The 144179-nt window shown below is 39.0% G+C and overlaps 3 protein-coding genes across 8 annotated transcripts in view; 1 reads left to right on the top strand and 2 right to left on the bottom strand.

Annotated features, from left to right (window-relative positions):
* LOC128642140 (prostasin-like) overlaps positions 1 to 17661 on the bottom strand; it is a 64875-nt gene extending 47214 nt beyond the window's left edge. Inside the window, exons 1-3 of one of the 2 annotated variants that reach the window (XM_053694817.1) lie at positions 17551 to 17661; positions 17309 to 17338; positions 4759 to 4924 (exon numbers count right to left, since the gene is read on the bottom strand). In XM_053694817.1, the coding sequence (XP_053550792.1) occupies positions 4759 to 4924; positions 17309 to 17338; positions 17551 to 17623 (269 nt within the window). In that variant the 5' untranslated portion in view covers positions 17624 to 17661. Of the gene's footprint in view, positions 1 to 4757; positions 4925 to 17308; positions 17339 to 17550 lie in introns of both variants that reach the window. The other variant, XM_053694818.1, reaches the window with a different exon arrangement.
* A 34785-nt stretch (positions 17662 to 52446) lies between these two features.
* Positions 52447 to 118131, bottom strand: LOC128642143 (serine protease 33). Of its 2 annotated transcripts, XM_053694820.1 has the most exons (6): positions 117955 to 118129; positions 113088 to 113117; positions 69857 to 70019; positions 66507 to 66775; positions 56237 to 56406; positions 52447 to 53499 (listed from the first exon to the last, which is right to left on the bottom strand). In XM_053694820.1, the coding sequence occupies exons 1-6, from the start codon at positions 118004 to 118006 to the stop codon at positions 53203 to 53205; spliced, it is 981 nt and encodes a 326-aa protein (XP_053550795.1). In that variant the 5' UTR covers positions 118007 to 118129; the 3' UTR covers positions 52447 to 53202. The 2 variants fall into 2 exon arrangements, with proteins under 2 accessions (XP_053550795.1, XP_053550796.1); XM_053694821.1 differs by lacking the exon at positions 113088 to 113117 and having other exon boundaries at positions 117955 to 118131.
* Positions 118132 to 139805: 21674 nt separating this feature from the next.
* The window catches only part of LOC128642401 (RING finger protein 112), a 135324-nt gene continuing 130950 nt past the window's right edge, over positions 139806 to 144179 (top strand). For 2 of the 4 annotated variants that reach the window (XM_053695159.1, XM_053695164.1), the window contains exon 1: positions 139806 to 140085. The gene's annotated coding sequence lies outside the window, so the exon portion shown is untranslated. The remainder of the gene's footprint in view (positions 140086 to 144179) is intronic. The other 2 variants (XM_053695160.1, XM_053695163.1) reach the window with 1 other exon arrangement.

The raw sequence follows: 144179 nt of genomic DNA on the forward strand, positions 1-144179 counted from the left end.
TTTGTTTTTTGTAATTTAGCTAATTGTATTTCATTTATTTAATTGTATTTCTTTTAGGTAATTTATTAAATTGTAGTGTAGTGTTAGGTGTTAGTGTTTTATTTTAAAGGTAAATTTGTATTTATTTTAGCTAGGTAGTTAGTAAAAAGTTAATACCTAGTTAAAATAAATACAAAGTTGCCTGTAAAATAAAAATAAAACCTAAGCTAGATACAATATAACTATTAGTTATATTGTAGCTAGCTTAGGGTTTATTTTATAGGTAAGTATTTAGTTTTAAATAGGAATAATTTAGGTAATGATAGTAATTTTATTTAGATTTATTTAAATTATATTTAAGTTAGGGGGTGTTAGGGTTAGGGTTAGACTTAGGTTGGGGGCGGCAGATTAGGGGTTAATAAATGTAGGTAGGTTGCGGCGACATTGGGGGAGGGAGATTAGGGGTTAATAAATATAATGTAGGTGGCAGCAATATCCGGAGCGGCAGATTAGGGGTTAATAAGTATAATGTAGGTGTCAGCGATGTTGGGGTCGGCAGATTAGGGGTTAATAAGTGTAAGATTAGGGGTGTTTAGACTCGGGGTTCATGTTAGGGTGTTAGGTGTAAACATAAATTTAGTTTCCCCATAGGAATCAATGGGGCTGCGTTACTGAGCTAAACGCTGCTTTTTTGCAGGTGTTATACTTTTTCTCAGCCGGCTCTCCCCATTGATGTCTATGGGGAAATCGTGCACGAGCACGTACAACCAGCTCACCGCTCACTTAAGCAGCGCTGGTATTGGAGTGCGGTATGGAGCACAATTTTGCTCTACGCTCACTTTTTGCCTTTTAACGCTGGGTTTATAAAAACCTGTAATACCAGCGCTGTAGGAAAGTGAGCAGAGAGAATAAAGTGCAAGTTAGCAACTCACCCCTCTTACCGCAAAACTCGTAATCTAGCCGCTAGTTTATTATGTTTTATTAAAATACAAATAATAAGAATAGCCAAATTAAAAATATGTGAAATGTATCTCTTTAGTTTAAATTTTATGTTAGAGGCTCATGTTTTTTTATGTGTCGCTGAGCCTTATAGCCTCGATCACAATCTATATGAGATTTGTTCCTGAAAAGGCTTTTTGCTTTCCAATCGAATTGGTAGCTGAATTTCACAACTGATCACAAGGCTATATCATTTTGTTTGTCAAAACTCCTGCTACCATGAACAAGTTTTAACTAAAAAACCTCCTGAAAATTGTGAGTTATAACCCGTTCACACCTCTTATAGGGACATATATAGGGTTGCATTTCAGTTTTGAATAGAATCATTTTTGTAATATTCATGTAATAGCAAAAATGCTTCTAACAAAAACTATAGCAGTTTCAAAGGTGTATTTAAGTATGCACCGTGCACCAGCATTTTAATCACAGCACTTACTGAGCCCCACTGGTGCTCTGAGCACCTGCAGTATTTAAAATGTGCACTGAGTATATCTAGCTGTACTTCACATGCACGTGCAGAGAAAAACTTTAAAGGGACAGTCTAGTCCAAAATAAACTTTTATGATTGAGATAGAGAATGTAATTTTAAACAATTTTCCAATTTACTTTTATCACCAATTTTGCTTTGTTCTCTTGGTATTTTTAGTTGAAAGCTAAACCTAGGAGGTTCATATGCTAATTTCTAAGCCCTTGAAGACCGCCTCTTCTCTCAGGGCATTTTGACAGTTTTTCACCACTAGATGGTGTTAGTTCATGTGTCATATAGATAACACTGTGCTCACACACGTGGAGTTCCAGTGAGCTAGCTTTAATTGGCTAAAATGGACGTCTGAAACTGAAATAAGGGGGCAGTCTGCAGAGGCTTAGATACAAGGTAATCACAGAGGTAAAAAGTGTATTAATATAACTGTGTTGGTTATGCAAAACTGGGGAATGGGTAATAAAGGAATTATCTATCTTTTTAAACAATAACAATTCTGGTGTAGACTGTCCCTTTAATACTAAAACAGTGATAACTTTTACTAGAAGCATTTTTGTCCGTTGCAAATATGTTTCTATTCAAAAATATAAACCATCTTTGTGCATATATATTTTGATCGTAATGTCCCTTTAAGGTTAAAGGAAAGCTCTATAAATGTAACTCCTTGATCACTGAGCAAAGAAAATACTCATTTACAGCTGTGACATTAACCTATTGTCATCAGATTACATCTTCATCATGATTTTATTTTCATTTTTAATATTTGATTGAAAGTCTCACTACTGGTGTTATTAAAATCGTGTTTTTTTTAAAGGGAAACGCTTAATTATGACTTTCAAAGTTGGGATGGGCAGACTGTGCACTGTTTTTCTTGCGCAATTTCAACTTTGACAAGTATTTTTAACATTATTTAAAACTTTTTTGGCGTGAACTGAAAACAAAATGGCGTCTATGAGTTTCTATGCAATGAGTTATAATATCTTCTTTTACTCAATCTTAGCATTATTTAACCCCTTAAGGACCGGGTATTTCAGACTAAAACTTCCCCAAAGGACCAGAGCATTTTTGCCATCATTACATTTAAACAGAAATAGAGCCTTTTTTGTCTGTTTTTTTATTTACCTATCAAAACCATATATTTTATTTTAGTAGACAACACAAAATATTGATCAAGGCTCATTTTGGTATATTTCATGCCACCATTTAACCGCCAATAGCAATCAAATAAAAAAAAAAACATTAACTTTTTCACAAACTTTGGGTTTCTCACTGAAATTATTCACATACTGCTTGTGCAATTATGGCACAGATGGTTGTAAAAGCTTTTCTTGGATCCCCTTTGTTTAGAAATAGCAGACTTATATGGCTTTGTCATTGCTTTTCAGTAATTAGAAGGCCACTAATTGCAGCTGTGCGCCACACTTTTATTATTTCCAGCATCGAAGGGGTTAATCAGGTAACTTGTAAGGATATTTTTAGCTTTAGTGTAGAGATTACCCTCCCACCTGACACTTCCCACCTCCTGATCCCTACCTGATCCCTCTCAAACATCTCTCTTCTGTCCCTCACACCTCCAATGGTCACCCCCACTTTAAGTCTGCCAGTATGCAGTTTTACACTTTTTTTTTATAATTGTTTTTATTATTATCCTTAGTGTAGGATTACCCCCTTACCTTCCCACCTCCCTGATCCCTCCCAAAGAGCTCGTCTAACTAATTCCGTTCATCTTAGGTACTGGTAGCTGTCTGCCAGAACCCAGTTTTCTATCATTCTTAATTTATTTTAATTAAAAAAAACAAAAACATTTTTTTTTGTAGTGCAGCAGCCCAATTCCCTCCCCCTCCCTCATTTACCCCCTCCAAGAACCTTTCCCTGTCCTCTAATTCCCCCTCCACTATATGATCCCTTATTCCCTCCTTCTCCCTCCCTCCTTCCCCCTCCCTGCCGCTTTCAGAGTTTTTTTTCTGTAGTCTAGTGGTCCCACCCGTTTCTGCCCCTCCCGCCCCCTACAGTGATGAGCAGCCCTCCCGCCTCCCTTCTAACCCTCCCACACCACCAATGATCGGCACCACAATGGTACCTCTGCACGTCTATTTCTGCACTGCCCCACTCGTGCGTCATGCAGAAATAGCGAAATCTCGCTACTTTTAGCGAGATCGCGGCAGAGAGAGGCCCAGGACAGCAGCGTCATACAGGGTACGACGCTGGTACTTTAGGGCTTAACGACCAGCGCTGTACAAGGTATGGTGCTGGTCCTTAAGGGGTTAAAGTGTAAATCGTGAACCTGCTGCCTTCCGAAGACACCCTTAAATGATATTGTGTCTTTGTGACTAGGTTTTTATAAAGGACGCATCTCCATGCATGTAAGTCCAAACACTCCATGCAAGTCCAAACACGGTCATTGTGGAAGTTGTAAACTGGATCGAGCATGTATATGTACCTATATATTTGTAATTGTGTGCCCTCTTCCCTGAATATGGCCTTTTTAATATGGATGAATGGAGTTTGAATGAATCAACACCATATAAGTTAATAAACCTCTAGAATGTCATCTGTGGCCATTTCAGAGTGTTTTACATATGTGCAAGATAACAGAGTTCCAAAAATCTATGAAATAGTGTTGAATATGTCCAAAATATCCTTTTGAGGACTTTCAAATGCCTAGAGGTGTCAAATTTGAAAAGCCAAAAAATTGTCATTGAAACGCTGTTGAAAAGTAACTTGAAAAGGTATTTTGATCGCAGAGAACCTTTCGACTCCATAGGAGTCCATAGGGCTTTTATAAAGGATCTGTAAACCTATTGGCAATTGTGGGAATCAGCTGAAAACGAGCTATTGTGATCACGCTGAAAAAGCCGTTGCTGATACATTTTGATCGAATCCTTAAAGGGACATTAAACACTGAATAAATGCTAACTAGAATGATGCATTCAGACAAAGTATTGATCGTAGAATAATATGTAGATGTATTTTTTACATTTTCATTAGCTGTTTAAATATTGATAAAATATGTGTAAAGTTTTAGGGGCCGATTTATCAAGGGCCGAGTGGCCCCTGATGCCACTATTTCCGCGCAAGCCTTCAGGCTCGCTGGAATCAGCAGTTATGAAGCAGCGGTCTTAAGATCGAGTTGATTGACACCCCCTGCTAGTGGCCGCAAATCTGCAGGGGGCAGCATTGCACAGTACAGTTATACGTTTTGTTGTAAACCTATAAAACATTCATCTTTACATTACAAGTGTGATATTGTCGACTAAAAGACAATAGAAGATATAATAACGTAACACAACGGTACTCACAAAGTAAAACAATGCGCTGCAGACAACACCCAACGTTCTGAAATTAGGGACCCACCACAGATGTGTGAACCGTAGCGGTGCAGGCTGACCTGCCAAGGCCATGTCCCTGGCACTGCATCCTCACCGCCAACAATGCGACTCTGGCCATACATGGGCCTGCCACACTCTGTACAGGGAAAGAACATAACATTGCACTGTTAGTACAAATCACAGTGAATGTGGTTTCTTTACTTCTCATTACCATACAATACATTTCAGGTCCCCTGGCAAAGTAAGAATTAATAATCACACAGACAAACTAGATTTAAAAATATATATTTCAGTTATGTTTGATATAAATGAAAAAAAAAAATATTGTTTATGATAGACTTAACCACCAGCCGTGTGGGCCCGATCAAAACAAATATTGTCGGATATAAATTGATTATAAAGAGAATGGGCAACAAAACACAGATATATTTCCTGTACATTACAGCGCGGTAGGCTTTGTAGGAATTTCTAAAAAGAAAATGTAAAAAAGCAAAAAACATATATTTCCTAAATCTACAAATATTTGTCTCACACACAAACCATAAGATACAAATCGGAAGGTAGATCAGAGGTAAGTGATTGGAGAGCACGGTAGAGTCGCAACTAAATATCAGTAACTGTGCACAGTGGCTGTAATAGATACATTCCAGACCATTATAAGTTGAAGAACAAGGACAAAGATATGAGTGTGTGACTATGTCAAGTTTTCCTCACATCTCTAAACAAACATCTCTGGCTACTTCTTTTAACCCAGGGAGGTAACAAAAAGTCTGTCATGGTCTGATAACACACATATCTCAGCTTTGGTAACTTCATTTTAACTTCATTGAACAGGTATGAAAACCCTTTATCTACAAACCAGAGGCTGAGCAATGGATGTAGGTGCAATCTATATCTGGCAAAGAAAAAGAAAATCATTGCTTTAGATGGTACATGAGTTTGGGCACTGCCGTGCTGCTCCTGCTTCCCTATGTTACTTTGGGCCTCATACTGCTTTAGTGGATTTTTAATGTGAATATATTGCGGTTATTGCCAAGGTGAATTTTTACATCTTTTACAAACATATTTCAACAGAACTTGTCATATGCACTTTAGACCAGGGCTCCAAATTGCAGATCCACTCTTTCTTAATTGGTAATTAATAGAGATCTACAATCAGGCACTAAATGTTGGATTTTAATCATACAGGATGTTCTAATCAAGCCTTATTCTTTCATAGAGAGGTGGGAAACTAAAGAAGGCTCAGATGTTTTTAATCATTTTGACTAGAGCTATTGCAATGCACAGTTGTGAGACTTCTGCACCTCTGAGAGACAGTCATTGGGGCATATTTATCAATGTGTGAGCGGACATGATACGAAGTAGCGTATCATGTCTGCTGCACATTGATAAATGCCGACAGCATACACTACTGGCATTTATTATTGCAGAAAGTGTTGGAAATGGCGGCGCTGCATCACCTCCAGGGAACCAAGCTGCCCACATCCTCTGAGTCAACCTTGTTGCTTTCACCAAAATTAAAAATAAACATGGAGCTTGATAAATATAAAATATGAAAAAAAGTTCATATCCGTGAGATAGATGAAATAAAAAGGTACTTTATTGAAGGCAATCCATAGTAAAACAAATGTAAGAAAAAGACATACAGGGTTTACGCGTTTCGGCAGGAGCCATATTCATAAACCTGTAGGTACTACTGCTACTCAATTTTAAAAAGCATGTTCTAAAAATTCATTGGCTGGTGTAAACACACCTCCAATTACTTTAACTCTTTACCACACAAGTTACAAATAGAGAGTTAAACATATACATGCAAATAAATGGTTATACATACACACACACTGTGAGTCTGGATTAATTAACATGCAATTCCTCACCTCAAGCAACAAAGTCATATATGAATATTAGGGAAATATAAAAAATATATTTTAGTATTTTGATAATTTAGTATTTTGATAAACCCTGACATGGTCGATTTGTATTTACTTGTAAGGGCTCAAATCTCCTTAAAGGTATATCCCAAAGCTGTCAAATATTGATAGATGTTAGATAGAGTGTATTAAGTGCAATTAGTATCCGTTACAATCATGTCAAAAATCCTAGTTCCAATATATATGGATTTGAACAACAAATGAATGTATATAAACACAGTATAACCCTCAGTACTTTAAGAAAGGTATTGTGTATAAAAGGAAAAAAGACATGTTTTGTGATAGCAATAATTACATAAATAATAACGTCAAAACACGGTTTACAACCAAGATAATAACACCATTGATAACTTCTATAAGGTTAGCAATGGAGACCCTTCAAGTTATATATACATTATCCAGTCATAGTATTATTCAGTACTATATGTCTATACTTGTTAGCTATGTATGAAGTGCATGTGTATCTGTCTCAATTTATTTCCAGTGATTTATTATGTCATATTCCGAATTAAATTCCAAAGGAATTTGGGTTTGTAATTTCATAATCCAATATACCTCTTGGCTGGCTAGAAGTTGATCTTTGTCACCACCCCTCATGGGTAGTGTCACCGCCTCTATTGCTCGCCATTTGAAGGATTTCACATCCTTTTGGTGGACTTCAAGGAAGTGTCTTGATAATGCTGAGCATGGTTTTTCATATTTAATATAACCTAGATGCTCGCGTATGCGAGTTCTAACATCCCGACTAGTCATGCCAACATACTGCTTTGAATGATCTGTACACTCTATAAGGTATATGGCATAGTTTGTTGAACATTTCACACAGCCTTTTGTGAGGAATGATTCACGTGACTGACAAGAGTAAAATTCCCGGCCCTCAGTCACAAAGTCACATGCCTTACATCTATGGTTACCACATTTATATGTGCCATTCACAAGTAACCATGATCCGTCATTTTTCTTTGTGTTTGGTAGCTGACTGGGGGCGAGGATATTACCCAAGGTGTGATTTCTGGAATACACGCATCTGAATCCTTTCTCAACTGTTTCTTTTAAACACGTGTCTCCCAATAGAATTGGGAAATATTTCTTTACAATGTCACATACCGATGTGTAATAAGAAGAATATTTTGTAATAAAGGATAGATTCCTATCCTCTGTATTATTCCGGACAGGATTTTGTAGGGGAGGTCGACCTTCTTCCAGAGTTTTTTTGGCTAGATGGTTAAGCAATCTGGGTGGATAACCTCGTAGTTTTACTCTGTTTTTGATATTCAAACTCTCTATTTTAAAATCCTGATCCCTGCTACAGATCCTGCGTGCCCTAAGGAATTGACTTTTGGCAATTCCTTTAAATACATGTGAAGGATGGGCACTTTTGTTATGGAGGATAGTGTTACCAGAGATCGGCTTTCTGTAGAGTGTAGAATGAATTTTATTGTCTGTGTCGGCACCACTTAAGGTGATATCCAGAAAATTCACATAGTTTCTATGCCATTCAAAAGTGAAATTGAGTCCATTATCACTGGCCATTTAAAACAACTATAAATTTTAAAAAGAAAGAATGCCGACTAGTGATTCACTACAATAAATAGGTAAAGTGAGCCTCAAGGGTAGGTGAGGAGACATGGGGTAGCTATATCGGTAAACTGGGCTGTTTAAAAGGCATGAGAGCTTAAATAGAAAAATGTGTTGCAATCACAAGTATGTACGTTTAAAAAACAAAACTTTTAATAATGTAATAACCAAAAAAATGTCAATTGGATACATATGACAGTCTCATATGTCGATATATATGATTAAGCACCCACAGGAGGCGTGAAACGCGTATGGCTACCATAACATCAGAAACATTTTTGTGATTGTGATCACTGGAAAACCACACTGGCAATACCGTCTGAAGTTCAGAAATCGTTATCTACTGAAGACAAGCATAAGATTGTGATCAACCGCATGGTGTTGATTACTATGTGGTAGGAACATCTGAATTTTGCTAACAATTTGTTTGAAAAGCCCTTTACAGAAGATTTGTGTATTTTTCTGTTTATCAGGTATTCTTTATCATAGTTTGAAAATGATCTTTTTTTATTTTTTTTATTACTGCTCTTGTGTTTATTGAAACATCTGAATGTTCACTGCTTCCCACGATTCTATGGAGTGACAATATCAGCAAGGAGGAGCTATATTGGTGTAAAGTGTCTGGCAATAAACGAACACCAAATGGAAAATACTCATAGAGAGTGTCTGCTTAGGAAGTTTTATTTCTCAAAAAGCTTAATACGAATTGTAACAGCTTTAATAAAACAAATACAATTATCTTAACACATTTCATCAGAATGAGCCATCTTTTGTTTGATTGAGCTTCGAAAAGTACCCTTGGGAGATCAGAAGATATTGTTAAACAGTGAAGGAGAGGCAGGGCCAGGCTGCGATTCCCCTAAAGGGGAAAAGCTCCGTTATTTATTGTCTATATTAACAATAAATACATTTTTATTTTGTTGTGGTAATTTCTCTTACATTATAAAAACATATAAATCCTCGCAGCTGACAAACTTCATCCTGGGAACTGTTTTACACCGAGACTGCAGGATTTCTTACTGTATAGAATAGTGTTTGTGCTCTACTGCTGTGTAAACTGCTGGTTACATTACTGATGCTAAGTATCTATTAATTAATCTGCTATTTCATTGGTCAATAGTCTACTTACCTTTTAATAGAATAACTGAATTATCTAATTATTTTATATCTTAATAAAACTAATAATCTAATTGGTTACACAACTTTTGTCACATGACACCATTTCTGGGTAACTTAGTTGTCACACTTGGCGCATATTGTGGAGACACAAAATCCCAGATATAGCCCAAAACAGGTTTTTGGATGTTTTTGGTTTGTGAATTTCTATGTTAGCAATTTAGTGTGTTTTGACTGGTCATGGATCAATAATTACCTTTGACTAGATTAGCACTATATACGTTTTCCTCATTGTGTTGAGCGTGTTAACACCAGATATAACCAGAAGCTCAGCTCCCTTACGCTAATGTGCTCATGAATCACACACACAGTTAAAGGGACTCTGTGCTGATAAACCTGTTTTTACCATTAATGTGTTTCCAAGGATTTGTTATATCAGCTACAGAGTATTAAAGGGACAGTAAAGTCAAAATTAAACTCTTCTGATTCAGATAGAGCTTGTAATTTTAAACAACTTTAAAATTTACTTTTATTTTGAAATGTTCTTTGATCTTTGAATATCCTTTGTTAAAAAGTAAACTTAGGCCGTCTCATAGGACTTCAGGAGAATGCACACGTTTTTAGCACTCTATGACAGCAGTGTTTGCAACAATGTTTGTAGGAATGTTATACATAGTTGCAAGAACATACAGAAATAAAAGCAATCTGCCAGGAATGAACAACATATCAGTGGCTTGTTCTATGGCCCGTTTACCAACTGGGAGTAGCTTCTTTTAGTCGACATGTGCGTTTAATTTCTAATAGAAATTCGGACGAATTCGCCAAATTCGGAGATTTGAATCTATTTGAATTTCCGAATTACTCTAGCAACGAAACTAAAATAATCCGAATGAATTTGTAACGAATAAATCTGTATTAGTTTAGATTTATTCGTTACTTTCGAATGGCCATGGACTAATCACAATTCAGTATAAAAATTAAATTTATAATCACAATTCATTAAAAAATTACATTTAGTGAGATTTAGTGAGATAGAACAGTGAAATAATTCCGTTTGTGTAACTTGGAACCATCTGAATCAACATAACACATATCGAACTTCCGAATTTATGAATTGAATACGAAATGAATACATCCGAATACATCCGAATCTGAATGAAGCCAAAATAAATGCATTCAAATTTATCTGAATTCGAATCAATCCGAAACGAAATTCGAAAAAATCCAAATAGGTCCGAAACAAATTTTTTCACTGCGCACATGTCTATCTTTTAGCCCAACTGTGGGGCCGATTTATCATGCTGCGAATGCAGCAGTTTCCGCCAGAAACAAAAGTGAAGAAGCAGCGGTCATAAGACCGCTGCTCCTTAACTCATCCATTACCTCTGAGGTGGCGGACAGCAATCATCCCGATCGGATACGATGGGGAGGATTGACACCCCCTGCTAGCGGCCGATTGGATGCAAATGTGCAGGGGGCGGAATTGCACCAGCATTTCACACGAAATGCTTGTGCAACGATAAATGCCGACAGCGTATTTAAATTCAATAGATAAAATAATTGACTTGAAAGAATGATGCAACAATACAACTGTGCTGTTCTGTTTGGCTCTATTTGTAAAGTAAATGATAAAAAATGTAAAAGTTACAGTATATTAAATCCTCAGTTCCCACAAGCAGCTGTCTGTCCCTGCACTATAGATGTTTAATGTCAGAAGGAAAAACATTGCTCAATAAATGGCAATAGAATCAAGAGGATCCTCTTTGAGGTTTAAAGGGGCAAGAAAAGGAAAACATTCGGTTAGATTACGAGTTGTGCGTTAGGGTTAAAAAGCAGCGTTGAGAGGTCCCAACGCTCCTTTTTAACGCCCGCTGGTATTACGCGTCTGGCAGGTACAGGTGTACCGCTCACTTTTTTTCTGCGACTCGAGCATACCGCAAATCCCATTATGTCAATTGCGTATCCTATCTTTTTAATGGGATTTGCCTAACGCTGGTATTACGAGTCTTGGAAGAAGTGAACGGTACACCCTCTCCTGTCAAGACTCCTAGCGCATTTAAAAGTCAGTAGTTAAGAGTTTTATGGGCTAACGCCGGAACATAAAACTCTTAACTAAAGTGCTACAAAGTACACTAACACCCATAAACTACCTATTAACCCCTAAACCGAGCCCCCCCCCCACATCGCAAACACTATAATAACATTTTTAACACCTAATCTGCCAAACCGGAGATCGCCGCCACTATAATAAATGTATTAACCCCTAAACCACCATACTCCCACCTAGCAAACACTAGTTAAATTTTATTAACCCCTAATCTGCCGTCCCTAACATCACCGATACCTACCTACATTTATTAACCCCTAATCTGCCGCCCACAACGTCGCCGCCACTATATTAAAGTTATTATCCCCTAAACCTAAGTCTAACCCTAAGTCTAACCCCCCCTAACTTAAATATAATTTAAAATAAATCTAAATAAAATTACTATTATTAACTAAATATTTCCTATTTAAAACTAAATATTTACCTATAAAATAAACCCTAAGCTAGCTACAATATAACTAATAGTTACATTGTAGCTAGCTTAGGTTTTATTTTTATTTCACAGACAAGTTTTTAATTATTTTAACTAGGTAGAATAGTTATTAAATAGCTATTAACTATTTAATAACTACCTAGTTAAAATAAAGACAAATTTACCTGTAAAATAAACCCTAACCTAAGTTACAATTACACCTAACACTACACTATCATTAAATTAATTACCTAAACTAACTACAATTAAATTAAATAAACTAAAGTACGAAAAAAAACACTAAATTACAAAAAATAATTAAAAAAAATTAAACTAATTACACCTAATCTAATCCCCCTAATAAAATAAAAAAGCCCCTCAAAATAATAAAAAGCCCTACCCTATACTAAATTACAAATAGCCCTTGAAAGGGCCTTTTGCGGGGCATTGCCCCAAAGTAATCAGCTCTTTTACCTGTAAGAAAAAATACAATACCCCCCAACATTAAAACCCACCACCCACACACCCAACCCTACTCTAAAACCCACCCAATCCCCCTTAATAAAACCTAACACTAACCCCCTGAAGATCACCCTACCTTGAGACGTCTTCACCCAGCCGGGCAGAAGTGGTCCTCCAGAGGGGCAGAAGTCTTCATCCGATCCGGGCAGAAGAGGTCCTCCAGACAGGCAGAAGTCTCCATCCAGGTGGCATCTTCTATCTTCATCCATCCGGAGCGGAGCGGGTCCATCTTCAAGCCAGCCGACGCGGAGCATCCTCTTCCAACGACATCCAAATGAAGAATGAAGGTTCCTTTAAGTGACGTCATCCAAGATGGTGTACCTTGAATTCCGATTGGCTGATAGAATTCTATCAGTCAATCGGAATTAAGGTAGGAAAAATCCTATTGGCTGATGCAATCAGCCAATAGGATTGAAGTTCAATCCTATTGGCTGATCCAATCAGTCAATAGGATTGAGCTTGCATTCTATTGGCTGTTCCAATCAGCCAATAGAATGCAAGCTCAATCCTATTGGCTGATTGCATCAGCCAATAGGATTTTTCCTACCTTAATTCCGATTGGCTGATAGAATCCTATCAGCTAATTGTAATTCAAGGGACACCATCTTGGATGACGTCACTTAAAGGAACCTTCATTCTTCATTTGGATGTTGTTGGAAGAGGATGCTCCGCATCGACTGGCTTGAAGATGGACCCGCTCCACTCCGGATGGATGAAGATAGAAGATGCCGCCTGGATGAAGACTTATGCCCGTCTGGAGGTCCTCTTATGCCCGGATCGGATGAAGACTTCTGCCCCTCTGGACGACCACTTCTGCCTGGTTGAGTGAAGACGTCTCAAGGTAGGGTGATCTTCAGGGGGTTAGTGTTAGGTTTTATTAAGGGGGGATTGGGTGGGTTTTAGAGTATGGTTGGGAGTGTGGGTGGTGGGTTTTAATGTTGGGGGTTATTGTATTTTTTTTTACAGGTAAAAGAGCTGATTACTTTGGGGCAATGCCCCGCAAAAAAGCCCTTTTAAGGGCTATTTGTAATTTAGTATAGGGTAGGGCTTTTTATTATTTTGGGGGGCTTTTTATTTTATTAGGGGGATTAGATTAGGTTTAATTAGTTTAATTTTTTTGTAATTTGTTTTTTTTTAGTACTTTAGTTTATTTTATTTAATTGTAGTTAGTTTAGGTAATTAATTTAATTATAGTGTAGTGTTAGGTGTAATTGTAACTTAGGTTAGGGTTTATTTTACAGGTAAATGTGTCTTTATTTTAACTAGGTAGTTATTAAATAGTTAATAACTATTTAATAACTATTGTACCTAGTTAAAATAAATACAAAGTTGCCTGTAAAATAAATATAAACCCTGAGATAGCTACACTGTAACTGTAACTATTAGTTATATTGTAGCTAGCTTAGGGTTTATTTTATAGGTAAGTATTTAGTTTTAAATTGGATTCATTTATTTAATTGTATTAATTTTATTTAGATTTATTTAAAATTATATTTAAGTTAGAGGGGTGTTAGGGTTAGGGTTAGACTTAGGTTTAGGGGTTAAAATATTTATTATAGTGGCGGCGAACATTGGGGGCATCTGATTAGGGGTTAATACATATAAAGTAGGTGTCGGCGATGTTGGGGGCAGCAGATTAGGGGTTCATAACTGTAATGTAGGTTGCGGCGGTGTCCGGAGCGGCAGATTAGGGGTTAATAATATAATGTAGGTGTTGGCGATGTCGGGGGCGGCAGATTAGGGGTTAATATGTGTAAGATTAGGGGTGTTTAGACTCGGGGTTCATGTTAGGGTGTTAGGTGTAGACATAAAATGTATTTCCCCATAGGAATCAATGGGGCTGCGTTAGGAGCTGAACGCTGCTTTTTTTCAGGTGTTAGGTTTTTTTTCAGCCAGCTCTCCCCCATTGATTCCTATGGGGAAATCGTGCACGAGCACATAACACCAGCTTACCGCTCCCGTAAGCAGCGCTGGTATTGAGGTGAGATGTGGAGCTAAATTCTGCTCTACGCTCACCTTTTTGCGGCTAACACCGGGTTTAAAAAAACCTGTAATACCAGCGTTGTCTTAAGTGAGCGGTGAGAAAAAAATGCTCGTTAGCACCGCATAGCCTCTAACGCAAAACTCGTAATCTAGGTGATTGTGTTTAAAGGGACACTAAACCCAATAGTTTTCTTTCATGATTCAGATTGAGCAGCAATTTTAAGCAACTTTCTGATGTACTCCTATTATCAATGTTGCTTTGTTCTCTTGGTATCGTTATTTGAAAAGCAATAATGAAAGCTTAGGAGCCAGCCCATTTTTGGTTCAGCACCTGGGTTATGTTTGCTTATTGGGGGCTAAATGTAGCCACCAATCAGCAAGCACTATCCAGGGTGCTGGACCAAAAATGGGATGGCTCCTTAGCTTAGATTCCTGCTTTTTCAAATAACGATAGCAAGAGAACTAAGAAAAATTGATAATAGGAGTACATCAGAAAGTTGCTTAAAATTGCTGCCCAATCTGAATCATGAAAGAAAACATTTGGGTTTAGTGTCCCTTTAAGATGTTGCAGAGATTAAAATATTTTTTCTAGACACCAATGAGTGAGATACATATAGGATCTGACGTAACTATAAAGGGACAGTGCTGTTACACTCTTGTGGGGACATTTGTTCTTGTAAGTTTTAACGTTGTGCTCCTGAAGCCACAGATTCCTATATTTATTCTGCTGCATAACTATTTCTCTTAGATTATTAATGAATATGATTTATTTATTGGATATATTTATAGCTAAACCTTGACAACTACTATCTAAAAAGGTTTTTAATCAGTTGAGCTGTGCATTAGACATATTTACAGCACTGCTCCATAACTGTATAGAACTGTCCAGTTAATAAATACATTCATCCTTTTAACTTATCCACCGGCTGTTGTTTATACAGTAAGGGGTTGAATTGTGTAGATACCAGCAACAGCGATGAGATTGCGCTATAATCCGAATGCCTCAGGAAGCACCCATAGGACTCACAACATATTGGTACGTCCATGGCATTAAAGGGACACTGAACCCAATTGTTTTCTTTTGTGATTCAGATAGAGCATGCAATTTTAAGCAAATTTCTAATTTACTCCTATTATCATTATTTCTTTGTTCTCTTGCTCTCTTTATTTGAAAAAGAAGGCATCTAAGCTAAGGAGCCAGCCAACTTTTGGTTCAGCACCATGGACAGCACTTGTTTATTGGTGGGTGAATGTATCCACCAATCAGCAAGAACAACCCAGGTTGTTGACCAAAAATGGGCTGGCATCTAACCTTACATTCTTGCTTTTCAAATAAAGATATCAAGAGAACGAGTAAATTAGAAAGTTGCTTAAAATTACATGCTTTATCTGAATCACGAAAGAAAAAAATTGGGTTCAGTGTCCCTTTAAGGGGTTAAAAGTTTCAGATTTATAGTTTTTTCCTTTTTTTCTTTTTTTTTGTCCTCATTTTACCTAGGATGGACCTAGCAATTTAATTAAATTTTGTTTTCATGGATACTAATTTGTATTTATTATTTATATATACTGTAAATAATAATATGGGGCATATTTAACAATGTGTGAGCGGACATTATATTAAGTAGCGTATCATGTCCGCGGCACATCGATAAATGCTGACAGCATACGCTGTTGGCATTTATTATTGCACAAGCAGTTCTTGTGAACTGCTGGTGCAATGTTGCCCCCTGCAGATTTGCGGCCGCTAACAGGGGGTGTCAATCAACCCAATCGTATTTGATCGTGTTGATTTCTGTCCGCTGCTTCAGAGCAGGCGGTTAAGTTATAGAGCAGCGGTGCTTCATAACTTCTGTTTCCGGCGAGCCTGAAGAGTCGCCGGAAACAAGGGGCCCTAAGTTCTATACGGAACTTGATAAATGTGCCCCTATGTGTCAGGTTAGGGCCTAATTATCAATAACTCGCTGGCGTGGAGATAAATCTCACTTACACGACCCTGCAACACGGAATAAACTGTTATCAAGCAAACATTTGACTTTGTAAGATTATATGAGGTTCCACACAACACTGGTGAAACTTCTTAGATAATCTTCTGATTTAGATCATCAAACCGAATATACAATCTTAATTTTATACACACCGTAAGGTAACTTTCCCTTCCGTGAAGATTCTATGTATCATATGTATTGTACACTGTAGAAACTGTATATATGTATTGTACACTGTAGAAACTGTATATATGTAAAGCTTTAGATGTCTGGAACTTCAATTTAAAACAAATAAAAAAATTGTCCTCCAATGAATAGAATAATTGAAAAGAATATCATATTTACAAATTAACAGCAGCCACAAATACACATAATTCCCATAATACTGTCACATAAAAACACAAATACACATAATTCCCATAATACTATCACATAAAAACACAAATACACATAATTCCCATAATACTGTCACATAAAAACACAAATACACATAATTCCCATAATACTGTCACATAAAAACACAAATACACATAATTCCCATAATACTGTCACATAAAAACACAAATACACATAATTCCCATAATACTGTCACATAAAAACACAAATACACATAATTCCCATAATACTGTCACATAAAAACACAAATACACATAATTCCCATAATACTATCACATAAAAACACAAATACACATAATTCCCATAATACTATCACATAAAAACACAAATACACATAATTCCCATAATACTATCACATAAAAACACAAATACACATAATTCCCATAATACTATCACATAAAAACACAAATACACATAATTCCCATAATACTATCACATAAAAACACAAATAGCCTTATGGCAGATTATTAACCATTAGATGACAACTTACCAGATCCAACCCCAATGATCTCATGGATACCTTGGGGGGAAAAATATATATATATATCAGTTAAACATTGACATTTTTTAAAAAACAGCAGACAGTTTAGAGAAGATTATTGTTTACAATATGAAATATAGGATCTCTCGCTTTTATGAACCCTCTCTGTAATATTTTTGCTCTTGTTGTGGCACTGACCAGTGTTATTTATCAGTAGTTGTTATCTAGGTCTCCATCTCAGATATACTCACAGAAAGCCATTAGCAGCACTGCTACCTGCATAGACACACGGCTCACGGGTATTGCTGATTCAGAGCAACTCATCTGTGCAGCTTCAGTAATTGTGCAGTGAGAATGCTGGGTGACCTGTTCTTTAGATATATAGCCCAAAACTTGCATATGATATGAAAACAATCCTCGCCCCCAGACACACACACCTTACCTGGTTTTTCATTCTTCACCCAATGAAATGTCTTTGTCACATTTTCTATCTAATGTCTCTCTTATTTCTGTCCTTGCCCCCATATAATAATAATAATAATAATAATAATAATAATAATAATAATATATAATAATATATAATATTAATATAATAATATCCCCAACTCACATCATTCTGCTACTTGATATATGTTATGGTAACATTGGTTTGTAGTTCCTCAGACCTTATGATCTGGAAAATTGTGCTAAAAATACATAAGGATAAAAGCAAAATAAGTTTGTTTTCTTACTCCAAATTTTCTGCCCTAAATTTTCTTTTCCATTGCACAGGTCTTCACTCATTGATTCGTTTAATAAATAGAAGGGGAACTCATTCAATAGAAAAGGCCTTCAGCATTTACATCAGCAGCTTTTGTTGTTGGTTCTAGACAGAGAGATCTTTTCTAGTGTCTGATCTATTAATTCTTTAATTTTAGTTTATTTTCTGTTTTATCTGCTGGACCTGCATGATTGTATTTGCTCTTGGCCTGTACTAGTTACGCTTTTGAATTGTAATAATAGTCTGTTCGGCCATCTAGTATCTCCGACATGAACTGCACACCTTGGTCTCTTTCCTATAATTCAGCAGTTATCAGCTGCCACCTTCCTCGTTATTTCAAGGTACCTTTATTGTAGCTTATTTGTCCAACACCATTCAAGGTGTTAGGTGTTGTCTTTGGTATGTTTAAAATCCTGATGCAGTCTCTGTGTCCAGCTCTTTGAAGGACAGTTACTACCGAACATTAGAGAATGATTCTCATGCTTATTAAATAATAGACATCTGCACCGGTCAAATAATTCAGCAGATTTATTTTTCTTGGCACTTGAGATGGGTTCAAGAGGTTGTTCATAACGGACACATTTTGATAACAGTATTCAGATGTTTACTAAATGAATTTCCTATTATTTCCTTTAGAGAATGTCTTCACAGCATCAACGAGACAGATGAATAGGGGTAAAAGAGACAGATGAATAGGGGTAAAAGAGACAGATGAATAGGGGTAAAAGAGACAGATGAATAGGGGTAAAAGAGACAGATGAATAGGGGTAAAAATGGACATAGAGGCACCTAGAGCAGTAGAGGAGCAGTACAGCCATTACAAGGTTTGCTTTAGGCTTAACACCATTGTCAGTGAACAGGACACAGCGTTAGACATCAGACCTGCTGGAGCAGCAGCAGTGGTACAAATAGGTGGATAGAGACCCAGGACAAAGGAGCCAATGACATGATGACCACCAACTGCTTAAAAAGACCCAAATATACATAGATGAATCAGGGTTTGAAGAGATAAAGATGTCCCTAAGAATATGTTGGGGATCCACTATTGTAAGATTTGAAGATAGCTGCAAAGTATAATCAGCAGCTTACAGTTCCCAAAAATATGATGAACCAGGCATTGAAGATGCTTCAAAACTATGAACCTCAGTTTGAAAATCTGATCATCCTCTGCCCCCCCCATATCCTGTTATAGAATATGAATATACTACACTGACTGTCCCACTAATGATGCCCCTAAAATAGACAAACTGTTGTTTTAAGAACTGAAGTTAGGTCCTGTAAATGGACATTGACTACACAGCTAACAATAGGAATTGTTAGAACAGCACAAGTGGGCTGGAGGTCAATCAGGCCATCCAAGGCACAACAAGAGCTGTGGTATATGGTGACACTTTATTACCCGTCATTAATATCTTATCTTATAATTATAAACCATTGTTTGTAAGAGCTAAAGATGGCCTGAAAATATGAACAGCAGAGTGAAGATGTCTAAAAAGATTATGGACAACTCTAAATAGCTAAAGATGCCCAAACAATATACTATGGGCCAGATTTCAAGTGGCGTGCTATTTAGTGCTTTCGCACGCACCCTAACAGCATGTCAACTGACATCCTAGCTCAGCTATTGGTCTAGAGGTGGAAACGTCACCTCATTGGATAAAAAGCGCTGTGCCATGGGTGGCCGGAGGCACTGAGTTTGCGATATACTTGCCTTACAGCTAGGGTGAGTTTAACATAGTTTTAGGAAATGATAACAGAAACTAATGTTTATTTTTAGTGATGGTAAATCCTAGCATTGGTTATAGGCTTGGCTTTACCATCACTTTAACCGTTGTGATTTTTTTTTAAATATTTAAATGAATAATTTTTATTAGATACTTAGGGTGAGATGCTGGGTGAGCAGGGAAAGGACAGGCCATTGACACTCTTCTGATCCCAGTAAAGTAAGGGACTGCAACTTAAGGTGATTGGAAGCACTGACATGTTAGCTTACACCTGTACAGAGGTGCTGCTGTCTTATTATTGATCTACATGACTGCTGCTTCCTACCAAAGCATCACATGCCTCTGCCAAAACTGCAGACTCACCACACTGTTTGATGCGGTGCCAGTGCTTGTGTCCAACTGAGGCGAGTTGAGCTACTGGTGCTGGTGCATGTGGTTACTTCAGATTGTTATAGATCCCCTTCTCCAATATCAGAAAACACGTCTTGGTCTGCAACTTATGCACCGATCTCATAAGGTCTTGTGTCCAGTGGTCCAGTCTACTGGTCTACTCATAATCCGTGAGTCACAGGTAGTTGTTTAACTGGCCTACCTTATATAAAGATCTCTGGGAGAGAATCTGCATCCTCAAGGATAGAATATATCGTACTGATAAGGTACATAAACATATGGATAATCTGTTCTGGAGCAGCACCAGTAAGTCCCTCCCTTGTGACATTAGTTGTTACTAGAATTCAACATGAACTATAAAAAATGACTCTATAGGGGGCACTTAATGATAGAATACATAAAACATACAAGGTGAAACAAAGTATATACAGATAATGATACACAACAATATCCCTAGTCAGCTACGTTTGTGGTTTATGTCTTAACATGTGTATGTGGTGTACAGTATTTGGGGCACACCGGTAGGAAGATCAGGACCAGATGGAGTGAACATCTTCGTAAGATCAAAAAAGGCTCCCTTAAACACAGTGGGGCATGTGTATCAAGGTCTGGCGGACCAGCGCTGAATACGGCGAGCAATACGCTCGCCGTATTCAGCATTGCACCAGCAGCTCACAAGAGCTGCTGGTGCAACGCCGCCCCCTGCAGACTCGCGGCCAATAGGCCGCCAGCAGGGGGTGTCAATCAACCCGATCGTACTCGATCGGGTTGTATTGTGGCGATGTCTGTCCGCCTGCTCAGAGCAGGCGGACAGGTTATGGAACAGCGGTCTTTGTGACCGCTGCTTCATAACTGCTGTTTCTGGCGAGCCTGCAGGCTCGCCAGAAACACGGGCATCAAGCTCCATTCGGAGCTTGATACATATGCCCCAGTGTATCTAGACATAACACATTAGAACACTGTAAGGGTACCTGTAGCTTTTCCATCACACCCCTTGAAGTAATCCCCCTAGTCCAACAATATAATAGGTATACCAGGCTACGTCAGAGAGAAACCTATTGGATCTTTCGGTTCCAGGCTCTCTTTCCCACAGGGTTAAATTAAGTTATTGATTCAGCTGTTTTTTTTATTGCCGTGTGCATTTAAATACAAATGACAACTTATATCATCATATACCAATTTTTACATTTCATGAGCAATAAGCTCACACACGATCAGAGATCCACCCCCAGGGGGTTTACACTTCTAAAGACACACATGGAATTAGAATTGTGAATAGCAGTTTGTGCACACACATATAGCAGTTTGTGCACACACCTATAGGCATTTACGTACATTATTGCCATCAAGTGAGCAATAAGCTCACACACAATTAGAGATCTACCACCCTGGAGTTCTCACTGCCAATAGATAATTCAGGTAAAGACACATACAGGTATACCCTGCTAATACAGCGGGTTAGGGACCTGAGCCCCGCTGTAAAGTGAAAACCGCCTTAAAGTGAAACAAGGCAGTTTTAGCTTTCTTTTCAGTGTTTAAAATCTTAAAAACATGTTTGAACTAACACATATTAGGGGTGCAATAGTGCTATGTTTAGTTTAACACTAGCACAGCACAGTATTCAATTAGTATTCAATAAATACTGTACCTGTAAAATAGTGACAATTACTGTAGTAAAATTTGCCAGACTATAGCACTGAGACAAAGATTGCACTGCAATGCTGTTAACAGAGTGGACTAAGCATAACAAAATGGTGCCAGACACTTTTCTTGCAATCTCACAATGAGTACAGCACTGTTTCAAAATCTTGGAGGTTGAACTTCAGCTCCACAAAGCGCTGTATTAGCGAATCGCTGTAAAGTGAAGCGCTGTAAAGTGAGGTATACCTGTACAGAATTAGAACTAGAATTATTAATAGCAGTTTGTGCACACACATATAGTAGTTTGTGCACACACTTACAGGCACTCAAGTATATAATTATTTTTAAATATTTCACTCACGATAAGAGATCTAACTCCATGGAGTTTTTAACTTCCAATAGATAATTTTTGTATATATACATATTTAATTAGTATTGGAATAGCAGTTTGTGCACGGACATTCAGCAGGTTGTGCACATACTTATAGGCACTTATGTACATAATCCCCTCAAAGTGAGCAATAAGCTCACACACGATTAGAGATTCACCTTCTTGGAGTTTTCACCTTCAATATATAATGTAGGTATAGACACATAAGGAATTAAAATTAGAATTTTGAATAGCATTTTGTGCACACACTTATAGGCACTCACGCACGTAATTAATTTAAAATGAGAAATAAGCTCACACATGATTAATGATCCACCTTCATGTAGTTTCTAATAGACAATTTTGGTAAAGACACTTATGGAATTCGAATAAGAATTGTGAAGAGCAGTTTGTGCACACACATTTAACAGTTTGTGCACACACTTATAGGCACTTACTCATATCAAGTGAGCAATAAGCGCACACATGTTTAGAGATCCACCTCCATGGAGTTTTCATTATCAATAGACAATTTAGGTAAGACACATATGATATTAGAATTAGAATTGTGAATAGCAGTTTGTGCACACACATATAGCAGTTTGTGCACACACTTATAGGCATTTCATACATCATTCATCTGAAGTCCACACATTATTTATTTTTATTATTAGTTATTTCTGGCAGCTTCTGACAGCTTCAACTGAATTTTTACATTGTATTATTTTGTCTATACACTGTATAAATTAACTTCCTTAATGTCAGCATGAATGTGTCATCTACTTTTGATCTATCATATGTGATGTGTCAGTTATTTATTTTATTCTGTTTCATCATAAGCATTTTTCATCGCTGTTCCAATAGGATATATGTACATATGATTTTATCTGTGAAATAGCTTTGTATACAAGGATTAATCCGTTGGGATTGATTAATTGTATTATATAATGTAGACATATTTTAGATCTAACACTGTTTTGAAACTGACTGTTTGACACAACAGCTAAAGACTGTTGGTGATTAGATGACATGTTCATTACATCTGTGCTTTCAGAATCTGATTGGATAGGATAGCATTTAAATAAGTGCATCAGTATAGGGTTTGTTATGCCTGAGGAAACAGCGTAACTGCTGAGGAATGCGTTGCATATCTGGGGGTACAGACTTTGTATACCCACCAATTTTTAACACTGTATTGTTTGAATTTTATATGGTTTTAATAAATCAGTTTTTAAACTGCAAACAGTGTTTATAAGCCCTAATTGCCAGGTGCACATATGTGTTGGGCCTACTGTTTTGTTCTTCACTGTGAGTTTGAGCTGTCCCTGGACTACGTGGAGCTGTCAGGAGGAGGTGAGCTGACACCTTTATACTGCTAGCCTGCATCTTCTAGCACATAAGGGTGCTATGGAAATGTGAGTACCCTGTGTTTTACATTTTATATCTGATTTGTCTATTTGGTGACTGATACACACATGAGGCGCCTCTTTTATATTTGCTAGATGCTTTAGTTGTTACTATTACTGCTGTCAGAGACAGTAACACATACTGCACACTAGGGGAGCTTTGGATATTGAATTCCTGAACTTATGAGATTCCCCACACTTTGCCTCAGCTTACCTTTTTTCCATCTAGCCAAGCTTCCATATCCCATACTCTTAAAATGTTTCCACCATACCACGGTATGACTGTCCTGCTGATGCCCTAGCAGCTAACAATAGAGGTGCTGATCTATCTTTCATTTCTAGAACATCCTGCGGTACCAATGTTGTAACTGGTAGCGGCTCCTATACTTGGGGACACAGATTTTTCCTTCTCTTTCTTGTATCGTTCTTGGGATGAACACCAGTGAATTAGAGAAGTATGTTCCTTGTGGTGCTAGATACAATGGCAGTTGGGTTATGGGTGGTACAGGGTACATTGGTTATGCTGACAATTGGAACAGGACAAAGTGGTGCTAGATGTACTGCCAGTTGGGGCAGGAATGCCAGTTTGCAGGACTCTAGCACTTCTTATTTTGCTGCTTATATATCTGTCCGCCAGAAAAAAGTTTACACAACACTACAGACTGTTAATTAGTGTTGAACTCATGCCACAATTTTATGGCAATATCAGCTGTGCCGTTATTTTGTTAATCTACAAATAAATCACACACACTCAGTTAGCCAACTTTGTGCGTCTGATCTGCCAGTTACCAAAACCACAAATCAAAACTCCACAGGCACTTACAAGAAAAACAAGCAACGTTTCAGGATATTATCCCTTAATCATGCTTAGTCATGAGGCCTATGAGCATGATTAAGGGATAATATCCCGAAACTTTGCTTGTTTTTCTTGTAAGTGCCTGTGGAGTTTTGATTTGTGGTTTTGGTAACTGGCAGATCAGACACACAAAGTTGGCCAACTGAGTGTGTGTGATTTATTGTAGATTAACAAAATAACGGCACAGTTCTGTGGGCACAGTAATGATCAGTGATCACTATTGTTAGCTAATCAGGTACAGGAAGTGTATTTTAAGCTATTTTTGTACATAGCCTGTACATTAAGAACATAAATGGCTTAAGGGAAAGCTGGACCCAGTTGGAATGTCTTTAAATTCCATCAGGTGTATTACCAGAAACCTGTCACATGATATAAACAATGGCTTACGAGAAATAAAGACAGGCTTCTGTATGAGCTAACAAATTGCAAGCCTCTAACCTATTTTACAGCATTTTTCTCATTCAGGGCTAAATTACAAGTGAAGCGCTTATTTAATTTATTTGCCCGTTTATGGGCGCACATTAAATATCCAGCCATTACGATTGGCTTGTTAATGCTTGAATGAGCTCATGGTAGCACTTTGCTTTAGCATTCATTAACCAGAGATGAGATCTCTGGTTAATGAAAAAAATGTCCCCTAATTTCTACCAAAATAAAGTGGACAGTTTATTTTTAAAATAAAATAATATGAGCATATGTTTTTTAAAAAAAAATATATAAATGGCTGCACGAAGCAGTTATAAGGGGATAAAGTGAGCGGATGGGGGGTGTTAGAAAAAAAACGGCACTGAAATGTGTGTTTACATAGCAGTTTATGGGGACTGTTTTAAAACTGTAAATATATATATATGTATATGCTTATATACACATTTGTTTATATGTTAATATGTGTATATCGAAGAAAAGACTATCCAGCCCCTCCGGTAGGTATAAAAAGCAAAAGTTTATTTGATAGAATTAAAACATGGGAACGAAACCAGGTGAGTAAGCTCATTGGCTCTGTGCAAACTCAATTAAAAACACATAACCACGCTCTCATTTTTAAAGGGACAGTCTACACCAGAATTTTTGTTGTTTAAAAAGAAAGATAATCTCTTCATTACCCATTCCCCAGTTTTGCATAATCAACAGTGTTATAGAAATACACTTTTTACCTCTGTGATTACCTTGTATCTAAGCCTCTGAAAACTGCCCCCTTATTTCAGTTCTTTTGACAGACATGCATTTTAGTCAATCAGTGCTGGCTCCAGGGTAACTTCACGTGCATGAGCTCAATGTTATCTATATGAAACACATGAACTAATGCCCTCTAGTGGTCAAAATGCATTCAGATTAGAGGCAATCTTCAATGTCTAAGAAATTAGCATGTGAACCTCCTACAATTAGCTTTCAACTAAGAATACGAAGCGAACAAAGCAAAATTGGTGATAAAAGTAAATTGGAAAGTTGTTTAAAATTACATTCCCTATTTAAATCATGAAAGTTTTTTTTGGACTTGACTGTCCCTCTAACCATTATACAGCCTGCCTAACAGAAAGGAAACAGAAATTCACAGGTAATAACATTGGTGAAAGTAATATGGACCAATCTGAAGAAGACTTGCTTAAAACATATTTGGATAAATGCTCTAATCACAGAAACACTATATAATTTATATTGATCATACAAAATGAACATTTCCACAGTATATATTGAAACAAAATGATGGGAATAACTAATTGTACCTTAGTGGAAAAGGACAAATTGCAACAATCATGAGCCGAAATAACAAAATGTCAATGAACAATAGAAATAAAATAAACTAAATACATGAATTAAACAAAGCAAAAGAACAATACAATGTAAATCAAGTAAATAAATAACATTAGTAATCCTTGCACTGATGGGACCTACTCTAAACATAATTGGAAACCAATTATGCTATATTTGAAAATCCTATGTATGAACATTCAAATGTCTACTTAAAGTACACCAAGCCACAACACTTAAATGCATATAAATTGGGAACCCAAAGGGGAAATAAGGTAGTTCATATCCACGTGGACACTAGGGTCTCACGGCCCCAAAGTGGGGCTGGATTACTCCCAGTAATTGATCATGTCAAATCTGGAGTTAAGTCCACTGGCCACCCTGGTGTCCAACTGGAAGATCCAAAAGATTTCTCTTTCGGCCAAAAGTTGGTCTAAATTGCCACCCCTTTTGGGTAATACCACCTTCTCGATGGCACTCCATCTGAACGTATTTAAGTTGCCATTATGTGTTTTGGCAAAATGCTGAACTAAGGGGGTAGATGCCTTGCCTATGTTAATAGTTGAAAGATGCTCCCTAATTCTGGACCTCATATCTCTGAAAGTGAGGCCCACATACTGCAAATTACACTGGAAACATGTGATCAAATATATAACATAACTGGTGGTACACTTAAGACAAGATGAAATGTGAAAGGATTTGCCATTCACAGTTGATGTAAAACTTTCGGTAACATGGACATACTCGCAGGGTCTACACCGACTACTGACACATTTATACATGCCAGTGTGTCTAAGCCAAGAACTACTCGTATGATTTGTGTGTTTTATCTGTGTCGGTGCCAAAATACACCCCAAGGTCCTGCTCTTTTCATAGGAGCACCTGATACCCCTATCCCCAACACTTATCAAACGATCATCTGCTGCAAGAAGTGAAAAATGCTTTTTCACTATCTTGCATATTTGCTGGTACTGGGCGCTAAACTCGGTGACAAAATGTGCCCCTTTAAAATCATCTGTATGTGTTTCTCTCCCCTTCTCTTCCAAGAGAAATTTCTCGGGATGGACTCCACAACTTTCCTTGCTCTCAAAATGTTGTGTGTAGGGTATTTTCCGTCCATGAGTCGTGTACATAGCTCATTAGCCTCTTGTTCAAAATCCGAGGGGTTGGAGCAGTTTCTCTTTAGCCTTATAAATTGTCCTTTTGCAACTGCAAACCTTATTTGTTTGGGGTGACTGCTATTGCCATGTAGAAGAGTATTCCCTGTTATGGGCTTGCGATACACACTGGTAGATATTTTCTCCCCTTCAATTCCCTGTAGAGTCAAAGCCAGGAAATTAATCCTAACTGGGTTAGTTTTGAATGTGAAGCGCAAGCCCAGATCATTTAGATTCAAATAATTCACAAAACTATCCATATCACTGAGATCTCCTGCCCACATGTGCTAGTGTCAGAAGCTCACTCAGAACACTGAAATTATATAACCTCATTGCACCAAACCTTTATTATCAATATGTGTATATCCTCATATAAACACATAAATATATAAGTATATATTAATATACATATATTTAAACTCTGCTGCCCATCGCTGAACGACTTACACCCTTTGCTGCTCTAGGTTCTGCGCTATATCTATCAGCATCAGAAGGAGGCTCCCATTGGAGCCTATGGAAGCGCGCTCTGCGTGTGCTGGTGTCACGAGTGGTGCACAAATATTGCGCTCATAATTTAGTCTTAAATTTTGCTGATATAACATTTATGTTTTGCCCTTTTGTGTATGTTTGTGTGTTTTTCACTTTGTTTTCAGCTTCCAGGGACATTAAACTCTACATAAATGCAAGATAGAATGCTGCATTCAAAGAAAATATTAGTCTGAGAATACCATGTAGATGTATTTTACACTGTTATACAGGCTGTACACTCACTACTTTACATTGTAGCAACGTGTCATTTCTACAGTGTTGTCACATGAAAATATATAATAAAATATTTACAAAAATGTGAGGGGTGTACTCACTTTTGTGAGATACTGTTGATAGATAGATAGATAAATAGATAGATAGAGATAGATAAATAGATAGATAGATAGATAGATAGAAATAGATAAATAGATAGATAGAGATAGAGAGAAAGATTAGAGAAAATTTACTTCATACTTACTGTTATTTTCCTTTCCCGGTTATGGGCCATGACAGCAATACGCCAGGGTTAGCTCCTCCCCTCACTCTCTCAGGACAGGAAATTGAATTAAATAATGCTATAAGTACCCTATAGCCCCTGTACTCCTCAGTTCGTAACCAGCCACACCAAAGGGCGGGACCGTAATGCTGTCATGGCCCATAACCAGGAAAGGAAAATAATTTTCCCTATTCCCAGCGATGGCCATGACAGTAATACGCCAGGGTAATACCCTAGCACAAGAACTCTGGGAGGGAAAAGAAAACACAACAACAGAAGATGCTGCAAAAAAGTGTATTCATTGTTAATAAAAAAAAATATTAAGATGCTGCCAGAACAGCTGCTCCAAAATGAGCCTGTTTAGCTGATCTGACATCCAGGTGGTAGTGAGAACTAAATGTATTCACAGAAGACCATGATGCCACCTTGCATATCTGGTTCATAGGGATGTGTGCAGCAGCTGCACAGGAAGCAGATAGGGCTCGAGTAGAATGTGCTTTAATGCCCTGAGGAACCGGACCCTGACAACATTAATAGGCATTTGAAATGGTGGACACTATCCATCGAGAAATTGTAGCCACTGAGGCCATCTCTCCTCTCTTAGGACCCGTGGGAAGGACAAAGAGCCTTGAGGATTTCCTCCAATCCATAGATCTCTGAAGGTAAATAGACAAACACCGGACAACATCCAGGGTATGCCAGACCTCCTCTTATGCAGAAATAGGATTCAAATGTTGTTAGAACAATTTGCCGGTCAATGTGAAAAGAGGAAACCACCTTAGGGCGGAATTTAAGAACAGTCCGCAACACCACTTTATCTGGAAAAAAGGATATAAACGATTCCTGTGCTGACAGAGCACCAAGTTCTAAAACCCTCCGACCCGAGATTAGGGCCATCAATAGCACATAATTTAGAGTAAGGAGCATCATAGGGATGTCCCACTAAAGGTTCAAAAGGAGTTTTCTGAAGAGCAGATAAAACAAGAGGCAAATCCCATAGAGGTGAAAAAAGACTTCCTAGGAGGTCTGATGTGCATAACAGCCCACAGAAATCAAACTACATCTGGATCCAATGCCCATTTAACACCTGAAAGGGCAGATAATGCTGTAAGTTTAACTTTCAAGATATTCAAGCTGATTCCCTTGTCCAGACCATCCTGGAGAAAACCCAAAAGCTCCGTAGAAGAGAAGGAACATGGAGAGATCCCTTTGTGGGAGGCCCATTCTGAAAAATATATCCCATATTCGGTAATATGCAGCAGAAGATGACCACTTCCTTGCTTGCATGAGAGTGGAGATGACTTGATCCGAAAAACCCTTTTCTCTCAGTTGCTGTTGTAGTAGAGGACTCTGGTACAGCAGGTCTGTCATTGCAGGTAGAATCATAGGAGCCTCTATGGACAGGCTCAACAACATGGGAAACCAAGGACTCCTAGGCCAATAAGGGATTACTGCCAACACCTCCACTTTCTCTCTGCGAATTCTCCTGAGAAGGCTGAGAATCAAAGGCATGGAGGGAAGGCATAACCCCTCTTGAACTTCCATGAGCAGGACAGGACATCCCAGCCTTCTGCTTGAGGATGAGGGGATCTCGAGAAGAACTTCACCTGCCAGTGAAGACCGCAGCGATCCACAATTATCTGAAATGCTCAGTCTGCCAAGCACCGGTTTACCGGTTGGATGGCATACCTGCTGAGGTAATCTGCTTCCATGTTCTTTTTACAAGGAAGATAGACATCCGATAGACCCCTCAAGCTGGATTGCACCCATTGCATCAGAGGAACCATAATTCTCATCATGTGGCGACTGTGTGTGCCTCCCTGATGATTCAGGTATGCCACCACAGTCCTGTTGTCTGTCTGAATCTTGACCCAATGATGACAGATTGCACTTTCCAACTGAATTAGAGATTGAACACTGCCCTTAACTCTTAAGAGGTTTGATAGAATCTTTTTCATGGTGATAGACCATGTTCCCTGAACACAGTAATTTCTCATATGAGCTTCCCATCCTGACTGACTTGCGTCTGTCGTAACTATTTTCCAGTCAAAATCTTCCAGGGGAAACCCCCAAAAAATATGTTGATCTTGTAGCCACCACGTCAGCTTTTTCTTGACCACTCCGGAGACTAGAATGGGTGGATGCAGACTCCTGTCCTTGAACTGCAAAAGGAAGGACTGCTGAGAAACACTAAGGTGCCATTGAGCCCACTTGGTCCGACTAATGCGTCCCCAGCAGACTCATGAAACCCTTTGCTGATATTTGCCTGAGCCAAAACACCAATCGAATCTTCTCCCTCAGCCTAACTGCTTGGCCCTCGGAAAACTGAACTAGACCCTGTTGGGTACTGAATAGGGCACCCAGAAAAATCATCTGCTGAGAGGGCTGGCTCTTGCGGAGGTGCAAGACACAACCACAATTAATGCTACCAGAGCCTTGGAGAATATTGCGGAGCAGAACTTAGACCGAAAGGGAGGGTTTGAAACTGCAGACATTTGCTGTCCAGACAAAACCTTAGATATTTTTAATGGGAAATGGCCATGGGGATGTGGAAATAGACATCCTTTAGATCCACCGAAGCCATCCATACGCTTGGAGAGACCACCTTTATGATGGACTGCAACAATTCCATCCTGAATTTTCTTGCATGCAAGAAGGTATTCAGCCGTGAGAGATCCATGATCGGCCTCCAATTGTCTGGACCCTTCGGAGCCAGAAGCAGTCTGGAATAAAAACCCTTGAAGCACTCTACCTGTGGAACTGGACAGATAACCCTATCCTGCAGAAGGGATTCCACAAACTATGGCAGTGCTGCCTTCTTTTCCTGAAATTGGACCGACCAAAACTTTGGAGGAGTGTTTTTTTAACTCCAGATGACACCCTATTGAGACGACACTGCAGACCCAAGCATCTTCTATGGATCGGCACCAGATCCCAGAGAACCTCAGTAATTTTGCCCCTACCTCTGGAAACTGGGCCGGAAACTCATCAGAATTTCTGTCCCTGACAGGAGGAGTCGCCCCTGCCTCTTCCAAATTTGTTGAAAAATTGGCAACCTCTCCAGGGCTGATTCTGGAAAGCTTGTCTCCCTGGTCTAAATTGCCTTGTTTCTCGAAAGGAACGGCGATCCCTGCCAGATGAGCAAATTCCTCTTCTGTCTGAAGGCAAAAGGGCCTTCTTACCTCCTGCCACTTTTTTAATACAGTCATCCATATGCTGACTAAACAACATCTCGCCCTGGAAGGGAAGGGCACACAAGCTGTTCTTGGAAGCTGTATCAGCATCCCATGCATTCAACCATAAGGCTCTCCTGCTTGCCACATTTAACACCATGAATCGTGCAATTGATCTGACCAGATCTACTGAAGCTTCAGTACAAAAATCCACTGCCAGATGTATTTCAGCAACTGTATTCAAGAGATGAGATCTACGGAACCCCCCCTTAATTTCCTATTCTAGGTCATCTGCCCATTGCTTGAGGGCCCTTGAGACCAAGGTAAGAGCAGCAGCAGGGCGTAGATTTGCCCCAGATGCCACATAGGCTTTGGAGAGCTTAATATCCGCCCTTCTGTCCATAGGGTCATGCAAAGAACCTGAATTGTCCACAGGTAAAGTCATTTTAATAGTCAAACACAACACTGCTGCGTCCACCTTAGGGGCTGCAATCCAGGAGGCTGAATCCGACTCCTTAAAAAGATACAATCTGCCAAATCTTCCTTGAATAGAAACTTTATTTTCTACTTTCAGCCATTCATCTTTAATAAGGTCTCTGATGGTATCATGAAGAGGAAAGGAAAAGTCTTTCTTTTCAGGCTGGCAAAATGCTTGCTACCAGTAGATTCATGAACTGAGACCTCTTGTAAGCCTATGGTTCTCCTCATAGCCTCAATAAGGGCCTCTGTTCTGCTGTCATCAAAGCTGCTTTTGGCCCCTAAACCTTCATCCCCGAGGGATCATCCTCTTCTCTGGAAGGGTTGCCCCACAATTGACCTTCCTCCTCTTAGCTCCCCACCTCAGGCGCCTCTGAAACAGCTTATCTTGTCTGCTTGAGGCTGTGGATAGCTTCTCTTACCCCTTCTGCCACAAACTGACGTATAAAGGATATAACGTCTGTTGAAGGAGCCTGGGAGGTTGAGGGTCCTGCCACCATATTAATACACCTAAGGCAGAGCTTTTTCCCTTAGACCACACGTTCATCACATAACATACAGAGGGAGGGTCTTGAACTCCTATCCACAGGATTAGCCGGGGATCTACCAGGAGGCCTGAGTGTCTTTTTTTAACCTATAACTGAGCATTGCTTAGCTTGAACCTCTTGAATGTGACCTATTTTTTCTATGCGTGCGGGAAGCCATGAAAACCTGGGCAACTAACAGTAAAAAATGCAAACTAAGTAAAAAGAAAAGCATGAATGCCTAAAAAAACACCAACAGAAAAGAATACAAAGGAAAAAAAAGGGAGAGACACCATCGTCAACATAGAGACAACGCCATAACAAGGCCGAAATTTGTGCTGCGGTGAAAAGGACTCCTAAAGACTGGCCATAGAGATGAGACAGGAGACGGCTGCCTTAAATCCGACAAGACCGGCACCAATATCGCCGGGGGCAGTAAGTACCTGCACATCGCGACCCACCATAAGGCCTACTGCAACAGCAAAATTGATCTGCAATAAAGGGGAAAAGATCACGGAAGTATAGCTGTAACAGCCATATTATAGACCCATATTTTACCCTTAACATCTTTGGAATAGAATCCACATAAAGGCCTATAAAAATTGTTTTATACACCTTACTACATAGCTGAATCTCCCTCATGGCAGTCTGAAATACTAATAGGACTTTATACCTATGAATGTGTTAATAAGGGGATATATGATAACCAAAGCGATATAATAACTCCCACTGGGCATAAAATAAAGAACAGTTTCCATAACTTTAATACCTACTACTTTTTCACTGCGTGACCTACTTATTTGAGGTATGGATAAACTACATTCATTGAATATCATTGGGCTGTAAACACTGACACCTAGAGGCCTTCTAGCTGATAACAGCATTATTCAACCTGTAATACCCATTACATTTCAGGGAAGATATGAAATACTAACAATATTATTCAAGAGCTCCTCTAAGAGTTACTTAAAGGGACACTGAACCCAATTTTTTTTATTTTGTGATTCAGATAGAGCATGCTATTTTAAGCAACTTTCTAATTTACTTCTATTATCAATTTTTCTTCAATCTCGTGCTATCTTTATTTGAAAAAGAAGGCATCTAAGCTTTTTTTTTCGTTCTGAAACTCTGGACAGCATTTTTTTTATTGGTGGATGAATTTATCCACCAATTTGCAAGGACAACCCAGGTTGTTCACCAAAAATGGGCCGGCATCTAAACTTACAATCTTGCATTTCAAATAAAGATACCAAGAGAAGGAAGAAAGTTTGATAATAGTCATGCTCTATCTGAATCACAAAAGAAAAAAATTGGGTTCAGAGTTCCTTTAATACTCTACAAATACCTAACTGAGGTAGATATGTTCTCCATTACTGGAACACCAACACTATACGACACAATGTCATCTAAGAAATTAAATAAAACTGAAAAACCTGGAAGATCAGATATTTTAAATTAACAAAGGGGGAAAAACAGATAGATCCCCCAGTTTAGGAAGGCACAGATGAAGAAGACAACACTACACAACAACAAGAATTGCCCTCTGATTCCCAACCCCTTACTAAGGAAGACCTTAGCTTGCTGGTATCCAAACAGGATAAACTCTGGGGGAAAAATTGACAGTATGCATAAATCAGTCTCTGCTAGCCTGGCAGATATCAAGCTATAACAGACTTGAGGAACACAGTTGACACCCTAGAGGAAGCTAAGGACACCCTAGAGGAGGATGTAGAAAGTACAATCAACCAGGTATCCCAACAGTCTTAAACTATCTCTGAACTCTTAGACAAAATAGAGGATATGGAGAATAGAAGTAGGAGATGCAATATTAGAATAAAGGGGATCCCGGAGGATGTAAACTCAGAAGAACTACCATCTTACCTGCAGCAGTTATTCACCATGCTTGCTGGAGTACCACCTGACTCCGAAATAGACTTGGAAAGAGCCCACATGGCGTAAAATCCCAAGCCTAATGCCCCTACAAGGGATGTAATAGTGGCCTTCTTGAGATTTCCGGAAAAAGACAAACGGCCAGATTACGAGTTTTGCGTTATGAGCGGTGCGATGCTAACTTGCAAGTTATTGTCACCGCTCACCTCCCTACAGTGCTGCTATTACAGGTTTACATAAACCTGGTGTTAGCAGGCAAGAAGTGAGCGTAGAGCAAAATTGAGCTCCATACCACACTCCAATACCAGCGTTGCGGTAAGCTGGTTTTACGTGCTCGTGCACGATTTTCCCATAGACATCAATGGGGAGAGCCAGCTGAAAAAAGCCTAACACCTGCAATAAAGGAGCGTAAATCTCCGTAACGCAGCCCCATTAATTCCTATGGGGAAAGAAAAGTTATGTTTACACCTAACGCCCTAACATAAACCCCGAGTCTAAACACACCTAATCTGCCGCTCCCGACATCGCCAACACCTACATTATACTTATTAACCCCTAAACTGCCACCCCGACATTGCCGCCACCTACATTACACTTATTAACCCCTAATCTGAATAAACCTAACACTAAGTCTAACCCTAACGTAACCCGAACCCTAACACCCACTAACTTTAATGTAATTAAAATAAATCTAAATAAAAATTACTATTATTAACTAAATAATTCCTATTTAAAACTAAATACTTACCTGTAAAATAAACCTAAGCTAGCTACAATATAACTAATAGTTAAATTGTAGCTATCTTAGGTGTTATTTTTATTTTACAGGTAAGTTTGTATTTATTTTAACTAGGTAGAATAGTTACTAAATAGTTATTAACTATTTACTATCTACCTAGCTAAAATAAATACAAATTTACCTGTAAAATAAAACCTAACCTGTCTTACACGAACACCTAACCTTACACTACAATTAAATCAATTACATTAATTAAATACAATTAACTAAATTACAAAAAAACAAACAAACGGTAAGTTACAAAAAATAATAAATATTAAAAAAAATTACACAAAATAAAAAAGAAATGATCAAATATTTAAACTAATTACACCTAATCTAATAACCATATCAAAATAAAAAAGGCCCCAAAATAAAAAAACCCTAGCCTAAACTAAACTGCTAATGGCCCTTAAAAGGGCCTTTTGCAGGGCATTGCCCCAAAGAAATCAGCTCTTTTACCTGTAAATACAAATACCCCCCCAACAGTAAAACCCACCAACCACACAACCAACCCCCCAAATAAAAACCTATCTAAAAAACTTAAGCTCCCCATTGCCCTGAAAAGGGCATTTAGCTCCTTTACAAGCCCAAACCCTACTCTAATAATAAAACCCACCCAATAAACCCTTAAAAAAGCATAACACTAACCCCGGCATCCGGCATGGAGCATCCTTTTCAATCGATGTCTTCTTGAACAATGAATTCTCCTTTAAATGATATCATCCAAGATGGCGTCCCTTGAATTCCGATTGGCTGATAGAATTCTATCAGTCAATCGGAATTAAAGGTTAAAAAATCCTATTGGCTAATGCAATCAGCCAAAAGGATTGAGCTTGGATTCTATTGGCTGTTCCAATCAGCCAATAGAATGCAAGCTCAATCCTATGGGCTGATTGGATCAGCCAATAGGATTTTTTTACCTTTAATTCCAATTGGCTGATAGAATTCTATCAACCAATCAGAATTCAAGGGACGCCATCTTGGATGACGTGATTTAAAGGAGAATTCATTGTTCAAGAAGACGTTGATTGAAGAGGTTGCTCCGCACCGGATGTCTTGAAGATGGACCTGCTCCGCGCCGGATGGATGAAGATTGAAGATGCCGTCTGGGTGAAGACTTCTGCCCGGTTGGATGAAGACTTCTGCCGCTTCAATGAGGATGGATGTCGGGTCTTAAAAATCTGTAAGTGGATCTTCGGGGGTTAGTGTTAGGCTTTTTTAAGGGTTTATTGGGTGGGTTTTATTTTTAGAGTAGGGTTTGGGCTTGTAAAAGAGCTAAATACCCTTTTAAGGGCAATGCCCATCCAAATGCCCTTTTCAGGGCAATGGGGAGCTTAGGTTTTTTAGATTTTAGACGTTTTTATGTGGGGGGTTGGTTGTGTGGGTGGTGGGTTTCACTGTTGGGGGGGTATTTTATTTGTATTTACAGGTAAAAGAGCTGATTTCTTTGGGGCAATGCCCCGCAAAAGGCCCTTTTAAGGGCCATTGGCAGTTTAGTTTAGGCTAGGGTTTTTTTTTATTTAGGGGGGGCTTTTTTATTTTTATAGGGCTATTAGATTAGGTGTAATTAGTTTAAATATTTCATAATTTATTTTTTATTTTGTGTAATTTTGTGTTTATTATTTTTGTAACAGTGTTTTTTTATTTTTGTAATTTAGTTAATTGTATTTAATTAACGTAATTGATTTAATTGTAGTGTAATGTTAGGTGTTAGTGTAAGACAGGTTAGGTTTTATATTACAGGTAAATTTGTATTTATTTTAACTAGGTAGTTAGTAAATAGTTAATAACTATTTAATAACTAATCTACCTAGTTAAAATAAATACAAACTTACCTGTAAAATAAAAATAACACCCAAGATAGCTACAATGTAACTACTAGTTAAATTGTAGCTAGCTTAGGTTTATTTTACAGGTAAGTATTTCGTTTTAAATAGGTATTGTTTAGGTATTAATTGTAATTTTTATTTAGAATTATTTTAATTATATTAGAGTTAGTGGGTGTTAGGGTTAGTGTTAGACTTAGTGTTAGGTTTAGGGGTTAATAACTTTAGTATAGTGGCAGCGACGTTGGGGGCAGCAGATTAGGGGTTAATAAGTGTAATGTAGGTTGCGGCGATGTTAGGGACAGCAGATTAGGGGTTAATAACAGTAATGTAGGTGGCGGCGATGTCCGGAGCAGCAGATTAGGGGTTAATATTTTTATTATAGTGTTTGCGATGCAGGAGGGCCTCGGTTAAGGGGTTAATAGGTAGTTTATGGGTGTTAGTGTACTTTTTTGCACTTTAGTTATACTACTGACTTTCAATTTACGTTATGGATCTTGACGGTATGGGCTGTATCGCTCACTTTTTGGCCTCCCAGGCAGACTCGTTATACCGGCGCTTTTGAAGTCCCATTGAAAAAGGACTTTTTGAAAGCTGCGGGAGTTACGTTGCATTACGGCCAAAAAAGTGTGCGGTACACCTGTACCTGCAAGACTCGTAATACCAGTGGTAGCAAAAAAAGTGCCTTAACGCTGCTTTTTCACTCATACCGCAAAACTCGTAATCTAGCCCAAAGTGCTTAGAGCAGCGATGAAACATCCAACACTCAAATTCCAAGGAAATGTTCTACAACTATTTCAAGACTTAAGCATAAGAATTGCAAAGAAGAAATGATCTACGCCCATTAACAATTATATTAAGGAAACAACAAATAACATACAGATGGGGACACCCATTTAGCCTGATTATAAACAAAGACAATTTCACCTATATAGCTAAAGACCCATCAGATATACCAGATATATGCACAGCAATGGGTATAGAGACCCCAAAAATATTAAATATGCCCAAGGGTGAGGACACCACGACACCTACAACCCATCAAGGTTAGACTAAAAGATCACGTTGGTCCAAGGTTCCCAAGAAAAGGACACAAACACGTGACCAACTTGCACTGAGGACATTGGAAATGCTTTCTCCTTTTACATAGGACGAACATTATTCACTTGAAACTTCACAACCAGTACTACTTGCCACATAATAGACGGAACTGTAACGTAGAGGGGTGGGATATGATAACAGTAACTCTTAAGACTTACCTACCTTTATAGACCCTTAGGAAAATTCCTCTATAAAAGAAGCCTTTAACGTCAGACTTTGATCATCTATACTAGGCACTCGAGATAGCGATTACCATGGCAAATCAATCCATACTGAAATCAATTATAGATTTTAATACCTTTATAGGATTCAGGGGTTGAGAGTCTACCTTTATTTAATATCAAGTTGTCATCCTGTTTTTTTTCTTCTTCTTTCTTTCTTATGTTCATAGGCAACATTCTAATGTTATTATATAGTGTGAGTTCTTGTTACTGTATAGTTGAAAAGGTTAATATGATAGAGCCTACTTTTAGGTTATCCCAGGTTTTATGATATTCTCTCCTTGCTGACAGGAAATAATATATATAAATTAGAGGAGGTGTGTATCTCTGAAATCTCCCAGATTTACACTATAAAGTTTAAGTTGTCTAATATGTTCTTGTTTATTCTTTCTATTCTTTACTTTAACCTTTGTTTTTTTACCTTTTTTAGATGCTATTAACATCACCAATATTAATTCCTTGTCCAATCCTTCCTCTCTCCCAACGAGACTTCTCCTAGTCGGACACCGGAGCCCACCCTTGACAATACAATGGACCAAATCCCATGAAAGGCAAAACTACTGGGTGCATACCCTAGGTAAGGAGGGGATACATATAATATTGCTTTGGAAACCCATGATCCCTTATAATAGACAAATTATTTACATAATACCCATATATGGCCTCCAATAACATAGTAGTACTCTCACAATGTGAGAGGACTAAATACGGATATAAAACGTAGAAAAGCCATGAACCAATATAAACAATTAGGGGCAAATGTAATCTTCTTACAGGAGACACATTTTGAAAGAAGTCACATCCCTAAATATTGGTCACACCGATTCCCCCTACATTTTCATGCTACAACAAATAAAAAGAGAAGGGGGTATCTATACTGTTCCACTCCTCATCCTCAATAAAATTTTGTGGTTGAAGATAAACTGATAGATCTGGAAGGTAGATGTTTGGTAATCAAGGGACATATACAAGAAACTGAAGTGAAGTTTCACACTTACTTACTGACTGGAACCACACTAGATTAATTATAGCAGGAGACTATAATATCTCCTTACAACCACATAGTTCACTGTCTAACACCAACCTCTCCCACTCTCAAATTAGAAACAATGCCAAAGTTAAAACGGTACTAAACACATTTGCGGGGCATAATATCCTTGATTCATGGAAGGTATTATATGGGAACACAATTGACCACACCTTTTATTCTGCAGCCATGGACATACGGTCCTCTACTACTCAACGACCCATTACATAGAGACAACATCCTTCAAAATCTCTTAGAATACTGGCAGATTAATACGGAATCAACATCCAACCCAGCAATACCATGGGCAGCCTATAAACCATATATAAGGGGGTTACTGATCAAACTGAAATCCCAACTTAACACTAAAAAAAGAAAAACATTCCTTGAATAACAACAAGAAATACACCAGCTAAAGAAACAACACAAGGTAACAGGGTCACACTTGGTGTTAAAAACTTTGACGTCAAAACGACAATGTTTAGATTTAATATTACAAAAAGACTCCAAACGAGCTAGTCAGAGGCTAAAAACAAAATATTTTATCTTTGCGAATAAGCCAGATTTTTAGCGTCCAGGCTTCGAGACAGGATTAAAGCTATATCAATCCCAGCAATTTGTAAGATAAGTGGGGAGTTAACGTCCCATCCACTAGAAATAGTAAATGTCTTTTCTGACTTTTATAGTACTCTATATGACGGAAACAAATAGACACGACACAAGCGACCACTCTTCTTAAAAAAATTCTAAATGAAACTAAGCTACCAAAAATATCTGAGGAAGATTTAGATACATTAAACGCTCCTGTAAACTTACAGGAAGTTCTCTCAGTTATTAAATATCTGAAACGGGGGAAGGCAGCTGGGCCAGATGGAATACCAGGAGAAATTTAGCCCCACACTTGACCCAATTCTGTAATTCCATCCTCCAAGGCCATGCTATACCCACATAACTTCTTCACTTAAAAATAGTTTTTATACCAAAACCAGGCAAAGATAAATCCCTATGTAAAAATTATCGCCCAAAATCCCTAATCAATAGAGACATAAATATTTTCACCAAAATTTTAGCTACCCACCTAAAATTTGTATTGTATAAACTGATCCACCAAGACCAGGTGGGCTCTGTAAAAAAATAGAGAAGCCCCTGATAATATCAGACGCATGGTTTCACTGATAGATTACATGGACAGGACAGGAACGCCTTCTCTGATGCTCTCTTTAGACGCTGAGAAGGTGTTTGATAGGGTGGTTTGTAATTACCTGTGGGAGGTATTAGAGGGAATGGCTTTCACAGTAAAATTAATTACGGCACTTCATAGAATATATTCTAAACCAGTAGCGTGGGTGAGGGCAATGGGTTATCAATCTAAAAACTTCCCTATTCTCAATGGTACCAGGCAGGGTTACCCAATCTCACCACTATTATTAGCCATTTGTATAGAACCATTAGCTATTTAGATCAGACAGTCCCCAGACATTACAGGAAAAAAAATAAAAGGCGAGGAATATAAAATAGCTTTATTTGCTGACGATGTGTTGCTGTCATTGACCAAACCATTGATATGTTTGCCTAACCGATACTTGATCTTTACACAATTCTCATCCATATAAATGTGAGGCAATGGCAATCAAATTACCAGATCACACTAGGAAATTATTAGAACTCAATTTTGATTTTAAATGGGTTAAGAAACACATAACATATCTGGGAATCAATTTAACCAAACACTCTTCTGAATTATATAAGGGCAATTATCTACCAATATTTAAAACAATCAGGCAAGACCTGCTAAAGTGGGGACAATACTGTTTCTCGTGGTCTGGATGCAAATCAGCAATTAAAATGACGATTCTGCCTAAGATCCTTTACCTATTTCGAGCTCTACCACTAAAAATCCCTTTTCGAGAGATAGAGGAAGTCCAATCCATGATTAACAAATTCCTGAGAAACAACAAAAAGTCAAGAATATCCCATAGCATTCTCACTAAACACAGACAATTAGGAGGATTAGGAGTACCCAACTAAAAGACTACTTCCAAGCTACTAGATTAGTCCAGGCAGTTTTGCTGAAAAACCAAGAGGAGGAGATCAGATGGATCAGGTTAGAGGCTGATATTAACGGTTTCACTTTCCCAGGGGCTATGATTTGGAGTCATCAGGACTCAGCTATTAAAGCTCACATATCATACCCAATCACATCATACATGACCACTCAATGGACCAAGCTGACGTCGACATTATCTCTTATACCCACCAATTCTCTTCAAACACCATTGAAAAGTGTGGTATCATTTATATGACCTTCAGTTTTAATTAAATGGGAAAATAAAGGACTATATAGGATAGCAGATATCCTGGAGAACAGGAAAATAATATAATTTTAACACAATTAGCCCTCTTTAACTTTATTGGTACCAATATTTACAAATGTCATCTACTCTCAGAGTATTCCCAGCTAAATCCCCAGAGGGAACACCCACTAAGCTTGAACTCCTCTGTAAGGTACCAAATCAGGGCAAAGAGTCTTGGCTGTGTATACCTGTCACTGGTCCACAAGACATAGCCTACATGACTATATATGAGGTGCAATGTAACTTGCTGCGGTTACATGGTCAGTAACATATTACAGAGATTTATTTACATCTTGCTGTATGGATATAAAGGGCCCATTAAAAGGGACACTGAACCCAATTTTTTTCTTTTGTGATTCAGATACAGCATGCAATTTTAAGCAACTTTCTAATTTACTCCTATTATAAATTTTTCTTCGTTATTTGAAAAAGAAAGCATCTAAGCTTCTTTTTTACTTCAGAACTCTGGACAGCACTTTTTTATTGGTGGATGAATTTATCCACCAATCAGCTAGAATAACCCAGGTTATTCACCAAAAATGGGCCGGCATCTAAACTCACATTCTTGCATTTCAAATAAAGATACCAAGAGAATGAAGAAAATTTGATAATAGGAGTAAATTAGAAAGTTGCTTAAAATTGCATGCTCCATCTAAATCACAAAAGAAAAAATTTGGGTTCAGCGTCCCATTAACTCTTAATCTGTCTCTTAGTCTTATATGTAATCATTATACAATTAATTTGTTAGGTGCTTTTGCATTATATATCTGCAATTTTGATGCACTCATATGTCTTGTCCTCTGTTTGGCTCCTTAAATGGATATTCCAATGAAGTAATTCCCACTCTATAGCCACATTATCAGACGTTCTGACAGACCCCAACCCCTTATTGTGTCACCCCCCAGTCTGGCATTAAAATATCACAATTAACCACCATTTACCTCTCTGACTTTCACAATTTTCAAGTTCTATAGTTTTATATTTTTATCTCAGTACACCACTCCAAGGTTACAGTGATGTTTTTAATAACATGAAGACATTGTGTAGTGTTGACTAATTTGCTTGGAATTTTCCCAAAAACAACAAAAAAATGGATTGGAGTTTGCCAAAATGTATGTTGGCAAGCAACAGTCCTTCTGGGAAAATGTCCTTTGGACATACGAAACAAAAGTAGAGTAGAGAAGGAAAAAATAAGCTTTTGTAGAAAAGAACACCATCCCTACCTTGAAACATGGAGGAGGCTCAGTGATGTTTTGGGGTTGCTTTGCTGCCTCTGGCACTGGGTTCCTAGAATCTGTGCATGGCACAAAGAAGTCAGAAGACTATCAAGGCATTCTGGAGAACATACTGCCCAGTGTCAGAAAACTGCATCTCAGTCGCAGGTCATGGGTCCTCCAGCAGGATAGTGATCCGAATCATACCTCAAAAAGCACCCGAGTGGATAAGAAGGAAACATTGGACTGTTCCAAAGTGGCCTTCTATAACTCCAGATATGTATACCATCAAACAGAAATCACAGATATGAGGTAACTGTATAGCATATCTCAAAACTCATCCTCCACTCGTATTGCAGTAATTTTATTTAATCTCCTGTATCTTTTAAGGATGAGTTTTGAGATACGCTATACATATACCTTATATCTTATATATATATATATATATCTCATATACATGTACCTCATATCTCATATACATATACCTGAAAGGCCTATAGTATCCGGTATAGGCTCATTGTTGGAGGCTGTATTGAATTGGATGGATTCCATTCTTCTATTCTCCAACGACTAGTGATGAATCTGTTTGGTTATCTTAAAGAGTCTAGTCACATTTTGCAAGATATTAAGGATGTTAAATGGCAACAAGATTATAACTGGGCTGCTATTGATATAGTGTCCTTTATTCTTGCATTCATCATGCACTCGGCATAAAGGAATTTTCTTGACAGGGATACTGCCTTTGAAGAGGCAGTTAAGGATTTCTTGTGTGAATGTCTGGAGTTCCTTCTCACCCACAATTATTTTTTTATTTAATAATGAATTTTATCTCCAGAGCTGTGGCACAGTCGTTGGGCAAAATGTTCCCCCTTGTATGCAAATGTGTTTGTGGGCTGGTGGGAGCTCCAGTACATCAATACAAATAGTAATCATTTTTCTGATAACATTATTTTATATAAACGATTTATTGATGATATAGTTTTCATCTATCAAAATACAGATGAAAACACATACTCCACTCGTATTGCAGTAATCCGTTGCCCTTATTTCATCTCCAGTATCTTTTAGGGAGAACGGATTACTGCAATATGAGCAGAGGATGAGTTTTGAGATGTACAATATACATATACCTCATATATGTGAGGCTTTATCATGTGAGAAGCCAATTTGCTTTTCCATTTCTTATTCAATTTCACAATGTGACATACTAAACAAGCGGTTCTCCTGGACTTGTGCGCTCCTCCCCTCTATTTCATTTCAGAATGCTTGTGAGGACTCTCTTCCTGGTCTGTCTTATACTCAAGTATTGAGCTGCAGGGATCATTTTACGATTTTTACATCAACATAAGGGGACTACTCTATTGAACTTTTGGACACTATATTTCCCCTTTATCATAGTGGGCTTGTCTTACCTGAGCATAGGACTTACCTTTCTTTTTTCCAATAAATATAAAAAGTATATTTTTTTCTAAAGATAAGTTGTTATGACTCTCACAATACACTGAAAATGTTACCTGGATTCATATAATAATTCTCCCACTTTTACAGGAAGGTGACTGTTAATATATTGCAAAACCTTCTAACATACTTCTGGTGCATTCATGGAAACCAGACGTTATCCAACCAGCAGCTTGTTTATGTCACTAATAAAATGTCAAAACCAACAAGCTGTGGCTTTGGTATTTCTTTCACCTGAGCCAGTAATATGTGTCACCTGCTTCTTAACGATGGACAGAAAAGATGACGTCTCGGCACATATGATAGCACATTCCTTTTGTCCTTTGTTTATGCAGCAAAAATGTTTTGTACTACAAATAGAATGCATATGTTATGTAGATGATATACCCACAGGGAACACAGGTCAGTAAGCCTTTAAGTTTCTCAAATGTGCCTTATGGGTAGGGTGACCATATTGCCGCTTTAAAAAGGGACACATATGAAAAATACATATGTCAGGGCTGTTTTCAGGGCTATTTAAAGAAATGTTTTGTATAATAACCCTGACATATGTATTTTTCATATGTGTCCCTTTTTAAAGCGGCAATATGGTCACCCTACTTATGGGCTTTATTAAAAGGAGTTAAACATTCATGGTGCTAATGGAATTTACTTCTGATACCAAAATTATCTTTTTCTCTTTTTTATTAAACTTTCAACTTTCTGTAAGAGCATACTTGAGTAGGCTCTAGAGAAGCCATTTTGAATGCTATATGACCACAATGTTTAGAACAATATATTTTGCTGTTATATTTCTGGCGATCAAGAGTCTACCTCAGTATTCTCTCATAAAAAGGAGCCTATTTTAAACAAAGGAGACCAACATAACAAAGTTAAGTTTCTTAAGAAAAATAAATTGTAATTTTTTTTATTATTATTATTTTTACACTCTATCTGAGTCATGTAAAATACTGTCTTCCCTCAGCATTTTCATGAACAGGAGATGCTAATAGAGACATTATAGAAATATGACCCTCACCATAATAAGAAAATGGATAATATTTGCAGGTCAGAATGATGAACAGTCAAAGATGGGTAGGAGGTTGTGAACAACTGCTGCCCATTGGCCTTTGATTTTAGCAGTAAGCTGATCATTTGGTAAAGTAGCGAGGGCAGTTCCAGCTTTGAGACGCTTCAGATTTGTAGAGAGTAAAGCAGAGAGCTAAAGTATACAGCATATGGAAAAAGCACAATTGGGCTAAAAGAAGCTACTCCCATTTTGTAACCCGGTTATAGAACAAGCTTCTGAGCTGTTGTTTGTTCCTGGCAGACTGCTTCTTTTTCTGTAATTATATAGAAAAATGGGAATCCAAGAGAATCAATGAACAATTTTGGATAGTGGATACAATGACATAAGTCCCCAAAAAGAAAAGGCACAGTGAGAGGACGGATTGAAAACAAGAAAGATACAATACTCAGACTGAATATATCTGTTATTCATGGTCCGGGGGTAGTAAAACAAAAGGAGAAAGTAAAATGAGCAACAGAAGACACACAAAGCTGACAAACACAAGATAAAAAACAGTTCTGTGACAGATCTATGGGAGCAAAAGTAGAGGAATTAACTTCCAGCCTAAACAGTTTCATGGTCTTTTACTGATACATTTTTGGGTCCAGGAAAGTAAAAGACAATGTTTTAGACCCTACAGCATTTATTGATATAAAACACATTATAAAAGACTGTATGAGGTGAATTATTGTATTTTATTAGTATGAGGCCACTGATTAGAGGGACATTAAACACTAAATACATGTCGTCCCCTCTAGTTATGGGGGCTGCCATCTTGTATCCTAGGTTGCACTGCAGGTATCTGAAGGAGAGTTTCTGCACATGTGCAAACACGTCAGCGCTGGAATGCATTGAAAGCTAGATTTCAACATGGCAGCACCCATCCCATGACTAGAGGGAGGTGGGGAATAACCTCAATTCTTTAATTTAACCCCTTGCGCCATATGAACGTAGTTACTACGTCACAGAATACTATACCCAGCGTACTGTGCTGACATAGTACTTATGTCCAACTTTGTGGAGCAGATTGTGGTCCTTCTGTAAGCTTTGACAGCAGGAGCTGCAATGAGGGGCAGAACACAGACGCCAGATCGCCAATACAGACAGTGGCCCCTATTTATCAACCCGTCAACTTACTTGCATTCGCCGGCACCAATACGCTCACCTAAGATCGCCTAACATCGCTGCCGTGGACCTGAATACGTTCTCCAAAGTTACCAAAAAAAGCTGTCAAAAAGCCGCGCACCAAGTTCGGGGCGATGAGCAGCAGACTGTTGTTAACTAACAGTCATCGATCTCGCTGCTCTTCGGCTTTTTCCCAGCTTTATTGGTATCCTGTCACTAAACACCCACACTATACTATACTGTTTTACCCCTATCCCGCTGCTCACGGACCCCGCCGCAACTAAATAAAGTTATTAACCCCTAAACCGCCGCTCCTGGAGCCCACCGCCACCTACATTATACTTATTAACCCCTAATCTCCCCCCCCAACACCGGCGCCACCTACATTATGTTATTAACCCCTAATCTGCCCCCCTACACCGCCGCCACCTACATTATGTTATTAACCCCTAATCTGCGGTCCCCAATGTCGCCGCCACTATATTAAATTTATTAACCCCTGCCGTCCCCTGCCGCCCCCTGCCGCCCGCCACCGCCGCCACCTATATTATACTTATTAACCCCTAATCTGCTGCCCCTACACCGCCGCCACCTACATTATACTTATTAACCCCTAATCTGCCGCCCCGACACCGCCACAACCTACATTAGGTTATTAACCCCTAATCTGCCCCCCCCTACACCGCCACCACCTACATTATGTTATTAACCCCTAATCTGCCATCCCCAATGTCGCCACCACTATATTAAATTTATTACCCCCTGAATTCAAAGGTAGAAAAAATCCTATTGGCTGATGCAAACAGCCAATAGGATTGAAGTTCAATCCTATTGGCTGATCCAATCAGCCAATAGGATTGAGCTGGCATTCTATTGTCTGGCCTATTGCATCAGCCAATAGGATTTTTTCTACCTTAATTCTGATTGGCTGATAGAATTCTATCAGCCAATCGGAATCTAAGGGAAGCCATCTTGGATGACGTCACTTAAAGGAACCTTCATTCGTCGGGTAGTCGTCGGCCAAAGAGAATGCTCCACGTCGGATGTCTTGAAGATGGACCCGCTCTGCGCCGGATGGATGAAGATGGAAGATGCCGTTTGGATGAAGACTTCTGCCGTCTGGAGGACCACTTCTGCCCGGCTTGGATGAAGACTTCTGCCCATCTGGAAGACCACTTCGTCCGGCTTGGATGAAGACGTCTCCCAGTAAGTCGATCTTCAGGGGCCTAGTGTTAGGTTTTTTTAAGGGTGTATTGGGTGGGTTTTATTTTTAGGTGGGAGACTTTGGGCTGCAAAAGAGCTAACTGCCCTTTTAAGGGCAATGCCCATCCAAATACCCTTTTCAGGGCAATGGGGAGCTTAGGTTTTTTTAGTTAGTTTTTTTTGGGGGGGTTGGTTGTGTGGGTGGTGGGTTTTACTGTTGGGTGGTTGTTTGTATTTTTTTACAGGTAAAAGAGCTGATTACTTTGGGGCAATGTCCCGCAAAAGGCCCTTTTAAGGGCTATTGGTAGTTTAGTTTAGGCTAGGGTTTTTTTATTTTGTAGAAAAATACCTATTGGCAAATAGGTAATAGCATGCGCCTAAAGTGTTTGTGATACAAAAGAAAGAAATATATTAGTAATGTATAATAATAGTGTAATGATGTGTAAAAGTGAAATGTATAAAATGTGCTGAAATAGATTAATTAAAAACTAATGTGAATTGTAAAAGATTGTTTCACAACGGTGTGAATGTGAATCAAATTAACTGAAACCCTAGTGGGTAATGTGTGGAAAAAAGAGAAATATTACCAATGTAATAAGTGCAAAATTAAATACTAAATAGTTGAATCAATTCATATAAAAAGACATATATATCTATAAGAAAACAAAAACAGAAAAAATATTCAAAATATATACTTGTGATCAAACAATTCTTAATATATATGACAAAAAACTTATCGTAATATAAGTCCCATGAAAAAAGGTGCTGGTAAGTGATGCCGACAAGTGTCAATGTCTCTGCAAAAATGTTTCTTTCAAACTTATAGATGTTTTGTGGTCGGAGGGATTCACAAAATGGCAGGCAGCTGGTCTTTGGTGTGTCTGATCGAAAAACACAGTCTCTAAAATTGGTAAAAAGAAAGACAGCGCCTCATAGTGCAAGTAGGTTCCAACAGTAATGGATCACAATGAGAAAATAACAGATAGTAGTATACTCACAAGGATATTGGCACCTTTGTTGAAAGAGGTGCAAAAAGGCAGACTGACATTTGAATCAGCAGTCAGTACGCTGGAGCCAGATAGATTCAGCTTTCCTGGATGGGCCGCTGTGGACTCTCCTCTTGTGAATGGAAGCAGAATCCTCTGGTGTTGTGCTGTATAGACAGACAGCAAGCGGTTGGTCTATGCGTGTGATACACGCTGGAAACAGGAATGTTGAACAGGACAAAACTTCTCAGATAATCAAAGGAATAGTATTATCTGGTAAAAACTAATAGAACTTGGCAGGCAAAGTAAAAAGCAATTAATGCTGCGATGAATAAAGTTAAAAACACTTTATTGTACGAGCTTAGGATGCGTTTCTCGGCCGCAAGCTCCTGGCCGTTTCATCAGGTAAAATTTTACCTGATGAAACGGCCAGGAGCTTGCGGCCGAGAAACGCGTCCTAAGCTCGTACAATAAAGTGTTTTTAACTTTATTCATCGCAGCATTAATTGCTTTTTACTTTGCCTGCCAAGTTCTATTAGTTTTTACCAGATAATACTATTCCTTTGATTATCTGAGAAGTTTTGTCCTGTTCAACATTCCTGTTTCCAGCGTGTATCACACGCATAGACCAACCGCTTGCTGTCTGTCTATACAGCACAACACCAGAGGATTCTGCTTCCATTCACAAGAGGAGAGTCCACAGCGGCCCATCCAGGAAAGCTGAATCTATCTGGCTCCAGCGTACTGACTGCTGATTCAAATGTCAGTCTGCCTTTTTGCACCTCTTTCAACAAAGGTGCCAATATCCTTGTGAGTATACTACCATCTGTTATTTTCTCATTGTGATCCATTACTGTTGGAACCTACTTGCACTATGAGGCGCTGTCTTTCTTTTTACCAACCTTTTTTTATTTTGATAGGGCTATTAGATTAGGTGTAATTAGTTTACATTTCTGTAATTTGTTTATTATTTTCTGTAATTTAGTGTTTGTTTGTTTTTGTACTTTAGATAATTTAATTTAATTTAGGTTATTGTATTTAATTTAGTTAATTGTATTTAATTTATGTAATTTATTTAATTGTAGGGTTAGGTTAGGTGTTATTGTAACTTAGGTTAGGTTTTATTTTACAGGTACTTTTGTATTTATTTTATCTAGGTAGTTATTAAATAGTTAATAACTATTTAATAACTATTGTACCTCGTTAAAATAAATACAAACTTGCCTGTAAAATAAAAATAAACCCTAAGCTAGCTACAATGTAACTATTAGTTATATTGTAGCTACCTTAGGGTTTATTTTATAGGTAAGTATTTAGTTTTAAATAGGAATAATGTAGTTAATGTTAGGAATATTTATTTATATTTATTTAAATTATATTTAAGTTAGGGGTGTTAGGGTTAGGCTTAGGTTTAGGGGTTAATAAATTTAATTTAGTGGCGGCGACGTTGGGGATGTCAGAATAGGGGTTAATAACATAATGTAGTTGGCGGCGACGTTGGGGGTGGCAGATTAGGGGTTAATAACATAATGTAGGTTGTGGCGGTGTAGGGGGCAGCAGATTAGGGGTTAATAAGTATAATATAGGTGGCGGCGGTGTAGGGGGCAGCAGATTAGGGGTTAATAAGTATAATATAGGTGGCGGCGGTGTAGGGGGCAGCAGATTAGGGGTTAATAAGTATAATATAGGTGGCGGCGGTGGCGGGTGGCAGATTAGGGGTTAATAAGTATAATGTAGGTGGCGGCGGTGTAGGGGGCAGCAGATTAGGGGTTAATAAGTATAATATAGGTGGCGGTGGTGGCGGGCGGCAGATTAGGGGTTAATAAGTATAATGTAGGTGGCGGCGGTGTAGGGGGCAGCAGATTAGGGGTTAATAAGTATAATATAGGTGGCGGCGGTGGCGGTGCGGCAGATTAGGGGTTAATAAGTATAATGAGGGTGGCGGCGGTGTAGGGGGCAGCAGATTAGGGGTGTTAATACTCCGGGAACATGTTAGGGTGTTAGGTGCAAACATAACTTTTATTCTCCCATAGGAATCAATGGGATATCGGGCATCAGCGAACATGAGTTTTTGCTGCTTTCAGACTCCCATTGATTTCTATGGCATCCGCCGCCTACAGGGCGGCGGATTGAAAACCAGCTACGCTGGGCCGGAATAGTGCCGAGCGTACCTGGTAGAATTTTGATAAGTAGCAAAAGTAGTCAGATAGTGCCGAACATCTGTAGTGACGTAAGCATCGATCTGTGTCGGACTTTGACCGGTGGATCGTATGTTACGTCACAAAATTCTACTTTTGCCGGACTGTAGCCTTTGATAAATAAGGCGAATCAGGCTCGCCACAAATACGCTGCGGAATTCCAGCGTATTTGCGGTTGACGGCTTGATAAATAGGGGCCAGTGACTAAGATAGTGTATCGGTACAGTGGTGTCTGTGGGTGGTGTGGGAGAAAAGGAAGGAGGCAGACTGCCTGCCAGTATCTAGATGGGAGTGACAAGTGGGCGCTGGGGGGTTACAGAGCTGTTTGAGAGGGATCAGGGTGGTGGGACGTTGAGGGGGATCCCTATACTAAAGAAAAAGAGAAATATAAAAAAATAATTAAAAAAGTTAAGTTTTTTTTTTATATGGAAGTATTTGGTAGTCAAATGATGGCATGAAATATACCAACATGGGCATAGCTTACCTTGGGTTGTCTACTTAAAAAAATATAAATTAAAAAATATTTAAAGATAAAATAATTATATATATGTATATATAACAGCAATAAGTTGAGACCGCACTCTGAGGACTTAATACAAAACCACCTCCGTGGTATTTAATAAGTGTAACGTGGTTTTGTATTAAGTCCTCAGAGTGCTGTCTCAACTTATTGCTGTTTTATGTATTTATGCACCGCACCGGGGCAGAAGATTTCAACACGTGAGTGCTTGGTGACCAATTCTGCAATATGTATATATATATATATATATATATATATATATATATATATATATATATATATGTATATATATATATATATATATATATATATATATATATATATATATACATATACATACACACATATACATACACACACACACACACATATATATATTTTTTTTTAAATTACATTTCTTTTAACTTGAGCTCATACTATACTACTAGCTAGGAGGGAATGGGAAAATAACTCAACAATTTTGTGATCTACTGGTCAGCATTTAAAGACCAACAGGTAGATCCTTATTAAAGGGACACTGAACCCAATTTTTTTCTTTCATGACTCAGATAGAGCATGACATTTTAAGCAACTTTCTAATTTACTCCCAATATCAAATTTTTTCCATTCTCTTGGTATCTTTATTTGAAATGCAAGAATGTAAGTTTAGATGCCGGCCCATTTTTGGTGAACAACTTGGGTTGTTCTTGCTGATTGGTGGATAAATTCATCTACCAATTTAAAAAAGTGCTGTCCAGAGTTCTGAACCCCCCAAAAAAGCTTAGATACATTCTTTTTTCAAATAAAGATAGCAAGAGAATGAAGAAAAATTCATAATAGGAGTAAATTAGAAAGTTGCTTAAAATTGCTGATCTATCTGAATCATGAAAGAAAAAAAATGGGTTCAGTGTCCCTTTAACCTTTTGGACACAGTTGGCCAAGGAGAAATCATGAGTGGAACTTGGTTAGAAGCAATTGAATTTTATCTTGAGAAGAACTATTTGGAACGTGATGTTCTTGGCAGAATAGACATAAGAAGATATCAAACAAAAACATCTATAAATAAGAGCGACAACCATAATTTTAGTGTTTTTCCAGTTCCAGTCTTCATGTTCTATTGATATTGCCCCAAAAGTATCCAGACTTAAAGGGACATGAAACCCAATATTTTTCTTTCATGATTAAGATAGGGAATACAATTTTAAACAACATTCTAATTTACTTCTATTGCTTAATTTGCTTCATTCTTCAGATATCCTCTGTCGAAGAATTAGCATTGCACATGGGTGAGCCAATCACATAAGGCATCTATGTGCAGCCACCAATCAGCAGCTACTGAGCCAATTTAGATATGCTATTTAAGAAAGGATATTAAGAGAATGAAGCAAATTAGATGATAGAAGTAAATTGGAAAGCGGTTTAAAATTGCATGTTCTATCTGAATTATGAAAGAAAAAAGTTGGGTTTCATGTCCCTTTAAGCTTGCAGGTGCTACAAAATGTCCAGATATATAAATTGGATTTAGTATTTTTCACCAGGTCAATGATATTAATAGCTACTCCAGATATTCTCTCACTGAATCTTCAAGGTATCATTTCTAGAGGTTCCACTCTTGTTAAAGAGAGTTCACGTTGCAAGTCATTATAATTTAACTGTAGATTGAGTATAGCAAAAGATCCAGAACTGCTCCAGTTGTGACTTACACAAAATAATAGTATGGCCTACAAGAGTTTGTACAAAAGCAGCGTCCATGTGGTGAGGTAGATGGGAACACAAAGAGATGGCGCTCTGGAACCGTTTTTCAGGTAAGACAACCTGTCTACAGGACTTGTAATATTAACATCTCGCATAACTGCTGAGGCTTCAGGAGCGTTTTCTACAATCCAGTTTGCGTAAGCTGCCAGCTGAATGTACACCCCGGGACGGTTCACCTTCCCACAACCTTCTCCAAAACTTACCAACCCCGCTAAATACCAGCGTCCGCCTTCAGAGCAAACCAGGGGACCCCCAGAATCACCCTGAAATACATGAGAAGGTTTGTTTAATCAATGTAATAATTACTTAATAACTAGTTGCTTTCTGCTGCTGCCAGTGAAGGAAAAGTGTATATATGTGTAAAAAACAAAACTACTATATTACAAAATTGTAAAACAGTTGGCTTTAACCAAGTGATAGCTGGCTCAGGACACAATGGGGCATATGTATCAAGCTTCGAATGTAGCTTGATGGCCCCTGTTTCTGGCGAGTCTTCAGTTATAGAGCAGCGGTCACAAAGACAGCTGCTCCATAACCTGTCCACCTGCTCTGAGCAAGCGGACAGACATCGCCGGAAATCAACCCGATCGAGTACGATCGGGTTGATTGACACCCCCCTGCTGGCGGCCTATTGGCCGCGAGTCTGCCGGGGGGGCGTCGTTGCACCAGCAGCTCTTGTGAGCTGCTGGTGCAATGCTGAATACGGCAAGCGTATTGCTCGCCGTATTCAGCAAAGTCTGGCAGACCTGATCCGCACTGTCGGATCAGGTCCGTCAGACTTTGATAACTAGAGACCAATGAGTACACATTATGTAATAAAACCCACTGTTACCTCTTTTCCATGAGCACACACAGAGCACTATATAGCATCAATACTTGCAACAATGTAATAATGCTCACAGGCACGTGCACACTCCTGAACATACCTCAGTATCCTTTATGGAAAGAAGTTGTAAAAGATACCAAGAGGAAGAGGTAAAATTGAGAACAGAAGTAAACTATAAACTACATTTTTTTTTTAATTGTTCACTTTGTTTAAATTATGAAAGTTTCATCTTGAATTCCATATACTTTTAAATGAACATGAAACTCTATATATTTATTTCATACACTGTTAAACAACTTTACAATGTACTTGTTTTCAAATTTGCTTTGTTCTCTTTGTATCCTTTGTTCAGTTAGCTGAGCACATCTGTTGAGAAGAGCCATATATGTGCAGCCACCAATCAGCAGCCAGAGTCATATATGTGCATTGCTGCTCCAGAGCCTACCTAGGTATGCTTTTCAACAAAGGATACCAAATAAACAAAGCAAATTAGATAATAGAAGAAAATTGGCAAGTTGTTTGAAATTGCATAGCCTGAATCACAAAAGTTTATTTTAATAGATAATCATACGCATTCCCCAGTTTTGCCTAACCAACACGGTTATATTATTACACATTTTACCTCTGTGATTACCTTGTATCTAAGTCTCTGCAGACTGCCCCCTTATCTCAGTTCTTTTGATAGACTTGCATTTTAGCCAACCAGTGCTGACTCAAATAACTCCACGGGAGTGAGCACAATGTTATCTATATGGCACACATGAACTAGTGCTCCCTAGATGTAAAACAAACTGTCAAAGGGCACTGAGATAAGAGGCGGCCTTCAAGGACTCAGAAATTAGCCTATGAGCCTACCTAGGTTTAGCCTTCAACAAAGAATACAAAGCAAATTTGATTATAAAAGTAAATTGGAAAGTTGTTTAAAATTGCATGCCCTATCTGAATCATGAAAGTTTCATTTTGACTAGACTGTCCCTTTAACAAACGGATATTTCACAGCAATATAGACAATAAGGGCTATTTTACAAGTGGAGCAGTAATGTTAGCACTCGTGCGATATTGAAATATTGTGCCCGTGCTAACTTGCACGCGTATTAAAAGTTTTATCTAAATTTATGCTCGTCAGGTTAGCGTGACTTAGGTTATAAAGGTTAAAGGGTATACAGTATATGGTAAGGTATTTGAATGCAAAGAGCATCGCCTGCTCAGAGCAGGCAGAGAGGGTTATGGAGCAGCGTTCTATAGACCGCTACTTCATAACTGCTGTTTCTGGCGAGTCTGAAGAGGCGCCAGAAACACGGGCCCACAAGCTGCATACGGAGCTTGATAAATGGGCCCCTATTTGTCCATTCTGCACAGCAAATCTGCAGAAAGCAGCTGTCCGTGTACTTAAAGGGACATGAAACCCAAAATGTTTCTCTCATGATTTAGGAAGAACATAACATTTTAAACAGCTTTCCAGTTTACTTCTATTATCAAATTTGCTTCATTCTCTTGGTATCATTTGTTGAAGGAGCAGCAATGCACTACTGGTTTCTAACTAAACACATGTGTGAGCCAATCACAATCAACATATATATGCAGCCACCAATCATCAGCTAAAACCTAGGTTCTTTGATGCTCCTGAGCTTTCCTAGATAAACATTTCAGCAAAGGATAACAAGAGAAGGAAACAAATTAAATAATAGAAGTAAATTGGAAAGTTTATTAAAATTGCATTATCTGTCTAAATCATGAAAGTCTAATTATGACTTTACTGTCCTTTTAATGGGCTCCTTTTATGAAGTTGCTAGCCTAAGAGCACTTGAGGTTGCAGGCTCATAAAGCCACTGCTTCCCGACCTCCCCTGCACTTCAGAGGTGGCGGATTAAAATCATCCAAGACTGATCTAACCAGAGTGATTGACAGCCCCTGCTCTTGCCTGACTGGTTATGTAAGAACAGGAGCTGGTTTTGCACAGAGAGTTCTTGTGCAGTCATAACTTCTGCCAGCAGAGGCTGGATATGGCTGGGGGCAAGCGCGGGGGTACAGTTTCCTGCCCACAGCCTTGAACAAGAGTCTAAAGTGTTTCTAAAAAACGACATAATTACTTATTGAACAATCTGTTTATGACTATCAGAGACAATATAGATATGATGATGATATCTGAGCACCTTAGATATGAAATTACCCACCTGGCAGGAGTCTTTTCCCCCAGCTTTGTACCCCGCACAGATCATGTCATCAAAGATGATTTTCACATTCGTATTGGTATTAGAATTAATGTGATAGAGGCTGTCACATATATTCGCATCAATCAGCGGAAGTTTCACTTCTTGTAGCGTTCGTGGACTTGGTAGGTTGACTGTGGAAAGAGTTATGGTTAAGAACATTACAACATACTGTAGTTTTTACTTAACCCTCTCACTGCTGTGTTAATCTACAATCATTTACCCGGTCATTGAAAAACAAATACACATCAGGAGTCACAAAACATAATGCAGGAAATACTAATGTTAAAGGGACATAGTAACTAATTTAAAATAATTGTATCCTTTTTATAACTTTCTAGTTTACCTCTATTACCAAATGTAGTTATTTTTCTTTGTCTCGTTGGTTGAAACCTGGCTCCTTACTGCAATGTCATACTAAGCATACTGAGGTAGTCACGCTCACGTGCATTGCTTTTTTAGACAAATGCTAAAATTAACAAAATTTCTATTTGTTTGTGCCAGAAATACAATATATAAGCGGCCCTTTTATTGAGTCAGTAATAGAATAACGCACATCACCAGAAACATGTTTTGTTCATATTTATTAATCTGTTACTATAGAGGTGGGAATAGCTATACAGCTCTGTCTTGTCAGATGATGGATTCCTCTTTAAGCCAATAAGCATATAAGCTTCACTTTTGTTCTTAGTCTATCCTGACCCCATTAAGGGATGGCTTAAATACAATAAAGGACCCTGGATTGTCACTTACAATTATTGTTCAGTCAGCTTGCTGCTTCCTTGCCTTGTCAGTGCTGTTAAACACATAGATAGAGAGAGTTGTGCCAGAAAGAGATAGGAGAGAAGAATAATACAGAGAGAGAAGGAGAGAGAATAGTGACACTTGTGGCAGTAGCACTAGCTAATACCTTGACTTTATGTCAGTATATACTGCTGTCCAGTCCAGATGCTCCCTCTGCTGAGCTGAAGATGTTCTCAATATGAAATAATAGATCAATGCATTTTTATTATTATTATCAGTTATTTGAAGAGCGCCAACAGGTTATGTATCGCTAAAGACATGGGTCTAGTATGCAAGGTGACAGTTATGAGAGACAAAGGGATAGAGAGTCCTGCCAAGAGATTAGCAAACTAATTCCACACAATCCTATGAGCAAATACTGGACAAAATGGAAAGTAAAAAGTCACGGCAGACAAATTGTACAAAGCTATTTTTCTCTGTGCAAACACTATACGGTGTATCCTGTATAATGCTCAGGACCCGTTCACGCTTCTGAGCCGACCTCAGAATGCTCTCAGGGAAAGGGACCGCATTATAACAAAGGAGACCCGGACAAACATATCAGTATTACAGCAATTGTACATTTGAAAATATTTTTTTTTATTGCCCATTTATTTGAATAATTCTGTCAAATTTAATTTTAGCTATTTTACCTTCATTCAACATGAGGATTATCTATTTACAAAACTAATATTATACCACTTTATTTTTCTCGTACGGTTATTTTAAACTGCAATATTCTGCTTCTTTTATAATTGTATTATTATTAGTATTATTATATCATTATTGTTTAATAAGCCAACCTCAGGATTCTCATTTTAGAAATTAGGACTCAAAACAGTAAAGTCAAAGTTACATTTTCATGATTCAGACAGATCATGTAATTTGAAACAATTTTCCAATGTACCTCTATGATCTAATTTGCCTTGTTCTCTTAGTATCCTTTCTTGGAAAGCATACCTAGGTAGGCTCAGAAGCAGCAATGCACTACTGGGATCTAGCTGCACTTATGCCTCTTGTCATTGGCTCAACCAATATTTTCAGTTAGCTCCCAGTAGCACCTTGCTGCTCCTTTGACAAAGGATACCAAGAGAATGAAGAAAATTTGACAATGCACTACTGGGATCTAGCTGCACTTATGCCTCTTGTCATTGGCTCAACCAATATTTTCAGCTAGCTCCCAGTAGCACCTTGCTGCTCCTTTGACAAAGGATACCAAGAGAATGAAGAAAATTTGACAATGGAAGTAAACTGGAAATTTGTTTACAATTGTATTCTCTATTGAATTATGCAAGAAAACAAATGGGGGCCCATTTATCAAGCTCCGAATGGGGCCTATGAGGGCCTATGTTTCTGGCGAGACTTGCTAGAAACGCACGTTATGGAGCAGCAGTGTAAAGACCACTACTCCATAACCTGTCCGCCTGCTCTGAGCAGGCGGACAGGAATCGCCACAATTCAACCCGATCAAGTACGATCGGGTTGATTGACACCTCCCTGCTGGCGGCCCATTGGCCGCGAGTCTACAGGGGGCGGCGTTGCACCAGCAGCTGTTGTGAGCTGCTGGTGCAATGCTGAATACGGAGAGCGTATTGCTCTCCGCATTCAGCGAGGTCTTGCGGACCTGATCCACACTGTCGGATCAGGTCCGCAAGACCTTTGATACATAATTCTCAATGGCTTCATGTCCCTTTAACTTGATCCTTTCTACAGCACTAATTCATGAATCAAATGACTTTTTAATATTCCTATTGAACCTCTTGCCAATTCTAAAATCTATTTTTATGCTTATGATTTGCTGTTTTTATTAGAAATCTGAAAGAAAATATTCCAAAATGAATTAGCATATTGAAGACTTTTAGATCCACCTCTGGTTATAACAGTACTCAAAATAAATCAGAAACGTTATCTAAAAAGGAATAGTGACTCAGTGAGTATATTTCTCTATTTCCAGAAGTTAATCTTAAAGCTTCAGTATGAAGAACGTATACAAATAATTATAATGAAGTTAAAGGGATATGAAACCCAATTTTTTTATTTCATGATTCAGATAGAGCATGTGATTTTAAGCAACTTTCCAATTTACTCCTATTGTCACTTTTTCTTCGTTCTCTTGGTACCTTTATTTGAAAAAGCAGGAATGAAAACTAAATGTAACCACCAATCAGCAAGTGTTACCCAGGTGCTGAACCAAAAATGGGTCATCTCCTAAGCTTACATTCCTGCTGTTTATATAAAGATAGCAAGAGAACAAATAAAAATTAATAATAGGAGTAAATTAGAAAGTTGCTTAAAATCGCTGCTCTATATATATAATGAAAGAAGAAATGTGGGTTTCATATCCCTTTAAAAAAAAAAATGGTTAAATCTCCCTATTAGTTTAAATGGGAAAGTGAATCTGTTTAAATTGAATCTATTTCCTTAAATATTATATCCAATGCAAAGTATGTCTGTCTGTCTGTGTGTCTGTCTGTGTGTCTGTGTGCGTCTGTGTCTGCCTGTAAATCTGTGTGTGTCTGTATGTTTTTATGTCTTTGTGTCTGTCTGTGTGTGTCTGTCTGTCTGTGTGTCTGTATGTCTGTGTGTCTGCATGTGTGTATATGTGTATGTCTGTTTGTATGTCTGTCTGTATGTCTGTCTGTATGCCTGTCTGTGTGTTTGTATGTCTGTCTGTATGTATGTCTATCTGTATGTCTGTCTAAATGTCTGTCTGTGTGTCTGTATGTCTGTGTGTCTGTATCCGAGTCTGTGTGTCTGTATGTCTGTGTGTATGTGTGTGTGTGTATGTGTATGTCTGTTTGTTTGTCTGTCTGTATGTCTATCTATCTGTCTGTCTATCTATCTATCTGTCTGTCTGTCTGTCTGTCTGTCTGTATGTATGTCTGTCTGTCTGTATGTCTATCTGTATGTCTGTCTAAATGTCTGTCTGTGTGTCTGTGTGTCTGTGTATCTTAGGAAGGAGGATATCTCGAAGTTAAACAAAGAAATTAAACAAGTTTTATGGGGAAAGAGAAAGCCAAAAATAGATTTTAAAGGGATAGGAAAGTCAGAATTAAACTTGCAAGAATCAGATAGAGCATGTAATTATAAGACACTTTTAAAATTACTTCTATTTTCAAATGTGCTTTGTTATCTTGGTATCCGAAGCTAGAAATGAATATGCTAATATCCCACCCTAGTGGGAGCTAGCTGGTGATTGGTGCCTGCACACATTTGTTGCTTGTGATTGGCTAACTAAATGTGTTCAGATACCTGCAAGTAGTGCTATGTTGTTCCTTCATCAAAGGATACCAAGAAAATGAAGAAAATTTGTTAATAAAAGTACATTTGAAAGTTGTTTAAAATTGTATGTTCTATCCAAATCATGAACACATTTTTTTGGGTTTCCTGTCCCTTTAAAATAACTAACTCTTAGAAGAAAAGGAATTAGCCTTACCAAATAGTGAAATCTATAATTGTGTGGTTTAATGTAAATAGGTTTTGGACTGGAGGAGGCATAAACACTTTTGAAAATATGAATTTTTAAATCATTTTTATAAGATATTATTAGAACAAGAAGGGAATATGGAATTCTAAGAAATCATGTAAAAGTGGCTAAGAAAAAGAAAGATAAATTTAGAGTTAAATGGGATGAGAAAATGTTTTAATAAAGCGTAAAGAGATACAGTATTATCTTCTTTAAAGGGACATTAAACACATGTAAACTGATAAATTGTATATATAAAAAACCTCTGTAATATACTTTCAATATTTATGTTGTCCCCTTTTCCTGTAATTCTATTCTGAATTTGTGAGCTTTTTAGTTCCTGTTAGGATTGGAAGTGCAGAACACTGCTATATTCCACACAGCCATTGGCTGCACACTCTAGTGACCGATTTATAACTGTCCCTAATTGGCCACAGCAGAGAAGGTAACCTAAGTTACAACATGGCAATACGTCTACATGTTATTCTCAGACTAATCTTTTCTTTCAGTGCATCATTCTATCTAGCATGTATTTAGTGTTTAATGTCCCTTTAAGAGAATCTTAAGTTTGTGTATTTCTTCAAGCTTATATCATCTCAAATATTTTGACTAACATGAAAAGAGTAGCAGATAGTGTAGATTTCATCATGCAGATTGCTTCATTGTATCTGGTTATGCCCTAAACCAGGGGTGGGCAAGAGGTAGATCGCGGTCTTCCAGTGGACCTCAAGTGAATTTTTCAAAAGTCTGCATAATAGAGGAACATTTGTCACACATCTAGATGCTGAGTGAAGAGCCTCACCACCGTAGATGTATGAGAAATGTTTCTCTTATGCAGACTTTTGAAATCGGCTATGAGTCTATGACGGCGGTTTGTGTAATTCAGCATGCGCGACGCGGCTGTAGCTGAACTCGCTGCCCCAGCTTTGGTTACTGCCTGTCTCAAACTCTCCTACTTGTTGTCTCAAGAGCGGTCAGTCCATAGTACAGACTCTTCATGCGCCAGGCGGAGATGCTGCTCGGTATCCCTGGGTTTGGCAGTTCCAGGTGCTGCTCTGTCTGATATTCTGCTGCTACTTTCTAGTTCTGTCCTCCGTTACTTGTCCCCAGGGTCTGTTACTCCCCCTCAGGATCTTTTACTTACTCTGTACCAGGCTTTGATGCTGCTCTCTGATACTTTCTCTGACACTAATATTAGCTATACTCTGTGCTAGTTTCTGCAGCTTTCTGTCTCCAGAATTTGTTGTCACCAAATTGTTGCTGCAATACCAGTCTCTGGTTGCTGTGTAAGGCGGTACAGAGCCTGCAGGTCCTGCCCCTGTCACTGTCCCAACTATTTGCAGTAGTCTTCAACTAGTAGTGAACGGATGGAGAGCAGCCAACAGGACCTGCCCCCTAATCAAGCTGACATGGCGTCCAGCCAATAAAATTACCATGTGGAATGAGTCTGTCTATGATTGGCTGAGAATAGTTCATTGTCATTGTTGTACCCTGTTGGTTTCCCATGTTTTCCAGGCTTGACTACTCCACTACCCTAGACTCGAGCTTTCTTGATTGTGAGACTACTTATTCATACGCAGGCGCATTACACAGATACGGTTGCTTAATGGTCCCATCATGACATAAAGAGAGAGCTCTCGCAGTAAGTAAAAGAGTGTGGCTGTATTTATTATTAAAGAGCCTGGCTGATTTTTAAAGCTGTATTATTTATGGCAAAAATACAATTTGCAGCCCGCAGGTCCTATTTGAGGCAAAAATAAATTTTTCAGCCAGCGACTGGTGTTTTTTTTTTTAGTTAGTTAGGTTACCACGTCACTTGGAATAAAATTAGAGGTAGCTCTTGCCCTACAAAAGTCTGCCCACCCCTGCCCTAAACTCTAAAAATCCTGGCATAAAGTAAATCATTAGCTAAAGAAGATAAGACTAAAAAAAGAAGTTAAATTGGCTTTAGAAGTAATGTTTTTTTTGGACAATAGAGATACATTTGGAAAGAATATGATATAGAATTGTTCAGAGAAAGCCAGAGGAAAAGGCTCTTAAATAAACGTGAAAATGTATTTTAAGGCAACACATTGGCCTTCAAAAGCAATTATTGTACCCATTTAAAGAATCAAGTGGAGGAGAATGGATTTATATATAAGAGTAGTAGAGTGCTGGAGCGAGAGGGGAGAGATGCCGTGAGTGTTTTTTATTTATTTTGTATCAGATTTTGTCTTCTCTCTCCATCCATTATTGGTTTAGCTTGATCAATAGAATCAACAGTTTACAAAGGTGATTTTTTTTGTGATATTGTAAAATATGAACATTTGAGGGTTTAAATCTGGTGCTTGTAAGTATCTACAAGTAGCTACAAGTTATTAAAGGGACATGAAACCCATTTTTTTTCTTTCATTATTTTGAAAGAGCATGCAAATTTAAACAACTTTCTAATTTACTTACTGTATATTATCTAATTTGCTTCATTTTCTTGATATCCTTTGCTGAAAAGCATATCTAGATAGGCTCAGTAGCAGCTGATTGATGGATGCACATAAATGCCTCATGTGATTGGCTCGCACATGTGCATTGTTATTTCTTCAATAAAGGATATCTATAGTATAATTGTGTTTGTAATGTCCGTCGCCGTCGGCAGTTGCGCACGCATCCTCAATAGAATGTTGGCAGCGCGAGGACAAAATAATTTTCGGAATCCACCAGGATGCAGCATAAGTTGCATCCCCGGTGGATGCAGTGAAGGCAAACGGAGCATTACAAAAGCAACAACTAATCGCCCACATTAAAGTATTTTAAAAAAAAACTAACCGTCCGCATCAAGTATTAAAAAAAAAACATCGCCTGCACGAAATATAACAAAAAAAAAATCCTACACAAAGTATTAACTCCTAAACCGCAAAATCCCTACATCGCAATAAACCTATTTTCCCTATTAACCCCTAAACCGCAAAACCCCTACATCGCAATAAACCTATTTACCCTATTAACCCCTAAACCGCAAAACCCCTACATCGCAATAAACCTATTTAACTTATTAACCCTTTAAACTGCCAAAACCCACAACGCAAATAACTATTTAAATAACTAAGTACAGTACACTAACCTAACACCCCCTAACCTAACACCCCCTTACCTAACAACCCCTAACCTAACACCCCATTAAATAAACCCATATTACCTAAACTAATACATTCTAAAGTTACAAAAAAAATAAAAAATAAGTTTACAAAAAATAAAAAAAGCTAACATTACAGAAAATAAAAAAATCAAATTACCAAATTTAACAAAATCCCTAATGAAAATAAAAAAGACCCCCCCAAAATAAAAACACCCCCTACTCTAAGAATAAACTACCAGTAGCCCTTAAAAGGGCTTTTTGCAGGGCATTGCCTCAAGATAATCCTAACATTAAACCCCCCACCCCCCAAAATAAAAGAACCGAACACTAAAAAAACCTTAACTACCCATTGCCCTGAAAAGGGCATTTGTTTGGGCATTGCCCTTAAAAGGGCATTTAGCACTTTTACTGCCCATCCCTTATCTAAATAAAACAAACCCCTCAAAAAAAACTTAAAAAATCCTAAGTCTAAACCCCAGGTTGATACTCACGGTTCCTGAAGTCTGGCGGAGAATGTCCTGTTCCAGGCGGTGAAGACTTCTTCCAAGTGCAACCTTTTCTTCTTACAGGAACATCCTGCGTGGAGCGGTGCTGAAGACTGAAGACCGCTGAGCTGAAGACCGGCGAACCTGGAACTGAAGACCAGCGACCGCGAACTCCGCCGTACACTGAATAGTGAATTCAAGGTACGCGATTAAAGATGGCGTCCCATGAATTCCTATTGGCTGATTTGATTATTCCAATTCAAATCAGCCAATAGGATGAAAGCTACTCAAATCATATTGGCTGTTTAAATTAGCCAATAGGATGAGAGCAAGTGAAATTTTATTGGCTGATTTGAATAGCCAATAAAATTTTACTTGCTCTCATCCTATTGGCTGATTTCAACAGCCAATAGGATTTGAGTAGCTCTCATCCTATTGGATAATTTGAATTGTAAGAATCAAATCAGCCAATAGGAATACAAGGGACACTATCTTTAATCGCGTACCTTGAATTCACTATTCAGTGTACGGCGGAGATCATATGAAGAGGATCCTCCACGTTCCATGGCTCCACGGTCGCCGGTCTGCAGTTCCAAGGTCGCCGGTCTTCAGCTCCGCGGTCTTCAGTCTTCAGCACCGCTCCGCGCAGGATGTTCCTGGAAGAAGAAGAGGTTGCGCTTGGAAGAAGACTTCACCGCCTGGAACAGGACCTTCTCTGCCGGACTTCAGGAACCGTGAGTACCAACCTGGGGGTTAGATTTAGTATTTTTAAGGTTTTTTGGGGGGGGTTTGTTTTATTTAGATTAGGGATGGGCAGTAAAAGAGCTAAATGCCCTTTTATGGGCAATGCCCAAACAAATGCCCTTTTCAGGGCAATGGGTAGTTTAGATTTTTTAGTGTTAGGTTCTTTTATTTTGGGGGTGGGGGGTTTAATGTTAGGTGGGACTTTGTATATATTTTTTAAAAAGAGCTGATTATCTTTCATAGGGATTAGGTTTAATTTTGTTAAATTTGGTAATTAGATTTTTTTATTTTCTGTAATGTTAGCGTTTTTTTTATTTTTTGTAAATTTAGAATGTATTAGTTTAGGTAATTTGGGTTTATTTAATGGGGTGTTAGGTTAGGGGTTGTTGGGTTAGGGGGTGTTAGGTTAGGGGTTGTTAGGTTAGGGGGTGTTAGGTTAGTGTACTGTACTTAGTTATTTAAATAGTTATTTGCGTTGTGGGTTTTGGCGGTTAAAAGGGTTAATAAGTTAAATAGGTTTATTGCGATGTAGGGGTTTTGCGGTTTAGGGGTTAATAGGTGTATTGCGATGTGGGGTTTTTGCGGTTTAGGGGTTAATAGGGTAATTAGGTTTATTGCGATGTGGGGGTTTTGCGGTTTAGGGTTAATAGGGTAATTAATTGTATTGCGATGTAGGTGGTTGACGGTTAAGGGGTTATTAATTTTAGTTTTACTTGCAATTTTCTTAAATATTTATATAAAAGAACAGTTACAAAATAGGTTGTTTCTACATCTGTAGTTTAAAAAATAATTAGTCTGCCCTCTGTGCAGGCTTATCGACTAGTCTAAAGAATAAAGCAAATTAGATAATAGAAGTAAATTGGAATGTTGTTTAAAATTGTCTTCTCTATCTGAATGCTGAAAGAATTTTTTTGGGTTTAATGTCCCTTTAAGTAGATATCTAATTAAGGTATTACACATACAAGATTTGAATTTTAAAGGGACATGAAACCCAATTTTTTTCTTTCATAATTCAAATAGAGAATACAATTTTAAACAACTTTCTAATTTACTTCTATTATCTAATTTGTTTAATTATCTTGGTATAATTTGTTGAAGGAGCAGCAATGCACAAATGGTTTCTAACTGAACACATTGGTGAGCCAATCACAATCAATATATATATGCAGCCACCAATCAACAGCTAGAACCTAGGTTCTCTGCTGCTTCTGAGCTTACCTAGATAAACCTTTCAGCAAAGGATAAAAAGAGAAGTAAATTGGAAAGTTGTTTAAAATTGTATTCTCTAGCTGAATCATGAATGAAAATTTTTTTTCATGTCCCTTTCAGTTGCTGTTTCTCTACTTGGAAGAGAGATAATTATTCACTTGATTAAAGTTATTTATAATAGATATTAAGTCAACGTTCAAATTAATTTATTTTAATTATATTATACCAGATTATTCTGATTTCCATTTTGATGTTGGCTTTTTGCTCTTTTTTCTGAACCTCAATAAAAAACAGTTTGTGTGGCAAGCTCAGGTCTTGAGTTCCTTATCAGTCTATAGGGGAAGATAATGGTGAGCTCTACCAGGGCCAGGAGTTTAGCAGGACATATGTCATCATCATATAGTGCCGGAGATCTTGTCATTCAGAGATACTCACCCCCAGACCTAATGTCCCCCCAGCCGGTCACCCAGCAGTACATTCCTGTGGGGAACAGGACCCCAGCAGATGGGAGACACACAGGGAGAATATAATTGGTGTAATTAACTTCTGTCTCCAGCTCCACAAGACTGATATCTCCACTGGTTCCTTCACCATTATAATTGTTATTTGTAAGGGCTGTCTTCACCTTAATAGCGACCTCCTGGGAACTAGACTGGTCCAAGTTGTAGGACCCAAGGTACACATAGACTGTAGATGGTCGGTAGCTGGAAAATACACAACAAATGTTCAAGGGACATCAAGATTTTATGCACCAAGCTATATTCAGTATCAAAGAGCTTCCAAGTTAACAACAATGATTACTAACGGGTCATAAACGTGAAAAATAAACTTTCATGAGTAAAAAACAAAAATAAACTTTCCAATGTATTACTGTTACCAAATGTAGTACTTCCTCTTCCGATGTGAGCATACTGAAGTAGGCTCAGGAGTGTGCATGCTGTATCTGATTCATGAAAATCTCAAACTTACACTAATACAAAATAATGGCCAGTAAATGGTAAACTGTGAATATTTGCTATAGATCTGCAATGGAACTCTCATCATGTTCAGCATATCTATCACACGACTTCAGAGACCATACACCTGTCTTGCATATCTATCACATGACTTCAGAGACCATACACCTGTCTTGCATATCTATCACATGACTTCAGAGACCATACACCTGTCTTGCATATCTATCACATGACTTCAGAGACCATACACCTGTCTTGCATATCTATCACATGACTTCAGAGACCATACACCTGTCTTGCATATCTATCACATGACTTTAGAGACCATACACCTGTCTTGCACATCTATCACATGACTTCAGAGACCATACACCTGTCTTGCATATCTATCACATGACTTCAGAGACCATACACCTGTCTTGCACATCTATCACATGACTTCAGAGACCATACACCTGTCTTGCACATCTATCACATGACTTCAGAGACCATACACCTGTCTTGCATATCTATCACATGACTTCAGAGACCATACACCTGTCTTGCATATCTATCACATGACTTCAGAGACCATACACCTGTCTTGCATATCTATCACATGACTTCCTGTATATACCTGTAGTGCCATTGGTAACTTTTCTCAATAAACCTGTCTTGCATATCTATCACATGACTTCAGAGACCATACACCTGTCTTGCATATTGCTCCTTATTGCATGCACTAGTCTGTATATTCATTTAGAACCCTACAACCTCTCACAACTATTAGAACTTTTTCATACAGGAAAATGACAGAGATGCTTATGATTAAGGCTGTTTGCTGAAAACATGTCAGGCGTGATCATCTTCCATGGTTTCTTAAGAGTGACAATAAAAAATGTTGTTTTATGGAAGAAGTGCTAGACTTCCTGTATGTTGAACTATTCTATCAGTTCCAAACGCCAGTGCACCTTCCTACCAACCGTAATGGTCACATGACTGCCACGAGGGACAATTGCATTAGATAGCAGTTCTACAGCAGAGCAACACCATAACTGTATAGTGATTACATGCAACACTTTTGCAGTCTCCGTTTTCTGAACTTTTATTCTTTTTTTATTCAAGCCCTAAAATAGTGACCTCACGGTTATGGATATCCTATGTGTCCGTTTTTTGGAGCACAGCTGATGTCAGCATTTTTCGTTTGTTCTCTGCCAAATGACAGAGATGGCACAGATAAAATGTAACTATCACACTGCTTCCTGCTAAATGCAGCAAAAAACACAACCAGTTTTTAATCCAGCATCTGAAGAAAACAGGTTGGTAAATTCTCACAGATTATATCTCTGGAGCAAAGTTTAGTAAATACAGTGAAATATCACCCTAGAGCTCCCCAGAGATTAATAGAAACAAACAATGAAGCTACTCCTACAGGGAAATTAAACTCAGAGCATATATCAGTAATTATGCACTGCAAATCATTTAAAACTGTTTGTTAGCACAATTTACAAATTAGAATACATCCAGGAATATACCCCCCTGAAAAGTCTGCTGTAATCCTTGTCTGGTCTTTGGCCAGTGAGAAACAGATTAAACTAAATGTAGCCACCAATCAGCAAGTGCTATCCAGGTGCTGAACCAAAAATGGGCTGGCTCCTAAGCTTTCATTCCTGCTTTTTTCAAATAAAGATACCAAGAGAACAAAGAAAAACGAATAAAAGGAGTAATTTTGAAAGTTGCTTAAAATTGCTGCTTTATCTGAATCATAAAAGAAAAAATGTGGGTTTAGTATCCCTTTAATTAAACATTTTACTGGGAGATTAAATGTTTCATCAAATATCCCATTTATAAAATCAGCTGCAAATTAAGAACCAGTTATTAATAGAGGATTTATAATAGAGTTGTAATGGAGCTAATTATTCATTTTAAATTCAAGAAAATATCCTACTTTACCATACGTGATAGTTCTAGAGGAAACCTCTAAAGTGCTCATCATTGGTGCTCACGGTTACTGAATTTTGACCAATCACCTCCATATTTGTGACTCATTTCAGATATTATATTTTATACATCTGAGCCTGAATCCTGTGTTAAATTACTGAGGAATTAGAGGCAACGCATTAAGGTAATGCAGCAATATTTATATATGTTACAACCATACCTGGGCTATTTGTAAGGCTTAGTGCACAGCTGACTGAACTAAACTTGTATAAATGATGTAACTCAGTATACTGCACCTACTCTATGTGAGCTAACTCAATATTAACCATACATTCAAAAACAAATTGATTCCCTTAAAAGGGACAGTCTAGACCCAATACATACTTATTGCTACATGCCAGAGAGGCATTCTGCAACTGGTCCCACATCTATAAGCTTGTAAGAAGAACATGAAGCATTTAAATATCATTGTTAGGGGCCAAGCCCCACCCACCGATTGCATGAATATTTTGCTATGTTAAGTTTCTCCAATCACTATCGACTCCTAAATACGTTTTCCTACTGTGCATGTGCAATTTTAAATAGCTAACTGAAAAATATTAAATGTGCACTGCAAAACTGTCATACAAAAAACAGCTATCTCGACAAGAAGAAAGCTGTGGCGGCCATTTTCGACTGCTAAAAAAACAATGATTATATAAAAGTTTCATATACTTCTTACAAGTTTAAAGATGTGGAACCCGTTGCAAGATGCTTGTCTGGTGTAACAATAAGTATTGGGTCTAGACTGTTCCTTTAAATGCAGCTACAGGAAAGGTAGACAAACATTACCATACACATTGCTGATGATCATTTGCTAAAGTCTTATCCTCCCTATAAATTGGCTTAGCAAATTATTTCCTCGCTAACCTTTTGAAGCAGTGAGCTGCAGAGATGACCCATTTTTTAGAGATGAGGGATCCACCACAGAAATGGAATCCGTTGTACCTCAGGCTGACCTGCCACGGCCAAGCGCCGTTCAGCGCGCTCTCGCCACCCATAATCCGACTCTGATCCTGAGGATTCCCGCACTCTGTAGAGAAAAGAAAGTGGCACAAGTGACCGGATGTTCTGAGGATTTTTTATTTCTATCAAATAGAGCAGCTACAGCAGAAACAGTGATAACCATATATATATCAGTGGCAGAAAAATTTATGTTAAAGGGACAGTCTAGTCAAAATTAAACTTTCATGATTCAGATGGTGCATGCAATTTTAAACAACTTTCCAATTTATGTTTAACTTCAAATTTGCTTTGTTCTTTTGGTATTCTTTGTTAAAACTTAAACCTAGGTAGGCTCAAACTGATTTCTAAACTGTTGAAAAACTCCTCTTATCTCAATGCATTTTGACAGTTTTTCACAGTTAGACAGTGCTAGTTCAAATGTGTCATACAGATGGCATTGAGCTCATGCACGTGGAGTTAGCTAGGAGTGAGCACTGATTGGCTAAAATGCAAGTCTGTCAAAATAACTGAGAAAAGGGTCAGTCTGCAGAGGCTTAGATACAAGGTAATGACAGAGGTAAAATGTATATTAATATAACTGAGATAAGGGGGCAGTCTGCAGAGGCTTAGATACAAGGTAATCACAGAGGTAAAAAGTATATTAATATAACAGTGTTAGTTCATGTGTGCCATATAGATAACATTGAGCTCATGCAGGTGGAGTTCCTAGGAGTCAGCACTGATTGGCTAAAATGCCAGTCTGTCAAAATAACTGAGATAAGGGGCAGTCTGGAGAGGCTTAGCTACAAGATAATCACAGAGGTAAAAAGTGTATTAATATAACTGAGATAAGGGGCAGTCTGCAGAGGCTTAGATACAAGATAATCACAGAGGTAAAAAGTATATTAATATAACTGAGATAAGGGGCAGTCTGCAGAGGCTTAGATACAAGATAATCACAGAGGTAAAAAGTATATTAATATAACTGAGATAAGGGGCAGTCTGGAGAGGCTTAGATACAAGATAATCACAGAGGTAAAAAGTATATTAATATAACTGATATAAGGAGCAGTCTGCAGAGGTTTAGATACAAGGTAATCACAGAGGTAAAAAGTATATTAATATAACTGAGATAAGGGGCAGCCTGCAGAGGCTTAGCTACAAGATAATCACAGAGGTAAAAAGTGTATTAATATAACAAAACTGGGTAATGGTTAATAAAGGGATTATCTTTTTAAACAATAACTATTTTTAAGTAGCCCGTCCCTTTAATGTCAGAGTTTAAGATTCCACAGGAAAGCCAGGAAATGTAACTGTTAAAAGTAAAACGTTTTGAATACTTTAATAAGCTTTGATTTAGCACATTCCTGTTTGTGATGTTATCTTGTTTGTTTGGTTAGCTCAACATTTCAGTATTTCCAATTAACTTCTATGATCAACTTTGTTCTGTCTTTTGTTGAAAAGCATACCTAGATAGGCGTAGGAGCAGCAATGCACTATTGGGAGCCAGCTGCTAATTGGTGCCTGCACACATTTGCCTCTTGTTATTTGCTCACCCAATATGCTTAGCTAGCTCCCAGTAGGGCATTGCTGCTGCTTCAACAAAGGATACCAAAAGAATGAAGAAAATACCACATCTGTATTCACGGCAGATCTCCACATGTCTTACAAGAAAAAGTAGGTTTATTCAGCTCAGGAACATCCTTTTTTAAATGTTTAAAACACTACATTTTTTATGAAACAAACAAATATGCCTTTAATAACAAGGATTGATAGCATTAGCAACGCTAAAGGGACAGTAAAGCCAAAAATAAACTTTCATGGTTTATACAGATCATCTTGCAATAAAATAAACTAAGGGGCTGATTTATCAATGTCTGTCTGACATGATACGCTGTAGCGTATCATGTCCGACAGACATCGCTGAATGCGGGCAGCATACGCTGTCCGCATTCAACATTGCACAAGCAGTTCTAGTGAATTGCTTGTGCAATGCCGCCCTCTGCAGATTCGTGGCCAATCGGCCGCTAGCATGGGGTGTCAATCAACCCGATCGTATTCAATCGGGTTGATTGCTGTCTGCCGCTCAGAGGCGGCGGATACAGTTCTTAACTGCTGTTTCCGGCGAGCCTTAAGGCTCACGCGGATACAAGGGAAACAAGGGCCATTCAGCCCTTGTTAAATCGACCCCTAATTCTAGATAGGCTCAGGAGAGGTTCTCATTAGCAGTATTAATAAATAGAGATGGATCAATGATATAAACTCTGTCATGCAAAGCTTTTATTAGGAAACTCTGCTATTCTGTGAGTATCAGGGAGTCTGAGGTTTATCCATATAAACAAATACAACCTATTCCAATTGTCTACTGAAAGATAAGACACAGAATCACTTCATGTAACACAAAACCTGAATATTATTGCTACTTATATCATGATCAATACAGTCACAAAAAGTGATTCCAATTACATCTAAATATTGAAAGATGATATTCATTAGTGACACTTAGGGTTATAGGGTTATAGATTATATTCATTAGTGACACTTAGGGTTATAGGGTTATAGATTATATTCATTAGTGACACTTAGGGTTATAGGGTTATAGATTATATTCATTAGTGACACTTAGGGTTATAGGGTTATAGATTATATTCATTAGTGACACTTAGGGTTATAGGGTTATAGATTATATTCATTAGTGACACTTAGGGTTATAGGGTTATAGATTATATTCAATAGTGACACTTAGGGTTATAGGGTTATAGATTATATTCATTAGTGACACTTAGGGTTATAGGGTTATAGATTATATTCAATAGTGACACTTAGGGTTATAGGGTTATAGATTATATTCATTAGTGACACTTAGGGTTATAGGGTTATAGATTATATTCATTAGTGACACTTAGGGTTATAGGGTTATAGATTATATTCATTAGTGACACTTAGGGTTATAGGGTTATAGATTATATTCATTAGTGACACTTAGGGTTATAGGGTTATAGATTATATTCATTAGTGTCACTTAGGGTTATAGGGTTATAGATTATATTCATTAGTGACACTTAGGGTTATAGGGTTATAGATTATATTCAATAGTGACACTTAGGGTTATAGGGTTATAGATTATATTTATTAGTGACATTTAGGGTTATAGGGTTATAGATTATATTCATTAGTGTCACTTAGGGTTATAGGGTTATAGATTATATTCATTAGTGACACTTAGGGTTATAGGGTTATAGATTATATTCATTAGTGACACTTAGGGTTATAGGGTTATAGATTATATTCATTAGTGACACTTAGGGTTATAGATTATATTCATTAGTGACACTTAGGGTTATAGGGTTATAGATTATATTCATTAGTGACACTTAGGGTTATAGGGTTATAGATTATATTCATTAGTGTCACTTAGGGTTATAGGGTTATAGATTATATTCATTAGTGACACTTAGGGTTATAGGGTTATAGATTATATTCATTAGTGACACTTAGGGTTATAGGGTTATAGATTATATTCATTAGTGACACTTAGGGTTATAGGGTTATAGATTATATTCATTAGTGACACTTAGGGTTATAGGGTTATAGATTATATTCATTAGTGACACTTAGGGTTATAGGGTTATAGATTATATTCATTAGTGACACTTAGGGTTATAGGGTTATAGATTATATTCATTAGTGACACTTAGGGTTATAGGGTTATAGATTATATTCATTAGTGACACTTAGGGTTATAGGGTTATAGATTATATTCATTAGTGACACTTAGGGTTATAGGGTTATAGATTATATTCATTAGTGACACTTAGGGTTATAGGGTTATAGATTATATTCATTAGTGACACTTAGGGTTATAGGGTTATAGATTATATTCATTAGTGACACTTAGGGTTATAGGGTTATAGATTATATTCATTAGTGACACTTGTATTTTTGAAGCTTGGAGGATAGGGTTATAGATTATAATAAAGCTGAAAAAGATATAAAGAGCTTGGCCCTGACAAATTGCTAGTGTCAGGATAAACTATATATTTACAAAGTATGTGAGTCTAAGGGTCTATTTATTATGATGCGAGCGGACATGATCCGATATTGCAGATCAAGTCCGCCGCACATCGATAAACACTGACAGCATACACTGTCGGCATTTATCATTACACCAGCAGTTCTGGTGAACTGCTGGTGCAATGCCGCCCCCTGCAGATTTGCGGCCAATCGGTCTCTAGCAGGGGGTGTCAATCAACCCAATCGTATGCGATCGGGTTGATTTCTGTCCACCGCCTCAGAGCAGGCGGTCAGGTTATGGAGCAGCGGTCTTTAGACCGCAGTCTTCTGTTTCCGGCGAGCCTGAAGGTGATAAATATGCCCCATAATGTTCTCATACTGCACTACACGGTTAATAGGTTTATGACACAGCGCCAGCAGATATAGCAGCTATTATATAGTAGGATAAATTACATTTATTTCATATTAACATATATAGGCTAAATCCCAGCAGAAAGAAATACAAAGGTCAGTAAATGATCTGTACCAGGTTGGGAAAGTCCGCAATGGGTGATTTATGCGGTTTCTATTTGCTGACGATTGCTTGTAATTAGCAACAGCCAATACAGAATTTCACATTAGTGGCAAATCATAAACCACCAATGTTACCATAAATACATATATTGTATAAACACATATATCATATAAACACATAAATCGTATAAACACGTCACATAAACACATATGTCATATAAACACATATATCATATAAACACATACAGCTAGATTTAGAGTTTGGCGGTAGCCGTGAAAACGAGCGTTAGAGGCTCCTAACGCTGGTTTTAGGCTACCGCCGGTATTTGGAGTCACTGAAAATAGGGTCTAACGCTCACTTTTCAGCCGCGACTTTTCCATACCGCAGATCCCCTTACGTCAATTGCGTATCCTATCTTTTCAATGGGATCTTCCTAACGCCGGTATTTAGAGTCGTTTCTGAAGTGAGCGTTAGACATCTAACGACAAAACTCCAGCCGCAGGAAAAAAGCAGGAGTTAAGAGCTTTCTGGGCTAACGCCGGTTCATAAAGCTCTTAACTACTGTACCCTAAAGTACACTAACACCCATAAACTACCTATGTACCCCTAAACTGAGGTCCCCCCACATCGCCGCCACTCGAATGTTTTTTTTTAACCCCTAATCTGCCGACCGCAAAGCGCCGCCAGCTAAGTTATCCCTATGTACCCCTAATCTGCTCCCCCTAACACCGCCGACCCCTGTATTATATTTATTAACCCCTAACCTGCCCCCCACAACGTCGCCGCCAGCTACTTACAATAATTAACCCCTAATCTTCCGACCGCAAAGCGCCGCCACCTACATTATAGCTATGTACCCCTAATCTGCTGCCCCTAACACCGCCGACCCCTATATTATATTTATTAACCCCTAATCTGCCCCCCTCAACGTCGCCTCCACCTGCCTACACTGATTAACCCCTAATCTGCCGAGCGGACCGCACCGCTACTATAATAAATGTATTATCCCCTAATCCGCCTCACTAACCCTATAATAAATAGTATTAACCCCTAATCTGCCCTCCCTAACATCGCCGACACCTAACTTCAATTATTAACCCCTAATCTGCCGACCGGAGCTCACCGCTATTCTAATAAATGGATTAACCCCTAAAGCTAAGTCTAACCCTAACACTAACACCCCCCTAAGTTAAATATAATTTAAATCTAACGAAATGAATTAACTCTTATTAAATAAATTATTCCTATTTAAAGCTAAATACTTACCTGTTAAATAAATCCTAATATAGCTACAATATAAATTATAATTACATTGTAGCTATTTTAGGATTAATATTTATTTTACAGGCAACTTTGTAATTATTTTAACCAGGTACAATAGCTATTAAATAGTTAAGAACTATTTAATAGTTACCTAGTTAAAATAAATACAAAATTACCTGTAAAATAAATCCTAACCTAAGTTACAATTGAACCTAACACTATACTATCACTATACTATCAGCCAATAGAATGCGAGCTCAATCTGATTGGCTGATTGGATCAGCCAATCGGATTGAACTTGATTCTGATTGGCTGATTCCATCAGCCAATCAGAATATTCCTACCTTAATTCCGATTGGCTGATAGAATCCTATCAGCCAATCGGAATTCGAGGGACGCCATCTTGGATGACGTCCCTTAAAGGAACCGTCATTCGTCGGGAGTCGCCGGAAGAAGAGGATGGATCCGCGTCGGCTGCTTCAAGATGGACCCGCTCCGCACCGGATGGAAGAAGATAGAAGATGCCACTTGGATGAAGATGTTTGCCGGTCCGGATGTCCTCTTCTTGCCGGATAGGAGGAAGACTTTGGAGCCTCTTCTGGACCTCTTCAGCACCGGATGATGGATCGCCAACCCCCGCTTGGGTTGGATGAAGATTTTGGAGCCAGGACGGATCGGTGATACCTGGTGAGGTGAAGACAAGGTAGGAAGATCTTCAGGGGCTTAGTGTTAGGTTTAATTAAGGGGGGTTTGGGTTAGATTAGGGGTATGTGGGTGGTGGGTTGTAATGTTGGGGGGGGGGGTATTGTATGGTTTTTTTTACAGGCAAAAGAGCTGAATTTCTTGGGGCATGCCCCGCAAAGGGCCCTGTTCAGGGCTGGTAAGGTAAAAGAGCTTTTAACTTTATTAATTTAGAATAGGGTAGGGCATTTTTTTATTTTGGGGGTCTTTGTTATTTTATTAGGGGGCTTAGAGTAGGTGTAATTAGTTTTAAATTGTTGTAATATTTTTCTGATGTTTGTAAATATTTTTTTATTTTTTGTAACTTAGTTCTTTTTTATTTTTTGTACTTTAGTTAGTTTATTTCATTGTAGTTATTTGTAGGAATTGTATTTAATTTATTTATTGATAGTGTAGTGTTAGGTTTTATTGTAGGTAATTGTAGGTATTTTATTTAATTAATTTAATGATAGTGTAGTGTTAGGTTTAATTGTAACTTAGGTTAGGATTTATTTTACAGGTAATTTTGTATTTATTTTAACTAGGTAACTATTAAATAGTTCTTAACTATTTAATAGCTATTGTACCTGGTTAAAATAATTATAAAGTTGCCTGTAAAATAAATATTAATCCTAAAATAGCTACAATGTAATTATAATTTATATTGTAGCTATATTAGGATTTATTTAACAGGTAAGTATTTAGCTTTAAATAGGAATAATTTATTTAATAAGAGTTAATTAATTTCGTTAGATTTAAATTATATTTAACTTAGGGGGGTGTTAGTGTTAGGGTTAGACTTAGCTTTAGGGGTTAATCCATTTATTATAGTAGCGGTGAGCTCCGGTCGGCAGATTAGGGGTTAATAATTGAAGTTAGGTGTCGGCGATGTTAGGGAGGGCAGATTAGGGGTTAATACTATTTATGATAGGGTTAGTGAGGCGGATTAGGGGTTAATAACTTTATAATAATAGCGGTGCGGTCCGGTCGGCAGATTAGGGGTTAATAAGTGTAGGTAGATGGCGGCGACGTTGTGGGCGGCAGATTAGGGGTTAATAAATATAATATAGGGGTCGGCGGTGTTAGGGGCAGCAGATTAGGGGTACATAGCTATAATGTAAGTAGCGGCGGTTTACGGAGCGGCAGATTAGGGGTTAAAAATAATATGCAGGGGTCAGCGATAGCGGGGGCGGCAGATTAGGGGTTAATACGTGTAAGGTTAGGGGTGTTTAGACTCGGGGTACATGTTAGAGTGTTAGGTGCAGACGTAGGAAGTGTTTCCCCATAGGAAACAATGGGGCTGCGTTAGGAGCTGAACGCGGCTTTTTTGCAGGTGTTAGGTTTTTTTTCAGCTCAAACAGCCCCATTGTATCCTATGGGGGAATCGTGCACGAGCACGTTTTTGAGGCTGGCCGCGTCCGTAAGCAACTCTGGTATCGAGAGTTGCATTTGCGGTAAAAATGCTCTACGCTCCTTTTTTGGAGCCTAACGCAGCATTTTTTTGGACTCTCAATACCAGAGTTAATTTTATGGTGCGGCCAGAAAAAAGCCCGCGTAGCTAACACACCCTCTTGGCCGCCAAACTCCAAATCTAGCTGATATATTGTATAAACACATATATCATATAAACACATAAATCGTATAAACACGTCACATAAACACATATGTCATATAAACACATATAACACTTTGGATATACCAAGCTCTTTTGTAATGAGCAGCCTAAAAGACCAAAAGGCACTGCCCCTGATTCTGAGCACTGTCCCGCTGTCCTTCAGAGTAGAGTTGTTTTTTTTGTGGACACTTATGAGTTACACATGCTGCAGGGTGTGCAGGGAGGAACATGAATAGTGCTGTACACTCTATTTGTGTGTTGTGAGGCGCAAGTCATGTTCTATTCTTCACACCCTGCAGCATGTCTAACTCATAAGTGTCAAGGAAAACATGGCTGAGGTGCCAACCCTACCTCTGAGACAGCCAAATGTCCCAATTGTAGAATTTCCCTTAGCTCCACCCACAGAAAACACAGACACACCCACAAAAACACAGTCACACCCACCGACCACCCAGGCACACCTACCAACCACTCAGACACACCCATAAACCCATCCACTAATCACTCATGATCTAACCCCTCCCAATATGGCTCCACCTACAAAATAGTGACTGGCCCACTTAAACTTCCCTGAAACTTCTAGCAATGGTAGTGAGACTGATAATACAATACATTAGTTAGATATATTCTGTGTTTCAGGGCATTTTAGGCCTAGACATTTTAAAGCAGAGCAGTACACTCTTCCATACCTCTCTACCTTTTGCTATTTAACTATAGACCAAAATGTTTAACATTTTTAACCCTCTTCTGTCACTGTTTTGTAGATTTGTTGTCATTAAATAATATTAAAGTGAAATATCTGATATAGCTTCATTAGCCTGTGTAGTCACAATCTTTCAAAATGACCGGCACCTGAGGACTTGTCATTACACGTGAGCTGCACTATCAAAGAGAAATAACAGACACAGACATCCAGAGGATCACACAAGCCAGATATCCACTATCAAACAAAAGCGAGCACCTTTAGACATCAACAGGAACCAACAAGAGAAGCTGCTTATCTGTGACTGTAATTTCCTCCACCTTGGTTAGTCTGCACCAGAGATTATGCACTTGCTCAGCCTTCCTCTTCAAATATGGTGTCAGGTTTTTATGTACAACAACACTGTGGCTGCCATCTTGGAAATAATACTGCCATTAAGGTAAATTCATGCATCTACATATACTATGAGCTCTCTTTTACAAAGTGGGGAAATAAATGGGCCAGATGTGATATTTGTAGAGCCTCTGCACCACTGGACCCTCCTGTAGGAATGTCACTTCTGACTGAAAGGCTAGAAAGGCCCCCTAGATGTGTGGGCCCTGTTTCAACTGAGATTTCTGAGACCCTAAGGGGCAGGACACAGTTATACCAAAATTACATTTTACAGTTGGACTTTAGGTGTTAGCACAAAAGGGTCAGTAAGCACTATATATACTGTATATACTGTAGTATATACTAGAGTTGCGACAACAGGCCGACAGACACATACAGACCCCAGGAACAGAGCCTTATCTACCTTGAGGCTGTCTGAAGAGGTCCCAGACCAACCCTGCACTGAAAGCAAAAAAAAGAGGACAGCTCTACAGGGTGTCATTTAGCAGCACACAGTGCCAGTTATTGTGAGGAGGCTCACAGACACAGTGAGGCAGTGAGAAGCAAGGGAGGGCTCACCCTGCATCATGCACAATAATAATGCTGGTCACTGGGCAGGGCAAACATAAAAAAGCAACCTGCTCCAGAAAACAGGGAAAATGCCCTGTACGTCCTATGTTCACCCTATGGGGCCTATTTATCAAAGGTCTTGCGGACCTGATCCGACAGTGACCGCTGCTCCATAACTTGTGTTTTGGTGAGTCTGAAGACTCTCCAGAAACACAGGCCCACAAGATCCATTCGGAGCTTGATAAATGGGCCCCCAGGTCAGCTGTGTTCAATAGAGATTACAGATAATCATAATACTGGCTTAATTAATTGATCTGAAAAAAGGAAAACACAGAGGCGCCAAAATGGCCTAGTACTACCATCAAAACAAATGGTATTACAAATGTGATGAATGGATACTCACAAGCGCGGTGCACCCAGTGGTGCTAGTGGAGCAGGCTGGTACTTCTCAGTTGTAAGTGTAAGCAAACAGCTCCAGGGTTCAGGATACTTCCAGATGATTCCCAAAATGTTCTGATATAGGGATGAAAAGGAATCAGCATAGCCCAGTACAGTTTGATACAAATAAAATGTGAAAGGGCACACTTACAACATCCAAAGCACCGGCTATTTGCTAGCCTGAGGAAACAGCCCTGTGTAGGCTGAGAAATGCGTTGCTTTTTAATAAAAGATTGCTGTGCTGGGCGGCTCAGAAGCTCCAGCTTGCCTATTTTGAACCTGAAGGTGCTTTGGATGTTGTAAGTGTGACCTTGAATATCACATTTTATTTTGTATCAAACTGTACTGGGCTATGGTGGTTCCTTTTCATCCCTATATAGGAACATTTGGGGAATCATCTGGAAGTATCCTGAACCCTGGAGCTGTTTGCTTACACACAGTTAGCTGGACAATTGAGAAGTACCAGCCTGCTCCACTAGCACCACTGGGTGTACCACTCTTGTGAGTAGCCATTCATCACATTTGTAATACCATTTGTTGTGATGGTACTAGGCCATTTTGGTGCCTCTGCATTTTCCTCTTTCAGATCACCTATGTCACCAGGATATTGACCATCCTCTCACAGAGAGCTGCCTTTCCATTAGGATCATATATGGATTTATGCATTATTTGATTTGTTTTTGGTTCTAGGTGTGTTTTTTCTCCTGTTGTATATTTTACTTTCCATAGAGCGCCCCCTAAAGGAGATTTGTATATGTACATCTGTTCCTTCTTTTTTGTATCAATGAATAGCTTGCAGAGAGAAGAATTGAAATCTTGATGTGGGAAATTTTTTAGAGATAAAAGCCTGCATATTTCCTGTTATTGAAGCAGACATGTATAGGAATTATATTTATTGACAAAAGTTAAATCAGTTACACATTATCCTTAAACATCCCCTGCAAGTCTGTTATGGCTCAGAGGCTCTTTAAACATTTAGATAAATGTATCTGTCCAACGCATTTCACTCACATTTAAGAGAGCTTATTTATTCTGTTTCCCATTTTCAACACGCTGTGTCTACTTTCCCCATAACATTTTCTAAATGTCGTCAGTGCTATACTAACCAGCGGCCCTTGCCTGTTGCATACATAGAAATATGATGTCATACGCATATCTGTAAATCAGTACAGCCTGTCATATGTGACATTGCACAACTTGACATGTGACAGTTTAGTCCTCAGGGTGTTAGAGTTCTGTGAATAAACACTTTGTTCTTCCACCGAGAAAAATACTTTATGACTTAACTCATAAAAAATGATGTGTTTTGTCATTAGCTTAACACTTTCTCTGCCAAGAACAGTCTGCAGCTGTTGGCTCAGAAAAATGCCTTAACATTTTTTATATAATGTTTAAAAGGGACAGTAAATCTGGCAAACAATTTTACATAATAGTTCACTGTGCAATGAAATATATCCTAGCTCTTTAAATAGTATTATATTTACATTATTTTAGAAGTAATTTACCTATGAAGTACTCTCATGTTAACTCCCCTAATGGCCACATTATTATGATTAGTGAAGGTGCCTATTTTAAACATCTTCACTTTCAAGAGGTTGTTGTTAATAATGGCCATTAGTCTGAGATACAGTAAACACCTATAAAGATACAGAAAAATAATAACTCACAGTAAAATATGTATGTGTAGTAAAAAAGCAATATATTTTATTAGATATGTTGCCTGATTTTATTGTAGTTTAATTTGGATTTTCCCCACTGCTCATAGAGAGGCTACAGTGTATCCTGCATCCTTCAGAACTGTGACCCTGCAACATGTTATAAGTTTGCTTGATCAGTGAAAATGCCTCTCTTACTTATATATGACATGTATCAATGTATATTTTTTATGAATGTGTTTTTTTTAACATTTCCTGTATGCTGTTTTATCTCTGGATCAGAATACAATATATTTTTTTTCTTTTATCCAAGAAATGTACCAGAATGTCCTTGTTTAACTTAACTGTGTAATATATTATTAAAGGGACATTAAACACTAAATACTTTTTTTTTCCATTCATTACTGTTGGGAAACCAATACCCAAGCCAGAGAGGACACAGAATGGACAGGGAGGGAGAATTACAGGCAGGCAGACCTAAACTGAAGGCACCACCACTTGAAGCACCTTTCTCCCAAAAGAAAACCTCAGTTGAGGCAAAAAGATCAAGGCTGAAAAACAGATAAAGGGCAAGCAAGGAAGACAAAGAAGAAAAAGGGCAAGCAAGGAAGACAAAGAAGAAGTCTTACCGATCTGTTCCCTGGAAGCTTCGTCCTGAAAGACACAGGACTACGAAACATCTCTGGAAGGAAGCAGCTGCCCAGTTGTCCATAAGCAAATGAAAGACAGCCCTCAGTCAAAAAGAAAGAGTAGTCACAGAATGTTGAAACTCCTTAGAAGACTGAAAAATAAATCTAGAATACAAACCTCATTCAGGGAGAGAAACAAACGCTCCTTCTTAAAGGAAGGAGTAGGACAGAAGAAAGAGACTACAATCCCATGACTAACAGGAGGGACAGAACCACCTTGGGAAGGAGGTCTAAATAGGATGGAGATTTACACCTCTCTGTATAGACGATAAGATAAAAAGGATTACACAGAACGGCTGACAAATCTCAAAGTCAACGAGTAAAAGAAAAAGTCAACAGGATGTTAGGTTCAAATACAAAGAACCAATTTCAAGCTCTATGGAAGATCAAGAGACTGAAACACAGCTCTGATACTTAACCTGAACCTGAACCAAGACCGGACTTTAAACAATCTGCTTAGCAATGCTAGCCAACACCATAAACACACCCTGGAAGAGAAAAACAGAAGCTTGACCTGGGCTTACACCCACAAACTTCTGCTTCAGGAGCAGCGGAACTAACCACTACGCCGCATCTACCAAACTGAAAGGGAAGAGATCTATCTTTATAAAAAACTATTGGACAAATCCCTCTCCAAACCCTCTAGGGTAAAGGTCCTTGCACCAAGGAAAAACCTAGAGACTCAAATAGAGAGAGACAGGAGAGCCAGACCTAGAGATACATCTGGCGAGTCCCTGGAGTATACATCTGGGATAGAGATACAAAGTCTCTTAGAGAGGAATAATCATATATCTCCACACAGCCCGCCTTGGGGAACTCGAGACTAATGAAGGAAAAAAATCTTAAAGAAAAGGTCCTTCCTGAACCGGATCTGCAGACAAATTCCTGGACTTCCAAAATGGAGAACATCGATCCACCAAGGTCTGCTCCTGCATGATGCAAGCAATGACCCTAGCATAGGGGAGAGAAGCTATGAGGTCAAACTCCACAACCCCCCTGAGGGTTAGATCAGAGCCCACCACAGGAAGAATGGGCTCCCACCCCTGGAAAAGACATCTGTCTGATCAGACAGTCCACTTCCCAATCGTTTACACTCAGATAAGAATGGCTTAAAAGGGACAATTGGAGAGACACCCCCTTATAGTCAGTCCTAGATCTTAATTGGGGACTGAAGAAAACCACAGAAATAAGATAAAGGAATTGGGAACTGAGAAATTGGACAGAGCTCAGCTGGAGCCCCGCTACCAGAGAGTGGTGAATAACTCCCAAGTCCAAAAATTCCTTGAAAGAAAAACCAGAGCTCTTAAAGAGCCCCAAATACATCTCTAGGCTAAGAGGCTGGAATCAGAAACCTCCTATGTAAAAGGTAGCAACCAGCACCCAGAGGTGGATATGAATCCTGGATTTTCTGCTTGCAAGCCCAGTGTACTAACCCCTAGGCCACCACATAGCATAACTCCTAGAAGACTCCCATGATGGCCTCAAGAGTCATGTATGGTTGTCTAGGACAATTAACTAATACAGATCCTAAGAGGAATAATATCCATGCAGGTACACATAAGATCAATTACCTTCAAGCACTGAAGGACTTGTCGAGGGACTGGATCTTCTCCTGTTACAGAGAAGCACATTACAAAAAAAAATGAAGGCCAAACTGACAGGGTGTTTAAGACGACATCTAAACACCTAAAGGACAGGAAATAAACCTGAATTAAATGAGGAATATGTCTGTGCAAAGGACCAGGCAGAAGAAGGAAACCTCCTCTATGTTCTTACATTGAACTAAACATATTAATGTCCCAAAATCATTAACAAAACAAAAATATGATTTGACATAGGACCAAAACAAGGTGCAACAGACTAAGGTAGATATTTTTTCAATATGAGAAAAAAATCTTAATCCTAAAATCAATAAGAGGCTATTTAGCTCTGCATGTGGCAGAGTCTCAAAAAAATTAATGAGAACTCATGGTAGTTGCTCTCCGTGGAAAAGACACAAATTCGGTAGCCTGGAAATCATGATTTAAGGCTATTTGCAACCCATCAGTGAAAGGGCACTCGCTGTGAGGAACACATATCCACAGCTGTATTTGAACTCTTGACCTTCAGCATTAAAGGCAGCAAAGTTTACCCCATCTTTAGTATAAGGTGAAGATCCGTTTGATCTGAAGAGAAACCAGAGTATTAAAAGAAAAAAATTATGAATTATTTAGAAAAGTGGATGGATCAAAATAAGGGACATCCAAAAGACCAGGAGTATAGCACACTGACTATCTAAAATAAATCACAGGGACAGTTTAGGTAATATGCAAAAAATATATAAACTTTATGTATTCATAAATATATAAAAACCAACATGCATATATACAGACACATGAAGACAAACAAACATACAAAACACATGGGCCCCTCATGGGCATAACTAGCCGGCTTAGCATGTTCTATATAGTGCACCATAACATGTAAAGTTCAGCCAGCATAAAGAGGCAAAAGCTGGATGTTAGCAGCATAAAGTACTCAAAGCAGGGAAGTCAAAACTCAAAGTATAAACTCCGTATTAAACGACCAAACATGAAGTGTCCACATGAGCATTAGCAGGGTAATAATCAGGCAGACCGCTGTAAGCAACCGCCAACTCTACCAGTCAGACCGCCATCAGCAAGCAGCCAACTCCACCTGTCTTAGATCAAATACCTGTCCGCTTGCTAGTTAATGGCGTCCCAGAATTAAGCGACTTACTCCACTTCCACAAGGTCAAAGATAGAAATCTGGAGGCTGTGGGGGGATCCCACAGAATAAGAGCTGCACACCTACGCGTCCTCTTTTGTGTTTCGCTTCGTCATAATAGCAGTCGGGAGCTTCTTCCAGGTGATAGTGTCAGGTGAGAAGTTGATCCTCTTATTGGCCGTTTAGGACATGTGATGATATTCATCATATTCCAGCTGATTTGTAAAGCGGCTGTAGTTCAGTACTCTCATAAGTCCAAAAAGGCTAAACAATGTCCTTTAAACTGAATGCAGTACTATTTGGATATTTTAATCAGCATACGAGGACAACAAAAAACAAACAACAAATACACAAACATAAACACATTTAGACATAAATCACAGTGTAATTTAATTCTAAATCTACTTAGAGAGTAATAAATCTAAATTGATTCAAGAGGCAAGAACGTTTAATTAATTTCTCTTATATGATGCTGTTTTCTACATGTGTTAGATAAGTGCATGATTACATTTAGTAAATTCATACAATAATGTAATTGCATATTAGCTCATTATTTACCACTGAGGCTTCAAAAATTCAGAATGGCTAAAAGTATGAAGGCACAGAGGAGGAGCTATAACAATAACTAGACAGAGGTCTGTTAACTCTTTAGCAAAAGGAAGGCAAATTCCATATTTTAATTAAATCCTATTGGGGACAATGTTTGTAAATTAAAAATCCATCTTGTTTCTTTTTCAGTAATATAGTATCAATATTACCCTACTACCCCCTTGTCTGTTTTGTTTAACATCTTCAATACCAATGAATTCCAAACTATCCAGTTTGGACTCATGGTGTTGTGCGAAGTGCCTGGCAATTGGGTTGTCTATATTTAGATATTTAATGTCATCCCAGTGTTCGGTAATGTGTGATCTAAATTCCCTATATGTTTTCCCCACGTAAAAACATGGGCAAGAACGTGAAAGGAGATAGATAACCCCAGTTGTTGAACAATTAATAAAATATTTAATCTTATGTATTATTCCTGTAGTGGTGCAAAAAGTTTTTGTGCTTTTGACAAATGTACAAGCCGCACAATGGTTGCACGGACAGCATCCAACAATTTTTTGTGCTTGAGTAGTCAAACAGTTATCTGTTGTGGTCCTGGTGAATTCACTTTAACTAAAAAGTCTTTTAGGTTATTTGCTCTACGTGCAGTCATCTGAGGAGAGTTACCAACATATTCAAAAAGAGTATCATCATTAGATAATAAATACCAGTTTCTATTTGATTTATTTTAGATAGTCAGTGTGCTATACCCCTGGTCTTTTGGATGTCCCTTATTTCGGTCCATCCACTTTTCTAAATCACTCCTACATAAATACTTTTTCCAGGTAGCTACTTAAATATTTTGCATAATATTGAAGTGTATTAGCAGATGAGCAAACTTCTTTTTCTTTTTTCCTTTTTTTTTTATTAAAAGAAAAAAACATGGGGGGCGGAGCCAGCTACTGAGGAAAATGGTCGCATCTCTGTGGAGCTCCTGGCTCTAGAAATAATATATGGAGCTTATCTGCTTTATCATTCAACTTAATATCGCTCAGAGACAGATCTCACTCTTATAAACTTTTGTTGTTGCGTGCCCGGGATTGTTGGAGCTCTAATCACTGCGATATATCACAGGCCCGTTGTAATATGTGTGGAGGTACGACTACATAAGGAATCTAAGATGGCGCTGATCTCATGGGGCAAAGAAGTTAAAGCCCTGATCGATGCTCATTTCTCCAACTTGTCACAGGCACTTGAAGTAGCAGCAAGACAGGATGTCAGTACGTACGATAGCCTTGCATCGTGTGTTCAGGAGTTCGGTGGTGGTGGAGACGCTTCTATCTTGGAGGAAAAGATCTCATGTCCGCTAGCCATGCTGAGACCGGACACTGCAGTCAATTCTGGGAGCTCTACGGTAAACCACTCCACGATCCAGATCACTTACCTGCAGTTGTGTTCCGGACATCAGAGGAGTGGAATGTCCCGCTTGGTCATAGCTGCTGATACGGGTATGGATATAGCCCGTCACGTACAAATCTTTCTTACTAAGGGAGGCTGGGCCGTGCAAGGATGGAGCGCAGATCGGTGGTTGCTGGCTCACTGTACTTTATGGATCCCACGGTGGGACCCTGGAGGCCTCTCGTTCTTCATTTTTACAGCGCAACTGACACTGGTTAAAGCAGCAAGGCTGGACATTAGAGCTGGGGTAGGTTAGGCCCCTTGGATGTAGAGAAGATGCAGCATTGCGCCAGTTGAACTGTTCTGAACTTTAGCTCGGTAGCCAAACCTTCACTACAGGGCAGTGATGTGCGGTGACTTCAGAGGCTGGTGAGGCAGTGGCTAGGAATCGGATACGCCTTCATTCTTTAGATATCCTTTGTTGAAGAAATAGCAATGTACATGGGCGAGCCAATCGCATGAGGTATCTATATGCAGACACCAATCAGTATCTATTGAGCATATCTAGATATGATTTTCAACAAAGGATATCTGATTTTCTTCATTCTTTTGATATCCTTTGTTGAAAATCATATCTAAATATGCTCAGTAGCTACAGAGCATATTTAGATATGATTTTCAACAAAGGGTATCTGATTTTCTTCATTCTTTTGATATCCTTTGTTGAAAATCATATCTAAATATGCTCAGATGCTACTGAGCATATTTAGATATGATTTTCAACAAAGGATATCTGATTTTCTTCATTCTTTTGATATCCTTTGTTGAAAATCATATCTAAATATGCTCAGTTGCTTCTGAGCATATTTAGATATGATTGTCAAAAAAGGATATCTGATTTTCTTCATTCTTTTGATATCCTTTGTTGAAAATCATATCTAAATATGCTCAGTAGCTACTGAGCATATTTAGATATGATTTTCAACAAAGGATATCAAAAGAATGAAGAAAACCAACAATGTAAGAGGACAGTGACTCAAGGTGTGCAGGGTCCTACTGTGTTATGGTTTAGAAAATAGCATGAGAGGGGATGAAGCAGATGTCAGATTTGTATCTGGTCAGACAGTGAGTAGGTGGGTTAGGCAGGCTTTATATTTATGGTTTTGAGGCATGAAGTTCTACAAAATGTCTGGAAAAGAGAGGCATCCAAATAGCTTATGGTGAGTAAGTAGTGAGAGAAAAGCCTACACAGTATATATCAGATATAATACAGTGGCGTATTTAGGTTTTTCTAGGCACTAAAAATTCTGCTGCCCCCCCACCCCACCCCACCCCCACAGGTTTTAGGCTTTTTTTAGCCATAATACTTTTTGGTCAGGGTGCAACATGCCTTTTTTATTGTTCATGCTATTTTTAAACTAAATCAGAATAGAAGAGGGAGAGCAAGGAAGAGAATGAAGGAGCTGGGAGGGTAGACAGATGAGGGAGAGCAGGGAGAGGAGATAACACTGATTTCCATTGGTGGATTTAATCAGCAGCTTTATTAACTGTTGTTCCCAGTAAAATACACTTTTACACTCACACACACTAAGACACACAGACATAAAGACACATTCACACACAAAGTTACACACACACAGACATAAAAACACTAACACACAGACACAGACATAAAGACACTGACATTCACACACAGTTATACAGACATAGACACTTACATTCACACACAGTTACACAGACATAGACACTTACATTCACACACACAGTTACACAGACATAAAGACACTTACATTCACACACACAGTTACACAGACATAAAGACACTTACATTCACACACACAGTTACACAGACATAAAGACACTTACATTCACACACACAGTTACACAGACATAAAGACACTTACATTCACACACACAGTTACACAGACATAAAGACACTTACATTCACACACACAGTTACACAGACATAAAGACACTTACATTCACACACAGTTACACAGACATAAAGACACTTACATTCACACACAGTTACACAGACATAAAGACACTTACATTCACACACAGTTACACAGACATAAAGACACTTACATTCACACACAGTTACACAGACATAAAGACACACACACACACAAAGACACAAACTCTCTCACAAACACACACTGGGCATTATCAATTTGGTACCATACAGGGTAGCTTATCGCTCATATCTCCCTGGTCACTTGTTTTGTTAATATGTCGCATGTTTTCAAATATATATGACTGTTGTTTTATATGGGACTGGCCTGCAGTTTGTGTCAGGTTATAGGGTTAAAGTAAATGCAGCTAACACATTTTAAGTTTTGCAGGTTTAAGCAGTGCAATTTCGTTTCCCTTATCTCATTGCCTTTTCCTTAGTATGGTTAGTGAATAAATATGCTTTATACTACATGTTTTACTGCAAGGTGTGTTGAAAAATACTCTAAGATATTTATATAAAGTGCATCATTATGTTTAACTATACAATTTACTCTCTATGAGTGGACTAAGTGTGCACAAAAGCTGTCTATTTTTCACAGCTGTATCTTAAGTTTAAATATGTAGCTAATATTTGTGTTTAGGATATTCTGCTTATATCCCTTAATATATTTAGATAGACATATACCCCTTAAGTTTGTTAAATAGGGTAGGTCCCATCTAGTTGCAACAATTATCTTGTGAAACTGGTGAATCACTAAACTTAGACCACCTTTCCAGCACAATGGGCGATATATTCACCGTCCACGTAGCTAAGGGAGGGTAGGCAGACAATTATCAGACTTTACCCACTTACAAAATTTAGTTTGTTTGTTTTAGGTCAGATGTCTTGTATTATGTCTAACTAGCTAAACTACAGACCGTGGTTTATTTATCCTGTGTTATGTAATATCTGGCTCAATCTCTAAGCATTCTGTGTAATGGCAGTGTTATCTATCACATTTTGTCTATTGATGTCCAAGCTTGCTAAACAAGATATTGATTGCTAGTGCTTCTCTCAGGGGACGCCTCCACAATTTCGCATAAAATGTGTTTTACTATATTTTTCATAACCCAGTTGACCACTAAGCAATTCTTTGGATCTGCTTGCCTGTTATACATACCTATTACTCTTCTTACAGAAGGCATGTCTTATCTCTATACTCCATACTCATAAGTTTGATTATGGTCATTGTTTGTGTGATGAGAGCAGGATGTGATGTCACTAGGGGCTTAGGTCCGGTGTCTGTGTCGCAGTTAGTTTAGTACGATCAACCTGACTAGATGTGTATTGTTATGCTCTGCAATAAAATAGAGTTGTACCATCATTGCTGTGTCCTGCATATGTCCTGCATCTCATGACATGGTGTCAGAAGTTCTGGACTGCGCTTCTGTTCCTGATCGATTGCAATGTCAAAGTTTACCCCACCTGAGCCTTTTGACTTCTCTCAGCCTGCAGCTTGGCCCACATGGCGTCAGCGGTTTCAGCGCTTCAGGATTGCTTCCAAACTGAACAAGGAGAGTGGTGAAGTACAAGTTAATTCTCTTTTATACTCTATGGGGAAAGATGTGGAGCCAGTGTTCAATGCTTTTATTTTCCAAGAAGGGGAAGAAGTTAACTTTGATATAGTTATGGATAAACTCAGTGCCCACTTTGTGCCCAAAAGAAATGTGATTCATGAGAGAGCTTGTTTTCACAAACGTAATCAGCGTGTGGGAGAATCTGTGGAGTCATTTGTGCGCAGCCTGTATGAATTAGCTGAATTCTGTGAGTTTGGTGTTGCTAAAGAAGAGCAAATCAGAGACAGAATAGTTATTGGAATTGCAGATGCTGAAGTCTCCCTGAAGCTGCAGTTAGAGCCTGATTTAACGTTAGACGGGGCTATTAGGATGGCCCGCCAGAGTGAACAGGTGAAAAAGCAAAGTGCTGATCTGAGGTCTGAAAGTATTGTGGATGAAGTGCAACAGTCTAGAAAAACTGCTAGTGAAAGGCACAGTGTGAGCGGTAGATCTAAAGTACTGGAAAGGCCTAGAAGTGGATGGGCGCAACATGGCCGATGCACACGGTGCTACCGGGCTCATGATCAGAGTGCTATATGCCCGGCCAGAGATAGAAGATGCAGAAAATGCAACAGAATAGGCCATTTTGAAGTGGTGTGTAAAACTGAATACATTAAGGAGATGCAGGTGGACAGTGACCAGGAGGGTCAGGAAGTGTCTTTTGTGGGGTCTGTTGTGGAACGGACAAGCTCAGAGGAAGATTGGAAAGTTACTTTTACTGTAATGGGAGCCAAAGTTGATTTTAAGATTGACACAGGAGCAGATATCACTGTAATGTCTTTTGCTGAATTTATGAAACTGCCTCGACAGCCCCAGCTGGCGAAGGTTACTACAAATGTCCATAGTCCTGGTGGCCGCATTGATTGTGTGGGGAAATTTCTTGCCAGCTGTGAGTACAAGCAAAGGAAGTTTACCATGTGGGTGCATGTGATCCGAGGTCAGTGTGTTAACAGTTTATTGAGCAGAAAAGCAGCCTGTGACTTGGGCCTCGTGGCCAGAGTGAATGAGATTTCCGAAGATATGTTTGGCGAGTTGGGCCTACTGAACTGCAAACCTGTCCGTATAGCACTTTAAAGTGATGCAGTCCCATACAGTATTTCTACCCCTCGTAGAATCCCGTTCCCGCTCATGCCTCAAGTGGAAAAAGAGCTTATGCGCATGAAGTCTATGGGGGTTATTGAAGAGGTTGTTGAAGCGACTGATTGGTGTGCCCCCATTGTTCCAGTTGCAAAGAAAAACGGAAAGGTGCGCATCTGTGTGGACCTGAAAAGGTTGAATGAAGCAGTGAAGAGAGAGAGATTCGTGCTGCCGACATTAGAAGATATAGCGCCAAAGTTGGCTGGGGCGAAGTTCTTTTCCACATTAGACGCTTCTAGCGGCTTTTGGCAGATCCCCCTGGATCCAAAGTGCCGCAAACTGACTACCTTTATCACACCGGTAGGTCGGTTCTGCTTCTGCAGACTCCCCTTTGGGATATCCTCCGCTCCTGAAATCTTTCAAAGGGAAATGAGTTCTCTCCTGAGTGACCACGTGGGCACAGCGGTCGTCATGGACGACATTCTAGTGTATGGGTCTACAGTGGAGGAGCATGATCAGCGTTTAAGTTGTGTGCTACAGGCTATCAAAGAGTCTGGGCTGAAGCTGAATAAAGAAAAATGTCATTTTAGGAAAACTGAATTATGCTACTTTGGGCATATCATCAACGGGGATGGCATCAAGCCAGACCCCGAGAAAATTCGTGCTATTGAACAGATGAAAAGCCCTTCGGATGTACATGAGCTGAGACAGATATTGGGCCTTGTAAACTATGTGGGCAAGTTTCTTCCAGATTTATCAACAGTTTTACACCCTGTCACAGAGTTGCTTAAGAAAGACGTTGCCTGGGTCTGGGGACCTTCACAAGAAAAAGCTTTTCTGCATGCCAAGTCCCTGCTGGGGTCTGCCCCAGTGCTGGGGTTCTACGACCCTTCAAAAAAGACTGTGGTTAGTGCCGATGCAAGCAGTTATGGGTTGGGGGCTGCACTCCTGCAGCTGAATGACAACAAACTACAGCCTATCGCCTACTGTTCCCGCACACTGACAGCTGCGGAGTCAAAATACGCCCAAATTGAGAAAGAGTGCCTGGCTGCAGTTTGGGCCTGTGAGCGCTTTCAGCGTTATCTAGTGGGTTTGGAGAAATTTAGTCTGGAAACTGACCACAAACCGCTAGTCCCTCTAATCAATTCTTATGACATTGACAAAACACCTTTGAGATGCCAGAGACTTTTAATGAGACTGCTCAGGTTCAATGTTCAGGCAGTGCATGTGCCAGGGAAACAACTGGTTGTGGCAGATACACTATCCAGGCTCCCGCTGGCTGCTGCTGAAGAATCCTCCACGGAATCGGAGGTGAAAGTGTATGTTGATTCAGTTCTGGCCTCTAAGTCCATTTCTTCAAGGAAACTGGAAGAGATAAAGAAAGAGACATATTTGGACACAGATCTGCAAGAAGTTATAAGGTACATAAAAGAAGGCTGGCCCGAGAGCCGGGCAGCCTGGATGTCTTTAAATGCTTACCAGCCAGAGAGGTCGCAGCTCACGGAGCTGGAGGGGTTGGTGCTGTTCCAAGACCGCATTGTAATTCCTGTCAGCATGAGGAAGGAGATGTTAAACAGGATTCACGATGGCCACTTAGGCATTACAAAGTGCATAGAAAGGGCAGCTACAGCTGTGTGGTGGCCTGGGATCAGCTCCGACATTGCAAATCATGTGTCTAAATGTGCTTTTTGCCGGGAACGCCGGCCTACTCAGAGAAGGGAGCCCTTGATGTCTACTCCGCTGCCTGCGGGGCCGTGGCAGAAAATAGCTGCTGATTTGTGTGAACTGCACGAGAAAAAGTTTCTTGTTGTGATTGACTACTATTCCAGGTATTTGGAAATTGCACCCGTGAATGATATCACAAGTCAGGCCGTTATCATTCGCCTGAAGAGCTTGTTCGCCCGCTGGGGCATTCCAATGGAGCTGGTGAGTGATAATGGTATGCAGTTCGCTTCTACAGAGTTCAGTGCTTTCAGCAGGGAATATGATTTTGTACATTCCACGTCAAGTCCACATTATCCGCAGGCCAACGGAATGGCTGAAAGGGCAGTTCAAACAACAAAATTCATTCTAAAGCAATCTGAGCCGTACCTAGCCCTCTTGTCATACAGGGCGACGCCTATTCAAGCCACTGGGTTTAGCCCGGCACAGCTGATGCTAGGACGCCAGATTCGCACCACTTTACCCTCAGTGGGTGTCTTCAAGCCGCCTGGCCCTGTTCCTCGGGACGAAGTCCTTAGGAGGGATGAAGAGGCCAAAAAGGGTTATCGTTTCTTCTACGACAGGAGACATTCTGTCAGGCCTTTACAGGAACTGAAAGCGGGCCAAAGTGTCAGAATTAAACTGGATGATGAGAAGAAATGGAAGACGCCTGCTACGGTAGTGGGCCGCTCTCCAGAACCAAGGTCTTACACAGTCCTTACAGAGGGAGGGACGGTTACACGCCGTAACCGAAGACATCTTCAGCCTGTACCTGAGAGTCTGGAACCGGATACCTCAGTACCACCGCCGGTGGGATCCCCTGTTCTAAGAGAGGTGCCTTCCCCTCAGCAAGATCACAGCGGGGATATATCTTTGCCTCCAACAGACTCTTGTTCACCATCTTCTGTATCAGAGGACAGTTCATGCAAAGTTACATCAAGCGGAAGAGTGGTGAAACTTCCGGCCCGATACAGGGACTGACTTTAGCTAGAACAGTGACCGGAAGTATGGGCAGAATAATCCCATGGTCACTGTGGACTAGGGTAGTCTACCCCGATGTCCAAGTCAGGATGTAATTTATTTGTTCATGTTTTCTAATCTATCTGTTTTTATAATGTTCAAAAACAAAAATGTTGTTGTATACCCTGTTGGTGTACCTTGTTATTTATTATATGCAAATGTATGCTTTGCCTTTGAAAAAGGGGAAGATGTGATGAGAGTAGGATGTGATGTCACTAGGATGTGGGCGGGGCTTAGGTCCGGTGTCTGTGTCGCAGTTAGTTTAGTACAATCAACCTGACTAGATGTGTATTGTTATGCTCTGCAATAAAATAGAGTTGTACCATCATTGCTGTGTCCTGCATATGTCCTGCATCTCATGACAGTTTGCATTGTACATGTCAGCCTAAATTTTATGTTAGAAGGTCTCTAGAGGTCTCTACAATATATACTAGTTGGACGTATCACAATCCACGTTATAAGTTTGGATTTAATCTTGGCCCTTATGGTAGTTGCTTAAGCATCTACATGTAATATCCCACATTCATAGATAGCCTTAATAAAGGACCGTTAAGGTAGACATACTAGAGACGTAGAACAATATATCATTAGGACCTATCTAACTTATAATTTAATTGGTTTACCTGCTGATGGGTATAGGGCCCATGCCCAGGTGCAGGATTTAATTATAGAATATTGTCTTCTACATGCTAACACCGAAGGTCCAATTATTTAATATTCAATAATGTCCACTTTATTTGGTCTCATTGGAATGTACCAGTTGTGGCAATTTATGCCTCTTTATAGCTCGACCTATATACTTTATATCACTTAAAGCTGGGCGTGAGAGTACGTGAAATTATAATGTTTACAATCCTTAAGGCCTTTTGTCCCCATAGTTATTTTGCATATAATTTCCCTGCCAGTGGATAAAAGCAGCTCACTCTTATCCTCCTATGGTTAACCAACATGTTCATGTGACTATATATATGATGATATTGCCCAGTGTTACTAAAGCCTATCTACTTAGTTTTTGCTGCCTCCTACATTTATTTAAGTATCAGTATTATGCTTTATATGAAAACACCCAGTTATATAAATAACTATGTTCTCTATCTTTAACATTGTCACTCTCTCAGCAATATAGAGTATACTAACCATTTTATTGAGAGAAAAGAGAGCAAACAAACACTCTTTGATGATATATCATATCTGTTTTTTATCCTGTATCACTCTTCTCCTATTCCCCTTATATAATGTAAGTTTTCCTACATATGTAATGTATATGCTGAGTTTCTCCGTTTCTCATCATAAGCTTGATGTTAATATACATTTTGTCAAGTGTGTTTGCATCATGTTCTACTGTTTATTAATTATTAATGAAACATTATAATACCTAAAAGTAAAAAATGTATGAAGTTTGCTTAGTCTTGGGACTCTATGCACGACATACTATTGTCTACTATTGTCTTGATATTAGAAACTACTGTATATTATGTCACCATTAAGTTCAGTGTGTGATGTTGTTTTTTTCTTTTTATATATCACTTCCTCCTGTATTTGTATGTCCTTTCATTATAAACCTCAATAAAAACTATTTAAACAAAAAAAAAAAACAAAAAAAAAACATAGATAATGCCACAGGCATAAGTCGAAAATCTCCTCAACATGAGAAAGATTAAGTCCATATACATAATTGCTTTAACAAAGAAGATCCCATATACATAAAATAGGTTAACTTGGAGCAAATGTAGGAAGCAGGAGCTTTAGTTGAACACAAGCCCCCTTACTTCCAAGGACAGCCACACAAGGCACAACACAAAGGACCAGCCTCAAAGAGTCCTAACAACAACACTAGGACAAGACACAATGAGACAGAAAAGAGCAGGAATCACCTCCCTATCAGAGAGATTAATAATATGGAGAGCATTTACATAATAAAGGAAACCGAAAAATAAAGATATTAGAGTTCTAAATATGTATATGATACATAGAACAATCTATGATATTTTGGACATCAGCAGAGATCACTTCAAAAAGAGAGAGAACATAATATTGAGTCCATGTACCTAAAATAGGTTACATGAAAATAAACGCATCAATGTCCTGTCACAGACACAAGAAGAAATCATCTCAAAATAAAAGAGATTACATATTGAGACCCTATGATAGAGTACTAAAAATATAAACCCATCAGTGTCCTCATATCTCTAAGAAACATATATAGATATGATACTAGGACAATATATGAAATCACAGACATTAGAAGAAAACACCTTGATATGAGGGAGGTTATATTATTGCGTAAATATATTGTCCCGAGATCACTAAGAATTAAATATAAGTACATAGATCAATACAAGATGTCACAGGCCGTAGGAGAAATCCTCTCAATATAAGAGAGAATCAGCTACCTCTACACATACACTACATGTTGCAGGATCCGCCGTAGAAAATCTTCTACTATGAGAGAGATTGAATATTGCACCCCTACATAATAAACATCTTGGATATATATATATATATATATATATATATATATATATATATATATAGATAGATAGATAGATAGATAGATAGATAGATAGATAGATAGATAGATATATGAAAGAGTCGTATATTTCGACAAAGATAGAATCCTCATCAAAATAGACACTGAAGTTGATTAATTCACCTCATATAAAAGGGAAAAGATCAATGCAACTGATGCAGGACCAGTAAAAAACTGCAGTTACAAATAACATCTACTAGATGAGAGTAAAAGATCAGGAATCCCTGCTAAACGGAGCAAAAGAATGATCTGATGCAAAGAAAATGAGAACACATAAAAGTGCACAAACATAAAAGGTTGAAATTATGACTCCAGAAGCACAAATTAAGATAGCAGCTGGTATAGCTAAGCCCCACATAAAGTTGGGAACAACCAACACCTTAAAAAAGATGCGCACTCCAGCTTCACAACAGAGTCTGCAAAATTGCGCCAAAAAGCAAACCTTTGGCGGGAACCTTAATCCCTCCACCACTGGTTTCAAGCCCCAGCAGATTTAATACATCAAATAGGGCTTACGTGTCTATGTCTGCAAATCCTTCCGTGAACGCAGAATAAAAGACCATCCAACCCAGAAGTGCAACCGCTTCGGAAAAATGCAGCGGTAATGATTTACCTCTAGTCACCCAATAAACACAGTTAGGGTTGCCACCTCAGCCATGTTTTCCTGGACACTAATGAGTTACACATGCAGCAGGGTGTGCAGGGAGGAACATGAATTTCAACCCAGGACAGCACACAAATAGTGACCCTGATCAGCACTATTCATGTTCCTCTCTGCACACCCTGCAGCATGTGTAACTCATTAGTGTCCAGGAAAACATGACCGAGGTGGCAACCCTAAACACAGTGTCTAGCTAAACAACACGCAGGGCTTGTGTTATAACTCCATCATTTCCGGAGAGAAAATAGAAAACACTTTCTTGTCGCAGCCCAACTCACTGAATCCCCTAGAGAGCAGGTGAATGTCAGCCTGCAGCTTATCCATTAGAATAGGGAAATCTTACAAACGTGCCGATTCCTAGAGAGTGTGTATTAAAGGGAGAAAGAAGTACAGTAGAGCAGACAACTCTTAGCTCCTTCTGGTCCCTTCAAGCTAGCATGACGGCTTAATCTTCAAGTCGAATTCGCACTGTCAAAATGTACCAGCTTCTAATGGGTAGGACAGAGGACCCAGAACTGCATAAACTAGGATGCCATTGTATGACATCCCTAAAAATTATGCGTGAGAACTCCATTAGGAAATTCCTCCATCATATGTGGAAAGGCGCGAGCTGTCTTTGACGCCATAACTCGCATAAAATGTTCACGAAAGAACTAACATTAAAAGAGAAATATCGTAATACATAAACCCTATCTGACAAGGTAATTCAAATAAAAATTAACCCTTAAAGGGTCTCGGTATTATAGCTGCATATAAATCCCAACTTGAAAGGATTGTGAATCTGCAGACCTTAAATATTGAAATACTGGTGTGCGGTGGTCTCTTATCCACTTAGTCAGAAAGAGACAGATTATTTGCCACTGAAAGGGAGCACATTAGCACAATATGTATCACAAGAAGACATAGATAAATACCACAATGTGGCCTCCTCTCATTGCTAGGGTGACCATATTGCCGCTTTAAAAAGGGACACATATGAAAAATACATATGTCAGGGTTCTTATACAAAACATTTCTTTAAACAGCCCTGAAAACAACCCTGACATATGGATTTTTCATATGTGTCCCTTTTTAAAGCAGCAATATGGTCACCCTACGCATTGCCCACCCCCACAGGAGGATACCCAGCAATATTAGAACAAGTTCCCTACTCTCAGATATGCCACAATTACAGAACAAGCCATGGGGGCAAGGGATACAGGGACTCATAGTAAGAAATATTCATTCTTCTCATCAGTTCCAGGTCTGTCAGCTTTATCCTGACTTCTGGCAGGGACCTGAAGCAAGGGAAAAGCAGAGTAACTAACCTTTGTTTGCCAGGTGGGGGTTAGCATAGATTGCTGGAGAGATAACAGAGACCACTCTGCAACCTCCAGCAGCTAACAGCTTTCAATACTCTTACTCAAGAGGATTACATGGACACAGCATTACCCCCGTCCTGTCTTGAAGGGAAACTACCCATAAAAGGACTTATTCATTATTTCCTAAGAGCACCATCTTCGCACACAACCTTTTGTCAGGAAGGCAAAGAATGACTGGGGATTATGGGAAGTGAGAGGGATACTTAAGCTTTGCTGGGGTGTTCTTTGCCTTCTCCTGGTGGCCAGGAGCTGAATTCCCAACAGTAATGAATGGAATTGTAGACTCTCCATGCCACTGGAAAGAAATTGAGGTTATTCCCCACTTCCCTCTAGCAAAGGGAGCCCCATGGTAAATCTAGCTGTTATTACATTCCAGTGCTGATGTGTTTGCACATGAGCAGTGACTCTCCCTCCGATACCTGCAGTGTAACCTCAGTTACAAAATGTCAGCACCTATGATTAGAGGGAGGTGCATGAAATGTGTTTAATAAAGCAAATTTGATAATACAAGTAAATTGGAAAGTTGTTTAAAATTGTATGTTCTATATCACTGGTGTTCAAAGCTCTTAGAGTTAACCCAGCTGTTTATAGGTTTCCTTTATCCTCATAGTTACTATTCCTCTATACCTCTGGTTTTCTCACAGGCCAGATTTTGAGGTTATCTGAACTAGAGCACAGATGAAATAATCAGATGATTAGTAAACATGGTTATTTTGCCTGCTCTCACCCAAGGTAATCCTGAAAATCAAGGACCCCCTGTGAAGATGCCTACTAGGCGAACCGGGCAATCAAGAGGAGTCCTGAGAACGTCAAACTGAAGAAGCCGGTATCTTGTTTCCGCAATCTGGAAAGAAGCTCTGAAAATGCTGGGCACTGAAGTTGCAGCATCTATACATACCCTGTGAGAGTTGGCGAACCGGATCAGCACCATTGAGACCTCTGTGGGAATCCTGCTTTGCTCTTCACATCCGGAGCCATCCATGCAGCTGCTGTTTGCAGGATGTTTCCAGAGTGCTTCCATCTCTCTAATTATCTGGTAAGACCCACACTTTACACACAGCACACTAGCAGGTGCTATACAGCCCTTAACCTTCTACTCACTCCATTAGCACATCCCCAGGACACCAACTAGGGGCCAATCACTGCAAAAATTTGAGCGCACACTAACAGCCTCCATATTTTCTGCTGGGGATCTTTTACTAATCCCAGCAGTGCACCTCAGACTGTGAGATTCTAGGAAACCAGAGGACAGACTCATCCCAACTTCATCACCCATACTTAAGTGTTTTACATCTGGCACATACAAAGGCTAATCACTTGATTACTGAGGGGATAAGTTTTGTCTTATGGACTTTCCTGAATATCGCTATCCCTCACCCAAGGAAAGATCTGACCCTTGCCCATTAAACCTAAAGAGACTAATCTGCAGCACCTGTATTATACCAAGCACAATCTGCTAATTGTGGATGCGAAGACACCACCTAGAATTGCTTGTTGACAAAAAATTGTTATTACTTATAGTATTGTAGACTAAATCTTATGTTGTTGCTTGCTCTGATATACATAGCCTGTGGGTTGCTTTTTATTGTGTCTAGAACTAACCTTACATTCCTGCTGCTTGGACCTCCTCCCACATCCCCCTTTCCTGCCTAGCTTGTCTAGGTGGGTCACTTCCCTTCTCCTTTTCCCCTTCCCTTTGGGTCGTATCCCTTTCTTCCCTGAGGTGGGAGACAGGCTCTAACTCTGGTCTTTCACTAATACTCTCCCCAAAGATTCATATCTGCTAGTAATCCTACTCAACTGTGTAGCCCTTCACCCCCCCCCCCCTTATCCTTCCCAGCTTTTCTAAGTGGGCCACCTCCCACCCTCTTTCTCCCCTCTCTAGAGGCCACATCCCCTCTTTCTGAGGTATGTGATAGACTTTAACTCTACATAAGAATTCCTCCTACTAATAACAGGCCTCCCTTAGATTAGGTAAGTTGAAACTAAATCTCAATTATACCTACACACAGTAATATTTTTCTTGGTTATCCTTAAATGTTGATATAATACATCTCTTGCAACTGATGTACTAATATTGGTTTCTCCTTCCTTTATGTTGTTCTGGGACCTGATTGGTTTAGTTACTTAAAGGGACACAACCCAAATTTTTCTTTTGTGATTCAGATAGAGCATGCAATTTTAAGCAACTTTTTAATTTACTCCTATTATCAATTTTTCTTCGTTCTCTTGCTATCTTTATTTGAAAAAGAAGGCATCTAAGCTTTTTTTATTAGTTCAGAACTCTGGACAGCACTTTTTATTGGTGGATTAATTTATCCACCAGTCAGCAAGAACAACCCAGGATGTTCACCAAAAATGGTCCGGCATCTAAACTTACATTCTTGCATTTCAAAAAAAGATAAAGAGAATGAAGAAACTTTGATAATAGGAGTAAATTAGAAAGTTGCTTAACATGTCATGCTCTATCTGAATCACAAAATACATTTTTTTGTTTCAGTGTCCCTTTAAGCCTGAAATACCCAACAGCACCCTTCTTTTGGGATGGAGGTATTCTTGTCCTATAGAGAGGCGGATGAACCAACAATTTAGGTGAATATATAAACATCATATTTTTGTGTTGTGTTTGCTTATGCTCTGACCTTACTCTGGGGTATCTTCCTGGTGCCAGCCCTTCATCAATTTCAGATGAAGCACATAGGATCTCCCACATTGGGTGACAGTTTTATCCTGGTTAACTAACTGGCATATACTTAAAGCTCCACAGACTTCTCAGAACCATACCCATATAGTCTTAACTACCCCCCCATGAATTTGGGTCTGCTCCGCCTGGCCCTTGAAGTGGGACCTCATCCTAATCTCTCAGAAGATATGGAGGGGTGGCACTGAGGAGACACCTTCCAGCCCTGAACCAGCATCCAAGGTATTTTAAATAATTAGGACATTTGTTTTTTGTCAACTAAACGTATTCAGACACCATCTCTCTGGTCATAACTACTGAGCTTGCATTTAACCCATTTGTGACTCTTAACTAGAAAATGCCTCACACCTCCAGAAGACAGGGGAAGACCCCTACAAATATCAAAAAGACGGTTTTTGATCACTTCTCTCAACCACCTAAAGACCTTGAGGAGGGGTCTAATGAAGGTCTCAGTGATTCGGAATCCTTAGGAGAAGGCTCTCACTCTATTTTGCGCCTCCTGGCGCAATCTCAGCATTTTATCACTGAAACAACGCTAAAGAAAATGCTTGCCCTGCAAACACGCTCTATTACCCAAGAGATACAGAGAAGCTCTGCTGAGCTAAGGAAAGACATCTCTGAAATAGGTGAGAGAGTAGACTCCCTAGAAAGTAAACAAGATGATATGGCTGCAGACCAAACGCATCTCATATTATATTCAGAATCCTTGGCTGACCAATTAATACAACTTGAATTCAAGTTATCGGATGTTGAAGATAGGGCCCGCAGAAACAATGTTAGGTTTTGTGGGGTTCCAGAAGATGTACAGCTGTCAGAACTCCAGGGATATCTGAAGGAACCTTTCAGTGAACTCTTGGGCCTCATTGAGGGTATGACATCCACCATGGAAAGAGCTCACAGAGTGCTATGCCCGAGAACAGTCTCACAAGATAAGTCAAGAGATATGATCGTCTGCTTCCACAGTTTTGTGTTTAAGGACAAACTAATGAAAGCTGCCTTCAGAAAACCAGAGCTTTCAGAGAAGTTTAACACCATTCAGTTGCTACCCAATCTGTCTGCACACACAATTCAGCAACGCAGACAATTTCAGCCAATTACCTCAGTACTTCGAAGAGCGAACATCAAATATAGATGGTTCTACCCCACTAAACTAATAATTTCAAGGGACAACCAGACACATGTAGTATCCACCTTGCCCCAAGTCAACACCCTTCTTTTACAGTGGGGCCTTCAAAACGAAGCACCACAGGCCCATTCCTCAACGCAGCTGAAACTACGTACATCTGCACCCGAATGGTCCTCTAAAGACCAAAGATCAAAGAGGCAAAAAACCTTACAAAACCAGGAACCTTCAAGGCCTCACACCCTTCCTCCCTGAACTCAGGCTCTTAATAGTTGATTTATGACATCCTCCTCCATTGGGCCAATGTACCCCAATAGGATTATGTGAACACTTTTGAAATATACTAGATTTCTCTGGTATTAACTGGAAAAAAAGAAAAATTATGTTTTAATTTTAGAAATTTAGCTGACCAGGTTATTTGTTCACACTATTTGCTTGGTTCTGGAGCAGGGTTGGCACGGAGTCATGCTTGAGGTTATTTTACCACGATGGATGGTCACAGATGTTTCTGCGACACAACAGACATAACTGGTGTTGTTTAGTAAATGTTGTTTTTGTATGTAAGTTTAGTTGATAAAATAGTTTCTATATATTGTTTTGTTTGTATTATGGAGCAGGGCTGGTAACACCAGCTCTTTCCTGCTCTATCTGTTCTACTCCCCCCCCCCATGTAAGGAAGCCCACACCAGGGTTCCACCTAGGTGGACTATTTCCACCTCACTCCATAGATACATTGCTTTTATTAGTGACTTTGACCAACAATCCCTAACCTACTTCCCCCATCCCCCCGCCCATTTGAACCATCTATTCACGCCATTAATATTGAACGCCCATACCCACGATAACATGGCCCTTTCCACCCTTAGGTTTAACCAATTGCAAATGGGTTCACTTAGATTTATGACACATAACACCAGAGGCCTTAACTCTCCCTTTAAGCGTAGCCTGCTAACTCGTTCCCTTAAATTCCACAGCCCGGATGTTGTCTTTCTTCAGGAAACCCATGGCAGTCAGATACACCTCACAGATTCCATTCACATACTTACACCACCATTGAACATTCTCTGTTCATTAAAAAAGCATGGGGGACAGCCATTATAATACATAGGAGACAGGCAGTTAAACAAATACAGGTAATCAAGGACCCTCAAGCTAGATATACGATCCTAGTCTGAAAATTAAACCATATGCTATACACATTAGTCTCGATTTATCTACCCAATACACGTCAATCTACATATCTTAGGAAAGTCCTACAGGTAGTGTAACAGTTCAGTCAGGGTAAGGTTATCCTAGCAGGTGACTTTAACATGACTTGGGATAGCAAAGTTGACAGGAAAACAGTGACTCCCACTAAGAAGAACCCCAATCTGAACTCTTACCTCTTAAATTTAGAACCATCATGTCCCAATTTGGATATTACGACGTTTGGAGATCACTTCACCCAAAAGACAGAGATTTTACCCATTATTCAAAACATACTCTAGACTTGACCATATATTTTGCCTAGCTTCAATTCTAGACTCAGTCAGACGAACCCATATTTCAATCTGCCCCTGGTCAGACCATGATCAAGTTCGAGCTGACCTACAGTCCACTGATAGCCCCAAATTTAAGAATTCCTGGAGTTTACCCCAAAACATTTTCTCGGACATCCCTTTTAGGGAAGAATTAAGACAAGACATGACTGAACTTATCCAGCAAAATGATAATGCCCAGACTAAAGATGATATGCTTTGGGGCGCTATTAATGCGTTTAAAAAGAGGATATATTATCCGCAAACAGGCCCGTTTAAAAAAGCTAGCTGGACTCACCAGCTCTTTAATCTTCCAACCGTTCTATCATTTCCGAGCACACAATCGCACAAATTACTGCTATCCAGACCCACATTAGTCAATTGGAATTACGTAGATCACAACAAAATCTAGCCAAACTTAAACAAACCTTTATCACAAAAGTAACAAAGCTGACACTATGTTAGCTAATAAACTGTGCCATTGAACCAACACCTCTCGTATTCACAAAATTCGACAGGGTCATAAGTCCTTCTGAATGCCATCACAAATTGGTGACAGCTTTGCAGACTTCTGCTCAAAAATGTACAACATTGAAAACACAGAATACCCAAACCCACTCCTCTACACAATATCCGCACTAAACTTACCGACCCTCACTAATGAGCAGCAAGAAACTCTTTCCCCCCCTTTACTTTACTTGAAATTAAACAGGTTATAAAAATTTGAAGCCCTTTAAGGCCCCTGGGCCAGATGGATTCCCTGCCCATTTCTATAAAACATACGTACAGGAACTATCCCCCCTACTTCTCAGAGTCTTTGATTTGGCACGGGAAGAAGGTAGTTTTAAAAAAAAGAGTTCTTAGAGGCCACCATTGTTACGATTCCCAAACCGAATAAAGATCCATCATTGTGTTCCAACTACAGGCCCATCTCACCATCTCACTTATGTTAACATTAAAATTTACTCTAAAATCTGGGCAAACTGTATTTGTAAAATTTTACCTAGCTTAATAAATTCAGATCAAGTAGGATTTATCCATAATAGGGAAGTACTAGATAACAACAGGCGCCTAATCAATATAATCTGTGAATCCGAGAACTCGAGAAGGCTTTTGATCGGGTCAGGTGGGCCTATCTTTGGAAAACCCTAGAGGCCTTTAAATTCCCTAAAGAAACTCTCCTCACCAGCCAAGCTTTATATTCCACTCCAACAGCAAAAGTGAAAGGCTTGGGCTTTCAATCTTCGTCTTTCACGATTTCTAGCGGAACCAGACAGGGTTGTCCCCTATCCCCCCTTTTGTTCGCCCTGGTGATTGAACCCTTAGCTGAGCAGATAGGGTCGGAAAGACAGTTAGATTTAATCACGCTATTCGGCAAGACGCATACAATTGCACTATTTGCTGAATATTTCACCATATTCTCAGCTGACCCAGCATGTACTATCCCCAGGCTGTTAGGCATTCTTGAGACATTCGGTAATTTATCCTTTTACAAACTTAATACAACAAAAACTGAGGTGTACTGGTGGGGTTACACCCGAGACTATATCCACAAACTAAAAGAAACATATCATTTCCCTTGGACAAAAGAACACATCACACATCTGGGAGTTAAGCTTTCTAACAGCATACCTTAGATGATCAAAGATAACTATCACCCCTTATTAGCAGACTTAAGAACCTTGAAACAAAAATGGAATCATAAATCCATCTCTTGGATGGGTCGAATTACATCCCTACATATCTATTACTGCAACAACTCCCCACTGCAACAACTCCCCACTCACTTAGGAAGTCTGGCCTCCCCGTCAGTTGTGAAATACTTATGCACATCTCCCAATGGGGTGTAACACAAGCTTTTGATAAGTGGAGAAACAATGAACAAGCCTCACTCCCCTTTCAGATACACCTTAGGGACCTAATTTGGACCCCAACTCATTGTCGAAGAACTCTTGGAATTACAAAACCTATAGTCTTCGAATGCTTATCCATATGGGATAAAATTCGCCACCACTGTCTAATAGCCCCGCATCAATCACCCATCACTTCAATTGCCGGCCTGTTTACAGGCTTGACATAAACTCACCCAAATAAAAGGGCAAGACTAGGTATCAAACGAGTCTCTGACTTTTGGTCAACTACCTCTCAGGACAAATTTGTCACCCTAGACCAATTAGAAAGTCCTACTGCTGTCACCCCCTTTCTCAATTTTGAATTCACCAGGATTAAGAGCTTCCTCACAAGCTGGGGATTTGTCCCCAAATCTTCTCGCCCCCTTACCCCCTGGGAGTCCATCTGTCAAAGGGGCTGCAGGTTTCATAAACCACTATCCACACACTAAAAACTACTAGAAGGCACCCCCCCTACATTAGCACCTCATCTTCATAGATGGGACTCTCTCTTAAATCTCACTACTCCACCTTATATATGACAACGAACACTTGCATTAACCAAAAAAACTCTACACTGTGTAACCATCTATGAGACATACTACAAAGTTATATCGCATTGGTACTATGTCCCCACAAGATTAGCCAGAATGTTTCCGGGATTTTCCCCTCTCTGCTGGTGAAAGTGTGGCCACCCTGGTGACTTACTCCGCATAGGGTGGGAATGCCCAAAAGTTAAACCCATTTTGAATTTGTGTTTCTTAGCTCTCTCTAAAATGAAGATTTTAGTTTCAAGAACACCCGCTACAGCTCTTTTACACTTAGGATTACACAACCTTCCAGCGCACCATAGTTTACTATGTATTTTCCTTTTTTCATCTATCAAAACCAATACAGCCAGATCCTGGAAAAAGGTATCTCCCTCAAAATTGCCCTTAAATTTTAAACACAATGTCATACCTATATACTATGGAAAAAGACATATTCCATTCACTTAACAAATCTGACTTATTTGAACTTACATGGAGAGACTAGAAGGATAAATACAACACACTCTGGGTCCCAGATACCCTAACCCAAGACTCGTACACAGCACCTAACCAACTACAGGACCTCTCTCCTATACAAAAACCAATATAGTCGATCTGTTCATGGTTGATAATGCACCTTTTATGAAACTTGGTGGCATAACTAGAATAAGCTCCAAGCTGTACCCCTTCCCCCCCTTCTCTTCCCCTCTCCGCCCCTAGGCCCCACTTCCCCCATTATGATTACAACTTGAACGTAATGTATCAACCTTTGTTGGTTCAATCCTACTAATCTTGATCTCCCTTCCAGTATGTTGGAAGGATTATGTACACATTGTTATTTCATACAGACTATTTTGGACCTGCATGTCCATCCAGTTCCTTTTTGTGCCTTACAGATGAGAGGGCCTGTGAGCCCCCACTCACTTTCTTACTTGTTTATTGACACTATAAGACTTTGTTTGATCTTTGACTCTCAATAAAAATTATTAAAACTAAAAAAAAAAAAAGAAAAAACATATAATGAAGTTGTGCAGTAGCACCTAATATATATGTCCCAGTGTTTATATTCTGCAAAAAACATCTAATGAAGTTGTGCAGTAGCACCTAATATATATGTCCCAGTGTTTAGATTCTGCAAATAAATCTGCTAACAAATTACAAATATGACTGCAATTTTTTCACAGAAAATACAACTACACAGAGATCACACACACAGTTGTTATAACACTATAAGATACAAGAGGGGTACACACAACTCATATAAGGATATATTCCTCACCTGCACTAACACTGTAACACACACAGTTGTTATAACACTATAAGTTACTAGAGGGATACACACAACGCATATAAGGATATATTCCTCCCTTGCACTAACACTGTAACACACACACAGTTGTTATAACACTATAAGATACAAGAGGGGTACACACAACTCATATAAGGATATATTCCTCACCTGCACTAACACTGTAACACACACAGTTGTTATAACACTATAAGATACTAGAGGGATACACACAACGCATATAAGGATATATTCCTCACTTGCACTAACACTGTAACACACACACAGTTGTTATAACACTATAAGATACAAGAGGGGTACACACAACTCATATAAGGATATATTCTTCACTTGCACTAACACTGTAACACACACACAGTTGTTATAACACTATAAGATACTAGAGGGGTTACACAATTCATATAAGGATATATTCCTCACTTGCACTAACACTGTAACACACACACAGTTGTTATAACACTATAAGATACTAGAGGGTTACACAATTCATATAAGGATATATTCCTCACTTGCACTAACACTGTAACACACACACAGTTGTTATAACACTATAAGATACTAGAGGGGTTACACGATTCATATAAGGATATATTCCTCACTTGCACTAACACTATAGCACACACACACAGTTGTTATAACACTATAAGATACTAGAGGGATACACACAACTCATATAAGGATATATTCCTCACTTGTACTAACACTATAGAAAACACACACAGTTGTTATAACACTATAAGATACTAGAGGGGTTACACAACTCATATAAGGATATATTCCTCACTTGCACTAACACTATAGCACACACACAGTTGTTTTAACACTATAAGATACTAGAGGGGTTACACAACTCATATAAGGATATATTCCTCACTTGCACTAACACTGTAACACACACACAGTTGTTATAACACTATAAGATACTAGAGGGATACACACAACTCATATAAGGATATATTCCTCACTTGCACTAACACTATAGCACACACACAGTTGTTATAACACTATAAGATACTAGAGGGGTACACACAACTCATATAAGGATATATTCCTCACTTGCACTAACACTGTAACACACACACAGTTGTTATAACACTTTAAGATACTAGAGGGGTTACACAATTCATATAAGGATATATTCCTCACTTGCACTAACACTATAGCACACACACAGTTGTTATAACAGTATAAGATACTAGAGGGGTACACACAACGCATATAAGGATATATTCCTCACTTGCACTAACACTATAGCACACACACACACAGTTGTTATAACACTATAAGATACTAGAGGGGTTACACAATTCATATAAGGATATATTCCTCACTTGCACTAACACTATAGCACACACACAGTTGTTATAACACTATAAGATACAAGAGGGGTACACACAACTCATATAAGGATATATTCATCACTTGCACTAACACTATAGCACACACACAGTTGTTATAACACTATAAGATACTAGAGGGGTTACACAACTCATATAAGGATATATTCCTCACCTGCACTAACACTGTAACACACACACAGTTGTTATAACACTATAAGATACTAGAGGGATACACACAACTCATATAAGGATATATTCCTCACTTGCACTAACACTGTAACACACACACAGTTGTTATAACACTATAAGATACTAGAGGGGTTACACAACTCATATAAGGATATATTCCTCACTTGCACTAACACTATAGAATACACACACAGTTGTTATAACACTATTAAATACTAGAGGGATACACACAACTCATATAAGGATATATTCCTCACTTGCACTAACACTGTAACACACACACAGTTGTTATAACACTATAAGATACTAGAGGGGTTACACAATTCATATAAGGATATATTCCTCACTTGCACTAACACTGTAACACACACACAGTTGTTATAACACTATAAGATACTAGAGGGGTTACACAACTCATATAAGGATATATTCCTCACTTGCACTAACACTGTAACACACACACAGTTGTTATAACACTATAAGATACTAGAGGGATACACACAACTCATATAAGGATATATTCCTCACTTGCACTAACACTATAGCACACACACAGTTGTTATAACACTATAAGATACTAGAGGGATACACACAATTCATATAAGGATATATTCCTCACTTGCACTAACACTGTAACACACACACAGTTGTTATAACACTATAAGATACTAGAGGGGTTACACAACTCATATAAGGATATATTCCTCACTTGCACTAACACTGTAACACACACACAGTTGTTATAACACTATAAGATACTAGAGGGATACACAGAATTCATATAAGGATATATTCCTCACTTGCACTAACACTATAGCACACACACACAGTTGTTATAACACTATAAGATACTAGAGGGATACACACAATTCATATAAGGATATATTCCTCACTTGCACTAACACTGTAACACACACACAGTTGTTATAACACTATAAGATACTAGAGGGATACACACAACTCATATAAGGATATATTCCTCACTTGCACTAACACTATAGCACACACACAGTTGTTATAACACTATAAGATACTAGAGGGATACACACAATTCATATAAGGATATATTCCTCACTTGCACTAACACTGTAACACACACACACAGTTGTTATAACACTATAAGATACTAGAGAGATACACACAACTCATATAAGGATATATTCCTCACTTGCACTAACACTGTAACACACACACAGTTGTTATAACACTATAAGATACTAGAGGGATACACACAACTCATATAAGGATATATTCCTCACTTGCACTAACACTGTAACACACACACAGTTGTTATAACACTATAAGATACTAGAGGGATACACACAACTCATATAAGGATATATTCCTCACTTGCACTAACACTGTAACACACACACACAGTTGTTATAACACTATAAGATACTAGAGGGGTTACACACAACGCATATAAGGATATATTCCTCACTTGCACTAACACTGTAACACACACACAGTTGTTATAACACTATAAGATACTAGAGGGGTTACACAATTCATATAAGGATATATTCCTCACTTGCACTAACACTATAGCACACACACAGTTGTTATAACACTATAGAATACACACACAGTTGTTATAACACTATAAGATACTAGAGGGATACACACAACTCATATAAGGATATATTCCTCACTTGCACTAACACTGTAACACACACACAGTTGTTATAACACTATAAGATACTAGAGGGGTTACACAATTCATATAAGGATATATTCCTCACTTGCACTAACACTATAGCACACACACAGTTGTTATAACACTATAAGATACTAGAGGGGTACACACAACTCATATAAGGATATATTCCTCACTTGCACTAACACTATAGCACACACACACAGTTGTTATAACACTATAAGATACTAGAGGGGTACACACAACTCATATAAGGATATATTCCTCACTTGCACTAACACTATAGCACACACACACAGTTGTTATAACACTATAAGATACTAGAGGGATACACACAACTCATATAAGGATATATTCCTCACTTGCACTAACACTGTAACACACACACAGTTGTTATAACACTATAAGATACTAGAGGGGTTACACAATTCATATAAGGATATATTCCTCACTTGCACTAACACTATAGCACACACACAGTTGTTATAACACTATAAGATACTAGAGGGGTACACACAACTCATATAAGGATATATTCCTCACTTGCACTAACACTATAGCACACACACACAGTTGTTATAACACTATAAGATACTAGAGGGGTACACACAACTCATATAAGGATATATTCCTCACTTGCACTAACACTATAGCACACACACACAGTTGTTATAACACTATAAGATACTAGAGGGGTTACACACAACTCATATAAGGATTAGAAGACAGATAAATAAGGGAAAGAGGGATTTTTATACAAAACTATTTGTGTAGCTTTGCAAATGAATGATAAAAAGATACAAAGACAATGCAATAGAACTTAGTCTGAACTTAAAATCAGTTGTAGACTATTTTCTGACAAATTTCAATGTTCTGTCTATTTCCACTCTGCCTGTGTCATGTGACAGCCATCAGCCAATCACAAATTCATATACGTATATTCTGTGAATTCTTGCATATGCTCAGCAGGAGCTGGTGACTAAGAAAGTGTAAATATAAAAAAAAATGCAAATTTTATTAAAGGGACAGTCTACTCCAGAAGTTGTATTGTTTAAGAAGATAAATAATCCCTTTATTACCCATTTCCTAGTTTTGCATAACCAACACAGTTGAATTAATACACTTTTTTACCTCTTTAAATCCCATGTATCTAAGCCTCTGCAGACTGCCCCTTATTTCAGTACTTTTGACAGACTTTCATTGTAGCCAACTAGTGGTGACTCATACATAACTACACTGGAGTTAGCACAATGTTATCTATATGGCATACATGAACTAGCATTGTCTAGCTGTGAAAAACTGTCAAAATGCACTGAGATAAGAGGTGGCTTTCAAGGGCTTAGAAATTTGCATATGAGCCTATCTATGTTTAGCTTTCAACAAAGAATATCAAGAGAAAAAGCAAATTTGATGATAAAAGGAATCTGGAAAGTTGTTTAAAATTGCTGTCCTATCTGAATCATGAGTTTAATTTTGACTTGAGTGTCTTTTTAAGCAGTAGATATTGATGACTGAACCACCAGTATTACCCATTACTCATGATCTGCTATGAGGTAACCTCTGTACTCACCCCCACTCTTTATTGTTTATTATTTCAGGTCTTTTTAGCTTGTCCAACCCCCTCCAAATACACCCACAAGTTGTTAGCTCAAGCAACACTCTTAATAGACAGGGTCACAACTGGTCACTCATCTACAGAGTTTGGGTACCAATCCTTGCACACTGACAGCCCAGCCTGGCTCTGAGAACTCTTTATGTAAACCATTTCTTTACTTTATTATGTGACTTACCTGATTCTTCCCCATTAATGTCATGGAACACTAGAAAATGAGCAGAAAAGTATTAGTTAGACACTGAAACTGCAATCACCCCTCTTAAAACAGCATCAGGGTGAATTAAACACAAAGAATATGTGTAACATTAAGGTGAAATTGGACTACAATAGGATTTAGAGAAATAACGAAATCTCCTCACTGTGCTCTTGTCTAATAGCCACAGGGATTTACCATCGGCTAGATTACGAGTTTTTGTCGGTAAGGCTTGCGTTGCTAACGAGCCTTTTTTTCCCACCGCTCCCTTAAGACAACGCTGGTATTACAGGTTTTTTTTAAACCCGGCGTTAGCCGCAAAAAGGTGAGCGGAGAGCAAAATTTAGCTCCACATCTCACCTCAATACCAGCGTTGCTTAAGTCAGCAGTGAGCTGGCTAAACGTGCTCGTGCATGATTTCCCCATAGGAAACAATGGGGCTGAGCTGGCTGAAAAAAAACCTAACACCTGCAAAAAAGCAGCGTTCAGCTCCTAACGCAGCCCCATTGTTTCCTATGGGGAAATTAATTTTATGTCTGCACCTAGCACCCTAACATGAACCCCGAATCTAAACACCCCTAATATTACACTTATTAACCCCTAATCTGCCGCCGCCGCTGCTATCGCTGACACCTACATTATATTATTAACCCCTAATCTGCCGCTCCGGACACCGCCACCTACATTATCCCTATGAACCCCTAATCTGCTGCCCCCAACATCGCCGACACCTACATTATAGTTATTAACCCCTAATCTGCCCCCTCCAAACGTCGCCGCAACTATATTAAATTTATTAACCCCTAATCTGCCACAGCCAACGTCGCCGCCACTATTATAAATTTATTAACCCCTAACCCTAACACCCCTCTAACTTAAATATAATTTAAATTAAACTAAATAAATTTACCATCATTAAATAAATTAATCCTATTTAAAACTAAATACTTACAGATAAAATAAACCCTAAGCTAGCGACAATATAACTAATAGTTACATTGTAGCTAGCTTAGGATTTATATTTATTTTACAGGCAAGTTTGTATTTATTTTAACTAGGTACAATAGTTATTAAATAGTTATTAACTATTTAATAAATTCCTAGTTAAAATAAAGACAAATATACCTGTATAATAAATCCTAACCTAAGTTACAATTACACCTAACACTACACTATCATTAAACGAATTACCTAAACTACCTACAATTAAATACAATTAAATTAAATAAACTAAATTACAAAAAAAAACCCACTAAATTACAGAAAATAAAAAAGAATTACAAGAATTTAAAAATAATTACACCTAATCTAATCCCTCTAATAAAATAAAAAAGCCCCCCAAAATAATAAAATTCCCTACCCTATACTAAATTAGAAATAGCCCTTTAAAGGGGGGCATTGGCCCAAAGTAATCAGCTCTTTCACCTGTAAAAAAAATACAATACCCCCCAACATTAAAACGCACCACCCACACACCCAACCCTACTCTAAAACCCACCCTATCCCCCCTTAAAAAAAAACTAACACTACCCCCCTGAAAATCTCCCTACCTTGAGCCGTCTTCACCCAGCCGGGCACAAGTGGACCTCCAGAGGGGCAGAAGTCTTCATCCGATCCGGGAAGAAGAGGTCCTCCAAGCGGCAGAAGTCTTCATCCAGGCGGCATCTTCTATCTTCATCCATCCGGAGCGGAGTGTATCCATCTTCAATCCAGCCGACGCAGAGCCATCCTCTTCCATCGACGTCCTAACGAAGAATGAAGGTTCCTTTAAATGACATCATCCAAGATGGCGTCCCTTGAATTCTGATTGACTGATAGGATTCTATCAGCCAATCGGAATTAAGGTAGGAAAAATCCTATTGGCTGTTCCAATCAGCCAATAGGATTGAGCTAGCATTCTATTGGCTAATTGGAACAGCCAATAGAATGCGAGCTCAATCCTATTGGCTTATCCAATCAGCCAATAGGATTGAACTTCAATATTATTGGCTGATTTGATCAGCCAATAGGATTTTTCCTACCTTAATTCCGATTGGCTGATAGAATCCTATCAGCCAATCGGAATTCAAGGGACGCCATCTTGGATGACGTCATTTAAAGGAACCTTCATTCTTCGTTAGGACGTTGATGGAAGAGGATGGCTCAGCGTCAGCTGGATTGAAGATGGATCCGCTCCGCTCCGGATGGATGAAGATAGAAGATGCCGCCTGGATGAAGACTTCTGCCGCTTGGAGGACCTCTTCTGCCCGGATCGGATGAAGACTTCTGCCCCTCTGAAGGTCCACTTGTGCCCTGCTGGGTGAAGACGGCTCAAAGTAGGGAGATCTTCAGGGGGGTAGTGTTAGGTTTTTTAAGGGACATTGGGTGGGTTTTAGAGTAGGGTTGGGTGTGTGGGTGGTGGGTTTTAATGTTGGGGGGTATTGTATTTTTTTTACAGGGCTATTTGTAATTTAGTATAGGGTAGGGAATTTTATTATTTTGGGGGGCTTTTTTATTTTATTAGGGGGATTAGATTAGGTGTAATTAGTTTAAAATTCTTGTAATTCTTTTTTTTTTTAGCTGCAATGTAACTATTAGTTATATTGTAGCTATCTTAGGGTTTATTTTATAGGTAAGTATTTAGTTTTAAATAGGATTAATTTATTTAATTGTAGTAATTTTATTTAAATTATTATAAATTATATTTAAGTTGGGGGAGGTTAGGGTTAGGGTAAGACTTAGGTTTAGGGGTTAATACCTTTAATATAGTTGCGGCGACGTTGGGGGTGGCAGATTAGGGGTTAATAAATGTAAGTAGGTGTCGGCAATATTAGGGACGGCAGATTAGGGGTTAATAAAATTTAACTAGTGTTTGCGAGGCGGGAGTGCGGCGGTTTAGGGGTTGATATATTTATTAAAGTGGCGGCGATGTCCGATCGGCAGATTAGGGGTAATATATTTATTAAAGTGTTTCCAATATGGGGAGGGGCCTCGGTCTAGGGGTTAATAGGTAGTTTATGGGTGTTAGTGTACTTTTAGCACTTTAGTTAAGAGTTTTATGTTCCGGCGTTAGCCCATAAAACTCTTAACTACTGACTTTTAAATGTGGTAGAAGTCTTGACAGGAGAGGATCTACCGCTCACTTCTTCCAAGACTCGTAATACCAGCATTAGGCAAATCCCATTAAAAAGATAGAACACGCAATTGACGTAAGGGGATTTGAGGTATGCTCGAGTCGCGGAAGAAAAGTGAGCGGTACACCTGTACCTGTCAGACTCGTAATACCAGCGGGCGTTAAAAAGCAGCATTGGGACCTCTCAACGCTGCTTTTTAAGGCTTTTTTTTGCCTGCCTATAGCACAGTATACACCCAGACTGTTATGTGAGTACCAGGTACTAACCAAGCATTAGGGTCTAGTTATATAAAACCTGTGTCTCATTAATCACAATCACTCACCTACCTGTAGCACAGTACATACCCAGACTGTTATGTGAGTACAAGGTACTAACTAAGCATTAGAGTCTAGTTATAGAAAACCTGTGTCTTTTTTATCACAATCACTCACCTATCTGTAGCACAGTACATACCCAGACTGTTATGTGAGTACCAGGTACTAACCAAGCATTAGGGTCTAGTTATAGAAAACCTGTGTATCTTTAATCGCAATCACTCATCTACCTGTAGCACAGTATACACCCAGACTGTTATGTGAGTACCAGGTACTAACATGGGCACTGGGGGTCTAGTTATAGAAAACCTGTGTATCTTTAATCGCAATCACTCACCTACCTGTAGCACAGTATGCACCCAGACTGTTATGTGAGTACCAGGTACTAACATGGGCACTGGGGGTCTAGTTATAGAAAACCTGTGTATCTTTAATCGCAATCACTCACCTACCTGTAGCACAGTACACACCCAGACTGTTATGTGAGTGCCAGGTACTAACCAAGCATTAGGGTCTAGTTATAGAAAACCTGTGTCTCATTAATCACAATCACTCACCTACCTGTAGCACAGTACACACCCAGACTGTTATGTGAGTACGAGGTACTAACCAGGCATTAGAGTCTAGTTATAGAAAACCTGTGTATCTTTAATCACAATCACTCACCTACCTGTAGCACAGTACACACCCAGACTGTTATATGAGTATGAGGTACTAACCAGGCATTGGGGTCTAGTTACAAAAAAACCTTTGTATCTTTAATCACAATCACTCACCTACCTGTAGCACAGTACACACCCAGACTGTTATGTGAGTACGAGGTACTAACCAGGCATTGGGGTCTAGTTATAGAAAACCTGTGTCTCTTTAATCACAGTCACTCACCTACCTGTAGCACAGTATACACCCAGACTGTTATGTGAGTGCGAGGTACTAACCAGGCATTGGGGTCTAGTTATAGAAAACCTGTGTCTCTTTAATCACAGTCACTCACCTACCTGTAGCACAGTATACACCCAGACTGTTATGTGAGTGCGAGGTACTAACCAGGCATTAGGGTCTACTTATAGAAAACCTGTGTCTCTTTAATCACAATCACTCACCTACCTGTAGCACAGTATACACCCAGACTGTTATGTGAGTGCGAGGTACTAACCAGGCATTAGGGTCTACTTATAGAAAACCTGTGTCTCTTTAATCACAATCACTCACCTACCTGTAGCACAGTACACACTCAGACTGTTATGTGAGTGCGAGGTACTAACCAGGCATTAGGGTCTACTTATAGAAAACCTGTGTCTCTTTAATCACAATCACTCACCTACCTGTAGCACAGTACACACTCAGACTGTTATTTGAGTACAAGGTACTAATCAGGCATTAGCGTCTACTTATAGAAAACCTTTAATCACAATCACTTACCTACAATGACCAGCAATAATGATCCTAGGAGAGTTCTGCTTCTTGTGTACATCTCCAGCTGTGACCACTGACTCTATGGTCGCTTCAGATCATACAAAACAATTGTGCAGGAAGAATGTTGGGCTTGTTCTTTATAAGTTTGATTTTTTACATTCATCACCATCACTCCCTTTTCTACTGTCTTTATGCCTTAGGTCAGCTCCTCCCTCATACCTACCTTTGTATTGATCTCAGTTCTTTTTCTAATGTGCTCACTTCCACTTGTCAAACAACACTGGTTATCCAGTACTGTCATTACTCAAGAATCTCCCATACTGGGCCGCGCTGGTTGTAGTTTGCCCAACCTCTCTAGGGTTGCCAACTGATTTTAAAGAAAATAAAGGAGACTAATAAATCAACAAAGTTCACTTAAAGGGACATGAAACCCAAAATGTTCACAATTTAGGTAGAACATTCAATTTAAAACAACTTTCCAGTTTACTTCAATTATCAAATGTGTTTCATTCTCTTGGTATCATTTGTTGAAAGAGCAGCAATGTGCTACTGGTTTCTAACTGAACACATGTGTGAGCCAATGACAATCAGTATATATATATGCAGCCACCAATCAGCAGCTAGAACCTAGGTTCTTTGCTCCTGAGCTTTCATAGATAAACCTTTTAGAAAAAGGATTACAAGAGAAGGAAGCAAATTAAATAATACAAGTAAATTGGAAAGTTGTTTAAAATGTTATGCTCTGTCTAAATCATGAATGTCTAATTATGACTTTACTGTCCCTTTAAGATATCAGCAATAGTTACTGAAAAAAACACACTTTATTTTGCAATGTGATACAGTTTAGTACAACAACATTCTTCATACACATCCTCTTCATTCTCACAGTGTAACTTAAAACATAATCAACAAATCTGTGAGTTCTATTTCTCATTTAAAGGGACAGTGTACACTAATATTTTCTCCCCTGTAATGAGTTCCTAATTATTCATTTTCACCTACTGGAGCGTATTAAGTTGTTTACAAATAGTTCCTTCACCTTTATTTTCTCATTTGAAATAGCTGATTTTGCCTCTTGTTCCCCACCTATGCTGAACATTTATGAACTATGTTCTGGTTAAAAAAACATATAAACAAAATTTAGATAAAATAATGCCAGATTGTATCTGTGACAGCTCATACTGAGCACGTGCAGGATTCACAGGATATACATATATGCATTTTGCGATTGGCTGATGGCTGTCACATGAAGCATTAGAAAGGAAAATGTAACTAGCTTTCAGCAAGATTGCAAGTTGTGCGCTAAACCCGGAGCATAAATAATGCTAACTATTTAGCGGTATCGCACTTTCCATACAGCGCTGCCATTACAAGTTACAGAAAAACCCTCTTGTGTTGTGCGCTATGGTGCGTTAAGCTCCGTACCACACAAAAGCCAAGGCCTGACTCTACGTGATTGTGCAGTATCCCCCCATGGACATCAATGGAGAGAAAGTGTTAGAAAAAATACTAACACCTGTGATTGCAGAATGGCGATCTCTATAACACAATCTCCATTGATATGTCTATGGCGACAAGAAGGTTTTGTTTAAATCTAACACCCTAACATAAACCCCTAGTCTAAACAACCCTAATCCCCCGTCCCCCCACATCGCTGACACTAATTAAAATTATTAACCCCTAATCCCCCGCACACCCGCATCACTAACACCTAAATAAACCTATTAAACCTAAACCTAACACCCTTTAACCCTTAAAGTTACAAAATAACTACCTTTAAATAAAAAAACAACCTGTGAAATAAAAAAAAGCTTAAACTATAAATAAATCTAATATAACTATTTTAAAAAACTCAAATAAACAAAAAATAAAAAACTTAAGTTACAAAATTAAAAAATCATAACACTACAAAATAATAAAAAAAAATCTAACATTACAAAAAAAACAAGACTAAAATTACGAAAAATAAAAAAAAATCTAAGATTACAAAAAATAATAAACAAAATTATCCAAAATAATAAAAATTAAACCTAATCTAATACCCCTATAAAAACAAAAAAACACCCTAAAATAAAAACACCCCCTAATCTAACAATAAATTAACAATAGCCCTTAAAAGGGCCTTTTGTAGGGCATTGCCCTGAAGCAATCACCTATTTTACATAAAACAATTACAAAGTACCCCCTAACAGTAAGAACCACCACCCAACCAACCCTCCAAAATAAAAAACAAATCTAAAAAAAAAAACTAAGCTACCCATTGCCCCTAAAAGGGCATTTGTATGGGCATTGCCCTTAACAGGGCTATCAGCTCTCCTGCTCCCCTTAAAAAATTAAAAACACCCAAAAAAACAAACAAAAAAAAACTAACACTAACATCAAAAAATGTACTCACAATTCCTGAAGTCCGTATATCCATCTTCATCCAGGCGGCGACATCTTCATCCATCATGGGGCATCTTCTATCTTCATCCCGGTGGCGCGGAGCTGTGGCGGCACGGAGCTGAGCAGGAACGCAGAGACAACATCCAGCGTGGAGGCACCTCTTCATGCACTCTCCGCCGCACACTGAAGATTGAATGCAAGGTACCCCTTTTATATTTGGGGTACCTTGCATTCCTATTGGCTGAAATATTCAAATCAGCCAATAGGATTTAAGCAGCTCTCCGCGCCACCCGGAGGAAGATAGAAGTTGAGTCGCCCGCGATGGATGAAGATGTTGCAGCCTGCATGAAGACTTGTCGCCACCTGGATGAAGATGGATGTCCAGACTTCAGGAACTGTGAGTACATATTTTTTGGGCTAGTGTTAGTTTATTTTTTTTGTTTGTTTTTTTGGGGTGGGTTTTTTTTCAGATTAGTGCATTTTTTTAATTTTTATGGGCTGTAAAAGAGCTGACTGTACTTTTAAGGGCAATGCCCACAGAAATTACTTTGTAATTGTTTTATGTAAAATAGCTGATTGCTTCAGGAAAATGGCTTATAAAAGGCCCTTTTAAGGGCTATTGGTAGTTTATTGTTAGATAAGGGGGTGTTTTTATTTTGGGTTGGCTTTTTGTTTTTATAGGGGTATTAGATTAGGTGTAATTTTTATTATTTTGGATAATTTCGTTTATTATTTTTTGTAACTTATGTTTTTTATTTTTCATTTATTTTAGTTTTTTAAAATAGTTATATTAGGTTTATTTATAGTTAAAGCTTAGTTTTTTTTTATTTCACAGGTAAGTTGTTTTTAATTTAAAGGTAGTTATATTGTAACTATAATTTAAAGTTAGGGGTATTAGGTTTAGAGGTTAATAGTTTAATTTAGTGTGTCGCGATGTGGGGGGCCGGTTGTTTAGGGGTTAATGTTTTTTTTTTAGAATTTGCGATGTGGGGGGTCGGCGGTTTAGGGTTTAATACTTTAATTTAGTGTGTCGCGATGTGGGGGGCCTTTGTTTAGGGGTTAATGTTTTTTTTTTAGAATTTGAGATGTGGGGGGTCGGCGGTTTAGGGGTTAATACTTTAATTTAGTGTTGGCGATGTGGGTTGGCGGCGGATTAGGGGTTAATAAGTTTAATAAACTATTTGCGATGGGTATGGGGTTTAGGGGTTAATAGGAAGAAACCACTTTTACAATATACTGTCCCTTTAAGATAAAGTGAGGCTAAAGACATTAAATTGTCAGAAACATCAAAGTTATTAAATAAACAAGAGTACAAGAGTTCAAAGGTCCAGATTACGAGGCTTATTTATGAAATGTCTGTCGGACCTGAGCCGACAGTGCGGATCAGGTCCGACAGACATCGCTGAATGCGGAGAGCAATACGCTCTCCGTATTCAGCATTGCAGCAGCAGCTCTTGTGAGCTGCTGGTGCAACGCCGGCCCCTGCAGACTTGCGGCCAATCGGCCATCAGCAGGGGGGTGTCAATCAACCCGATCGTACTCGATCAGGTTAAATTCCGGAGAATCCTGTCCGCCTCATCAGAGCAGGCGGACAGGGTTATGGAGCAGCAGTCTTTAGACCGCTGCTTCATAAGTGGTGTTTTTGGCGAGTCTGAAGACTCGCCAGAAACACGGGCCCACAAGCTCCGTACGGAGCTTGATAGATAGGCCCCAATAAGTGAAATGCAAATTAATGCTTCCGCTAGAGGGTTAATTGCGCTATAGAAAGCTTTTTGCAGTTGCACTCGTCGTGTTGAGCTCCTATTACGAGTTAAAAGTTAACTGTTTTTCGCTCTCACGTTAACCTGGCAACAACAAAAAGCCAAAGTTAGAATACTGCGTGCGTGTTCACTTATTCCTCCATAGAAGTCAATAGAGAAAAAACCTTACTCGCATGCAAACCCGATCTCATATTCTCATTTGCGCTAACCCAACATAAAAATATTAATATTTCACATTCAAATGTTCTTTACATACAGGACTATGTTCTAGTTATTCATAAATAAATATTTTTACATATATCAGTTTTATTTTTGCTAATATATATATATACATATCTATACCTATACATGATTATAAATAGGTTTAGATAAATACTTATTATTATTTATTATGATCAGGTATTTGCAGAGCGCCAACAGATTCCACAGCGCTGTGAACAAAATCGGTATATAGGATAGCTTTTGCAGGGATCAAGTGGGTAGAGGGCCCTGCCGAGAGTTTCACTGTTGTAGTCAGCTCTTATGAAGGCGATCTGCAAACAGCTGGGCTCATAGGCTTACATTCTAAGGGGTTCAAGGGGAAAGCAATGGAGTTAGGAAAGGTTAGTGTTGGTTGTAAGCATCCTTGAATAGTAGAGTTTTTAGGGAGCGCTTGAAGCTGTTAAAACTAGGGGAGAGTCTTGTGGAGCGAGGCAGGGAGTTCCACAAGATGGGGGCCAGTCTGGAGAAGTCCTGTAAACGGGAATGTAAGGAAGTAACAAGAGAGGAGGAGATCCTGAGCCGATTGAAGGGGACGGGAGGGAGAGTATCTGGAGACAAGTTCTGAAATGGTGGGTGGGAGCCTTCAGTTGAGAGTTTTGTGTTTAATCCTAGAGGTAAGAGGAAGCCAGTGGAGGTATTAGCAGAGAGGCGCAGCAGATGAAGATCGACGAGTAAGAAAGATGAGCCTGGCAGAGGCATTCATAATGGATTGTAAAGGAGCTATGCGGCAGCTAGGTAGACCAGAGAGGACGGAGTTGCAGTAGTCGAGGCGGGAAAGGATTAGAGAGTGGATTAAAATCTTAGTTGTATCTTGTGTAAGGAAATGTCTAATTTTAGAGATGTTTTTAAGGTGGAAGCGGCAGGCTTTAGCCAAGGACTGAATGTGAGGAGTGAAGGAAAGATCTGAGTCAAGTGTGACCCCAAGACATCGGGCATGCGGGGTAGGAGTAATGATGGAATTATCAACAGTTATAGAAAATTTGGGGGTGGAGACATTGGAAGAAGGGGGAAAAATAAGGACTTCAGTTTTGGAGAGATTTAGCTTAAGGTAGTGAGAGGACATCCAAGATGAGATATGAGAAAGACAGTTAGTGACATGGGTTAGTAAGGAAGGAGGTAGGTCTAGTGCAGAGAGGTAGATTTGGGTGTCATCGGCATACAAATGATATTGAAACCCATGGGACTTTATTAAGGAACCTAATGATGACGTGTAGATTGAAAAGAGAAGGGGACCGAGGACAGAGCCTTGAGGTACCCTAACAGAAAGTGGTAACGGGGCAGAGGATGCTCCGGAGAAGGCTACACTAAATGTACGGTTAGTCAGATAGGAAGAGAACCACGAGAGAGCTGTGTCGCAGATGCCGAAGGATTGGAGGGTTTGGAGCAGAAGAGGGTGGTCAACAGTGTCAAAGGCTGCAGACAGGTCAAGGAGGATAAGTAGAGAGAAGTGGCCTTTGGATTTTGCTGTAAGTAGGTCGTTGGTAACCTTGACAATTGCTGTCTTTGTAGAGTGATGGGGACGAAATCCAGATTGCAGTGGGTCAAGAAGAGAGTTCAGTGTAAGGAGATGGGATAGACGTGCGTATACTAGCTTTTCTAGGAGCTTTGAGGCAAGAGGGAGTAGGGAAATAGGGCGGTAGTTGGATTGGGATGTTGGATCGAGGGAAGGTTTTTTGAGGATAGGTCTGACCAGTGTATGTTTTAGATATGAGGGAAATATACCAGTGCTGAGGGAGAGGTTGAAAATGTGTGTGAGTATGGGGGGGAGGGTAGCAGAGAGGGAGGGGAGTAGCTGTGAGGGGATGGGGTCGAGGGGACAGGTAGTGAGGTGGGAGGACAGTATAAGGACAGAAACTTCATCCTCATTAACAGGGGCAAAAGAGCTGCATTTTTGGATATTTAGGTTTTGGATGATTGTGAGCTTTTGAGGGGGTGGGAGATTGGTAGTATGTTGAGAGCTGATTTCACTTCTGATGGAGTCAATTTTGTTTTTTAAGTGGCTGGCAAAATCTTGAGCTGAGAGAGAGGTTGTATTAGGAGGTGGGGGTGGGCGGAGAAGAGTATTGAACGTGGAGAACAGACGTTTTGGGTTAGAGGAAAGAGTAGAGATGAGATTAGAGAAGTATTGTTGCTTATAGAGATTAAGGGCAGAGTAGTGGGAGTTCAGGATGAACTTGTAGTGAAGAAAGTCAGCTGAACTCCGAGATTTCCTCCAGTGTCACTCAGCAGTACGGGAACTTCTGCGTAGGTACTGTGTCAGAGGAGTATGCCAGGGCTGAGGATGAGAGTGTGGTTTCAGAGCTATGGTTGGAGGGGCCAGATTGTCAATGACCGATGTAAGGGTGGAGTTATAGTGGCAGATAGATTGGTCAGGGCAGGAAAAGGAGGTGATGGATGAGAGGAGAGGTTTGAGAGAGCTAGCGAGCTGTTGCAGATCTAATGACTTAGTGCTTCTGTGAAGTTTGGTGTGAGGGGTAGAGGGAGGGGGAGTTGTAGGTAGGGAAGTGATGTTGCAAATTAGGAGATGGTAGTCAGAGAGAGGAAAAGGAGAGTTTGTTAAATTTGAGATAGTGCATCGATAGGTGAAAATCAGGTCAAGGGAATGACCATCTTTGTGCGTGGGAGAGTCAGTCCATTGTGACAGGCCAGAAGAGGAAGTGAGTTGAAGAAGTTGTTTTGCAGAGGAGGCAGTGGGATTGTCAAGAGGGATGTTAAAGTCGCCAATAATGAGGGCAGGGGTGTCTGAGGAAAGGGCATAAGGAAGCCAGGCAGCAAAGTGATCTAAAAATTGAGTTTGGGAGCCAGGGGGGGGGGGGGTATATGACTGCAACACGTATAGAGAGGGGAGAGAATAACCGAATCATGTGTGCTTCAAATGAAGAAAATGTGAGGGAAGAGAAGGGCTGTATTTGTTGAAAGGTGCAACGAGAGGAAAGTAAAATGCCAACACCACCTCCTTGTCTATTGCTTATCTTGTCTATATACAGATATATCTAGGAATATTTTTATTATGAATACTTAGAACATATTCTGTTATGTGCAGAGCATTGGAATGTGAAATGTTTACAGTAAATACACGTGTTTTCATCTACTTAACTGCAAAGGGCTCCAATGCACATATATATATATATATATATATATGTGTGTGTGTGTGTGTGTGTCTGTGTGTCTGTGTGTGCGCGTGTGCGCATATGTATTTATGTGTTTGTGTATATATGTCTTTAAATACATAAATAATACATATTATTTGAGCCCTTATAACTTTTTTGTGCAATATTTTTTGACAATGTTATTATGTGTGTAACTGTACTTTGTAATATATTTTTGATGTGTTTTTTTTTTGGGCAACCTATTTGTTTCGTGAAATAGTTAACCAGATCTCTGACGTCCTGGTAATAGGGATGGACGAATGTTTCTAAAAATTTGAAATTGAAAACAAATTTTGATACATTCTTTCGTTAGAATCGAATTTCGAATGTTTATATAACTTTATTACATTCTATTTTCAAATTTTCGTTTTCTAATTTTTCAATAAAATTTGAAAATATTCGGGGGCGGAGCTTCGCCGTGCTGGGACATGGCAGCAGAGTGAGAGAGCTCCGTCGCTGTCAGCCCTTCAGAGCACTTTAGCCAGCAAGATTTGGGGACACGGCTTGCTCAAATGACAGCTGGGGAGCTGTGAGGCAAACCCAGTTACTTTTTAACCACCCGGAGCCAGAGCAATCCACTCCTACACGAGTAAAAGTGAAGGACAGGGAGAGAGGTGGGCGCCATCTTTACTCTTCCACCATAAAGCTCACCCGCGCCTGTGTAGAGATCACTACGCTAACGACAAAGAGGACAACTTCTTGCCATACCGGGCCCCTACTGCAGACTCAGAGGACTGTTTGTCATCGCTCCGGAGAGTGAGTTGGAGGAAAAAGAGAGAGCGTCAGTCGGGTCCGGCTGGGAGCCGTTTCGTTCGGCTTTTGGGAGCGTGCCAAAAAAGGTACAGGGTGAAAAAACACAGGGGGAAACCCCAACGCCTAACAATAATACAAGACACCCGGGAGGGCATTGAGTAGTTTGAATGTGGATAGAGACTGTCATACTTAGTAGCTCCGGCCTGACTAACACCGCAGAGCAATAGACACCCACGTGGGGGACAATTCACAATACTGAGCAGTGTGGCCATACAGGGATAAAGACTGCTAACGGACATAGTATCAATCCCTAATACAAGACACATCCAGCATCTCATTACCCCTAATACCCGCAACAGGGCTGACATCCACTAAGGGGGCAACAGATAAATATCAGAAGCTAGGTGCCATAGACACCCACGTGGCTGGTTTTACATATATACAGACAGTCAAATCTTCAAAGGTTGTCAACTAAAGTTCCTGCAATTAGAAAACCAGCATACCTTGTCCCCCTGGAGGGGTTAGCTCTTGTTTATAAATCCTAATTTAAAAGTATAACAGCAACAATGGCTGCCAAAAAGGGAAATAAACCAGATAAACAAAATAAAAACCCAGCACTGACCCCTTCAGTCTCCACTTTCTTTCATTCGCAAGATTGCCCTACACCAGAAGTACCCCTGACACAAGAGGGCAGCTATACTGCTACACCCCCAGAGGTGGCTGGGAATCAGAGGGACTCCTTGATCACTATACAATCGCAGATAGCAGGTCTACCCTCTAAGAATGATATTGAGGCACTTAAATCCTTTATCAAAGAAGAAATAAGGGACTTTAAAAAAGATCTTAACGAAATGGGATCTAGAATAGAATATCTGGAAGATGGTCAAGATAACTTAAATAACCTAGTGAGCTCCAACACACAGCAGTTATCTATCCAGGACTCTATAATTCAAACACTGCAAGATAAGCTGGAAGATTTGGACAACAGAGGGAGGAGAAACAATTTACGAATCAGGGGCATCCCTGAGGAGATCCCACAGGAGCACCTAAAATCCTATGTTAAAGAATTGTTCCAATATCTGCTGCCCAGATCCACCCCACTTACAAATGATGACATAGAAAGAATTCATAGAGCCCTGAGGCCTCCATCCAAGCCCCCTGCTCCACCCAGAGATGTTATACTGCGGCTGTTAAAATTCACCACAAGAGAGGAGATTTGGCAGGCAGCCAGGTCTAGGCAAAATATCTCCTTCCACAACCATTCCCTACAGATATTTCAGGACCTATGCCCTCAAACTATCCAACGGCGAAGAGAGGTGCGCTTTATCACTAAAAAGCTCCAAGAAAATAACATAAGATATAGGTGGGGCTTTCCATTTAGTCTTAATGTTACACACAACAGATCTCAAGTAATATACAGAAGTTACAATGATTTGGACTCTCTATCCAAGAAGCTGAATATCACATTTGAACCGCCACCTGAGAAAGTCTTGGACTTCCAGCCAACACAGATGGAACAACATAGTGATAGACCCAAGGAACAACGCCCTACGTGGTCAAGAGTACCATCAAAGAGATTTAAAACAGGACCAACACCCCCGTCTACAGACTCTTGAATTATCTAGACGAAAGATTAATGAGGGACTGAGAACATCTTAAAGTCTGTGGTATGATACTTTCACTTTGAATTGGGTTTCTGTGATGTTCATCCATCCTTATTTTTATCCAGATGCCCTCCACTTTGACTTTTGGGTAAGGTACGACCTTAGTAACATGACAGATATTGGCTAATTTAGCTACCAGTAACTACCTGGTCTCCATTCACCATAATCCCCTTATTGCAACGCCCCAAACTTGCTCTCATTGAGAATAAAAATAGTTAACTAACCTCTGAAGGTTTTCTGACACCATTTGTCCCCCTAGTAAATGGTGTACACAGTGTTATACACAATGTTATACACCTTCACCACAAGTTTCTGTGTTATCACACACATAGCTGTGAATGTTTATTATGTTACCATTTTAAGTTTTATAATTATAACCAATTGTATTTCACGTGTAGGATCAATGCTTGTAAGTGGCTGTTTTCTCTCCACAGATTTAAAAGCTATGAAATGTTGTTTTCTTCGTTTTTGCTATGTATTTACCACATGGGCTAGGCCGTTCAGGGGTCACACTAGTTTACTGTGCTTCAACTTCAGGCTCTCACAATATCATAGGTATGATCAAAACAATGGCAGGTGACTCACTTAAAATAAAAATAATCTCTCATAATGTCAAAGGGCTGAATACTCCTCAGAAGAGAACTATGGCTATCAGGGATTATAGACGTCTTAGAGGTGATGTGATTCTCTTACAGGAGACTCATTTTAAGAGAGGGCGAGAACCCACGTTATCCTTAAATACGTTTGGACAGGTATATCTAGCCTCCAATCACTCTAAGCATAACGGAGTGGGTGTCATTATAAGGAAGGAAATCCCATTTACCCCCACCCATGTACATAAAAATAGAGAAGGGAGATTTATTATATTAGTTGGGAAACTTTATAACAAAGCAATAACAATAGTGAATATATATGCTCCCAATAATCCATCTCCACAGTTTTTCCGCACTATTCAGAATTCCATATTGGATTGTGCAAGGGGAAGCCTAATATTAGGAGGGGATTTCAATTTAGCTTTAGATCCCGATATTGATTGCTCTAGAGGAATATCCTCGGTCCCACAGAAATTATTACGAACGGTTAAAACCACTTTGGCAAACCTGGCATTACACGATGCCTGGAGGCTTTCCCACCCCACTACAAGGGACTATACTTTTTACTCACATCCCCATAGAGTCTACTCGAGAATAGATTACCTTCTTATAGATGTTACAAGCTTACATTTAGTTCAACATACGGACATCTTGCCCCTAACCTGGTCAGACAATGCTATGATTAGCTTCGCACTTAGGTGGCCCACGTCCCAAAAACATGACAAGACCTGGAGGTTGGATGAAACTCTTTTAAGAGATCCAATAATTTACACACAGATCACCAATTCCCTGGAAGAGTACTTTACTTTGAACTGCACTCCAGATGTTGATCCACAGTGCATTTGGGAGGCCCAGAAATGTGTGATCAGAGGGGTAATTATAACTTTGAATTCAGCTAGGAACAAACAAAGAAACCAATTGCTAAATACTCTATTGGAGGATTTAGATAAGTTACAGGGTATACATAAAAGATTCCCGGGAAACCATTCCTTATTGGAAAATATAAAACACAAAAGAGATCAGCTTAATTTATTTCTGGGAACTGAGACCAAACGCAAAGCACTATTCCTCAAAAAAACATACTACGAGGGCAATAATAAACAGGGAAAGCTTTTAGCTAGACTACTAAAACAACGCACTAATAAACGCTACATTAGGACTATACAAGACCACACAGGGAAGACTTGGGCTTCATCTAGGGAAATAGCAGATAAATTTAGGTTATACTATGAAAGGTTATATAATTTAGAACAAGACCAATCGCCTCCAGTCGAGCGGGATATTTGCAACTACCTATCACAAATACACCTTCCCACCCTTACTGAAGAACAACGAACAGAACTAAACTCTCCGATTTCCCTTAAGGAAGAACATGAGGCTATATCTGCCTTCCCATCAAGGAAATCCCCGGGCCCTGATGGCTTCGAAAATGCCTATGGCCCCAATTTATCAAAGGGCTTGCGGACCTGATCCGACACTGCCGCCAGCAGGGAGGTGTCAATCAACCCGATCGTACTCGATCGGGTTGATTTCAGGCGATTCCTGTCCGCCTGCTCAGAGCAGGCGGACAGGGTTATGGAGCAGCGGTCTTTAGACCGCTGCTTCATAAGTTGTGTTTCTGGCGAGTCTAAAGACTCGCCAGAAACACGGCCCTTCAAGCTCCGTACGGAGCTTGATAAATGGGCCTGCATTACTCTAAATTTAAAAGCATACTAGCTCCCCATCTACTATCCTATTATCAAGACATTGATGGAAATAAGCCCTTTTTACCCTTAGCCTTACAAGCGCACATCGCGGTTATACCTAAACCGGGTAAACCGGCAGATCAAATCCCCAATTATCGGCCAATTTTCCTTCTTAATGGAGACGTCAAGATTTACGCAAAAATCTTGGCGACTAGGATAAACAAGGTTCTTCCTCTTCTGATTCATCAAGATCAGGTGGGCTTCATCCCTAATAGAGAGGCCAAAGATAATACTGTCCGTAATATACATTTAATGTTACACGTGAAAACAACTAGGCAACCGGCGGTATGGCTTTCGACTAATGCCGAGAAGGCGTTCGACCGAGTTAGCTGGTCGTTCCTACAGCAGACATTGCGGTCATTTGGTTTCGGGGACTGTATGTTACATACGATCTTTGCCCTATATGCCTGTCCCAGCGCTCGCGTAACTCTTAATGGTATCCTATCTCAACCCTTTCGAATATCCAATGGCATTCGGCAAGGGTGTCCCCTCTCCCCCCTATTGTTTGTCTGCTTATTGGAGACTTTAGCCAATAAAATTAGATCTAATAAAAAATTGAGGGAGTGGTGGTGGGGGAAATAGAATACAAATTATCCCTATTCGCCGATGACCTTCTTTTTACTCTTACCAATCCAACCGACTCAGTCCCTCCTCTTATGGAGGAATTGGGAATCTTTAATAAACTTACTAATTTTAAAATCAATCATTCTAAATCCGAGATTCTTGGAGTCTCTCTCCCCAAACAGATGGAACTTCTAATCCAAAAAACTTGCCCCTTTAAATGGTGTGTTAATTCAATAAAGTATCTAGGCATCCACTTAGCAGATGATATAGATCGGATATATGAATTAAACTTTATTCCAATTAGGATGGCCCTAGTCCGAGATCTTTCCTCCTGGAACTCTAAGAGTTTGTCATGGATGGGGAGGATTAACACCATTAAAATGAACGCCTTTCCCAGGTTACTGTATATTTTGCAGATACTGCCAATCCCCCCCCACCCAGGTTCACATCACAGGTACAACAGATATTCCATTCATTCATTTGGAAAGGAAAACAACCTAGAATTAATAAAATAACTATGATGCATTCTAGAGAACAGGGAGGGCTAGGAGTACCTAATATAGAATCATACAGAACAGCGATCTTTATTCAGCGAATACTTGACTGGAGGATACACAAAACACATAAACAATGGATAAAGTTAGAGGAAGATTTAAATATGGGGATAAAATTGTCAGGGATATGCTGGCATCCAAATTTTAAGTCTATAATTAAGAATATAATTAATCCTTTAACTAGAGAAACTGTTCAGCAGTGGAGTATAGTGAATAGACAAAACCCACTTATCTCATCAAATCCATCCCCACTAACCTCCTTAATTGATAATAGTGAGTTCTCTGTTAGGGACCCTAGTACGGTCGACAGCATTATGGACTTGGATATCTTCCAACTTACTGACAATGACAGCTTACGGTCCCAAACACAGTTACAGGAATTAGGGCTTCACGTGGTTTACAAATTGGTTTAATTATAGACGTGTTCACCATTACATTACAACACACAAAGACAGCAATAATATGCTAAGGCCCCTCACAGCTTTAGAGAAATTGTTTACAGTTGGTCACCCGATGAAACACACTCTAGCTAGGATTCATGCCATAGTAACGCAACCACCTCCAGGCAACCTTCCCCCCTCGATGGAGTCTTGGGAAAGAGAATTGGGAATTATAATATTGCCCCACACAGCAATGAATATTTTTAGAAACACTAAATCATGCTCATCATCGGCCTCCATGATTGAGTTAAATTACAAGATACTTCATAACTGGTATCTCACTCCAAGACGTATACATAGATTGTACCCAACGACCACCAATAGATGTTGGAGATGTGGACATGTAGGTAGTGGAATGGGACATATGTGGTAGTGGTGCAATGGAATAAATAGGCTGTGGAGGGACATAGTTAGGGAAATTGAGGAAACCTTTGACATTATAGTTCCCCTAGATCCATTAATTCTCCTCCTCAATAAAACTATAAAACTCCCCTCCAAAGCGAACCACATATTATTTCAAATAATGATAAATAGCGCAAAATCCATTATAGCTAAGTTCTGGAAAGCTTGTACACCTCCTAGCTTACATATGTGGAGAAGTTGGGTCTCAGAGTTAATCGAACTCTAGGAATATGGTTCATATAAAAGTAATAAGAGAGATTCTTACACAGAAGCCCAGGTTACCTGGGAACAACATTTACGCGAAAGAAAAGAAGTTGAAGGCTGTGAATAGGCCCTATATAGGCACACAGGAGTGAATTACATTTAGTTAAATATTATTTATCAGTGGGAAGAGCATGAAAAGGTCACAGAATAACTTTAATTGATCTAATGGTAGTACAGCAACTACTTAACAATAGATAATCCTCACGTGTTTGAATATGAAAATATATACTGTTAATTTAAAAGATGAGAAATAATTTTGCTTTGATGGAAATTTATACATGAATCAAATAAGCTTGTTGTTTAAGCACTGTAATGTTGCACCATGTAACTCTTGATTTATTCTCAATAAAAAAGAATTTGAACTAAAATTTTAAAATATTCCTTCAAATAATAGAATGTTTAGCTATGTATTCATTCAATTTCGAAATGTAATATTCAAATTCGAATGTGACATTCAAATTTGAATGTCACATTCAAAATAGTATTTCTAGTCTACAACTGTGTTTTATAAATGTGACATTCGAAAACTGTAAATAGCATTCGATTATAGAACTTTTAAGAATATTCGTTCTTATCAACATTCTATTATGTAAATTGAATTTCTACAATAACATTTGTTCTAACATTCAAATTTGAATATAAACACATTCGCCCATCCCTAGTCATCATTCTAACCTGGAGACTGAAAAAAAAGTTTGGACAACTACTGATCCCTGGAAATACGGAAGGGTGACCCTAAAACTCTCCTGTTCCATGAGTTTGTCTCACCTAAGCAAGAGGCCATCTCATTGGGAGACTGGGAATAAAACAAAAGCTGTCTCTCTACAGATATGACTGATACAGAACCGTGCTAGGCAAGTTGTATGATTTCCTCATCTGTCCCTCAAGACTGGGAAATATATCTCAGTTTACCTCTTCCAAATTGATATTTCCTTCTTCTAATTGGCTTTGCAGCTATTCTTGCTCAGGAATAGCAAGGAGCATTTTGCAATAAAAAAATGTTAAAACAAAATATTATTTATTTTCATTTCCATTTGTGTATCTGGAAAATATATGTTTGGAATTTTCAATTATTTTGCAGAAAAAAAGTATTACTGAATGCATTTCTTATCACTGTTCCCTATGATTAGATATATGGCTGAATAGGCCATATTGTGGTATTTTGCCTGTAAAATTGTTTTCCATTTAAAGTGAAGGTCAATTTAGATGAATCGGTGCCGGTTTTTAATAAACCTATTAAAAACAAGGGCACTTAAATTCATCAAAATTGACATTTCACTCGTTTTCTTCAAAAACGTACCTTTTAATTCTGACAGCCGCTGCAGCGCTTCCTCCGCTCGTCGCAAGCCCTCTTCATAGGTCCAAAATGAAGAATCCGACTTCCTCCAATCACAGCGTTGCCTCAGGCCATGATTCCCCCGGGGGGAAAGCCGTGATTGGAGGAAGCCGGATTTGTAATTTCTGATGTATGAAGAGGCTTCCGACGGCTGGGGGAATCGCTGGAGCGGCTGTCAGGATTAAAAGGTAAGTTTTTGAACTTTTGAAGTAAGTTTACCAAGAGAACAAAGCACATTTGAAAATAGAAGTGAATTTAAAAGTATCTTAAAATTACATGCTCTATCTAAATCATGCAAGAATATTTTTTACTTTCCTATCCCTTTAACATGTTTCAAACTAACGTGTTATACCGATTATATAAAGTGAATTGTAAATTGTTCCTTTTGTTTATTTTTCTATATAAAATATCTTGTTTGCTTCTTGAAACCACAACCCATTACAATGAGCTGAGCTTGCATCTTATCCGTCTGTAGAAACACATCTATCTGAGATAACAATTGGAAATTCAACTTCTTAGTACCGATCTCTCCAACCCCTGCCCCACCCCACTGGGGGTTTAATTTCTTCTGCTTGACCTTGTTTACTTAGCTTTTCTGTACCCATTACTACAATATTGACATTTTTAGAATATGTGGTGTTTTAACCCTTTCACACCTTTAGGTCGTTCCATTCCGTCCTAAAAATGCTGGGCTTTAACGTCATTAGGACGGCATGGAACGTCCTACCATATACTGAGTCCTGCATCTTCCCCCTTTTGATGTAGGCAAGGATCAGCCTGTGGGCGTGCCTGGCAGTGTAGGCAGTCCCCCGTTATCTGATCTGGCCTAGAAATTACAATATCACATCGACAATCGCGTGATTTCATTTTTACTAATCATATTTACATCTGAAATTTGTTCCAATGTGATCACTATTGTACCGGCACAAAGGGGTTAAACATATTTCATATGGCAAAATATAGGTAAAGGGGCTATTTGTAAATAATTTAATAGACTTCAGCAGGTAAAATGGAACATTATAATACAATGCACTGTCCCTTTAAGCACCAATGCTTGAATATTCTAAAGTAAAAGGGTTTTTTTTATTCACAAATTGTAAAACAATAAGCTGCATTTTTTCCTGTTATTTATTTGTGTTGATAAAACTTAAAGGGCCATTATACACTCATTTTTTCTTTGCATAAATGTTTTGTAGATGATCTATTTATAAAGCCCATAAAGTTTTTTTTTTTTAACAAATGTATAATTTTGCTTATTTTTAAATAACATTGCTCTGATTTTCAGACTCCTAACCAAGCCCCAAAGTTTTATTTGAATACCGTCAGCTACCTTCTCCAGCTTGCTCCTGTTTGTGTAAAGGGTCTTTTCATATGCAAAAGAAGGGGGAGGGGGGAGTGTCTTATTTCCCACTTGCAGTGGGTTTTTCAACTACCTTTTCAACGGAGCCAAACTGACAGCTTCTAAGTAAGATTTTAAACCATTTTATACTGGATTTTTATATCAGTATCTGTGCATCTTATTCTTTATAGTAGTGTCTATTACATGCAGTTATATGAAAATGAGTGTATACTGTCCCTTTAACCTACTACAGCTAATTAAGCAGATAAATGAGTAACAAAAACAGACACCTTCCTGCTTTTTAAATAGTTCTCAGATGTTGTGCACATTGCAGTAATATTTATTCATAATGATCACTTTATATAAAATGGACATAAAACCCAAAATCTTTTTGTTTGCATAACAGATCAAGCATTCAATTTGAGGTGTGGTGTGATAGGAGCGCCTAAAGGTGGGTTCCTGCTGCTCAAAAACAGTTCTTCCCTCAAAGAGAACTAAATAGTAAATATGGACGAAAAAAGGGGGGGTTAAGCAGCGCTAATAAAAGCTTGGAAATGATGATTTCAATATAACCAATGTTGTTTACAATCTTATTTATTAAAAAATCCTTATTCTCATAAAAAACAATATTACTCCTTTAAAAATTAAGGGGCGTCTCCCTTTTCTTACCATACAGAGATGTAAGCTAGAATTATATATTTATAAAACCCTAGAGTTACAGGTGCATAAAAGTTGAATTCTATAGACAACCGTTAAAAACAAAAACCACACAACAAGCAACAATTGCAAAGATATATGGCAATCTAAATAGTTAGAAAGCAAAGGTATATATTGATCTTAATATTTAAAAGCAAACAGATTCTGTGCTAGAGTACAAATGTATTATTGGGTTCAACTGTGGTTAAAAAGTGGACTCAACCGCTATACGGTGAAACAGTTCTTTAGTTACAAACACAGTTACACAGTTTCCTTACTTTGGTAAATAATTAATTGGATAAAGCGTGCTTAATAGTTCAAAGAGCATTAACAGCCGTTATCCTGATTTTTGAATTTGACTGGCAGCTACTGACAAAACAATATGTAACGATCGTGGTTATTGAAAGAAGTTACTTTACATTTCGATACCTTGATATCTTGATATCGTTCAGCTTGTATGTCCTAGAAGCGCAAATTAAATGGTGTGGAGGTACCTTGGTATATCCCGGTTGCAACCGCTGAGGTTCTTCACTGTGAGGGATTCACAGACTATTCAATCCTGGTGCTTTGATGAGTCACCTGACCCTCTCTTTGATTCAGAGGTCAGGGGTGATGTTCCGTTCCGGTAATGTGATTATCCTTTTTCTCCTTGTAGCCCAAATATTATTTCACCTGGGTTCCCTCAGATTCCTTGAGGTTTGAAGAAATCTTTTATTAGTGTTCAGCATTAATCTTTTATTAGTGTTCAACATTATCACTGTATTTCCTTGAGATTTCCGGAGGTAGACTTTAGACTGCAGGGTCAGGAAAAGGACATACTTGAAAACGAGAGAAATCTCAATGTATCCTTCCTGGTAAAATATTTTATAAATAAATAAATAAATAAATTAACACTGTATTCCCTGGAGATTTCCGGAGGTAGACTTTAGACTGCAGGGTCAGGAAAAGACTTAGAGCTGCAGGGTCACAAGGCTTGGTGACAGTCTTACAGTGGAGTTTAATAGAGTGTTGCAGGTCCCATTCAACGCGTTTCACCCTTCTGGGCTTTATCAAGAATGCTTCTCCTGCTCACTTCTGGATTTTTAAAGGTGTGAATGTATTCTGATTGGTTACTTCATTTCCTGTGGATTTCTATCAACACCTGTGTGGCTCCAAATATAAAGGTGGACATTATTTAAGTAGGAAATGCTTATTTCTGTGTTGATATTTACTGACTTCATAAACGATAAAGAGAATCTTTCATTTCTGCTTTATTGCTTTGCTAGCTTTCAGCCAATTCAACTTCGATATTTTGATTCTAAGGTGCCTTTATTTAAATAGTATATATTTTTAGACTGCATAGATATAAGATTGCGGAGATAGCCTAAACTATAACAATCTTTACAAATTTCTAACAGAGTAGAAATCAGAAATCATCATTTCCCATAGCTAGTTTTATTGTAAGTGAGTAGATATTACTGTATGTCAACATTTTATCAGTGTCATAATTGACTTATTGATTTTCGGGGGAATAAAGTTCCACTTTAATTTATAGGCCAACTAATTTATACACAGCATAAGCTATCTGTACGCCCAAGGTTATATAAAATATGATTTGGGAATCAATCTTTAATGAATTAAACTTTTTTATTAAGTAAATGTATGTGTATATTTTCGCTTTTATTTTTTATATAGGTAGCAGATTAAACTCAGAAAATGTTTACATCTTATAAGAACGGGGAAATGTCAATTTCAGAGTTCAAGCCTCCAGGTTGGAGAGTATTAATTTGATATATAATTTCAGCTTCTACCTTTAGGAGTTTCTTTTCCCAGTTCCCCCCTCTCCAGTCAGGGTGGACTTTTTTAATTCCCCAGTATTTAAAATCTTTAAGGTTGTTGTTGTGTACTTCCCTAAAGTGACGATAGATATATGGGTCAAGGTTGCCCCTATCTATACAAGAGAGGTGCTCCCTTATTCTTTCACGGAGCATTCTGGTTGTTTCTCCTATGTAGATTTTTTTACACGAACATTGGATGGCGTAAATAACGCCTTTATCTTGGCATCTAATTGTGTCTTTAATTTTAAATGAAAAGTTTCCACTTTCTGATTTTAAATTTTTTTGCTTACTGCTATATTTGCAGGCCCTGCATCTAAAGCAGGGGAGAAAAACATTCAGAGGATTTCCATCTAGGAACACTAGAGTGTCTTTCTTCTTTATACTTTTCAATTGACTGGGAGCTAGTAGGCTTTTCAAATTCTGTGCTTTCCTATATATTATTTTTGGGTTCTCCCCCACTTTTCCTCCTATGACGGGATCAGTTTGCACTAGGTGCCAATGTTTTTTTAAAACTCTTTGGATGTTTAAGTTGTCATGACTGAACTCAGTTATAAAGGGCACATTAATTTCATCATGATTTTCTTTGGTACCTTTTATTTTATATTCTAGGAAAGACTCAAAGGTGCCTAGATGGAAATCCTCTGAATGTTTTTTTCCCCTGCTTTAGATGCAGGGCCTGGTATAAATTAGTTGGCCTATAAATTAAAGTGGAAATTTATTCCCCCGAAAATCAATAAGTCAATTATGACACTGATAAAATGTTGACATACAGTAATATCTACTCACTTACAATAAAACTAGCTATGGGAAATGATGATTTCTGATTTCTACTCTGTTAGAAATTTGTAAAGATTGTTATAATTAAGGCTATCTCCGCAATCTTATATCTATGCGGTCTAAAAATATATACTATTTAAATAAAGGCACCTTAGAATCAAAATATCGAAGTTGAACTGGCTGAAAGCTAGCAAAGCAATAAAGCAGAAATGAAAGATTCTCGTTATCGTTTATGAAGTCAGTAAATAGCAACACAGAAATAAGCATTTCCTACTTAAATAATGTCCACCTTTATATTTGGAGCCGCACAGGTGTTGATAGAAATCCACAGGAAATGAAGTAACCAATCAGAATACATTCACACCTTTAAAAATCCAGAAGTGAGCAGGAGAAGCATTCTTGATAAAGCCCAGAAGGGTGAAACGCGTTGAATGGGACCTGCAACACTCTATTAAACTCCACTGTAAGACTGTCACCAAGCCTTGTGACCCTGCAGCTCTAAGTCTTTTCCTGACCCTGCAGTCTAAAGTCTACCTCCGGAAATCTCCAGGGAATACAGTGTTAATTTATTTATTTATAAAATATTTTACCAGGAAGGATACATTGAGATTTCTCTCGTTTTCAAGTATGTCCTGGGTCCACAAAACATTGCATTGATACAATAGGGTACAATAAAATTCAAAAAACAATAATAATACACAATATATGCAAACATTTTACATAGAACAGGTAGGAAATATATAATCAACCATGACAGGTGCATTCTGTTTTGAGGGAGGGATCTCTTAAAGGATATTAGGCTTGGGGAAGGTTTGAAAGTGTGCGGGAGCTTGTTCCATAACTGTGGTGCTCTGTAGGAAAAGGAGGATCGAGCTGCTTTCTTTTTGTATTGAGGCAAGCTAAATAATGTGCTGGTACTGGATCGGAGGTTATAGGAGGTGGGAATAGCAGGGGAGAGCATTCTGCTCAGGTAGGGTGGGAGCTTCCCAGAAAGGCTCTTAAACACAAGGCAGGAAAGATGGAGGGTGCGTCTGGATTCCAGAGGCTACCTGTTGCAAAATGCTGTGTCAGCTGAAGTGAGTGGGTCTGTGAATTTCTTTTAATACTGTGGCAAAATATTTAAAATTCAGCTGGGGGAGAGAGAGAAAAAGTTAAGGGAGGGGGTAGACATTGGAGCTAGGGTTCATACAGACAAAAAAGCACAGGGAAAGTTCACAAATTAAAGAGATAAGAGAAGCATCCATTGAGGAAAATAAAACCATTAAACAAGCAAGATATATGGTCCATCAATGTGCTGAACACTAATAAAAGATTAATGCTGAACACTAATAAAAGATTAATGCTGAACACTAATAAAAGATTTCTTCAAACCTCAAGGAATCTGAGGGAACCCAGGTGAAATAATATTTGGGCTACAAGGAGAAAAAGGATAATCACATTACCGGAACGGAACATCACCCCTGACCTCTGAATCAAAGAGAGGGTCAGGTGACTCATCAAAGCACCAGGATTGAATAGTCTGTGAATCCCTCACAGTGAAGAACCTCAGCGGTTGCAACCGGGATATACCAAGGTACCTCCACACCATTTAATTTGCGCTTCTAGGACATACAAGCTGAACGATATCAAGATATCAAGGTATCGAAATGTAAAGTAACTTCTTTCAATAACCACGATCGTTACATATTGTTTTGTCAGTAGCTGCCAGTCAAATTCAAAAATCAGGATAACGGCTGTTTCTGCTCTTTGAACTATTAAGCACGCTTTATCCAATTAATTATTTACCAAAGTAAGGAAACTGTGTAACTGTGTTTGTAACTAAAGAACTGTTTCACCGTATAGCGGTTGAGTCCACTTTTTAACCACAGTTGAACCCAATAATACATTTGTACTCTAGCACAGAATCTGTTTGCTTTTAAATATTAAGATCGATATATACCTTTGCTTTCTAACTATTTAGATCGCCATATATCTTTGCAATTGTTGCTTGTTGTGTGGTTTTTGTTTTTAACGGTTGTCAATAGAATTCAACTTTTATGCACCTGTAACTCTAGGGTTTTATAAATATATAATTCTAGCTTGCATCTCTGTATGGTAAGAAAAGGGAGACGTCCCTTAATTTTTAAAGGAGTAATATTGTTTTTTATGAGAATAAGGATTTTTTAATAAATAAGATTGTAAACAACATTGGTTATATTGAAATCATCATTTCCAAGCTTTTATTAGCGCTGCTTAAACCCCCCCTTTTTTCAAGCATTCAATTTGAAACAACTTCCCAGTTTATTTGTATTATCAAAGTTGCTTCATTCTCTTTGTATCCTTTGTTAAAGGAGGAGCAATGCACTACTGGGAACTAGCTGAACACATCAGATTAACCAATAGCAAGAGGTATATATGTGCAGCCACCAATCAGCAGCTAGTTCCTAGTAGTGCATTGCTGCTACTGAGCCTACCTAGGTATGCTTTTCAACAAAGGACACCAAAAGAACAAAGCAAATTAGATAATAGAAGTAAATTAGAATGTTGTTTAAAATTGTATGTTCTGTCTGATTCATGAAAGTTTAATTTTGATTTCTCTGTCCCTTTAAAGTTTTCTGTTTGCAACGTTGGTTTTAAAAGTTCACATAATTCCCCTTATTTTGTTTTATTCTACAGAATTGTTTATCAGGCAATGAAAATAATAGGGGCGGACCGTGTAAACATCAAGTTAGCATTCTAGCAACAGTAATGTTTAAGGGATTTTTTACAAAACACGTATATTACAAAAAAAAACTTGATATGAATTTAAAGTTCATTTTTTCTGTCCATTTAAAGGGGCATGAAACACATTTTTTTTCTTTCATGATTCAGATAGATTATACAATTTTAAACAATTTTACATTTTACTCCTATTATCAGATTTGCTTCATTCTCTTTGTATTATTTGTTAAAAGAGCAGCAATGCACTACTGGGAGCTAGCTGAACACAGGTGAGCCAGTGAAAGAGGCATATATGTGCAGCCACCAATAAGCAGCTAACTCCCAGTAATGAATTACTGCTCCCGAGCCAACATAGCTATGCTTTTTAGCAAAGGATACCATGAGAAAGAAGTAAATTAGAAGTTAATTGGATTTTTTTATGACATGTTCTATCATAGTCATGAAGTGTTTAATTTTGACTTTACCGTCCTTTTTTATTAGAACCTTAATAAAGTTATAGTTTAAAAATACAATTTGTTCATTTGACTATTTCTAGACTGGCTGTAATGAACTAAGAAACATTTCTATGGAATTATTGTAATTAAAGTCACTTGAATTGTTTAACTATGATCTGATTGGCAGCTATAAACCAAATGACTCATTGTTTACAAATATAGAAATATTGCCCCACATTGTGGCTCTAGCATTTACTGGTTCTGTATGTAGCACTCTCATACGTCATCTATTATTTTTAGGGGCTGGGTGGGAGTAGGCGTGGTTGTAAGAGAGAGAGGGCAAAAGAGAGGGGGGGGGGGAGACCAAAAGAGAGGGGGGAGAGAGAGCAAAAGAGAGGGGGGAGAGAGCAAAAGAGAGGTGAGAGAGAGCAAAAGAGAGGTGAGAGAGAGCAAAATAGAGGTGAGAGAGAGCAAAAGAGAGGGGAGAGAGAGCAAAAGAGAGGGGAGAGAGAGAGCAAAAGAGAGAGGAGAGAGAGAGCAAAAGAGAGAGGGGAGAGAGCAAAAGAGAGGAGAGAGAGCAAAAGAGAGGAGAGAGAGAGAGAGCAAAAGAGAGGAGAGAGAGAGAAAGAGCAAAAGAGAGGGGGAGAGAGAGAGAAAAAGAGAGGAGGGGAGAGAGAGAGCAAAAGAGAGGGAGGAGAGAGAGCAAATGAGAGGGGGGGAGAGAGAGCAAAAGAGAGGGGGAGAGAGCAAAAGAGAGGGGGAGAGAGAGCAAAAGAGAGGGGGAGAGAGCAAAAGAAAGGGGGAGAGAGAGAGAGAGAGAAAGAGAGAGAGCAAAAGAGAGGGGTAGAGACAGAAAGCAAAAGAGAGGGGGAGAAAGAGAGAGAGAGCAAAAGAGATGGGGAGAGACAGAAAGCAAAAGAGAGGGAGAGAGAGAGAGATAGAGAGAGAGAGAAGGGGATAGAGAGAGAGAGCAAAAGAGAGGGGGAGAGAGAAAGGGCAAAAGAGGGAGGGAGAGAGAGAGAGAGCAAAAGAGAGGGGGGAGAGAGAGAGAAAAAGAGAGGAGGGGAGAGTGAGCAAAAGAAAGGGAGGAGAGAGAGAGCAAATGAGAGGGGGGAGAGAGAGCAAAAGAGAGGGGGAGAGAGAGAGCAAAAGAGAGGGGAGAGAGAGCAAAAGAGAGGGGGGAGAGAGAGCAAAAGAGAGGGGAAGAGAGCAAAAGAAAGGGGGGGAGAGAGAGAGAGAGAGCAAAAGAGAGGGGGAGAGACAGAAAGCAAAAGAGAGGGGGAGAGAGAGCAAAAGAGATGGGGAGAGACAGAAAGCAAAAGAGAGGGAGAGAGAGAGAGAGAGAGAGAGAGAGGGGGGGATAGAGAGAGAGAGCAAAAGAGAGGGGGAGAGAGAGAGGGCAAAAGAGAGGGGGAGAAAGAGAGAGAGAGCAAAAGAGATGGGGAGAGACAGAAAGCAAAAGAGAGGCAGAGAGAGAGGGAGAGAGAGAGAGAGAGAGAGAGAGAGAGAGAGAGAGAGAGAGAGAGAAAGAGAGGGGGATAGAGAGAGAGCAAAAGAGAGGGGGAGAGAGAGAGGGCAAAAGAGGGGGGAGAGAGAGAGAGAGCAAAAGAGAGGGGGGGAGAGAGCAAAAGAGTGGGGTAGAGAGAGCAAAATAGAGGGGGGAGAGCAAAAGAGATGGGGAGACAGAGAGAGAGCAAAAGAGAGGGGGAGAGAGAGAGCAAAAGAGAGGGGGGAGAGAGAGAGCAAAAGAGAGGGGTAGAGAGCAAAATAGAGGGGGAGAGAGTGCAAAAGAGAGGGGGGAGAGAGTGCAAAAGAGAGGGAGGAGAGAGAGGGAGAGCAAAAGAGATGGGGAGAGAGAGAGAGCAAAAGAGAGGGGGTGAGAGAGAGCAAAAGAGAGGGGGAGAGAGAGAGCAAAAGAGAGGGGTTAGAGAGAGAGAGCAAGGGGTGGGACCACTGTACTGCAGGCTTTAGGACTAGTCATATTTACACACACAGAGGATACAACCCCACTATGGTTCAGCAGACACTGGAAGAGGTGAAACAGCAGGAGCGTATGTCTCTAATGACTAGAGGGTCGGTAAAGGCTCCAACTACCAGTGACGAAGCACCTACAAATCTGGTGACAGAATACACTCCAGCCACCAGCAGACTACGAAAAGTGATCCACAGGAACTGGCCTCTGATAAGTGGAGACAAAACACTACCATTCAGAGACAAACCCCCTCCTAGGGTTGTGCACAAGAGTGGTCGAAGTCTCAAATCATTATTAATGAAAACTGACCTGTGGAGAAAGGAAAAGACCTGGTTGCACCCTGTGAAGAATGGATGCTACAAATGCGGGAGCTGTGTGACGTGCAGCTCTCTCCCCACGGGTGAAAGGTTCCACCATCCAGCAACCAATAAAAATTATGTGATAAGACACCGGCTGACCTGCACCTCAGACTTTGTGGTTTACTTGTTATCTTGCCCATGTGGACTTTTCTATGTGGGTAAGAATATTACCCCGTTCCGGGAGAGGTTAGCAAACCACAAGAGTGCCATTAGAGCAGCCCTGAAGGATGGCCATTCAGACCAGCCAGTAGCGAGACATTTCCTTGA

The sequence above is a fragment of the Bombina bombina genome, chromosome 11 (assembly GCF_027579735.1).
Source record: "Bombina bombina isolate aBomBom1 chromosome 11, aBomBom1.pri, whole genome shotgun sequence".
NCBI lineage: Eukaryota > Metazoa > Chordata > Amphibia > Anura > Bombinatoridae > Bombina > Bombina bombina.

Coding starts and splice junctions, on each gene's coding strand:
- LOC128642143 (XM_053694820.1), bottom strand. CDS start 118,006: ATGTACACAAGAAGCAGAACTCTCCTAGGATCATTATTGCTGGTCATT. Junction 66,776..69,856: donor GCAGCTCACTGCTTCAAAAG/GTTAGCGAGGAA, acceptor TGTATTTTCCAG/CTACCGACCATCTACAGTCT. Junction 56,407..66,506: donor GGGGGACATTAGGTCTGGGG/GTGAGTATCTCT, acceptor CTCTTTCCACAG/TCAACCTACCAAGTCCACGA.